Raw genomic sequence first — 144179 nt, forward strand, 5'->3', positions numbered from 1 at the left:
TTTCTGTGTCTTCCTTAGATGGGGTTATTTCAAAATTTATCTTCTAGCTCACTTATTTGATTTTCCATTCTACTATAGATGTTTTTTATTGTATTTTTCACTTCATTAGTTAAATTCTTCAGCTCCAGAATTTCTGTGCTGTTTTTTTTTTTTTAATGGTTTCTATCTCTGTTAAATTTTTATTTTGTTCATAGATATTGTTTTCCTGATTTCTTTGAATTGCCTTTTCACGTTTTCTTGTAGCTCATTGCATTTCCTGAGAACAGGTCTTTTGAATTCTTAATCAGTTAAATTGCAGAATTTTGTGTCTTTGAATTTGACCACTGGAGTATTATTGTTATTTTTTGGTGATTATATTTTTATTAGGCTGGTACAAAAGTAATTGTAGTTTTTGCAGTTGTTTTTAAACTTTTAAACTGCAATTGCTTTTGCACCAACCTAATACTTGATTCTTCATGTTCCTTGAAATTTTGCATTATTATTTTTGCTTTTACAGTACTAGACACTTTTTTATATTTTTATTAATTGTGATGGGAGATATTTTTTGTTGGCCATTTTTATTTTTTCTGACTTTCTATTGATACACCTGCTTCACACTTCTTGCTCACTCTTTTGGCTGAATTCTTAAGCTTGTATATCTTCTTTGGTTCTTACAACTCATCAAGCCAGTTGCTGGAAACCTCTCTCTCTCTCTCTCTCTCTCTCTCTCTCTCTCTCTCTCTCTGTTTTCTAGAAGGGCACTGAATCTCAACTTGTGGTTTCTCTTTTGCCCACAGACCCAGGCTTGATTTTCTGAACATATTCCCTATTTACTAGAGTTTGCTTCTAATACTGTACTCATGGGCATGCACAAGGAGCCTACTGTAGAATAAAGGGAGTTGTGAGTTTACTACTTGGATTTTTAAGGCTGTCACTGGGTGAGGTGTGTGTGGGGAGTCTGTGGGGACAGAGCCAGGAGTGCAGTTTCCAGGCTCTCAGCCTCACGTGGAAAGGTGCTGGATCAGGGAGTAAATGGCCATCAACTGTGATTGGATGGCCATCAGCTGTTGCTAGTTGGCTGTCAGCTGTAACCAGTGAGCCGTTGGCCACTAATATAACTGCTGTGGCTACACTAGCAGAAAATGGGGGCTAGCAAGAAGATGGTGGCTGGCAAGTGCGGATTGCAGTTAGCACGGCAGAGTGCAGGTTGCAGATTGCAGAGAAGTGGACAGCAGGTTGCAGACAGTGTGGCTCCTGCTTCCTGTGTCTCCAACCCAGCTGTCAGCCAGACGATAGTGGTATGACTCCCCTACCTATGGCTCCGTGGGTGTTCCTTTTTGGCCTAACCATATCCTGAGTTCTTATGTGGGGAGCGGGAGCAGAGACCCCACAGGCCGCCCTGCACAACAGGGTCCTTAGGTGAAGTTCTCTCAGTGGCTCATGAGCAGGCTTCCTGCTGGAATTCTAAACACAGTCAGCAGGAACCATGTCCTTTTAATGCCCTTTGATGTTCTTACTTGCTTCTTTCCAGATCTCCATTTTCCCTTCGTTTCATGGAGTTCCCACTTCAATACTCTGGGTGCTACTATATAGCAACATGGATTTCCAGCAGTGGAAGCCAACTATTGCCTTACTTCTCTTCTTTTCCCTTGTGGCAGAGGTTTCCATGAGCTAGTTCAGCATTACACTGTGCCCCCAGGGTCAGCAATGGGAAAAGTTCCCGTTATCATCTCCAGTGCATCCAAACTAATATATACTTTTTTCATTCTTATTGAAGTGCTAGAATCTCTCCTTGGGAAAGCTAGACTTCAACAAAGCTTATTATCTATGGTTGCCTGCCCAAACCAGCATTCTCTGACTTTTCACTGACTGTGACTGAGAAAAGTTGGGGATGCTTTGCTGGCTCCTGCTGGTTCCACCACCCATATCAAAGTTTCTCTGCCTACTACCCAATGAACAGGTTGGCAAAACTCCTCCCAGGTTCCTTGGCATATGGTATTGGACCACACTACTCCCACGGAGTTACTTTTGTTTGTGGATGGATGCAGATTTTTAGTTGTTAAAAGGAGGAACAAAAAGGAGGATGCTATTACCATGATGGTAATGACCCAGTCCTCAGAATTTATTTTTTACACTAGGCAGCTTATTAGGATAAAAAGATTTAAGGGACTTAGCCAAATTTAAAAATTTTGTAACATTTGCAAAAAAATTAAGATGAATTGAGTCATTGACTCAAATCTCTGTTCCTCTGTTTTAAATCTGTTTTTGTCAATGTTGTTATTGTTTTATTTGCTTATATCAGTTTAAGGTTTAATAGAAAGAAATGAGGTATTGAAGGAAAATAAAAAGGAACCAAAGAGGATGAAACAGCAAGGAGAATATTGAAGGAGGGAGAAAAGGTAGGAAAGATGACCCTGAGTACTGAAAATTTGTGATTGTGAGAAGACAAGCCTTTGATACACTGCATAGCAAGCCAAGGACTCTTGTTGACCATTTGCCATGTAATTATATGGTCCTTCACTGTGAACATAGGGACTCAGTACACAGTAACTTGGAGAGCATGGTACAGCAGGCTCAGCCAGTTCTTTCCCTTTAAAGGACAAAGAATATAAAAATAAAATATGTTCTACAGTCTTTATACTTTTTCTTATTTCTTTTTTTGAAAATTTCTCTGTGCCTCATACTTTGTACACTAGAGTTCGTTCAGCTACAGTTGGAACTATCTAATGAAGAATGGGTAAATACAGACATGATATCAATATGAAGAAAAATACTGTTTGTTCATATAATTTGCCAGAATATGCTAAAGTTTTGAAGTGGAAAGAGAAAACTGTCATACAATTTTTAAAAAGCATTAGCAGGATGTGAAGAACTTTAAAACAGAATCTGAAAAGCCTGGGACACGTCTCCCGTTGGTTAAGAAGTATCTGATTTAATGTCTTCATGAATGTCTACAACTTTCACTATTAAGCTATATGTTGAAGTTACAAGTGCAGATGAAAAAGCTGCAAAAATATTTCACCATGTAATGATTAAAATGATTATTGAAGAAGGTTCAACATAAATTACAATTTTAGTTTTGATAAAATAGTTTCAATTAATAGAGAATTTCTTCAAAGACCTTTATTTCAAAGGAGAAAACTCAAACCCCAAAAAGGAGTTCCAAAAGTTGGAGAACTGTTAGAGAACTAGATACAAGTACCATTTTTTTCCCCAATTACAAATAGAAATGTGTTGCTTATTTCAGTAGTCAACTGAGAATTCTACATCCAATTGAAAAAGAGATGAAGGCAAAATACTTTATTCAGTTGAATAAAACCTAAGAAAAAATCCTTTTCAGCAGACATGAGTTATAAAAAATGTTAAAGGAAGTTCATCAGATTGAAGAAAATTACACCAGATGGGTAATTTGTACTACAAAAAAAAAAAATTTTTAAAAATAATAAAGAATGCTGAAAATGAAAATATATGAGTAAATACAATTTTCTCATTTTCCAAAGATTACTTTAAAAGACAAATGAATAAATCAAAATCAATAACTATATCATCAGGTTAATAAAATACATTTAAGTAAAATATTTGAAAGTAAAAAGGAAGGAAGGAGAGATAAAAATATACTGTTGTAAAGTTCTTATATGTGAAGAGGCATAATATAACTTGCAATTACTATGGTGTTATACATTCATAATATAAACCCAAGAACATCCATCAATAAAACAGTAATATTTACTTAATAATTTAAAGTGAGATCAAATGTTATACTAAAAAAATAATACTCAAAAGTGCCAATGGAAAAAAAAATTGATGTGGAAAATAGAAAACAAATTACAAATGGTAAACTTAAACCCTACTATGTTATTAATGATATTATAAACAAACAATCTAAATACTCAAATAAAAAGGCAGAGATTATCAGACTTAACATGAGAAAATCAAGACTCAAATATATCCTGTCTAAAAGAAATGCTCTTTCAATATAATGACACAAATAGGTTTAAACTAAAAGGATAGAAATGACCTACTATGAAATGACATACTAGGAATACATTAGTATCCATAAAGGCAGAATTCGAAACAAGAAACATCATAATGTATATAGAAGAATATTTTATAGTGATGAAAGGAAGATTTTATTAAGAAAATATAACAATCTTATAACATAATGTCGGATACCTATTACTGTACCTCTTAACAGATGTTGAAAATAAATAAAGCAAAAACTAACACAACTGAATGAATAAATAGACAAATATACAATATTTGTTTCAGCTTCCAAAAGTCCTTTTTCAGTAAGTGATGAAACAAGCAGAGCGATTAAGAAGGAATATAGCTGATTGAAAGGAATGAGCTAATTGACAGTATTAGAGCCTTTACCTAACAACAGCAGAGTTCACAACTTTTTAAGTTTAATACAAAATTCATCAACATAGACAATATACTGGGCCATAGAGAGTTTCAAATTTTTAATAGAATTATAATCATAGACTATTTTCTGACTAAAATTGAGATAAATAATAAATCAATAATAGATATCTAAAAATCTCCACATATTTGGAGAGTAAACAATATACTACTAAACAAACACACACATGCACACATGCATCCTTGGTCATAGGAGAGATCACAGGGAAACCAGAAAATATTTTGAAAGGAATTGAAATGAAAATATCAATAGGTATGGGATACAGCTAAAATGCTTAGACAAATATTAGACCTGTTACTGTCTACAATAGAAAACAAAATATCTAACTACCCAATGATCTATCACATCATCTAAAGAAATTAAATAAAAAAGAGTAAATTAAGCCAAAATAACTACGAGGAAGGTCATTATTTAAATAAAGGCGAAATCAATGAAATTGAAAATGACAAACTATAGAAAAAAATCAATAAAATAAAATTTTAATCCTTTGAAAAGATCAATGAAATTGATGTAACTCTAGCTAGGTTGAGTTTTTAAAAAGACAAGTTATCTACATCAGGAATAAAAGATAGAATGCTACTATAGATTTTACAAACATAAAAAAATACTAAGTGAATATTATAAACAATTTCATGTGAATGAATGTAATCATTTTTGAGCTGGATAAATTTCTTGAAAGATACAACATTGTAAATAATAATATGCCTGAATACACACTCACATGCATGTGCACATACACACACAGTTCACAAATAAAAACTTAATGGTAAATTTTATTAAATATTTAAGAAGACATAACGAACCTGCCAAAAAATGCTTTTAGAATGTAGAGTGCAGAGTAATTCCTAAGTCACTTTTGAATGCAACATCAACTCACATTAAAACCAGACAAAGGCATAGCAAGATAAAAAATAAAGCTATAGAAAAATATTAATCATATTATTTGAAAGAAAAATCTTCATATGTGGAGTGTGTGTGTGTGTGTGTGTGTGTGCGTGTGTGGATGTGTGTGGAGTGGTGTATGTGTGTAATGTGACATTTATCCAAGAAATGCAGTGTTGGTTTAATATTTGAAAATCAATCAATATCATTTCGTATAGCAACAGAATTAAGGACTTGTTTAAAATAAGCAAAATATAACTAATAACTGAGAGACTGAACATATTCTCATTAAGATTAGGACGAAGGAAAAAATTTCCACTCTTACCAATTCTATTCAAAATAGCACATAAAGTGTTATTCTGTGGAATACGTTAAGAAAAAAAGAAAAAAAAATTCACAGAAGTATGAAAGAAAGAAGTATTACTGCCTCAATTTTCAGATATTATGGTCATTTATGTAAAAATACTAATGGACAAAGTATCTACTAGAAATACTAAAGAAATCTAGTGATTTCACAGAATTAATGGTTAATACAAAAATAATTATATTTTATGTACTATCAGTAAAAATGCTGGAAATAATTTTTTTTAATCCATTTAAGTTTGCACCAAAATAATAACATTTTTAGAAGAAAATTAACAAAGATGTGCAAGACTTTTGTACTGATCACTACAAAATATTAATTAGAGTAAAATAAAAGAAGAGTTGTACCATGATCATGGAGATCTTAACAATATTTCTCTTAATGTATTGAAATGTCAAATACCTTCAAATTTATTAATAGAGTTAAAGTTATCTCAAACAAAACCCCATTAAATGTTATTTTTGTAGAAATTCAGAAGCAGATTCTTAATTTTATACGGAAAAACAAGAAATAGCCGAAACTTCTTGGACATGACACTACCTTCTTTCAAAGTTTTGAAGAATATACATTACCTTCTTTAGAACTTTCTTTTTTACAGAAGTGAAAAAAAGGAATGAAGTGTTCACAAAATTAATTTACATAGGTAATGCAATGGGGAAATGGATGAATCATCTTTACAATAAATGGTACTGTGATAATTTAATATCGACAAAGGGATAACAATTACCACCACTGCTTACCTCACACCTTAAATCAAAATTAACTCTGAAACTGTATCATTTCTAGAGAAAAACATAGGAGAAAAATCTTATGATGTTAAAATAGGCAAAGATCTCTTAGATAAAACATAACAAGCGCAAACCACAAATAAAACATTTATAAAATGAACTGCATCAAAATTAAAATCTCACCAAAAGACAACATTAAAAAGTAATTAGGAAAAAGAAAGTAGAAATAATGCCTGCAAAACATAAATGTGATCAAAGGCTTCTATAGAGAATATATAAAGAATTTTTACAATACAATTATAAGGAACAAACATCTAGACCAAAGTATTGGAAAACACATATATACATGTTATAAGATACTCAGTATGTTTAATCATCAGGGAAATGCAAATTAAATCTGGAAGGAGATATCAATATTCACAGGCTATCATAGCTAAAATGAAAATAATGACTGGATAGTATGTGTAGCAATTGATATTCTAATACATTGCTGGTGAGAATGTAAAATGATAAAACTTTGGAAAATAGTCCAATCATTTCTTATAGCTTAAACATAAATTTGTCATACAATCTAACAATTTTATTACTCTTAAGTAAATATTTAAGGAGAATGAATACCCAAGGGAAGTGAAAATATAATCCATACAAATACTTGTACATGAGTGTTCATAGCAGCTTTCTTTTCAAAAAGCCAAAGCTGGAAATAATACAAATGTTTCAATGGGTAAATGGATAAACAAACTGTGGAATACCCAAATAACAGCAGCAAAATACTTCTGATCAATGAATTACTGACACTTGCAACAATCAGGATGAATCACAAAACATGCTGAGGAAAAAGCCAGACACAAAGGATGATTCCATTTATCTAAAATTCTAGAAAGGTAAAACCATACATAGTGACAGAAAGTAGTTCAGTGGTTACCTGGGACCAGGTGGGAAGATATTGATTGTTAAGGTGCATGATTAAATTTCTGAGCAATGGAAGTGTTTTGTATCATGATTTGTGCTGATGGTAACACAGAATACATCTGTTAAATTTTATTGCACACTTAAAGTGGATCTATTTAATTCTATGAAAAGTATAACTCAATACAGATGATTTTAAAAATATTAATGGAAGGGATGGTCTTACTCATTTTTGTGTTATCCTTATGATACAGGTACATGGCAAGTGATAGTTTAATAAAACATTTAATGATTTGGGAGACACCATGAGCACCACTCTCTTCTCCCTAGCCCCTTAAACTGACATGATGCTTGGATAGTCCAAAGGAAAAATGTTCAAATGAGTTATTTGAACCTTTTAAAACTTTTAAAACCCATATTTTCCTCTAATGTTACATTAAATTCTAAAATAAATTTTATATTGTAATTAGAAATAAAACATATATATATATATAATATAAATATGTATAATATAATATATAAACTATATAAATATATGTAATACAGAAGATAAGAAATAAGATGACATAAAAAATAGATACCCTTGTTATGATCATATGACATTATTCCAGGCATTAAATGTACTTCTCTGTCACAACTTTCTGTTTTAAGTAGTATGAAAAACCAAATAATAGGAAAACTCACTTTGAATGTGAAGCCTATTCCTTTGCTTTGCTTTCATAGCCACTTATGCTTGTTGAGTTCCTGTTTTAAAAATTGATGTATTGCTCTTCTTGACCCTATCTCACTAAAATTTTGTTTTTCTTCAAATGGAAGTTGTGTCTCATTTCTACTGGAGAAATCCTAAATTGGAACAATCCATTCGTTATTTTAATCTATGCAATATTGAGTACTTATTATGTACTAGCCACCTTGGATTCAAAACCCTAATATTTGGCCTCAGAATAATGGGAAGGGTCATTTATGCCAGATGACTATCATATACACAGTAATTGCAGTGGCAGGGATATATGTACCAGCTTGGTGCTAAAAAGTGGCCTCTCAATCCTTTGGACAGAGAAGGTGTGCAGCAAAGACCCTGTGTAGACTTCACTGAAGACTATTAATGAAGAATAAGTAGATACCGGCCAATAAAAAGAAGAAAGAACACTTATGCAAAGAAGATTTTTAAGTATTAAAAACTGAACCCGACTCTACAATCTCTATATAGATCCATTCCTATGAAGGTAATCTATTAAACTCAGTGTTACGGAAAGTCATTACCATCTTACTAAAGATTCTTTTCTTAAGACATTTATTTTACTTTGACAGAACAAACATAACTCTTAAAATTTAATAATCTCTAGGGGGTTTTAGCAGGTCATTTTTGGGAAAAAAACAAGGTTGAATCTCAGTTTTATACTTTCCTTGAAAATTAAAGGCATTGACTGGTATGTATTATTCCCCCTCCTTTTTTTTTTAAGACTTCCATTTGGGAGGAATAGAGAACACAACAAAGGCTTTTAAAGTTGTATCCCTACATTTGTTTTATCACAATATAGCACATTCTTTTTGGTACTATGTAACTTTTCAATCTAAAATAAGATTTATTGATATAATCCATTATTCTCATTCTATATTGAACATCCATGAATTTTCTTTCAATTTCAAGGGGATTAATTGTCTAGTGTTATGTACTGCAGAAGAAAGGTACATGAATTACACTTTTTCTTTACAAGTTAGCAATCAGCACAACTGTCATTCTTTTTAGTAGATATTAATATCTTACATAGTAAGCCCATGAGACTTATGTACAAAAACAGCAGAAACATTCATAGTTATTAATGAATATAGTTTATTAGCATTTCTACTATCACTTAAGATTTTTCTTTGCACAAATATTTGAATTCTGGATGTTATAATAGGTGTAAAGAGAAAATGATAGAATGATTAAAAACTAAAGAGTTTCAGCAACAGGCTGCATATTTTTCAAATAGTTTGTACCAATACCCTTGTATTTTTGAGAGATTCCCTTATTTATATTCTCCTCTTCTACACTTCTCTTGAGTATATTCAGGCATGTGTACTGTACTGAGATTGTCAAATGATGTAGTGATCACCCCAATTTCTTATGCCAATCTTCTCCTTGATTCACAGACATTGACAGGCTGTGAGGTCCATTTTTTTTTAGGTGTTCTGTGCATTTCATGGAACTGCTCTGAAAATCTAACACAATAGTGACTATAAAGAAAGGGCATCCCATCAACCTGAGATAATTCTCACTTTCTATGTGACACATTTCTAATTTAACAGTGGCCCGTTAGAAACAATGCCTCTTTATGCTGTAATTGTTCAATCCAAAAAAAATAAGCTATCAAATATGAGATATTAGAATCATTATTTTGTGTGTCTGAGAATAAACTTTAGAGCCCCCAATTCTATTGCATCAGACTCCTCTAAATCACAGAAGATGAGTCCTTCTCCAACTCTCCTCCAGGAAGGTGTGCTGATATAAACATATGGAAAGCCCATATCATCAACATCTATGATTCATCCTTCTGTTCTCCTCCCCAACCTGGCTAAGTGTAATGTTGTTTCTCTAGAGTTCCTTAGTATTCTCTATTTACCTCCATCATTGTATTTACCATATGGAATTGAAAGAAACTTTTGCTTGCTTAACCTTTAATCCCACTTCTCATCCCTTAAGTGTTCAATATTCAAGACTTTCTGGTCAAGATGGCAAAGTAGGTAAATGCTGTGCTTGCATCCTCACACAACCACATCAAAATTACAACTAAATTACAGAACAACCATCACTGAGTATTGCTTCAAGTCTGACAGAAGTCATACAGCTAAGGACATACAGAAGAAGTCATTTCAAGATTAGTAGGAGGGGCAGAGAAATGGAAAAAGCTGGTCCCACACCCACATGTGGCAGTTAAAAATCAGGAGGAATATCTCAGCTGCACAGGTCCCCCTGCAGCGATGAGGAGTCCCAGCCCCACACCAGGCTTCCCATCCCAAGGTTCCAGTTCAATGAGGAGAAGTTCCTACAACTTAGGGCTGTGAAAATCAGTGGAGATTGTGGCTGAGTGAGACGAAGGATTGCTGGAGTCCTAGGCATTTCTCTTAAAGGGCCCATACCTGGAATTACTCGTTGACAGAATGACTTGCTCTGACCTCTAGCTCTGGGGCAGCAGTTCAAAAGGTGTCAGGGACACAGAGGGGAGGTATCCACCATATCTGAGTTTCCATCAACCTGGGTAACACTATCCACCTTGCTGTTGTGATTTCCTGAGAACCTGCCCCACTCAACTTGCAGACCCACCCAAGCCACTTCCAGTGGCTTTTCCATAAAGTAGCCAGTCTTGGCTCATGATTGGACTTTCCTAAAATCTCAAACATTCACAAACCCTAAAAAAAGCAGCATCTGGTCTCTGCAGGCCTGTATCTCTTGTTACACAGCCTGAAGTCTGGCCCTAGCAGCACCTGGCATTGGCTCACATTTTGGCCTCTTGAGGCACCTCTAAGCCCAGCATGTGGGGATGTCATCTGCAGATTTCTTTGTGGCTCATGCCAGGTGGCCCCGAGTAGGGCACAAGATATGGCTGAACTTTGTCTGCAGTGGGGCCCCTCACATGATGCCCCAGGGCAGAATGCCAGGAGGCCACATTTGTATGAAGCCAGAGCACCACCCAGGTGTCCTTTGGGTGACACATCCAAAGGGAAAACTGGGCAGACAACAGAGCCCTGATAAATCTAATCATGCTCCATAGTGTTAGTTCCTACACAACAGCTTCTCAACTGTAGTCATGGCCAGTCCTCACAACAAATCATCCTGAGGGTCAGACTCTCCCGTTTAAGTGCCAACAGCAATCAAGGCTCAACAACAGGAGGGCAAGATTCAACACACAACCCACATAAGGGACACACCTGGAGCACCTGGCTCAGGTGACCAAGAAGACTGGGCCACCGGACCTGACCAGACACCCACTATATAAGCTACTCTACTAAGATGAGGAGACATACTAGCTCTATCTAATACATAGAAACAAACACAGGGAGACAGCCAAACTGGGTGTAATGATGAGCAGGGAAAAGAAGGAGGAGGGACACACGCTAGAGTGGGGCTAATAAATTTATTTATCAATATCTAATCAATTTATTTAGCAATATGTAATAGCAAAAGACAAAGGCAATTAATAGCATGTGCCAATGACAGAAAGTAAAGGTGGTTAGGACTAAACTATATACATTGATACCAATGTCACATCAAAGGAGTACACATACTTATAAGTTTAAGAAATCCCAACACATATTTACTATTGATCAAAAATCACTTGGCTAAATACACAAATAACATCAATAAGGAGTATCCAAAAACAGTAATAAGCTCTGTAAGATAGTAAGTATTAGAGTAGGTGTCAAAAGCTCACCAAACTGGGGAGAACAGTACTGGAAGAGTCATAAATCAAAACCTTGCCAAGTCTGTAGCTGAGAGAAACTCAGACGTCTACCACACTGCTGCATGCTAGTTCCCAAGAATGCTGTTGCTGTTATCTTTGTCGTTGTTGGAAGTCAAGGCGTCTTCTAATGTTATAAGTTGATGCTTCAAGCTATATGTAAGTTTTCAAGGTGTAAACTTTCTTAAGAATGTTGCTACTGTTGTCGTTGCTGTTGTTTTTGTTAGAAGTTAAGATGTCTTCTGATCAAGTTGCATAAAAGTTCTCAAAGATGCTAGAATGATGACAATTCAGCAACAAAAGAAGTCTCTACTGTCCATTGAGGCAAGTTCCAATCTCTTACTCTGAAACAATCCAATCCTGAAAAGCAGTCCTGAAACAGCAAATCTTCTGAATAGTAATCTCTTGAAACAGCAATCAGTCAATCAATCCACCTGAGGTCTGTTTATATATCGCTTTAGATGCACCCGAGTCAAATTTTATGTTCCTCCTCCCCTCTCAAGAAATGGCCGGTTCTGGGAGTGTCTGGCAGTTACTGATATGAATGTTGTCCATCCAGCCGAAGGGCCAATTCATCCGGATAAGCAATATCTACTGTTCTTGCTTGGGACCATCAGCCCAAGGTCTTCTAAAGCCTGGCAACGTACCTGTCACGGTCGTCCTGATATAACTTAGCTATTTCTTTACTTCATCTGCTGATGTGGGTGAAACAGACAGCACAAAGAGGGAATTCTCTCAGCACCTGATCAAGAATTTCTTTAACCCTAAGGTAACCATCACCTCACAATATGGACAGAACAGCAAACATTATCTCATATCTCCCCTATTCGAGAGAATGAGACCAAACAGAAAACCTCATTTCATGTCTCCCCTGCTCAGGAGAATGAGACCAAAGGGGGGCAGAAAAACAACCTCATCCCATATCTCCCCTGTTCGGGAGAATGAGACAAAGAAAGCAACATCATCTCATATCTCCCCTGCTTGGGAGACATGGGATGAGGTTGTTTTTCTGTCCCCCTTTGGTCTCATTCTCCCGAGCAGGGGAAACATGAGATGAGGTTTTCTGTTTGGTCTCATTCTCACGTTGCCAGGCTTTAGAAGACCTTGGGCTGATGGTCCCAAACAAGAACAGTAGATATTGCTTATCTGAATGAATTGGCCCTTCGGCTGGATGAACAACATTCATATCAGTAACTGCCAGACACTCCCAGAACCAGCCATTCCTTGAGAGGGGAGGAGGAACATAAAACTTGACTCTGGGGTGCATCTAAAGCGATATATAAAACAGACCTCAGGTGGATTGATTGACTGATTGCTGTTTCAAGAGATTACTATTCAGAAGATTTGCTGTTTCAGGACTGCTTTTCAGGATTGGATTGTTTCAGAGTAAGAGATCAGAACTTGCCTCAATGGACAGTAGAGACTTCTTTTGTTGCTGAATTGTCATCATTCTAGCATCTTTGGGAACTTGTATATAACTTGATCAGAAGACGTCCTAACTTCTAACAACAACAACAGCAACGACAACAATAGCAACATTCTTCAGATTGTTAACACCTTGAAAACTTATATACAGCTTGAAGCATCAACTTATAGCATCAGAAGATGCCTTGACTTCTAACGATGACAAAGACAACAGCAACAGCATTCTTGGGAACTAGCATGCAGCGGTGTGGTAGACACCTGAGTTTCTCTCAGCTACAGACCTGACAAGGTTTTGATTTATGACTCTTCCAGTACTGTTCTCCCCCAGTTTGGTGAGTTTTTGACATCTACTGTAATAGTTACTATCCTATAGAGCTTATTACTGCTTTTCGATAGTCCTTATTTATGTTATTTGTGTATTCAGCCAGTGATTTTTGATGAATAGTAATCATATGTTGCGATCTCTTAAACTTATAAGTATGTGTACTCCTTTGACATGACATTGGTATCAATGTATATAGTTTAGTCTTAACCACCTTTACTTTCGGTCATTAGCACATTCTATTAATTGCCTTTGTTTTTTACTATTACATATTCCTAAATAAATTGATTAGATATTGCTAAATAAATAAATTCATTAGCCTCACTCTAGCGTGTGTCCCTCCTCCTTCTTTTCCCCGCTGGTCATTACAATGGGGAGACAAAGAAACATGTCCCAACTGAAATAAGAGAACAGAGGTCCAGAAAAAGAACTAAACAAAATGGAAACAAGCAACCTACCAGACACAGAATTCAAAACACTGGATATATGCATGCTCAATGAACTTAAGGTAAGAGTAAATGAACTCAGTGAGAATTTTAAGAAAGAGACAGGAAACAAAAAAATAGAGATAGAAAACATAAAAAAAGAATAAATCAGAAATGCTGGATAAAATAACTGAAATGAAGAATAAATTATAGGAAATCAACAGTAGATTAGATGAAGCAAAGGATCAAATCAGCAATTTAAAAGTTAAACAACAGAAAACACACAACTAGAAGAGAAAAAAGAAAAGAGTCCAAAAAAATTAAGGCAGTTTCAGGGGCCTCTGGGACAACATCAAGTGTACCAACTAATATTAGCATCGTAGGGGTAACAGAACAACAAGAGAGTGAGAACAAGGAATTGAAAATCTATTTTAGGAAATAATGACAGAAATCTTCCCTAATCTGGTGAAGAAAATAGACATACAAGCCCAGGAAGCACAGAAAGTCCCAAACAAAATGAACCCAAAGAGGCCCACATCAAGGCACATCATAATTGAAATTCTACTAACAATTGTCACCCCAATAAATTAAAAAAAAAAAAAAGAAATGCTAAAGATTAAAGACAAAGATAGAATCTTAAAAGCAGCAAGAAAAAAGCAGTTAGTTACCTACAAGGGAGCTCCCATAAGACTGTCAGTTGATTTCTCACAAAAATTTTGCAGGCCGGAAGGGACTGGCATGAAATATTCAAAGTGATAAAAAGCGAAATCTTACAATCAGGATTACTGTATCTAGCAAAGCTACCATTTAGAATCAAAAGACCGATAAAGAGCTACCCAGACAAGAAAAAGTTGGAGTTAATCTCTACCTAACCAGTGTTTCAAGAAATATTAAATGTTAAGAAAAAGAAAAAATAAAGATCAAAACTATGAATAATAAAGTGGCAATAAGTGAACATCTATCAACAATTACTATAAATGTGAAAGGATAAATGCTCCAATCAAAAAGTAACATGGCTGAATGGATAAAAGAACAAAAGGTAAAATCAGTTGTGTAACAGTTTAATTACCAAAACATGATAGAAATAATTACCCAAGCCTTCAACAAATCAGGAAATTAATTATAAAAAAAATTATGTGTGGAAAAAAGACAAAGCAATTTTACAAATAATTTACCATAATTATCCACATCATTAATACAGGTGCTTGCAGTCAAAATGGCTTTCCTTAATGCATATTCAATTCAGGAGAAAATACAAATTACTGATGTTCATCTTAACATAAATTTTTTTAACAATCTACTTTTCAGAATTAAGATTATTGTCTTAGTATTATGACTTAGGTTACTGTAAAAAATAAAACAAAATTATTCTATGTACCATGGCAGGAGAAATATTTGTCATACACCATTTTTTTTCTAACCACCAAGAAAATATAATTGTTCATATAGAACATTTAATAGTATTCCGATAACTCTCTCCACAGGGGGACACTTGAACAATTGAAAAAAGTTTCACAGTTCCCTCAAAAGACAATGTTTCCTTTCTGCCTCTTGCTTTTCAAGCAGTTACAATAGCTAAATTTGCAATGTTTAATACTCACTGTAATAGGCAAGTGAGATGAGTGTGAACTCGATTATTGACCTTGTATTAAAATGTGAAGAATTTAATGTTGAATTTTTTTACAATAATGACAAAATTTTTACTAGATAGATGGTTAAGTCAACAAAACTGTTAGTTTATTTTAATTCTTTGACTGAATGACATTTTACAAGAGCAAAAAAATATAACCTTTAAGCATTAGATTTTTGGAAACTGTATTCCTCCTTCAGAGTGATAGACTTAGCTTTTCTGAATATCTCATTGAATCTTTGAGTTTTAATAAATTACAACATGATAATGACTTCCAGATCCACTTTCCCAGGAACAGCCTTAAGAATTTAAGGGCTTTTTAGACACCTCCTCTTGGATATCACACAGGCTCCTCAAATGACTTGTGTCTGTATCTCCAGTCTCAGGAAACTTGAGACTTTATCACACACACACACAAACACACACACACTCACACACAACTTCCTTATGTGAACAAAACACTCTCAAGTCTTGCTGATTCTACCTCCTAAATTGTGAAATTTTACCCTCCTTGTTTGGGGTTAAGCCCTCCAGATTCCTTGTCAGATAATTTGCAAGACTCTCATTAGTCTCTTTGCCTTGACTGAACAGCTATCTTCTAACTCCTGAGGAGTAAACAACCTGTATCCTTTGTCTGATGAGTGTACTCCCTGTCCACAAGAGCCACTCAGGGCTGTCACTCATCTCCATTCTGAGGATGGGTGGTTGAGGGCTTCTGGAACCTGCTCTTGATCACTTTTCTAGCTTGATCACCTGTCTGGGTCTTGAATTTTATTCTACAGTGGTTTATAACATGATCAAAAACACTTGCTGCTTTTTAAAAACCTTTCTGCATCATGTGCACACAATATTAGAGTACTTATGCAAATTTAAATCTAACTTTCACACCCCCTACCCACAACCTCTTTGCCCTCAGGCTTGAAATGACTTTCTCAATATTGATCAACTCCTATTCCCCACATTATCTTTCCATGTGCACAGGAGACCTTAGAAGCTTTCTATATGGCTTCCTCTTTGGGTTGCCTACTTTGTCTTTCTTTAACAGAACCTCTTTGAATCACTTTCACAGCCTTTCTTTTCACAACTTGTTGCAATTATTGGTCTATGTTTGTATTTAATGTTGGTAGAAATTCAATTATATTTCTCTTTTTATTACTTGAGACTGAGAATTTCCTGTTAACATTGACAAATCATAGCTCAAAGCTAGTGGAATGGACATTTATATAATTTAAGAAATGATCCCCCTGATGAGTCTAGTACCCAACTGGCACTATGCATAGTCATTACCAAATTATTGACTATATTCCCTATGCTTTACTTTAAATGTCCATGACTATTTTGTAACTACCAATTTGTGCTCCTTAATCTCTTCAACTTTTTCACCCTGTCTTCCAACCCGAATCCCATCTATCACCCCAATAAACCTAGTACCCATCTGACACCATACATAGTTATTATAATATTATTGACTATATTCCTTATGTTATACTTTACATCCTGATGACTACTATGTAACAATGAATTTGTACTTCTTAATTCCTTTCCCTTTTTTATCCTCCCCTAACTCCTCTACCCATCTGGCAACCATCAAAATGTTCTCTGTTTCTATGAGTTTATTTCTGTTTTGTATGTTTGTTTATTTTGTTCTTTAGACTCCACATATAAACAAAATCACATTGTACCTGTCTTTCTCTGTCTGACATACTCAGTACAATACTCTCCAAGTCATTCATGCCACCACAGCTGGCAATCACCCACCTCCTCCCATGGCCAAGCAATATTTCATTATATATATGTACCACCTCCTCTTTATCTATTCAGCCATTGATGGAAACCCAGGCTGCTTATACACCTTGGCCATTGTAAACAAAGGTGCAATAATCATATGTATGCATATGATTAAAGTATCGTTTTGGATTTCTTTGGGAAAAAAACCCAGAAGTGGGATTACTGTGCTGTACACCTGAAGTTAATATAAAATAATATTGAATGTCAACTGTAATTGAAAAATTAACAAAGGGGGGAAAGTTGAAAGGGAATAAGAGTTCAAATTTCCAGGTATAAAACAAATAAGTCATAGGGATATCATGTACAGCATAAGGAATATAGTCATTAATATTGTAATAGCATTGTAATATTGTAATATACAATATTGTAATATTGTAATATTGTAATAGCATTGTCAGATGATTGCTGGACTTACCATAGTGATTGTTTCATTAGGTATATAAATGCTGAATAACTATGGTGTACACCTGAAACTAATATAATATTGCATGTTAAATATATTTTAACAAAAATCTTTTTAAAAATAAGAAAAAAAGGAACAACATATAACATCAACTTTGATAAATGAATCTGCTAAAAGAGAATGTGATTCACTTAAACATTATATTAGCTAGTTCTCATTTATGAATGGCATTTCTACTGATTAATATTAGCAGGTAAAAATCAGACATCTCCAGTTTATTATAAGGTCAACATTTAAGATTACATAAACATATGCCAGAAACATACAATGCATTATATGTCAGGAATATATAATACATTATCTAACTTAGCATTTCCAAAACTCTCATAGAGGTTTGTGAAATCCTCAAAAAAGTGAAATCATGATTCTGGTGATATAACAATAAGCATATGTTAAAAAGTATATTTTTGCACATATATGAAGCAAATGTTCTAACCTATTTAAAGGAATAGTTTTAAAAAAAATAAAAAGCGCAAATTTATATAGAGTATAGGAATGTAAAAATTGCAAATGGGAGAAAATTAGTTTTCCTCAATTGGAGGAGGTTGATTAAAGTCATTACCAGACAGGACAGAATTTGTATATCTACAATTTGCAAAGGTTGTAAAATCACTTGAAGCCTATAAACTGGTTAGAATCTGGTAAGTCTAAAGCGTGTACTATCGGCAGTGCATTGTTTTTCACTAAAAAACAAAATATTATTCTAGAAACTAACATGAGATGATAAAGCTTGTCCCTAGAGGTAATGGATGAACCCAGACTGAACCTCCACTTTAGCCCAAATTATTCATCACCATGATTTACAAATAAATACAAGTAAATGGTTCCCATTATACTTATATAGTATCATGTCTTTTTTGACAGTTTGTTTCTTCTTGTGACAATATTACATTTTGAAGACTTTTAAAGGTATATCTTCATATATAACCATATTCTTTATGTAGCTACAATCAGTGGTATAAATAATTCTGTAACTCTTGCTATTTTTAAGGGAACGTGTATTGACTATTAATTGAAAAATAATTTCTTGAAAAAGGAATGACTTTCTACTTTCTATTAATGTCTATTTATGTATGAATTGGCAATTTATCATTACCTCTGTTTTTAAACTTAAGACAGTGTTATTGAACTAAAGGGGGTTTATTTGCCTGCGCGCATCAAAGCCAAATGAAATACTAACAGAGGTTTGCAGCAACAAAAGGAAAGGTTTATATAAGTAAATGGCACAAGCCTATAAACATGAGTGAGCTAGTGCTCAAAGACCTGACTACCTGATAGACTCTAGGGGATAAGTTATACAGGGGAAAGCTCATTAGTCATGGCAGCTAAGGGAGTTGGGGTCATGAGCTCTACTGATTGTTTAGGACTAGGAGACATTTGATTATTGCATCAAGTCCTAATGTCAGTCATGGTGACATTCTGTCTGGTTTTGAGAGGATGCCAGTAGAGTCATTCTGCGTTCATGGGTCTGGAGCTGAAACACAGCTTAGGTAAAGATCTTATCTTTGACTGAAACTCTGTTTCTCTGGTCAAAAGACCTAAGACGTGTTCGTAAGACTTAGATGCTGACCAGAATCTGATGTCCTAAGGGCTTAATATTTAAAGGCCTGGTTGTGCAGTATGTGCAAAGGTGGAAGGATAAGGAAAGAAAAGAAGCAAGTGAGTCATTGTTTTATAAGACTAGACAAGGCCAGTTTGAATGAAGGAGAAAGAAAAGAGAAAAAGTCATTTTAAAGAAGTGAAGCTTTTGCATGTTTACAACAAACTCATTAAAGGAATTCTTTAATAATAATAATTGAGGGAAAAACACTGGATTTGAGTGTCCAGTCAGGGCATCTGTATTTGGTTGTGTTACCATAGGCAGAAAGACTAGGGCCACAGGGAGAGAAGGGAGAGGAAGGGAAGGAGGAGGTGAGGAAAGACAAAAGAGGGAGAAGATGAGATTATCCTTAAGAAAAAGTGCAGCTACCAGACTGCCAGAACTAGATTTCTGTGGCTGAGAGCAGACCCATGATGCCATCTTGCCACTTTAGATGAATTTTAGTTAATTACAATGGATTGTAATGTTATTAGCACTGTAGTTAGGGAAAATCGCCACCTCCTGTGTCACCACAATAGTTCTGACACAGCCAAATAAGGACAAAAATCCCTCCCCCCAACAGGAAAGAGTGATCAGTGAGGAACTGCCCTGGGAACATGTATAATTTCACTCCTAAATCTTGAATATTTTGCACCTTCATTTAAGTGTAATAAATTTCCAAACCCCACTTTTCTTGGGGGCATCTGCTCTTCTCTGCGCCTTGAAAGTGTACTATTCTTCTCTAATAAATCTACTGCTTGGCTTATTTGGTGCATCCTTGAATTCTTTTCTGTAAAGAACACCAAGAACCCATTTTCTGGTAACAGTTGCAGCTATGGTATTAACTAGCCATGGGAAGATGGACACACAAATTTCAGTATATCTCAGATTGTTAATCTAAAGAAGGATTGAATAAATATCTCCAGTTCCTTTTAACTTTATTAATATTTCCCTTTAAGAGGTGTTGTGAGTTTATCTGTGTGGTTAACATGAATATGTTTTAGTTATTTTTTAAGAAGCGGGGAGGACTGAGAAAGGGATGAGCAGAGAGGGGAGGGAAGAAGAGTCAGAGGAGTTAAAGAAGGGGAGAAAACACCATGATTGTGGATGATATTTTTAAGGAACACAAACTAAAATTTTAAAAAAAGTAACTACATTAAACAAATAGAGAAGAATAAAGGAAAGAACATAATCAAGGATAAAATGTATGATGCAGATACTAAGCACTGCAAGAAGACCAGGAATGAGGGAGTCTGAGAAATTCCTTAAGACTGTCAACTCAATTAAATGAAGACTGCTCCGTGCAAACTTGGAGCTTAAACTTGCCCTTTAGAATTAATTGCTTTCAGTTGTGGGAGAGCACACAGCAAAGACTGCAGGATGAACTGGGGAAGACCAAAGAATATTGAAGGCATCACATTAAATACCTTATCAGAAAGCTTTTAGATAAAGGGTAAGGAATCTTGAAAGGAATTTGAAAACACGAGGTTTTACTTGACAAGATTGAACATTTTTTGCCTGCCACAACTTTGGATTGGTTTGCCTAGGACAGCCAAGTCCTTACTATTGAGAACTTCCTCAACTTTTTCCCATATGCTTCAACTTGTCCCTGAACAGTGTGTTAAAAGGAAAACTTCTCTATCAAGTTTAGGTCAGAATGATTGGAGGTCTTCCAGTTAATTGAAAATAGACAAATTAACAGGAATAAAAGGCAAAGTTTATTTACACATGTACCATGCAAGAGTACTCAGCAATGAGTAACTCTTTGAATACTCAGACGTAAAGGTTTATCTATAAACTTAACCAAAGGGGGGTGGGGTGGGGGAGACATTTAGGGTCTCAGTGGGAAAGTTTGGAAGCTTCTATATGGCTTTTTGATACTAAGGAGCAGCTGAATTTGCACTTCCTGGTGCTAAAGGTTAGTCTTCTTCTAAACAGGAAAATCTCTGAGAGGGATTTTGGCAGCAATATTTTTGGGGAGGCTGCTCAAGATTAAATAATGTTTCTTTCCATGGCTTCTGATTGTTCAGATATTTTCAGTTTAAAGGAATTTTCATACCACTTTTGTGAGCTGTTCTTTCATTTCCCCCATCTGAAATTTCCAAGAAGTTTTACCAAGAAGGAGTTGAGTTTTTCTTCGTTTGTTTTTGTGAAGAGAAGACTTAAGTAAAAGGTTTGGAGGTAAAAAAACAACAACAACAACAACAAAAACACATTAGCATAGGGGAAAAAAGAACATAGATTAGAACAAAGATGAATAAGCAGGAAAAAAACAAATCTGAACATTGTCCCATATTCTGTTTAACTAGTCTTTGTAAAAGGTATTTACTGGATGGTAATAGTAATTAGGAATTTAATGAGGGGCATAGCTATGGACAGAAATAAAAAATAATAATAATGGTTGGAGCAGACTATAAATCCAGCATTTGACTCCAGAGTGCAGCTAGTCAAAAAGATTTTTAAACGTTGGGTTCAAAGTGTTTGTAGATGGTTGGAGTGAGGATGGCAGTGGCAATCTGAAAGATTTCCTTGTTGTCAGTTTAAATATATTTGGTGATGGCATAGACATTAATGTTACAATCATGGTTATTTCCCAGAGTAGAGCATAGAAGATACTTATGTTCCAGAGAACTTCTTGAATTGCCTAAACTGTTATAGTGGAGTCATTTACAGTTTCTGTCAAGTCATCCATCTTTAGCTTGCAGGGCTTCAGGAAAAGAGCAGCTACATTAAAACTAGAGTACCCATAAGAATTTGGCAGTCAAGTCAAGACCTTTTTAGTATGGTTAAAGATATAATGAAAGTTTATTATAAAAAATGCAATTTTACAAGGATAATTGGTTGTTTTTGTAACATACAATATTTTATATAATAACTGCAGTTATGACTGATAACATTATCCTATTGTTGGCTCATACCAAGCAAGGAAGTATCAGGACATATGAACACAGAGGGCATTTATACATTTGTAGGAATTTCATGTAATTCTTAAAATATTTATAATAACAACATTTATCCACATAAAAATGTACCCATAGGGAAGGTTAAGCATCTCATTATATGATAGTGCTTTCCACGCAATTTAACATATCACACAAGCCTAATAATTTTAACATTCTTTCTTCACAAGGTGAAAGAATAAACTCTTGAGATTTTCCAGGAGCTCTCTAGGAAATTTCAAAGCCAATTTATGATCAATATTTCATTGAGGATTTGCTTGTGGGAAGACAAACTATCAAAATTTGTCAAAATATCAAAAGGTTTGAACACTTAAATCAGTCGTTGTGAAATAATAGTTACTTATTCAGCCAAAGTGATAATAAAATATTTTAAAAGTAACTCTAAGAGGTTAAAAAAAAACTTAGCAAGTTTAAAAAATGAGAAGACTCTGTTCTTTTAAATAATCAAGGACATATAGTCACATAAAGTCAACAAAGGAAATTATTCTGATAAGATTCAGAATCTGTTTCCGAGGTGGAGTACTTATTTTAGGTAAATAGTTTTGAGACCATATTTAAATTTTAACAGTTATTGTGATTATTGATATGTTTGGATTCTAAAGTGTTTATATCTGAAATATAATGTTTTCAAATTACTAGGGTTCTTTTCCAAAATTAATCTCTTTTCACATTTTCTGTCTTTTGTTGAATGGTCTAACGTTTGTTTTCCTATTTTAATCTTGCTGATCTGAAAGTTATACATTATGCTCCTACCTTACTAGTGATTATCTTTTAATTTTCACATATATAACTTGAATTTTTCTAACAATATCTAGACCTATTAATTAGAACCATTCCTGCCAAACTTGACCAAAATATACAAATTTATTTTCATCTGTTCTAACCACCTTAATATCCAATGTTATTATCTTTATTAGTTTTATATTGTTGTTTATTGTTAAATCAATACTTATTCAAGCCTAAAAAAATCAGGTCATCATAATACAAAAGACATTCACAAATGAGGACAATCTCAAGGAAAAGGAATGGGGAGATCAGGTTTTACAGAGGGAGATGCATAAGATAGTTGCGAGAAAGTATGGAGACAAGTCTTACCTAGGAATATGAATGGCCATGTGGTCCTTTGTGGTTAGTCATTTCCTGTAATAAAAAATTCTGGCATAATTTCTGAATGATCATTGTTTTCTAGGAGCACAGGAATCAGGTAAAAGTTCAGCATTCTCAAGATTAAAGATTATAACTCTAAGATTAAATTACTTTTTTAAAAAATTTATTTCTAACTTTAGAGATATTCTGTAGTGTCTTCTTGCATCTATTGTTTCTTTTATTTCTTAATATGTAATGATTTTTAAACTGTAAAATCTCATTATGACAGCACAATAATACCAAAACAAATAACCTAATTTAAAAATGGACAAATGAGGAGGTTTCTCCAAAGGTGATATGAAAATGACCAATAAGCACATGAAAAGGTGCTCAATATCTTTAGTTATTAGGAAAATGCAAACTAAAAGACAAGGAGATACTTCGGCTAAAATAACTGTGATTTTAAACAGTCAGATAATGACAAATATTGACAAAAATGTAGCAAAATCAAAACTGTGATACAGTGCTGATAAGAATGTAGAATAGTGAAGCCATTTTGGAAAACCTACCAGTTCTTCAAATAATTAAATTTAATACTACCATATGTATCAGAAGTTTTTAGATATATATCCAAAAGAAATGAAAACAAGTCCATACAAAGACTTGTACACAAATGTTCATAGCCATATTATTCGTAATACTACAAAAGTGGAAATAACCCAAATGTTCATTAACTGATGAATAAATAAATAAAATGTGGTATATCCATACAATGGAATATTATTCAGGTATGAAAAAGAAATAAGGTACTGATACATGCTACACCATGGATGAACCTGAAAACATTATTCTAAGCACAAGAATCCAATCACAAAGGATATATTGTATGGTTCTATTGACATGAAATCTCCAGAATAGGTAAATAAATCCAGGCAGAAACTAGATTGGTGCTTGCCAAGGGCTGAAGATATTGGCAACACAGAGTTACTGCTAATGGATATAGGGTGACGTTTGGGGGGGATTTTTCTTTAGAGTTTCATTTTTTTCTTTATTTTTTATTATTATTATTATTATTATTATTATTATTATTATTATTATTATTATTTTTAAGTTTATTGGGGTGACAATTGTTAGTAAAGTTACATGAATTTCAGGTGTACAATTCTGTAATGCATCATCTATATTGCACATTGTGTCTTCACCACCCAGAGTCAGTTCTCCTTCAATCATCATTTATTTGACCTTGTTTACCCTCTTCTAGCACCCTCCTCCCCTCTTACCCTCTGGTAACCACTAAACTATTGTCTACGTCTATGAGTTTATTTTCCATCATTTGTTTCTCTTGTTCCTTTGTTGTTTTCAGTTTTAAATACCACACACCAGTGAAATCATATGGTTGTCTACTTTTTCTGTCTGACTTATTTCACTTAGCATTATAATCTCAAGATCCATCTATGTTGTTGCAAATGGTACTATTTCATCTTTTTTTATGGCAGAATAGTATTCCATTGTGTATATATACGAAAACTTCTTTATCCATTAATCTATCGAAGGTCCCTTTGGTTGTTTCCATGTCTTGGCCACCGTAAATGAAGCTATGATGAACATTGGAGCACATATGTCTTTATGGATACATGTTTTCAGATTTTTTGGGTAGATACCCAGGAGACAGATTGCTGAGTCATATGGTATATTCTATCCTTAATTTTTTGAGGAACCTTCACACTGCCTTCCATAGAGACTGCACCAATCTGCAATCCCACCAACAACGTATGAGGGTTCCTTTTTCTCCACAGCCTCTCTCCAACACTTGTTATTATTTGTCTTGTTGATGATAGCCATTCTAACTGGTGTGAGGTGATGACTCATTTTTATTGTTATTCGTATTTCTCTGACGATTAGTGATGTTGAGCATTTTTTCATATGTCTATTGGTCATTTGCATGTTCTCTTAGGAAAAATGTCTCTTCAGGTCCTCTGTCCATTTTTTAATTGGATTCTTTGTTTTTTTCTTGTTGTTGAGTTGTATGTGCTCCTTATATGTTTTCGATATTAGCCCTCTAACAGAGGCTTTGTTTGCAAAACTCTTCTCCCATTTGGTTGGATATTACTTTGTCAATGGTTTCTTTTCCTGTGCAAAAGCATTTTATTTTGATATAGTTCCATTCATTTTATTGTAACTTTTACCTTCCTTGCCTTTGGAATCAAATTCATAAAATGCTCTTTGAACCCAAGGTTCATAAGTTTAGTACCGATGTTTTCTTCTATGCAGTTTACTGTTTCAGGTCTTATGTTTAGGTATTTGATCCATTTTGAATTAATTTTGGTACACAGTAACTGACTGATAGCAGTCTAGATTTTATTCTTTTGCATGTGGCTTTCCAATTCTCCCAGCAAAAATTTATTGAAGAGGTTGCCTTTTCTCTATTGTATGGTTTTCGCTTCTTTTTCAAAAATTATCTGTCCATATTAATGTGGGTTTATTTCTGGGTTCTCAATTTTATTCCATTGGTCTGTGTATCTGTTTTTCTGCCAATACCATACTGTTTTGATTATTGTTGCCCTGTAGTATAAGCTGAAGTTAGGGAGTGTGATACCTCCAGCATTGTTCTATTTCTCAGGTTGTTTTGGGTATTTGAGGTCTTTTGTGGTTCCATACAAGTCTGATGATTTTTTGTTCTATTGCTTTAAAAAATGCCATTGGGGATTTGATGGGTATTGTATTAAATCTGTGTATTGCTTTGGGTAATATGGCCATTTTAACTATGTTAATTCATCCAATCCATGAACATGGAATGTCTTTCCATTTCTTTGTGTCTTCTTCAATTTCTCTTAAAAATGTCTTATATTTTTCAGTATACAGGTCTTTCACATCCTTGGTTAAGTTTATTCCAGATATTCTTTTTGTTGCAATTGCAAAAGGAATTGTTTTTCTTTGTTTTTTTGTTTTTCTGAGATTTCATTGTAAGTATATAGGAATGCAATGGACTTTAGTACATTGATTTTTGTAGCTGGCAACTTGACTGTAGTCATTTATTGTTTCTAATAGCATTTTGGTGGAGTCTGTAAGGTTTTCTATATCATCTGCATCTATATAACATTGTGTCATCTGCAAAGAGTGACAATTTAACTTCTTAATTCCCAATTTGGATGCCTTTTATTTCTTTCTCTTGACTGATTGCTCTGGCTAGGACTTCCAATACTATGTTGAAAAGCAGAGGTGATAGGGGAAAGCCCTGTCATGTTCCTGAACATAGAGCAAAGGGCTTTAGTTTTTCACCATTAGTTATGACATTAGGACGAACGTCATCAAAATGGCCGTGTGAGTTGAGCCTCTGGAAATCTCCCCTGGAATTTACACCAAACTGAGTAACTATAACTCCACAAAGGACTCCCTGCACAGCAGACAGGCAAGACGAAGAGGCTCCCTACTGAATTCACCTAAAGGTTAGCAAATTGCACTAGTGGGAGAGGAGGGAAGGGAGAAGTGCGTAGATGGGGACTCGCAGGCGCAGGACGCAGACCCACTCAGTGCTCAGAGCTCACTGCATCTCAGAACTACTGCAGCTGCAGGACAGGGAGATCTCGGACTGCTAGGTCTCTGTTTATGGCCCACAGGGCTGAGGGGACAGCCTATCACACAGCTCAACCAAAGGCTCACAGCAGAGACCTCGGAGCAAAGACTGAGGGAAGAAGGCTGAAAACTGTGGTTTAAGCTCTCACTGCCACAGAGAATGGAAGCCTTAGGAACTGAGACTAAGCTGCCCCTCCCTATCCTCCCAGAGCTCACCCCGCCCACACCTGCCCAGTGCTAGAAATGGAACACTAGCAGTGTCAGATCAAAATAACAGAATATTTGCAGTTCTGAGAACTGTGGTCCACAGAGATAGATTCGCAGCCCAACTAGTTCCGGCAAAGGGGAGGGGCTGTGGAAGCAGGAACGGCTGTGGTGGTCACCACCATTGCTCTGGGCCACCTCTCACAACTCACCCCGTCCCTGTCCCTACCTATCTGGGCAGATCCCTGCAGGAGTAAACAGAACTGCAGAAACACACAGGCTCTGAATCTGATGCAGTAAGAGCTTTGGAACTTCAAAAGCTCTCCGCATACCCACACGGACGCGGTGCCCTATGACTCAGATGAACTGTTAACAGAGGAGAAGCCCACCTTCCAGGGAATCCTCCCATTGTGGAAGAAGCTGGAATAATGCAGAGAAAATATAACACTACAGTGTGAGAGAGAAAAAAAGGCTGCAGTCGGAGAGAAAATAAAACATTCTACCAACATGTACTGGAAAACAAAAGAAAGACCTCTTCCTATCAACCTGTTGCAGAACCCACTCCTGTAGATGTCTCAGAAGGGAAATAATAAATCAGTAATTGACATGAATAACCAAGGCAATAAGACAGCTCAGAAAGAAAGTGAAAAGTCTCCAGAAAATGAAATTAAAGATATAGAAATATATGACTTAATTGACAGAGAATTCAAGATTCAGTTCTGAAAGAACTCAACAAGACACAAGAAAACACAGAAAGGCAGTTTAATGAACTCAGAAACACAATCAAAGAACAACATTTTACAAAAGAGATTGGAATTTTAAAAAAGAACCAAATAGAATTTCTGGAGATTAAGAACTCAATAGAAGAAATGAAGAATGAAATAGCCAACTTAGGTAGTAGAGTTGACCAGATGGAGGAAAGAATCAGTGACATCGAAGATAGAAACCTGGAAATGACACGTATGGAAGAAGAAAGAGACTTGAGATTTAAAAAAAAACAAACAACCCAATTGAAAAATGGGCAGAGGACCTGAAGAGACTTCTCCAAAGAGGACATACAAATGGCAAATAGACATATGAAGAAATGCTCAACATTAATCATCAGAGAAATGCAAATAAAAACCACAATGAGATATTACCTCACCCCAATTAGAATGGCTATCACCAACAAGACAAATATTAACAAGTGTTGGAGAGGCTGTGGGGAAAATGTAACCTTCATACACCGTTGGTGGGAATGTAGACTGGTGCAGCCACTATGGAAGGCAGTGTGGAGGTTCCTCAAAAAATTAAAAATAGAATTACCATATGACCCAGCAATCTGTTGCCTGTGTATCTACCCCAAAAATCTGAAAACATTTATACATAAAGATAAGTGTGCTCCAATGTTCATTGCAGCTTTATTTACAGTGGCCAAGACATGGAAACAATCAAAATGTCCTTCGATAGTTGAATGGATAAAGAAGTTGTGGTATATATACACAATGGAATACTATTCGGTGGTAAGAAAAGATGAAATAGGACCGTTCGTGACAACATAGATGGATCTTGAGATTATAATGCTAAGCGAAATAAGACAGAATAAGCAGAGAACCATATGATTTCACTAATATGTGGTCTATGAACCAAAAACAACAAAAGAACAAGATAAACAAATGAGAAACAAAAACTCATAGACACAGACAATAGTTTAGTGGCTACCAGAGAGTAAGGGGGGAGAGGGTTGTAGATGAGGGAAAAGGGAATCAAATATATGGTGATGGAAGGAGAACTGACTCTGGGTGGTGAACACACAACGTGATTTATAGATGATGTAATGCAGAATTGTATACCTGAAATCTACGTAACTTTACTGGCAATTGTCACCCCAATAAACTTTAATTAAATGAAAAAGAAAAGAAAGGAAAAGAAAAGAAAGTTGCTCCTTTTTTGAAATAGCCGTGAAGCAGAGAAACAATTTAATTATAGAGTTTGAGAAATGTTTCCATTATTATGTGATTTTTGTTCCTGTAAACAATGTATTGCACACACAGAAAAAACCTTTCATATCTTCAAAATTAAAAACTTGCGAATGGAACTGTTTAACCTAGTTAAAGTCTGTTCTAATTGAGGAGTTTCAAATAGTTTGAACACACTTGTTAAACATATAAATATGTATTCTCCTATTAACTTTTAAAAACAGAACTAATTGACATAAAGTATTATGAAAATTTACGAACTGAATATCCATCATAATTTTTGCATAATTGATAGATGGACTTTAATCACAGATATCAGGATCTAGCAATCATAGTCAACAATGTATTCAAGCCATTTAGATACTTCTGGAATGAGAGGAATTTTTTTTAACTCTAAGAACCATCAATACTAAGTAGTAAAATATATTAAGCCTATTACTAGACATTTAAAAGGCTGTATTGCTATAAGTGTTACATGTTAAATAAATAAAATAGCTTTTTTTAAAAGAAGACCATATTGCAAATTTTAGAGCAGAATTTTTAAAGATAAAACATAAATAAATAATAGAACCCATTATATTCATCAAGATGTATACAATGTTATATTTTTATTTTTCTATAATATATATAGTATTTTGGTATAGTCATATAGATACATGTATAATTTATAAATGCATATACATATTTTAGTAGACTTTTTTTTGCGATGCAACCAAAATTTACTCATCTATTTCCCAAACATTGGACAACTAGGTACTTCCACTTGTCTGTCTATATTGTAAACTTTTTGTGTTAAAAATTTGTGTATATTTTTTAAAAAATTACCACAAATCCCCAAAAGAAAAATTACTAGGACAGAATAGATAAGTATTTTTAAGGCTCGTGATACAAACTGATTTTCAGAAAGATTGTACCAATTTACATTCCTAGCAGTAGAGTATGACACTAAAGAAACTATTTAAAGTGGCCATAATATGTTAAGCAAGCAGCACAGTTGCAATAGTTTATAGAATTCACTGTCAACAGGTTAGTCTCTTAGTATTTCATTCTGCAGTATTCTCCTGCACTGGGTGCCCCACAATCTCCCTCTCAGCATACCTCAAAACATAGACACTGATAATAGTTTAGTGGTTACCAGAGGGTAAGGGAGGAGTGGAGTGGTAGATGAGGTTAAAAGAGATCAAATATATGGTGATGGAAGGAGAACTGACTCTGGATGGTGAACACACAATGGGATTTATAGATGATGTAATACAGGATTGTACACTTGAAATCTATGTAACTCTACTAACAATTGTCACCCCAATAAACTTTAATTAAAAAACAAACAAACAAACAACCAAAACTTAAAATATCCAAACTAAACTTAGCACATGTCCCACAAAAAATAATTGCACTTCTTCCGATATGGCTGATACTGGTGAATGGTACACCATATATCCACTCAAGTCAGAAACTAACAAGACATCTTAAAATGCTTTTTCTCATAGCCCACACAGTCAATAAACCCAAGGTCCTTTTGATGCTACTTCATAAAAGTATCTGCAAATTACACCTCTCTCCAGTGCTTTACCTCAGGCCCTTATTATGTCTTCCAAAGATTACTGAGAGGCCTGCTACCTATAGGAATGTTGTCCCCAACCTAAACCCCCCACCTAACATCAGATGAATTCTAAAATACATGTCTCATCTTTGTCACTATTTAATCTCCACATTTCAGCATATGTAAAAAGCAATCAATAAACATTCAGTCAGACTTCCTAGATGCCACTTTTGGTTCTCCATGGAGACTACTTATTTCCATGATAGCAGGAGAATTGAGGTAAGTTATGGATTGGGCAGAAGAGTCCACACACATACTTTTTGTCAATTCCTGCTACAGAAGTGATATAACTACACAGAGCAGGATAAGACATAGCATATCCCTTAGCCCTTGGTTACTTAATGGTGTGCATAGCTGTCTATACCATTCACCCACAATGACTCTCTTGAAATAACTCAGGTCTTACCAAAGTTGAGAAAAGAGTCCAATTCTTACTATACCATTATAAGTGGGGCTACCTTCACTATTCTGGAAATGCTTACACTGTGAGAAATAGAGTGAAGAAGTAAAATGCAGTCACTGTAGTCAAGCTGATAAATTACTAAAATCAAGTAGGTGGAGGTTATGAGGAAATGATTCTATCCTTCTTTTAACTAGCCTCCAAACTTAAATTTTTGAACTTTCCAATTCTGCAGAAATACCTGGACATACATGAGGCCTCCAGATAACCCTCTAACCACACCCTGAAGGACTTATGCATCTAGATCACCTGGTATTCATCATCCAGACTGCCTAAAATCTGACTGAAAACCATCCTGGACCAATCCTAGGGCAAGAAATACAGGACTGATTGTTTTCAAGAATGTACATTTTACTATAAGAACTCGTAACTTTTTCTTTTTCGGAACACATCTCGGTTTTTGCCTAGTTGTGTTTCCAGGTTGCAACCCCTAAGACCCTTGAATAAATCTTTATCATTTATTTCTAGGCAAAATCTTCAGGCTCTTTTTGAGTTTGATGACTATGTGCTTTAAGACAGGGGTGGGCAAACTCCCCTGACACACACACTTGGTCTGCTTTTGTAAAAAGAGTTTTACTGGAACATAGCCATGCTCATTTGTTCACATATTGCTTATGGTTGCTTCCACACAAAGGCAGAGTTGAATATTTGTAACAGAAACCACCTAGCCCTGAGAGCTTAACATATTCATTGCCTGGCCCTTAAAAGATGTTTGCCAACCCTGCTTTAAAGGAATGTTTTACTATCTTCAGAGTACCTCTGTCAGAATCAGGAGGCCATATCCTTTGGCAGCTAAGGGGGAAAAGTAGAGTCAGCAGCCATCTTTCCTTAAGGGTATCTTTACCTCCAGCATTTTCTAGAAGGCTGCTCTGGGAAGTGACCCCAGCTCTGACTTAGTCACCTTTCATCACGGTGGGTCTGATGCTGAGTCTGAGCCGAGAACCAAGGTCAGTGACCCATTCCTTTTCCCCTGTTGAACTACCCTATAATTCCAAACAGGAAAGCATATCTTTTCAGAAGAAAAGTCTGTTTCAATCCATTTATAATATTTATTAAATAACCCAAGTTTAAAGTTAACTTACTAGTATCACGGCTTAATATTGCAGGGGAAAATTTTAGTAAACGACTTTGGATTTCAAGCCAGACTCTACCACAATTGGTTGTGTAACAATGGGCCTGTAAGCATCATTGCAATAAAGCATCTTTGCATCATTGCAATAAATTCTCTTTATATGCCTAACCCCTCACCTATAAAAATGAGCTGTACATCTCAATTTTTAAAATCTCACCTAACTGTTATTTCTAAAAGTAGGACATTTCTGACAAGACCTTTGATTTTTCAACTGCAATATTTTCTGAGACTAGGTCTCTTCGTTCATAACAAGAGTGGTATTTTAAGGCTAACAACATTTTTTGCTATTCAGTACAATGCTGTAATCTTTTTTACCTTAGTCAGACTATGTCATCTAAGCAAAATCTGTAGGAAGCACAAAATTGGAAGCCACTGGAAAGAGAAAACATTAATTAAAAGACATTTATTACCCTATGACCTTCAATCTAAATCTCCTATATAAAGACTAAAAGACATTTAGCAGTAAAACCAAACTCTAAAATTTGGAAGTATTTGCCAAAGGTCTAGAATAAGATTGTCTATCAGAATTTATTGCAATGATGGAAAGGCTTATATCTGCACTGTCCAATATAGCAGACACTAGCCACATGTGGCTAATGAGCACTTGAAATGTGGCTACTGAGATTGAGGAAATGAATTTTTAATTTTATTAAGTTTTAAATTAATTTAAGCTTAAATTTAGCCAGATGTAATTAGTGGCCAAGGTATTAGACAGTGCAAGTCTAGAAGATCATAAAATGTTGGAATATAACAATCCAGTGTTTTCTGCTGTATGTTCTCCATACCCCTAATCCTTTAAGAGATATTTTTAAAAGCCTATGTTTTTGATCATATGCTCTTTTCAGTCTAGAGATTTGAAATGTTTCATCGAGAGATGAAACAAATAAAAAGGATTGTGTTTTTAAAATGAAATTTTCCTCAGTCCCACATTAAACTGGTAAAGAGTATAGGAAACTGTACCACAACCACTAAAACGTGCACACAGGCGCCCTTATCTATATTGCTATACTTGGGTCTTAGATCCAGATCAAAGTCCTTCTGCCCCCACAACAAAAAGGCCCATCTTAATCATAAATATCAATTCTAAATTAGTCCTAATATTTTAGAACTGGGCACACACACACATTTTTAACTAGTTAGGTGCACTGTAGTCTCAAGACATTCTTTCTAGATTTTTCAATAGTAAAATATACCAGACTTTTCTGAACCTACCACTCTTAGCTATTTAATGTCAGCTGCTTCCTCTCCCTTTATGGTTCTCCCAGGTATGAAACTTACATCAAATTCAATTCTCTGGTTGTCTGCCTTCTTCTCTTTTTTGATACTAAATAAAATCCCCACACTACTAATTCCCCTTTGGGCTCCATAAGTAATGTGGTCCACAGTTCCTACTCCTGTAATTAATTAGTAAATTGTTTCCTCAAGATCTCTGAACTTCAAAAATTCATGTCACAAATGTAATCAGATGTTAAATAACTTAAAGCTTTTATTAAGCAAGTTTCCAAATTCAAAATAAACTATTTTACCACTGGTCACAAATTGACAGACTATTTGGGAATGACAAATGTATTTCTTTGCTACTACTTGTCTTATTAAAAATAGAACTTCAACAACGTATGCCAAGCACTGGTGACATAAAAATAAATAAGACTCAGTCCATGTCTTTGAGGAGGTCACGGACAAGCAATATTTCAAAAGCTTGCATAAAATACAGTAGAAACCCATCTAAGGGAACCGTTTTACTTGCGTAGAAGGTAATGTTTGCAGACTCCAACTGCAGACACAGAACATGTCCCGCGGTGGACTCATCTCTTACAGAATAAAAATACAATCTTTACCTGAAAATCCAGTTGATTTAAGTCCCTTCCATATTGTGGAATTAAAATTTTGTGACTAAGCTATTTTAACACCTATCTAGAAGAAAAGTAGAAGTTAGTAAGTTTAAAAGTCCTACAGCATGTCTAGCCCACGGGGAGACTTCGATACATATTTGCAAAATAAAACATCGCAAGGGTGGCTCTTAACTGTGGCTTCTCTGGTTCCCCCTTAATAATTAGCAAATGTAACAACATGCGGACCACCTCCGATCTTAATTTCACCCACCAGTTAAAGACATTGAGCGGCATCATTCACTCGCTCATCACAAAGGTGCCTACATTCACAGCGCCAAAGGGGTGGAGTGGAAATCTCATGCTGTTCTTATAAGAATTGGCAACAGTTTGAGAAAATGCGTTCTACAGCGTCCCACGTGGAGATGAACTTGGGCTCTCCGTGGGTTGTTTGGAGGACATCGACAACACATATAAATCATACCCTGCACTGAAAGATTTATCATCACCATCTTCTATCTGAAATTATTACAGCCGTTTTCCGGCCACCCCCACCGGCCTCAAAGCCAAGCCTTTAACGAGGGATGAAAGGCAAGAGAACTAATCAGATCCTGAGGTCAGAAGACACATAGCTGAGCAAGACAGCGCGGCAGACACGCGGGGTGTACCGGGCCGAGAGGGGCTATGGTGGTGCGAGGTGACTCGGGGACCCTGAGGTCCCCTAAAGCAGACCGGTCCTGGAACCCGGAGGCGTGGCGGCCGGAGGGCGAGCGCGGGTGGCGCCACCGTTCCAGCAGGTCCGCCGAACCAACGGATGACCGGACGGGCAGAGCTGAGGTCCGCCACCGGCTCCTTACCCATACGTAGTAGCAGAAGGCATTAATGTTCTCCCAGAAGTGCTCGCGCTCCAGCCTCTCCTCCTCCTCCCCTCCTCCCCACCCCATGCCCCCTCCTCTTCCTCTTTCCCCTCCCCCTCCTTCTCTTCTTCCTCCCCCTCCTCCTCCTCCTCCTCCGTGCTGCGCGCGGCCACCGCCCAATCGACCACGACTGAGCCCAAAAGCCTCGCGGAGAACTGCACTTCTACCTCCCCGGCTCCCGGCTCAGCCACCGCAGCCACCACCGGCCCCCGCAGCTCTCCCGTAGCTGAGAGGCGAGCGGCGAAGGGCGCCCATCGTCGCTGCATTGCTGCCGTGGCCCTCAGCCTGGCTGGTTTGCTTATCGCCACGACTCTAGACTTTTTTAAATTAAAGGAGTATGTGGTCAGAATAGTTTGGAGACTCTAATGTAATCCAATTTCAGAACGTTAATGATAAAGAAACTAAGGATTTTCCAATGTTATTATGCATTAATTTTTTTCCAGTGATGGGTTGCCTGAAGGCTACTCTCAACTTTGTTTCAGTAGTCTATTCTACTAAATCCAGAAAACATTGTAAAAAGAGAAACAATGGAAAGAATCAAGTCATTTTATGGGTATTCTAACAAACCACCAAGAAGAGTATAACTGGGCATATCACTGACATGGCATGTCAAAAAGCAACATGTTAATATCAAAGGGTAAGGGTGGTGGTGGTAGATGAGGGTAAAGGGGATCAAATATATGGTTGTGGAAAGAGAATTGACTCTGGTAAACACACAATGTGATGTATAGACTATGTACTATAGAATTGTACACTTGAAATCTATGTAACTTTACTAACGATTGTCACCCCAATAAACTTAAACTGAAAAAAAAAAATTGCTAATTTTCAGAATGATGATTGCCAGGAGCTGGGGAGAGGAGAAATAGGAATTTATTTTTTAATGATTATAGAGTTTCAGATTGGCAAAAGTATTCTGGAGATGGATGGTGGCAGTGGTTGCAGAACAAAGTGAATGTACTTAACACCACTATACACATAAAAATGGTAAAGATGGTAATTTTATGTTATGCGTATTTTATTACAATTTAAAAAAAATAAATTTTAAAATTTGCTACTTCTGTGTGGTAAGAAAAGGGGAAATATTTTTGTTCTTTAGATTTTTTCTCTCACAATTTTTCTATAATAAATACATTTGCTTTCATAACCAGTAAAATATAAATTAAAATTATAATTTTTCATTATAATTTTATAATATGTGTTTCAGTGTATTTAGAATGAGTTTGTTAAAAGGAATGCAAGTGATTATTGCAATAAAATATTATCAAGAATCAGACAGAGGGGTGGCCGTATGGCTCAGTTGCTTAGAGCGTGAGCTCTTAACAAGGTTGTCCATTCGATTCCCACATGGACCAGTGAGAAGCAACAGATTGAGCTTGGAGCTGAGCCACTGGTGGGCAGTCAGTTGGCTCAGTGGTTGGAGCATGGTACTCATGGCATGAAGGTCGCTGGTTGGAGTCCCACATGGGCCAGTGAGCTGCACCCTCCACAACTAGATTGAAAACAATGATTTGACTTAGAGCTGAGCTGTGACCCCACAACTAGATTGAAAAAAAAACAACAATGACTTGACATCCTGGAACAACACACTGTTCCCCAATATTTCCCAATTAAAAGTAGAAAAAAAAAAGGATCAGAAAGAAAATTTTCCACGTAGGAATAATCCCACGAACTTTGCAATTAATTGTTAGAGAATAAGGATGGGTCCTAGCAGACTGTTGGGGTACAGATCCTGCTCATCCTTGGGGGCATATGTATGTGCCACTCAGGAACTGTCTCTTTAGTTCTCAGGACTGTAGATGTTCTGCTCTTTAATCCAACACTGCTACAATTTTTTTCTTTGTTTTGTTTTTGCTGTTGCGCACTACTGACACTGATAAGGTGTGGGGTAGGCGAGCTCTGGGAAGGTGACAAGAGGCAGCTAGGCTCTGTGACTTTGTTTTCTGCCTTGTGAGAGGGTTGTTAGACCACAGTTTTTGCCCTTCTGTATTTTGTCTTTGCCCCAAGGTCTCTGTCCCAATTGATTGCTGGGTTCACCCATATTATATGCTGATCCCTCAGGCAGAATTGCTGGGGCCACAGAATGTGCATGCACAGTTCGATTCCTCCTTTCTCCCAAGAGTGCAGTGAGCTCCAGGGCCGAGTCCTGCAGCCGCTGTCTGTGCCCTTCTCCTTTCCCTTCTCCCCTGATTCACCCACCTTCAGATGTTGCAATATGTGGATCTCTCAGATGTATTTGTGTGCTGCATAGGGCATCCTTTGTTGAATTGTAGCTGTTCAACTTCTTGTACTTCAAGGGGAGAGTTCAAAGACCACCCCTCACATAGCCATGTTTCTGATGTCAGTTCTCAGGTCTGTATTCTTTAAATAAGCATTATGTTTTGATATTCATCCAGGTTGATGTGTATGAGTAATTCATTCTTATTTATCACTGAATAGTATTCCATTTTATGACTATACCACAATTTCTTATTTGTTCATCCATTGATAAGCATTTCTGTTATTTACAATTCTGAATAATGCATAATGTTCTTATAAATACTCATTTGCAAGTGGTATGTGTGTGTACAAATATGCACACACTCACTTGTGTGTTTTCAATTCTCTTGAGTTTATATCTCAGAATAGAATCTCTGGGTGGCATGGTAAAATATTTTTTGTTGGAAATTGTGTTAATAAATTAGATAATTTTGGTTATTTGGGAGGTAATTGAATGTTATATCCAATAACTCTTAATGCTTCTAATTTAGGAATATTTATCTATCCTTGTTATAGAAGAATCTTTTTATATTTTATTATTATGGTCTTCTACTGTAATGGTTTGTTTCACCTATGCTTTTTAATAGGTATTGACTATTATCTATTATGGTTGTAGATGGCAGTTAAAATAGCAAAACTGATACCCAAGACCCAGGTTTATGCCATTTATAGCTTTTGATCCTTTCAATTGAAATGATAAAAAATATTTATTCATAGCATATATAGTTAAAATAAAAATAAAGAATAATTTATCATGTATAAAGTATTTTCACTGATATCACATAATTTCACTGACACTTAATGACTCTTTATTCATTTTATTATATCAACTAATACAAAGTTGTGTTATAAATTTGTATGACATACGATTAATACCAAAAAAAGTTGGTTCATCCCAACAAAGTATGATAGTGATATTAAATGCTATGCCTTTAATTAATATGATTTGACAGGAATCCTAATATTTTCAACACAAAGACCCTCAACAACGTGAGACAGTAGCAGTATAAGTTGGCTTTTCCACTTTCTAGTGAAAAATCATGAATTGTCCACAAAAGAGGTAACTGTCATCTGGGAGGTGCAGAAAGAATAACTAAAGGACCTGTTGACAAATCTTCAGGCTGTGAGAGTGACAGAGGTCTTAGTTGTTTATTGCCATACTTCCTACTTCCTGACAGCTGGCTAATATTTATGGCAAAGATGCCTGTTTTATCCTGGCGTCTACTTTAAATGACATCATATTCACACTCTTGGAATTAGAAGATTCAACTGCCAAAATTTTTAAAACATTTCAAAGGCAAACACATTCTTATAATTGTGAGCTTCAGAAAAACCAAAATTACTTCATCAACTTATTTAATTCATTTTTACCTATGTATGTACAATTCTGGTCATTTCTTCAATGCTTCTTTTCTTTGGTTTTCATCTGAACATTCAGCTAATAAAACAAATTCACTTGTCTTTCTAATTTACATGTGAGCCTCTTTGCACAAAGTACATTTTAAAAGATTTAAAGTTGATAATGTTAAAAATAGGAATCTTCAATTTTAAGACATCTTACAGAGTCGAAAGGAACACAAATGGATCTGGAAACTTTATGTTGCATAAATTCCCTTAATTAATGAATATAAAATAAAGTTAAGCTTTATTTTCCTATCTTCTTCATCTTCAACTTTATTTTTATCTTATTATTATTATTTACAAAAAGCTAGATTTGAAAGAGCCTACACAAAAGCAGCAGAACCAAGCATGGGAAAATTAATCTCTGTATTAGAATAAGACCAGAAGAAATTTGATACTCTTGAAAGTTTCATCCCTATGATATAAAATTATTTAAATTAACTCTATCCCACATGCTGTTATTTAGTTGAATTGAGTTGTAGTGACTAGTTGACTAATAATTAAATGTTACGTATATAAACATTTAATTAGATATGTATTAATTTTGGGGGGTTTTCTACTTACACTTTGGATGCTGTTTTTTGTTTTTTCTCAAGACTCTTTTTTTCTTTTTAATTAAAGTTTATTGGGATGACAATTGTTAGAAAGTTACATAGGTTTCAGATGTACAATTCTGTAATACATCATCTATATATCACAATGTGTGTTCACTACCCAGAGTCAGTTCTCCTTCTATGACCATGTATTTGATCCCATCTAGATTCTTAAAACAATTTACTGGCTCTGGGCACTGTGTTACTTAAAGCTTAATGGAAAAACAGGCTCTAAGGAGATATGCTAGGAATAAAATGGATAATGACACACACAAAATGCATCTGAAAGGCACTGGTTGTTGTTTCCTTGTATTTCTAATTTGATTTTAGGCATTAGTTGCTTGAGGACTTAATTTAAAGTATTAGTTTTGCTCTTATTTCTCTTTCTTTTTTTTTTTGTCTTTCTTTGTTTCTTCTTTTTTCTTTCTCTTCTTTCTTACTTTTTACTTAATAACATAGTTTTATTGTGGTAAAATACATATAACATAAAATTTATTATGTTAACAAGTTTTAAGTGCACATTTCAGTGGTAATAAGTACATTGATATTGTTGTGCAACCATCACCATCATCCATCTCCAGAACTCTTCAACTTGTGAACTAAAACTCTGTACCCATCAAACAATTGTTTTCTACCCTTTTGGACAACTACCATCCTGCTTTATGTTTCTATGACTTTGACAATTCTAAATACCTCATGTAAGTATAATTATATGGTATTTGTTAGTTGTGACTAGATTATTTCACCTAACATAATGTCCTCAAAGTTCATCTATGTTACAACATAAGTCAGATTTACTTCTTATTTTTCAGGTTGAATAATATTCCATTGTATGTATACCACATTTTATTTATACATTCATCTGTTGATGGACACTGGGTTGCATTCACCTTTGGGATATGAATAATTTTGAAATATTCATAGCTATAAATTTTCCCCCTTATAACAGTTTTTCTGTGTTCCATAAGTTTTGGTATGTTGAGTTTTCATTTTCTTTCATCTCTAAGTATTTTCTAATTTCTCTGGTGATTTCTGCTTTGATCCATTGATTGATTAAGACTATGTGGTTTAATTTCCAAAAATCTGTGAATTTTTTATTCTTCTTTTTGTTATTAATTTCTAACTTCATTATGATGAGAGAAGATACTTTGTATGATATAAATATCTTTTTAAGATCTGTTGAGAATTAACTTTTTGCCTAACACATGATCTGAAGATCTGGAGAATATCTCGTGTTCATTTGAGAAGAATGTGTATGCCATTTTTGATGGTAGAGTGTCCGATGTATACCTGTTAGATCTAGTTATTTTGTGGTATTGTCCCTCCATTCTTGAGAGTGAAATATTAAAGCCTCCGATTATTATTGTAAAAACGTCTATCCCTTCAATTCCATCATTTTTGGCTTCATATATATTGATGGTCTGTTATTATGTGGGTAACTGTTAATAATTGTTATATAGTCTAGCTGCATTAAATCTTTTTTAGATAGATAATATCCTTCTTTGTCTCTTCTAATATTCTTGATTTAAACTCCATTTTTTATTATAGCTACCTTGATTTCTTTTGGTAGCTATTTGCCTGAAATATATTCATCCATTCCTTCACTTTAAATCTATTTCTGTCTTTGGATATAAAGTGACTCACTTATAGACTTAAATATAGTTGAATCGTTTTTTAAAATCCATTTTACCAATGTATGTTTTTTTATTGTGAAGTTTAATCAACTTAACATTTAAAGTAATAACTGTTGAAGAAAAACTTCTATCATTTTGTTATCTGTTTCCTATATTCCTTATAGCTTTTTTGTCTCTCATTTCTTGTGTTACTATTTTCATTTGTGTTGGTTTATTTATTTATTTTTGGGAGGGGCAGTAGAATATTTCTATTCCTTTCTCTTTTATTTTTTTGGTAAATTCTATAGCTATTTTCTTTGTGGTTACCATGGAGATTACATATAGTATCCTAAAGTTATATCACTCTAATTTTAATTTCTAGTAATTTAGCCTCAATAATATCCGAGCCTCTGCTCCTTTATAGCTCCATCCCAAACACTTATTGATGTCACAAAATTGCATCTGTAGACACGGTGAGTCCAAAAGATAAAATAATATATTTTCATGCATGTTTTAAATTATATAAAAAAAATGTGGAGTAATAAACCAAAGTTACAACTTTAGACTAATATTTTTTAATGTATTAATTTTGGGATTCAAGTAGGTTCAACATATGCAAGATAATAAATTTGCAGTAACACATTAACAGAATTAATGATAAATATCACTTGATTTTCTCAATAGATGCAGAAAAAATAGTTGATAAAATTCAACATTGTTTTATGATAAACTCTCAACAAGTTAGGTATTGAAGGAACATACTACAACATAAAATAGTCACATATGGCAAAAACCACAGCTAACATACACAATGGTAAAAGGTTGAAAGTTTTTCCACTATGATCAGGAAAAATACAAAGATGCCCATTCCTACCACTCCTATGAAATATAATACCAGAAGTTCTAGTGAATCAATTAGACCAAGAATGCAACCACATCAAAAAAGGAAGAAGTAAAATAGTCTCTGTTTGTTCTTGACATTACCTGGTCTATAGAAAATCCTAGAGCCTGCCAAAAAACATTAGAAGTAACAAACAAATTCAGGAAAATTTCAGGATCCAAAATCAACATACAAAAATTAGTTGTACTTGTATACACTGACAATGAACCACATAAAAAATAAAATAAAGAAAATGATTCTATTTACAATAGCATTAAAAACAATAAAATATTTAGGAATAAATTTAACTAACAAAGTGAAAGATCTATTGCCCCAAACAATAATATATATGTATATCTCAATATCACTTTTTTTTTCATTAAAATTTTTTTGGGTAACAATGGTTATTAGAGTTACATAGGTTTCAGGTGTACAATCCTGTAATACATCATCTATATATCTCACTGTGTGTTCACAACCCAGTCAGTTCTCCTTCCATCACCATATATTTGGTCTAGTTTACCCTCATCTATCACACCCCCCTTACCCTCTAGTAACCACTAAATTATTGTCTATGTCTATCAATTTTTGTTTATCTGTTTGTTTTTCTTGTTTCTTTGTTTCTTTTAGTTTTATATCCCATATATCAGTGAAATCATATGGTTCTACATTTTTTGTCTGACTTATTTTGCATAGCATAATAATCTCAAGATCCATCCATGCTGTCACAAATGGCACTATTTCATCTTTTCTTATGGCAGAATAGGATTCCATTGTGTATGTATACCAAGTCTTCTTTATCCAATCATTTATATTTTTGTCATACCTGTCATAACTTCTAGTTCATTTCTGATTTTGTTTATTTGTGTCTTTCCTCTCTTTACCTTAGTGAGTGTACCTAGGGGGTTGTCCATTTTATTAATCTCTTCAAAGAACCAATAGTCTTTGTTGCATTAGTTTTTCCTATAGTATTTTTGTTCTCTATTTCATTTAATTCTGCTGTAATTTTTAGTATTTCCTTACTTGTTCTCACTTTAAGCTCCATTTGGTCTTCTTTCTACTAGTTAAGAGGTAATCTTCACTTGTTTATTTGGGATTTTTCTTGTTTCCTGATTAGGCCTGTAATTATATTATCGTCCCTAGTACCACTTTTGCAACATCCCAATAAATTTGATATGCTGTATTTTCATTTGTTTCTATGTATCTTTTGATCTCTCCTTTTATTTCTTATTTGACCTAGTTGTTCTTTAATATAGCACAACTAGTTGTTTAATATAAATAGTTTTTTAGCACAAATAATTGTTTAATCTCAAAATATTTGTATTTTTTCTCACTTATTATGGTTGATGTCCAATTTCAAAGCATTGTAATCAGAGAATATGATTCATATGATTTAAATCTTAAATTTGTTGAGGTTAGTTTTGAGTTCTAACATACGGTCTATCATTGAAAATATTCTTTGTGCACTAGAGAAGAATGTATAATTTGGTGTTCTGGGATGGAAGGTTCTTTAAATGTCAATTATGTGTATTTGGTTTAATGTGTCATTTAAGACTCATATTTCCTTATTCATTTTCTGTTTGGATGATCTATCCATAGCTGTCAATGGTGTACTTAGGTCCCATACTATAATTTTGTTTTTGTCACTTTCTCCCTTTATTTCTGCTAGTAGTTGCTTTATATATTTTGGTGCTCCCTGATTGGGGGCATGTATATTGATAAGTGTTATGTCTTCTTGATATATTGTCCCATTTTTCATTATAAAATAACCATCTTGTCTCTTGTTACCTTTTTATTCGAAGTATATTTTGTCAGATACAAGTATGGCTACACTCACTTTTCTCTGTATGTCATTTGTTTGGAGTAATGTCCTCCACAATTTCACTTTGAGTCTGTATTTGTCCTTGCAGCTAAGATGTGCGTCTTGACAGCAGTATATGATTGGGGTTTGGTTTTTGTTCCAATCTGCTACTCTTAGTGTTTTTATTTGTTAGTTCAGTCCATTTACATTTAGAGGGTTTATTGATATATGAGGATTTCCTGTGGCCATTTTATCTTTTGTTTTCTGTTAGCTCCATTTTTTCTTTGCCCTTGTTTTTCAGTCTGTTATTTTAGTTTCATGGTATTCTATAAGTTTTCCTCTGCTTTCTCTTTTTTATGTTATTCATTTTAGTTCTGCATTTTGTGTGTGTTATTACTATTAACTTAATGTAAAATAAATTTTTATATATTCAGTGGTCCTTTTTCTTCATCATACATCTTTTCTCTGTCCCTCTCTGCAAATTCATACCTTTACTCCCTCCCTTTTAATGTTTTGTTGTCACAAATTATCTCTGTTTATTCTGTGAGTTTATTTCCGAGTTGCAATTACCTCCTTTAACCTTTATTTTATATTTAAATGTATAGTGCCCTATTCTGAATAGGGGTTGTCATTTTCTGCTTCTGTCTGTCTGTTAGTCATCTTACTCAAAGTTTTGTATCCTCTTACGTTTTTGTTTCAGGTAGAATAACCCGTTTCAGTATTTCCTATAATACAGGCCTTGTGGTGGAAAATTTCCTCAGCTTCTGTGTGTCTGGAAAGGTCTTTATTACTTCTTCATATCTAAAAGATAACTTTCTAGGATACAGTATTCTTTGCTGGTATTCTCTCTTTTAATAGTTTGAATATTTGATTGCACTCCCTCCTCACTTGTAGAGTTTATGCTGAAAAATCTCATGAAAATCTAATGGGCTTCCTTTATAAGTCACTATCTTGTTTTCCCTGGCTTGAGAATTCTTTCTTTGTCATTAAATTTGATAGTTCCAATATAGTGTCCCTTAAAGAAGGCCTTTTTAGATTGAGATAATTAGGTGTTTTGTTTGCTTCTTGGATTCAAGGATCCAGTTTTTTTCATAGGTTTGGGAAGTTTTCATTCTCTTTGACTGTATATGCTCTCTGTGGCATTCTCCCTCTCTTCTCCTTCTGTAATACCCATTATTCTTATATTGTGATATAAGATAGAGTCAGATAGTTCTTGTAGACTTTTTTCATTTCTTTTAACGCTCAAGTCTGTCTCTTCTTCCATCTGTGTCATTTCCAGATTTCTATTTTTGATATCACTAATTCTTTCCTCCATCTGGTCAGCTCTACTTCCTAAGCTCACTATTTGGTTCTTCATCTCTTTTATTGAGTTCTTCAGCTCAAGAAATTCTATTTGGTTTTTCTAAAAAGATTTAATCTCTTTAGTAAAATATTCATTTTGTTCATTAATTTCATTTCTGATTTGCCTACCTTCATTTTCTTGCATCTTGTTGAGTTTTTTCAGAACTGCAAATGAATTCTCTGTCATTTAAGTCACATATTTCCTTGCCTTTAAGTTTATTATCTGGAGATTTTTCCTTTTCTTTCTGAGCTGCCTTGTTACCTTGGTTGTTCACTACAATTGATGGATTATTTCTCTGCCTGGTCATCTTTTGGAGAGAATTCTGAAACAGCTTGATAAAAAGTGATCTTTATTTTTATTTTTCTATTAGGTGGCACCGGAGGGTTTTATTTTCTCTTGCACAGCTCTGGCTGGCTTTTCTGATCTCTCATGGGTGGTTGGAGATCCTTTTAGTTCCCTAGGGAGGTGGGTGTCTCCTCTGTGACCAGGTTACTGTGGTTTTAGGGCACCACCCTGATGGAGAGTGTGGTGGGCAATGGGCTTCTGAACCCCTGAAGTCCTAGAGCTGCCACTGCAACCAGATGCAGTGCTGTGCTGCCTGATCTATCGCAGGGGCCCCTGCTGGGATGAGCCATGTGGTTGGAGTGGTCTGGAAGAGGCCACTGGTGTGTTTGTTGCTTTGCTGTTCTACCAGTAATGGTGAGTGCCAGACCTCAGCTCTCTTGCTTCTGTATCTCCACCATTGTCACTGGAATTAACCACAGTGTGCATCTGCCACTCAATAATTATCTCTCTAGTTCTCAGTGCTGTATACATGTATATTTATAATTAAAAACCAATTAACCAGTGCATTTATTAAAGGAATCTTTTATTTTATTTGTGGATCTTTTTCAAATGATCCTGGATGGTTTTGGCTTCTTTATTTCTATATAAATTTTAGAGTTTTCTTATTAATTTTCAAAAAATGCAAAAGTTTTTAAATGACATCGCATTTATTTGGAGGCACCTTTTTAATATTATATCCTCTAATCAATGTACACATTATATTATACTATTTCATTAAATTAAAAAAAATATTTTAATATGTTTTGCATTTTTTACATTGTTTTTATTTTTAAATTCATAGATATTTGGTGTTTTCTATTATAAATACTATAATTTCTTACAATTTTATTTTCCATTTAGTGTTGTTGGTATGTGAAGTACAATTGTTTATTCCATCAATGTTTAATGTCATTGACAAACTTGGAGTTATGTTTGTCTTATTAGTTTTGTTATTTTTTAATATATGTCTGCATTTTTGTTTCCTATGTTCTTTATGTTTTTGAACATTAAAGGAATGTTTTCTGTTGTAGCATTTTAATTCTTCTAATGATTTTTAAATTATGTATATTTCAGTTATTTTCATAGTATAATTCTTGGTCTCACCATTTTAACTTGTCAGAATCTGTTTCAGGTCTAGGCTAATTTAATTCCAATGAGATATTGAAATTTTATTTCTACATAGTTTTATTTTAAGAGTGTCATTACATCTTTAGCCTATTACAGCTTTGCTCCACTCACTAGCTTTGTGCTGTTACTGGAAAAGTTAGCAGATATATATTATATTTCTATATGCTGTATTATATATTATATATGCTATATATATTATATACTATATATATATGCCATATATATGCTATATATATAAGCTATATATACATATATGCTATATATATATGCTATATATATTATATATTATATATGCTATATTATATATGCTATACTATATATTATATTTCTATATATAAATATTGTATACATATTATTTTATTCAGCTGCTTTGAAAATGAGTTAAGAAAACAAAAAAATGCATTTATAGTGCCTTTTACACTTACACAATTTCCTTTACTTGTGTTCTCTGTTTTTTGTTTGTTTGTTTGTTTGCTTTCTAGGGATTTGAATTACTGTCTAAGGTCACTTGCTTTCAGCCTGAATAACTCCCTTTAGTGTTGTTTTTAATGTGAGTATGCTAGTAACAAATCCTCTCGGTATTTTTTGGTGGAGTCTTTCTTTTCTTTTATTTCACCTTCATTTTTGAAAGAGGTTTTTGCTCAATATAGGATTCATAGTTGACAGTTTTATTGTTTGGGAACTTTGAATATATCATCTCACTAACTTCTGGTATTCATTGTGTCTGTCTGCTGAGAAGTCAGTTATTATTTGTACTCAGATCCCATTGTAAATGATGTTATTTTTTTCTTGATGTTTTCAAGAAGTTTTCTGTGTCTCTGACTTTCAGCATTTTTACTATGATGTGCCTTAATATGTGTTTCCTTGTGTTTGTGCTAGAGTTTTCTGAGCTACACAAATGTCTATTTTATTGTATTTCAATAAATTTAAAAAGTTTCCATCATTATTTTTCTAAATGCTTTCATTCTACATTACTTGAATTTTCCTTCTACTATTGAATCACCGTATGATTTTTAAAATATTTCAAATAGACTATTTAACTACAGACTTTCTATTTGATGCTTTTTAATGATTTTCTATACCTTTATTGATATTCTCTGATGAGCCATTGTCATCATACCTTTATCTATTTCCATAAGCTTATATTCATAATGATTGTGTTGAAGACTTTTGAAAAGTCTGACATTTGTGGCCTCATTCACAGGTTTGGTAACCTACCTTTTTTCTTTTTTATAGAACATACTCTCCTGTTTCTTTGCTTGTCTTATCATTTTGTTGTTGTTGTTAATGATGATGACCGGACATTTTAAATAACACTTGTTATGTAAATACTGATATGCATTTTTATCTGGATACTCATCCCCCTCCTCCAGGTCCACAGAGTACAGCTCTGATGCTGCTGCTCAGTGGATATAGCCTTGTATATGCACAGTCCCCTTGGGATTATAGTGTATCTGCAAGACTCTTTTGTCTTTCCCCTGATCTCTTTTAAGCTGTCTGCCTGTTTGTATCACACCACCTGTATCCTCTACTAATTTTCATCTGATTTTTTTTTTTTTTTTTCAGTAATTTTCTGGAACATGCAATACGTTACTTCACAGTCTGGTACAGTTATATTTGGGCCTATTTGCATGAACAATCTTTGAAGTCATTCTTTGAGGTTTGTTCTTATCCCAAGAGAAATCATTTTTGCTATCTATTTTTTTTTAGGTCTTTCTGCTAGTTTTCTATGCAGTTTATGATATAGCTTGTCGCTGTCATGCAGCTTTTACCTTCTCTTAATTCTTTAACACCACAAGAGTGCCTTTATATTTCAAAATCTCCACATTCTGTTTCACATAAAGTCAATGTACTTGAGGAGAGCTATGAAGTTCTTATTTTTCCTGCCTCTCCCTGTGCAAAATCTATGAATCACTGTTCCGGAGCTGGGGCAGAGATAGTGGGCTACTTTTCTCAGAGTGACATTCTTGCTTTTTTAGCAGGTCACTATGCTTGGGAGGATATCTTTTCTTTTAATTTGCTTCTCCTGACATGGGATCTCTGCCCTACATGTAAGCTGGAACAAGGACAATTGTGGCTTCATTATTTTTGGTCTGCTGTTGTTGTGGTTGACCTTTGCCCTATGAGTAGTGGCTGTGTGGAAGAAGACAACCCCACATTCTCAGCCACTCTTGCTTGGAACAGAGTCCTCTAAAATAAGCTGGGAGATGAGAAATTTTAGCAGACTGCTCCTCCATTAGAGTTACCATAGTCCTCAACAGGAATTTGATGGGACTTCAAGTCCTATGTCTATGGTTTCACACATCCTGAGTGGAGCTTTTGTCCTGCTGGGCTATCAGTGGAGAAGGATGGAACAGATTCTGGCTCAAATGGCACAGACTCACAGTTTTTGTGAGACTTGGTAGATAGTCTTGAATGAATGTTTATTCATTTGCTGTATGCTCTTAAGACAATTTTATACTTTAAATGCTTAGTTTATATCTATACCTATATTTATATCTATCATATTGTACTTAATTATCTATCTGTCAACCTATGTATCATATGTCATCTATCTATAAGTTATTGTTTAACTGGTTAATGTTGTTTTTCTGGGGAGAGCATCCATGGAGAAAGTCAGATCTCAATTCCAGAAATCCTCTTATACATTCCTAATTTGGCTTCAGATGAATATAAGATAATTGATTTTTATCCTTTCCTTCTTAAATATGTTTGTGTATGGCAAGACATTTATCTCTAAACACAGATGTTTTTAGCTGTAAATCACATACAGATTTTGTTATATGTAATATTATCATTGTTATATAATTCATAATTTCCAGATCTTTATAATTTCTTATTTGATATATGGATTATTTAGAATTATATATTTTAAATTTCTGAACAGTTGGGGATTATTAGTAATAGTTAACATTCATTTCAAAATTAATTTCCATGTTAATAGATAAAATGTTGTGTATGATTTTATTGCTTTAAATTTTTTTTTTTTTTTTAAGTCTTGATTTGTGATGCAGCATAAGGGTAGTAATTATTTTGTTCCTAGAAAGAATGTGCATGATGTTATTATTGGGTGCAATGTTCTACATTTTTACTTAGGTATTTGTTAACTTGTAATTTTGTGTGTGTGTGTGTGTGTGTGTGTGTGTGTGTGTGTGTGTGTTTGTGTATGTGTGTTACGGATTGTGGATCTATATAATTTTCCCATCATTTCTAAAATTTCACTTCTTAATTTTTGAAGCAATGGTATTGGGTGTATTCACATTTCGATTTGTTATGCAGTTGACCCTTGAACAACACAGATTTGAACTATATGGGCCCACTTATATATAGATTTTAAAAAATAAATATATTTGAAAAATTTTTTGGAGATTTTCTTACTACCATGAAGCAGTTGCATCAATTACACTAGGCTATCATAAAGCATATTTCTGCTTCTTTGCTAGTGTATGAATAGTTATACCCGTAAATAAATATGAATTTTTTTTCACATCATATTTTCATTTTTGATGTCTAGTATTAGTAATAAATATAGCATGTACAGTTTTGTATCACATAAGACAACACTGATCTAGGTACTGACAATTTATCCTGTAAACAGATAATATAAATGTATGGTATTGATGAGTACAGTACAGTATTATTTGTGTATTTTTCTCTTCCCTTTGAATTTCTTAATAACAATTTTTCTTAGCTTACTTTTTCTGTAAGAATAAAGTTTATCATGCAGCTAACATATAAAATGTGTATTAATCAAATGTCTGTGTTATTGGTAAGGCTTCCAGTTACCGAGGCTATTAGTAGTTATATTTTGGAGAGTCAAAAGATATATGTGGATTTTCAACTGTGCCAGGGGTTGGCGCCCCAATCTCTGTTTTGTTCAAGGGTCAACTGTAAATTCCTGGTGTATTGATTTCTTTCACTGCCTTAGAGGAACACCTGGTTTCTAGTGTTTCAGTTGAAAAGTCTACTGTCAGCCTTTCTGTTGCTTCTTTGAATGTAACATATTTTTTCCTCTGGATAATTTTAATATTTTTTTATTTTTCTTCGATTTTTAAGCATTTTCACTTTGATATGCCATGAGTAATATTTTCTTTGTATTCAATCTACACATTATTTGATTTAATTGATTATTTGATATAAATATTTAATATAAGATATGGGCACATTTAAACATAATATGGACCCACTTGTCTCATATAAATGATTTTTCAGTTAAATTTTCAGTTAAATGATATTTAACACAGCATGAAATACACTTTGGTATGTTTAACATTTTTTCTTTTTTAGTGGCTTAAAACACCAACAATAGCTTCATTATTTCAGATGGTCATGAATTTTTTTTTAAATTAAAGTTTGTTGGGGTGACAATTGTTAGTAAAGTTACATAAGTTTCACATGTACAATTCTGTACTACATCATTTATATATTACATTGTGTGTTCACCCCCAGGCGTCAGTTCTCTTTCCATTACCATATATTTGATCCCATTTACCCTCATCTACCACCTCCCTCCATCTTTACCCTCTGGTAACCACTAAACTACTGTCTATCAGTTTTTGTTTGTTTGTCTTCTTCTTTTGTTGCTTTCAGTTTTATATCCTACATATCAGTGAAATCATATGGTTCTCAACTTTGTTGTCTGACTTATTTCATTTAGTATAATAACTCAAGATCCACAATATAGTGGAGGTTCATCAAAAAATTACTTCTATAGCAGCTGCAGCAATCTGCATTCCCACAACAAAGTATGAGGGTTCATTTTTCTCCACAGCCTCTTTACCAGTTGTTATTATTTGCCATGTTGATGATAGCCATTCTAACTGGTGTGAGGTGATAGTTCGTTGTGGTTTTTATTTGCATTTCTCTGATGATTAGTGATGTTGAACATCTTTTCATATGTCTATTGGCCATCTGCATGTCTTCTTTGGAGAAATGTCTATTCAGGTCCTCTACTCATTTTTTAATTGGATTTTTTGTGGTTGAGTTCTATGAGTTCCTTATATTTTGGATCATGGACCCTTATAGGAGGATTTGTTTGCAAAAATCTTCTCCCATTTGTTTTGCGGCCTCTTTATTTTTTGATGGTTTCTTTTGTTGTGAAGCTTTTTAGTTTGATATAGTCCCATTCATTTATCTTAACATTTACTTCCCTTGCCTTTGAGGTCAAATTTCTAAAATCCTCTTTGAACCCAAAATCCATAAGTTTAATACCTATGTTTTCTTTTACGCAGTATATTTTTTTTGGGTCTTATGTTTAAGTTTTTGATCCATTTTGAATTAATTTTGGTAAACGATGACAGATAATAGTCTAGTTTCTTTCCTTTGCACATGGCTGCCCAGTTCTTCCAGCACCAGTTATTGAAGAGGCTGTCTTTTTTCCATTGTATGGTTTTGGCTCCTTTGTCAAAAATTATCTTTCCATATTTATGTGGGTTTATTTCTGGATTTTCAATTCTATTCCATTGGTCTGTGTGTCATTTATTTTATTTTTTTATTTTTTTTGATTAGAGTTTATTGGGGTGACAATTGTTAGTAAAGTTACATAGATTTCAGTTGTACAGTTCTGTAATGCATCCTCTATATCTCTCAATGTGTGTTCACCACCCAGAGTCAGCTCTCCTTCCATCACAGTATATTTGACCCCATTTACCCTCTTCTAGAACCCCTCTCTTCCCTTACCCTCTGGTAACCCCTAAACTATTGTCTATGTCTATTAGTTTTTGATTCTTTATTGGTTTGTCTTGTTCTTTTGTTGTTTTCAGTTTTATATGCCTGGTACCAGTGAAATCATATGGTTCTCTACTTTTTCTGTGTGATTTATTTTGCTTAGCATTATAATCTCAAGATCCATCCATGTTATTATTTTGCTTAGCATTATAATCTCAAGATCCATCCATGGTATTATTTTGTTTTTTCTTATGGCCAAGTAGTATTGCCTTGTATATATATATACCACAACTTCTTTATCCATCCATCTATTGAAGGTCACCTTGGTTGTTTCCATGTCTTAGCTACCTTAAATAAAACTGCAATGAACATTGGAGCACATATGTCTTTATGGATAAATGTTTTCAGATTTTTTGGGTAGATACCCAGGAGAAGGATTGCTGGGTCATATTCTTAATTCTATTCTTAATTTTTTGAGAAAGCTCCACACTGCCTACCATAGCATCTGCTTTCCTGTCAATATCATAATTTTTTGAATATTTTTGCTCTGTATTAGAAGCTGAAGTAAGGAAGTGTGAATACCTCCAGCATTGTTCTTTTTTCTTAGGATTGCTTTGGCTATTCGGGATCTTTTGCGGTTACATACAAATCTGATTATTTTTTGTTCTATTTCTTTGAATAATGCCATTGGGATTTTGATGGGGGTTGCATTAAATCTGTATATTGCTTTGGGTAAGATGGCCCTTTTAATTATGTGATTCCTCCAATCCATGAACACGGAATGTCTTTTTATTTCTTTGGATCTTCAATTTCTTTTAAAAATGTCTTACAGTTTTCAGTGTATACGTCTTTCACATCTTTGGTTAAGTTTATTCCTAGCTATTTTATCCTTTTTGTTGCAATTGCAAAAGAAACTGTTTTTCTTTATTTTTTTTCCCCCTGAGATTTCACTGTTAGTATATAAGAATGCAATGGACTTTAGCACAGTGATTTTATAGCCAGCAACTTGACTGTATTCGTTTATGGTTTCTGATAGCTTTTTGTTGGATTCTTTAGGTTTTTCTATATATAGCATCATGTCATGCGCAAAAAGTGACAATTAAATCCTTTATTCCCCATTCAGATACCTTTTATTTCTTTCTCTTGCCTGATTGTTCTGGCTAGGACTGTGTTAAAAAGCACCCTATCTTGTTCCTGAATGCAGAGAGAAGAGCTTCAGTTTTGCACCATTAATTATGATATTAGCTGAGAGTTTGTCATATATGGCCTTTATTATGTTAAGGTATTTGCCTTCTATACCCATTTAATTAAGTGTTTTAATCATAAACAGATGTTGTATTTTGTTAAATGCTTTTTCTGCATAAGTTAGTATAATCGTATGATTTTTGTCCTTTATTTTGTTTATGTGATGTATCATGTCGATTGATTTGCATGTGTTGAGCTATCCTTGTGACCCTGGGATGAACACCACGTGGTCGTGATAGACAATGTTTTTAATACATTCTTGTATTTGATTTGCTAGAATTTTGTTTAGGATTTTTGCATTCGTATTCTTCAGAGCTATTGGTCTGTACTTCTCATTTTTGTGTGTTCTCCTTACCAAGATTAGGTATCAGGGTAATTTTGGCTTCATAAAATGAGTTAGGGAGTATTGTCTTTTCTTCAGCTTTTTGGAAGTGTCAGTAGGACAGGTATGAGGTCCTCATTGAATATTTGGTAGAATTCACTGGTGAAGCCCTTTTATCCTACACTTTTGCTTTTGGGAAAGTTTTGGATGACTGATTCAATTTCCTTACTGTTGGTCCGTCTATTTAGATGTACAAGTTACTGGTGATTCAGCATAGGAAGGCTGTATGTTTCTTCGAACTTGTCCATTTCTTCTAGGTTATTGAATTTGATGGCATATACTCCTTCATAGTATTTTTGGATGATCCTTTGTATTTCTGTGGCATCCGAGGTAACTTCCCTTCTCTCATTTCTGATTTTGCCTATTTGTGTCTTTTCTCTTTTTTTGTTAGTGAATCAAGCCAAGCTTTTTTCAATTGTATTAATCTTGTCAAAGAACCAGCTCTCTGTTGCATTAATTATTTCTATGGCCTTTTTGTTCTGTATTTCATTTAGTTCTGATTTGATTTGTATTATTTTCTTCCTTATGCTGACTTTGAATTTCATTTGTTCTTCTTTTAACTGTTCCTGAAGGTGTAACATGAGGTTATTTATCTGGGATTTTACTTCCTTTTTGAGATAGACCTGTAGAAAAAAAAAAAAAAGAATGCTATAACTTTCTCTCTTAATACTGCTTTCAATGCATCCCAAAAACTTTGGCAGGATGCCAAATTTCTCATCTGTTTCTATGTAACTTTTGATCTTATTTCTTCTTTGACTCAGTCATTCTTTAAAAGTATGTTGTTTAATCTCCACATGTCTGTGGTTTTTTCTGCTTTCTTTTTGCCGTTGACATCCAATTTCAAAGCTTCGTGATCAGAAAATACTCTTGGTATGATTTCAATCTTCTTAAATTTGCTGAGACTAGTGTTATGTCCCAATATATGGTCTATCCTTGAGAGTGTTCCACGGACACTAGAATGTATAGTTTGATGTTCTATGATGAAATGCTCTATAAATGTCAATTATGTCCATTTCATTTAGGGCTGATATTCTGTATTTATTTTCTGTTTGGATGATCTACTCATAGCTGTCAATGATGTATTTAGGCCCCCTACTATAATTGTAATTTGGTCAATTTCTCCCTTTAGTTCTGTTAGTAGTTGCTTGGTATATTTCCATGCTCCTTTATTGGGGGCATAAATATTGATGACTACTATGTCTTCTTGTTGTATAGCCCCCTTTACCATTATGAAATATCCACCTGTGTATCTTGTTACCTGTTTTGTCCTGAAGTCTGTTTCATCTGATATAAGTAGGAATACACCTGCTTTTCTCTGAATACCATTTGCTTTGAGTGTCAATTTCTGCCCTTTCACTTTTAGTCTGTTTGTCACTGAAGCTGAGTTGTGTCTTTTGGAGGCTGCATATGGTTAGGTTTAGTTGTTTGATCCAATGTGTCTTTTTATTGGTGAGTTCAGTCCATTTAATTTAGGGTAATTATTGATATATGTGGATTTCCTATCATTCTATTTTTTGTTTTCTGGTAGGACTGTGTCTCCATTGTTTCTTTGCCTTTTTATTGCTATTTGTCATTTCTTGTGATGGTATTCTACGATTTCCCCTTCTGTTTCTCCTTTTTTTTATGTTATTTATTTCAGTTCTGCATATTTTTGAGTGGTTACTTTTAATTTTATATAAACAAAAGTTTCATATTTAGAGTATTCCATTTTCTTCAGCATGCTTCATTTCTCCATTCACCTTTGCCCACTCAGACCTTTACTCTCTCCACTTTTATGTTTTTGTTGTCACAAATTATCCTTATGCATGCTGTGGGTTGATTTCTGCATTGCAGTAGCAAGTTGTTTTTTTTTTTCTTTTATTTTCTTTTTTAGATTTTTTTTCTTCTTTACCCTGCATGTTATGTTCAAGTGTGTATAATGTTCTATTTGGTGTATGGGTTTCCATTTCCTGCTTCTGTGTGTCTGTTTGTAATACTACTCATGGTTGTGTATTCTTTTGCTTTTTTGTTTCAGGATGAAATGCCTCCTTCAGTATTTCTTGTAGTGCAAGCCATGTGTTAGAAAATTCCCTCAGCTTCTGTATGTCTGGAAAAGTCTTTATTCCTCCTTCATATCTAATGGATATCTTTGCTGAATATATTATTTTTGGCTCATAATTTTTTTTTCTCAGTAGTTTGAATATTTGAGTCCACTCCTTCTTGACTTGTACAGTTTCTGCTGAAAAATCTGATGATAATATAATAGGCTTTCCTTTGTAGGTTACCATCTTCTTCTCCCTGACTGGCTTCAGGATTCTTTCTTTGTCATTAATTTTTGACAGCTTCAATACAATATGCCTTGGAGAAAGCCTGCTGGGATTGAGGTAATTATGTGTTCTAGTTCCTTCTTGGATCATGTATCCAGTCCTTCCCACAAGTTTGGGAATTTCTCGTAGATTATTTGTTTGAAGAATCTCTCTGTTCCTTTCTCCTTTTCTTCTCCTTTTGGTGTGCCCACTATTCTTATATTGCTCTTTCTGATGGAGTCAGAAAGTTCTTGTAGAGTTGTTTCATTTCTTTTAGTTCTCAAGTCTCTCTCTTCTTCCATCTATGTCATTTCCAGATTTCTGTCTTCAATGTGACAGATTCTTTCCTCCATCTGATCAACTCTGTTACCTAAGCTGGCTATTTCATGCTTCATTTCTTTTGAGTTCTTAATCTGAAGAATTTCTATTTGGTTGTTTTTTATGACTTCAATCTCTTTGGCAAAATGTTCATTTTGTTCTTTGATTGTGTTTCTTAGTTCATTAAACTGCCTGTCTGTGTTTTCTCGCATTTCTTCATATTTTCAGAACTTCAATCTTGAATTCTTTGTCATTTGAGTCACATGCGTCCACTTCTTTAAGTTCATTTTATGGAGACTTTTCATTTTCTTTCTGAGCTGCCTTGTTACTTTGGTTGTTCATGGCAATTACTGAATTGTTATTTCTCTTCCTAGGTTGTATAGGAGTGGGATCTGCAACAGGTTGATAGGAAGATGTTTTTCTTGTGCTTTCCAATAGGTGTTGGTGGAATGTTTTATTTTCTTTCCCATTGCAGCCTTTTAATCTCTCTCATACTGTAGCATTATATTTTCTCTTGCGTTGCTCTGGCTTTTCACATGATGGGGGCATTTCCTGGAAGGTGGATTTCTCCTCTGTAAGCAGGTCTCCTAGGTCTGAAAAAAAAACAACAACAAAAAAGCCTAGGTCTGTGAAAGGGTTTGGAGAGCTTCTGAGTATCAGAGTTTTGATGTCCCAAAACTCTTTCTGCACCAGATTCAGAGCCTGGGTGTTTCTACAGCTCTTTGACCCCTGCAAGAATCTGCCCAGATAAATTGGATGGAGGATGGGTGGGTTGTGAAAGATGGCTCTGAGCAATGTCAGCGAACCAGCACAGTTGTCTTGCTCCTTTCACTGGAATTGCTGTGAATCTGTTGTTGCGGGGCTGCAGTTCTCAGAGCAGTAAATATTCTGTTCTTTTGATCTGACACTGCTACCATTCCATCTCTAGCACTGGTAGAGTAGTGGTGGGGTGATCTTTGGGAGGGGAGCAATCAGCTAGGGTCCATGCCTATGTCTTCCATCTTTTGCTTGGCAGTGAGGACTATAACCATCATTCTCACCCTTCTTCCCTCAATCTTTGCACCAAGGTCTCTGCCATGAGCACTGGGTTCAGATGTGTTATATGTTGATCCCTCAGGCAAGACTGTGGGCCATAAGGGGAGCGCTAGCAGTCTGAAATTTTCCTCTCCCATGACTGCAGTAACTCTGCAATGGAGGGAGTTCTGTGCTCTAGTCTGTGTACTGTGGCCCACAGGCCACGTCTCTGCACTTCCCCCTACCCGCTTCCCCGACTTGCCCAAGTTGTCCACCTTTACATGATTCCAATTGCACATCTTTTAGTCTTGCATATATGCATCATTGGGAGTCCTTTGTTGATTTATAGCTGTTCAATTTGTTGTAATTTCCAGGAGAGGTTTCAAGAGGCTCATCTCATGCTGCCATTTCTGTGATGTAACTCCCATGTTTAATATTTTTTAGTTGAGTCATTAAAAAGAGGTGTGTAAAGTTTACAATTATTTTAAATAGTCTGGATTTAATTTTAATTGGATTTATTACTAATAGATTTTTTCCCATTATTTTACTTATTACTAAACTATATGGTGGGTTCAGTTTCTATCTTACTATCTTTTACAAATCATTATATAAATCTTAGTTTAGTTTCAATTAGCTAATTGACATACTGATATGTTTTGTAGCAATTTAAAGAAAACATTAATTTTGAATGGGGTGTTAAAGTTTTTTTTCCATTATGAATGGTGGACCTTGAATTCCCATAAGACCTAGACATTATGTACATGATGAATGGATAAAATTCCCTACACACTTCTGTTTCAGCCCTTCTGAGCTGCTTATTCCAGTGGCGGCAAAGTCATAGAATTGGTTCTCTCTGTTTGCAGGCAGCACAATCTTTTTTTTACACCCCCTTCACCAAAGTAGGAAGCATGCCATAAATCATGGTACTTACAGTATCTTCTTATATATTTTTCCCCTCATGTTATGTCTTAAGGGTCATTCTCAGTAATGATGATGGTTTTCTTTATGATCCAATTCATTAGGAGTAGAATAAACCTAAGTGTCTTACTTTAATTCCAATACCAGCTGCCTAAAACACACAAAAATGTTAATCACACAGTGTTTTAAAATCTTAAGTTATGTAAAAAATATTCATAGAAGGTCTCTATTTCAAAATAGTTTAAAGCAATTTATGAGAAAAATATTACTCATTATTCCATAGGCTATTACCTCCCACTAGGGGTGTGTGTGTGTGTGTGTGTGTGTGTGTGTAATATGCTCTTGTATATCTGCTATATTTTTCATTTCCCCTTTTTCAAATCTTTGCCTTCAATATAACAACTTGCTTAGTCTCCTCAATATTTAAAAATACATTTTTATTTTACTATCAATCTTTCTTTTCCTTCTCAATCAATCATTAGGTGAGTTTTCTAAAATTACCTACGTGAACTCATTTCCCAAACTTCCATAACCCATTACTATTTAACATACTCATGATTCAAACTTCAATTCAGACACAATTCCTTGAAGCAAACTTTTTTGAGTTAAATTCATCCATGTCGGGTGTTGGTTCTTTTTGCTGCTGTAGCATCCTGCGGTTACTTCTAACACACCAATTATGATTATGTACCTTTTGTATTGTAATTATTTCCCCTGCTAACCTGTGAGTTTCCTGAGGGCAGTGATGAATCTTCTCATCACTTCAAAGTATATATAGGTACTTAATACAGCAGAGATATATGATAAATATGCATGTGCTTAAACACATCTGCTTAAATTCATTTAGTGTGTATAACACACACACACATTAAATTCATTTAGTGTGTATAACACACACACACATTCTCTCTCTCTCTCTCTCTCTCTCTCTCTCTCTTTCTCTCTCTCTTTCTCTCTCTCTCTGTCTCTTTCTCTCCTTCCATTGTAGGTCATATCAGTGGCTTTGGAAGCTTACAGATAAATTACTGTAGCTTTTATAAAAAACTTTCTGTCAGCTTTACTCTGGTATAACTCAAAAACAATAACATTCATCAATCTTAAGGGTACAATTCACTGAGTTTTTATCTACTTTATAGTTGTGTGATTACAACAATTACAAATGTCCTTTTTTTAGGTCAATAAACATTTGTTGAGTACCTAAGCCTTAGGTTATGCCACACACTGTGGGCACAATGTGAAAAACCACAGCACTTCTTTGAGAAACACAGAATCTAGTAGAAAAGATGGACCACACACATATATATCTGAGAGAAGCAACATGTTGAGGGAGAGCTCCAGAGTAAAGGGGGTCTAATGTAGTTTGAGGTTACTATTAAAACTATAAATCCCTAAAGCACTGCAAAATCTGGTTGCCTCTAACCTAGCCCCTTCAGACCCTCAGTCCCACTTACAAGAATCTGGTGTTTATTGAACACCCTGTGCACACCTACCTTTTCTTTTCTCCTTTTTTATCTGGCAGAAGGTCATTACTCTTCATAGGCAGATGTTGTTTTCCTTAAGAAGCTATCTTGGACTTTTCTCGTGATTCTAGGACAAATCTGTGTCTCCTTGCTCACTGGATTTTGGGCCTGCAGGTGCTGAGGGTCAGGGAGAGGCCCAGTAGGAAAGGCAACAGTGTAGGAGAGAGAATGTGGTTTATAACATAATTAATTCAATGCAGAATTTACAGTTTTGCTGCTGAAACTGATGAGACCCAGCAATCAGAACCAGTTTTGTGTTTTTGAAGCATGTATATTAAATTCTAATGTTGATGTTCTCACAAGGAAATTAAACGTCATGTTTTCAGTATTAAAGTCTCTGTCGCAACTAAAGTGTCGCTCAACACTATTTTTCAACGTTCTCTGTGTGTTCTCGGGAGAAAACAGTTTGCCAGAGAGTAATTATTATATTATTTAGGGTTTTAGTTGTTGTTAACTCTTACTATTTTTCTTTAAATCTTGTTTGTTCTTAGCCATTAAAGTGATGTGGGATAAATTAACTCCCTCCGTTACAAATGATGTAATTTTTCACCAACACTCATGAGCATGCACAATATTAATGTCTCATGCCTAAAGTCATGACACTTAAATAGCTACAGAATGATATATTCTTGGAAGAGTACATTTATAATCTCTTCAAGAGGGGAAGAAAAATTTTATTTTGCTTTGTTGTCATTGCACTTATTTCTGATAGATGCAGAAACAAAATTTTCATGATATTTTATCAATATGTCAACCATGACACAATAAAAGTGTAAATTCTTATTTTCCATATTGGAAAAGAGAAAAATCACAAATAATTGGATTCATTTGTAAAGCATAATTACTAGAAATAGAATAACCACTTATAATAGGGCAAAATTAATAATCAATAACTGTATTGTGAAGTAAACATTTGTAATTCCACACACTGCTGTATGTAAGCTGTACTTTCTGCTCTGTTAAAGGCTTAGTGTAAAATGATTTCAACAACATCACCTTATTTTTTTTCCTAAAAATATAACCAGTGGGGGATAATTAAAATAAGCATATCCTGTTTTGTAGTGGAAAAAACAAACATAATGCTTTGTATTTAGATAATAGTTCGATATTCTTCTGGGAAACTGAATTCCATAAGATATAAAACTGAAAGCAACAAATGAAAAAGACAAACAAACAAAACTCATGGACACAGACAACAGTTAATGGTTACCAGAAGGAAATGGGGCAGGAGGGTGATAAAATAAGGAAAAGGGGATCAAATATATGGTGATGGAAGGAGAACTGACTCTAGGTGGTGAACACACAATGTAATATATAGATGCTGTATAAAAAGGTACACTTGAAACACATATAATTTTACTAACCAATGTCACTCCAATAAATTTATTTAAAAATTTGAAAAACAAATAATAACCAGGTATCTTTGAGATTACCTTACAGCAGTTGTAGGATTGATTTCTTTTCTTTTCTTTTTTTCTTAATTTATTGGGGTGACAATTGTTAGTAAAATTACATAGATTTCAGGTGTACAATTCTGTATTACATTATCTATAAATCCCTTTGTGTGTTCACCACCCAGAGTCAGTTCTCCTTCCATCACCATATATTTGATCCCCTTTACCATCATCTACCACCCCCCAACCCCTTTACCTGTTAACCACTAAACTATTCTCTGTGTCTATGAGTTTTTGTTGCTCATTTGTTTGTCTTGTTCTTTTGTTGTTTTTTGTTTATATATCACATATCAGTGAAATTAGAACCACATATGGTTAACTACTTTTTCTGTCTGACTTATTTTGCTTAGCATTATAATCGCAAGATCCATCCATGTTGTCACAAATGGTCCTATTTCATCTTTTCTTACCGCTGAATAGTATTCCATTGTGTATGTATACCACAACTTCTTTATCCATTCATCTATTGAAGGGCATTCTAGTTGTTTCCATGTCTTGGCCACCGTAAATAAAGCTGCAATGAACATTGGAGCACACATGTATTTATGGATAAATGTTTTCAGATTTTTGGCTTATATATCCAGGAGAGGGATTGCTGGGTTATACGGTAATTCTATTCATAATTTTTTGAGGAACCTCCACACTGCCTTCCATAGCGGCTGCACCAGTCTGCATTCCCACCAACTGTGTATGAGGGTTTCTTTTTCTCCACAGCCTCTCCAACACTTGTTACTATTTGTCTTGTTGAAGATAGTCATTCTAACTGGGGTGAGATGATATCTCATTGTCTTTTTATTTGTATTTCTCTGATGATTAGTGATGTTGAGCATTTTTTCATATGTCTATTTGCCATTTGTATGTCCTCTTTGGAGAAATGTCTCTTCAGGTCCTCTGCCCATTTTTCAATTGGGTTGTTAGATTTTTTTGTTGTTGAGTTTCATGAGTTCCTTGTATATTTTGGATATTAGCCCCTTATCGGAGGCACTGTTTGCAAAAATTTTCTCCCATTCATTGGTTGCCCCTTTATTTTATCGATGGTTTCTTTTGCTGTGCAGAAGATTCAAGTTTGATATCGTCCCATTCATTTATTTTAGCTTTCACTTCCCTTGCCTTTGGAGTCAAATTCATAAAACGCTCTTAGAACCCAAGGTTCGTAAGTTTATTACCTATGTTTTCGTCTATGCAGTTTATTGTTTCAGGCCTCATGCTTAAGTCTTTGATCCACTTTGAATTAATTTTCATACGTGGTGACAGATAGCAGTGCAGTTTCATTCTTTTGCACATGGCTTTCCAATTCTTCCGGCACAATTTAATGCAGGTGCTGTCTTGTCTCCATTGTATGTTTTTTGCCTCTTTGTCAAAAATTATTTGTCCATATTTATGTGGTTTTATTTCTGAGTTCTCATTTCTATTCCATTGGTCTAAGTGTCTGTTTTTCTCCCAATACAATGATTTTTTTTTATTCTTTTTTAATTTATTGGGGTGACAATTTTTAGTAAAATTATATAGATTTCAGGTGTGCAATTCTGTATCACATCATCTATAAATTACATTATGCGTTCACCACCCAGAGTCAGTTCTCCTTCCATCACCACATATTTGATCCCCCTTATCCTCATCTCCCACCCCCAACCCCCTTACCCTCTGGTAACCACTAAATTACGTTCCCCAGATTAATTTTCAAACCCCGTGGCCATCTTGTGGTTACTGATTGTTTTCTAATCCCCTCACCTTCCCCCTTACCCCCACCCCCCCGCCCATCTAGCAACCCTCAGTTTTTCCTCTTTGTCTCCAAAACTGTTTCTGATTCGTTCATTCACTTATTCTTTTCTTTAGATTCCGCATATAAGTGAGATCATATGGTACTTATCTTTCTCTGTCTGACTTATTTCACTTAACATAATGTTCTCTAGGTCCATCCATGTCATTGCAAATGGTAAGATTTCTTTCTTCTTTATGGCTGCATAATACTCCATTGTATAAATGTACCACAGTTGCTTAATCCAGTCATCTACCGATGGGCATTTCGGTTGTTTCCATGTCTTAGCTATTGTGTATAGTGCTGCAATAAACATAAGAGTGCATAAAGATTTTTGAATTGGAGTTTTGGATTTCTCCGGATAGATACCTAGGAGTGGAATTACTGGATCATAGGGTAGTTCCATTTTCAGATTTTTGAGATACCTCCACACTGTTTTCCATAGTGGCTGCACCAATCTGCAATCCCACCAACAGTGCACAAGCGCTCCCTTTTCTCCACATCCGCGCCAGCACTTGTTGTTTGTTGATTTATTGATGATAGCCATTTTGACTGGGGTGAGGTGGTATCTCATTGTGGTTTTTATTTGCATTTCTCTGATGGTTAGTGAGGTTGAGCATTTCTTCATATGTCTGTTTGCCATCTGTATGTACAATGCTTTTTTGATTATTGTTGCCCTGTAGTACAAGCTAACGTCAAGAAGCGTGATACCTCCAGCATTGTTCTTTTTTTTTAAGATTGCTTTGGCTATTCAGGGTCTTTTGTGGTTCCAAACAAATCTGATGATTGTTTGTTCTATTTCTTTAAAAGATGCCATTGGGATTTTGATGGGGATTGCATTAAATCTGTATATTGCTTCAGGTAATATGACCATTTTAACTAGGGTGATACTTCCAATCCATGAGCATGGAATGTCTTTCCATTTCTTTTTTTTTTTTTTTAAAGACTTTACCTACTCCACGTTTTTTTTTTTTCTTTTCTTTTTTTTTTTTTTTTTTTCTTTTTTAGATTCTATTGGCGAAGGGGAACAGGATTTTATTGAGGAACAGTGTGTACTTCCAGGACTTTTTTCAAGTCAAGTTGTTGTCCTTTCAGTTTTAGTTGTGGAGGGCACAGCTCAGCTCCAGGTCCAGTTGCCGCTGCCAGTTGCAGGGGGCGCAGCCCACCATCCTTTGCAGGAATCGAACTAGCAAGCTTATGGTTGATAGGATGCACTCCCACCAACTGAGCCATATGGGAGGCAGCTCAGCTCAATGTGCCATGTTAAATCATAGTTGCAGGGGGCGGTGCCCACCATGCCATACAGGACGCGAGGAATTGAACTGGCAACCTTGCGTTTGAGAGCCCACTGGCCCATGTGGGAATCGAACCAGCAGCCTTCAAAGTTAGGAGCATGGAGCTCTAACTGCCTGAGCCACGGGGCCGGCCCTGTCTTTCCATTTCTTTGTGTCTTCTTCAATTTCTTTTAAAAATGTCGTGTAGATTTCAGCATATAAGTCTTTAACATCCTTGGTTAAGTTTATTCCTAGGTATTTTATTCTTTTTGCTGCAATTGTAAGAGGAATTTTTTTTTTATTTCTTTTTCTGAGATTTCTTTGTTTATATAGGAATTCAATGGACTTTTGTACATTGATTTTGTAGCCAGCAACTTTACTGTATTCGTTGATTGTTTCTAACAATTTTTTGGTGGGGTCTTTAGGGTTTTCTATATATAGCCTCGAGTCATCTGTAAAGAGTGACAAATTAACTTCATTCCCAATTTGGATGCTTTTTATTTCTTTCTTTTGCCTGATTGCTCTGGCGAGGACTTCCAAGACTAGGTTGAAAAGGAGAGGTGATAGGGGCCAGCCCTGTTGTGTTCCTGAACGTAGAGCAAAGGTCTTTAGTTTTTCAACATTAATTATAATAGCTGAGGATTTGTCATATATGGCCTTTATTATGCTAAGGTATTTTCCTTCTGTACCTATTTTATTAAACATTTTAATCATAAATGGATCTTGTATCCTGTCAAATGCTTTTTCTGCATCAATTGATATAATCATGATTTCTGTCCTTTATTTTGTTTATGTGATGTATCACATTGATGGATTTGTGTATGTTGAACCATCCTTGTGCCCATGGGATGAACCCCACTTGGCCGTGATGAATAATCTTTTTAATGAACTCTTGCATTCAATTTGCTAGAATTTTGTTTAGGATTTTTGCACCTGTATTCATCAGAGTTCTCTCTTTTTATGCTGTCCTTACCAGGTTTTGGTATCAGGGTAATGTTGGCCTCATAAAATGAGTTAGGGAGTACTGTCTCTTCTTCAATATTTTGGAAGAGTTTGAGCAGGATTGGTATTACATCTTCTTCGAAGGTTTGGAGGAATTCACTAGTGAATCCATCTGGTCCCGGACTTTTGCTTTTGAGAAGGTTTTGGATGACTGATTCAATTTCCTTACTGGTGATCGGTCTGTTTAGATTTTCCAGTTCTTCATGGTTCAGCCTAGGAAGGCTATATGTTTCTAAGAACTTGTCAATTTCTTCTAGGTTATTGAATTTGGTGGCATATAGTCATTCATAGCATTCTTGGATGATCCTTTGTATTTCTGTGGCATCCGTGATAACTTCCCTGCTTTCATTTCTGATTTTGTTTATTAGTGTCTTCTCTCTTTTTATCTTAGTGAGCCTAGCCAAGGGTTGGTCAGTTTTGTTAATCTTTTCAAAGAAGCAGCTCTTTGTAGCATTAATTTTTTCTATTGTCGTTTTGTTCTCTATTTCATTTAGTTCTGCTCTGATTTTTACTATTTCCTTTCTTCTGCTGACCTTGGGTTTCACTTGTTCTTTTTCTAGTTCTTTAAGGTGCAACGTGAGGTTCTTTATTTGGGATTTTTCTTGTTTCTTGAAATAAGCCTGTAATGATATAAATTTGTCTCTTAAAACTACTTTCACGGCATCCCAAAAATTTTGGTAGGATGTATTTTCATTGTCATTTGTTTTTATGTATCTTTTGATCTCTCCTCTAATTTCTTCTTTGGCCTAGTTGTTCTTTAAAAGTATGTTGTTTAATCTTCACGTATTTGTGTTTTTTTCCTGCCTTCTTTTTGCTGTTGATATCCAATTTCAAAGCCTGGTGATCGGAGAGTATGCTTGGTATGGTTTCAATCTTCTTAAATTTGCTGAGGTTACTTTATGTCCCAACATGTTGTCTATCCTTGAGAATGTTCCATGCACACTAGAAAAGAATGTATAGTCTGATGTTTTAGGATGAAGTGCTCTATATATGTCAATTATGTATATTTCATCTACTGTGTCATTAGGGCTGCTATTTCATTATTTATTTTATGTTTGGATAATCTATCCATAGCTGTCAATTATGTATTTAGGTTCCCTAGTATAATTGTGTTTTGGTCAATTTCTCCCTTTAGTTCTGTTAGTTGCTTGGTATATTTCTGTGCTCCTGAATGGGGGCATAAATATTGATGACTGTTATGTCTTCTTGTTGTATAGTCCCCTTTACCATTATGAAATGTCCGTCTTTGTCTCTTGTTACCTTTTTCACGCTGAAGTCTGTTTCTTCTGATATCAGTATAGCTACACTTGATTTTCTCTGGATACCATTTGCTTGGAGTGTCAATTTCCACCTTTCACTTTGAGTCTATGCTTGTCCTTGTAGCGGAGATGTGTCTCTTGGAGACAGCATATGGTTGGGTATAGTTTTTTGATCCAATCTGCTACTCTGTGCCTTTTTATTGGTGAGTTCAGTCCATTTACATTTAGGTGATTATTGATAAGTGAGGATTTCCTGTCATTCTATCTTTAGTTTTCTGGTAAGACTGTGTCTCCATTGTTTCATTGACTTTTTGTTGTTGTCTATTATTTCTGTGTGGTGGTATTCTATGATGTTTTCCCTTGTTTCTTTTTCTATTACAGTATATATTTCAGGTCTGGATTTTTATTGAGTGGTTACCCTTAATTTTTGTAAAAGAAAGTTAGATATTTAAAATATTCCATTCTCTTCAGCATGCCTACTTTCTCCATTCCCATATTCCGGTTCAGTCCTTTACCTTCCCCCTTTTTATGTTTTGGTTGCCACAAATTGTCCCTGTTGATGGTGGTTGAACAGCCTCCCTTAGTGTTTCTTGTAGTGCAGGTCGTGTATTAGAAAATTCCCTCAGCTTCTGTATGTCTGAAAAAGTCTTTATTCCTCCTTCATATCTAAAGGATGTTTTTGCTGGATGTATTATTCTTGGCTCATAGTTTCTCTCTTTCAATAGTTTGAATATTTGGTTCCACTCCCTCCTGGCTTGTAGTGTTTCTGCTGAGAAATCTAATGATAATCTAATGGGCTTTCCTTTGCAGGTTACCGTCTTCTTTTCCCTGGCTGCCTTGAGGATTCTTTCTTTGTCATTGATTTTTGACACCTTCAATACAATGTGTCTTGGAGAAGGCCTATTGGGGTTAAAGTAATTAGCTATTCTATTTGCTTCTTGGATTCGAGGATCCAATTCTTTCAACAAGTTTGGAAAGTTCTAATCGACTATTTGTTTGATTATACTCTCTGTTCCCTTCTCTCTTTCTTCTCTTCCTGATATGCCCATTATTCTTATATTGCTATTTCTGATGGAGTCAGAATGTTCTTGTAGAGTTCTTTCATTTATTTTAAGTCTCAAGTCTCTTTCTTCTTCCATCTGTGTCGTTTCCAGGTTTTTATCTTCAATGTTACTGATTCTTTCTTCCATCTGGTCAAATCTTCTACCTAAGCTGGCTATTTCATTCTTCATTTCTTCTATTGAGCTCTTAATCTCCAGAAATTCTATTTGGTTCTTCTTTAAAATTTCAATCTCTTTGGTAAAATACTCAGATTTTTCTTTGATTGTGTTTCTGAGTTCATTAAACTGCCTTTCTGTGTTTTCTTGCATGTCGTTGAGTTTTTTCAGAACTTCAATCTTGAATTCTCTGTCACACATTTAAGTCACATATTTCCATTACTTTAAGTTCATTTTCTGGAGACTTTTCACTTTCTTTTGAGCTGTCTTGTTGCCTTGGTTATTCATGGCAATTAATGATTTATTACTTCTCTTCCTAGACCTCTACAGGAGTGGGTTCTGGAACAGATTGATAGGAAGAGGTCTTTCTTTTGTTTTCAAGTATGTGTTTGTAGAATGTTTTATTTTCTCTCCTTCTGCAGCCTTTTTTTTTTTTCTCTTACACTGTAGTGCTATGTTTTCTCTGCCCTATTCAAGCTTGTCACACAATTGGGGAATCTCTGGAAGTCAGGCTTCTCCTCTGTTAACAGTTCACCTGAATTTAGGGCACCATATCCCCGTGGAGATGCAATGAGGTTTTGAAGTTCCAAAGCTCTTCCTGCACCAGATTCAGAGCTCGTGTGTTTCAGCAGTTCTGTTTACTCCTGCAGGGATCCACCCAGATAGATGGGGACAGGAGCGGGGTGAGTTGTGAGAATTGCCCCAGAGCAATGGTGGCGACCACCACCACAGTCAGTCCTGCTTCCACAGCTCCCTCCCCTCTGCCGGAACTAGTTGGGCTGCGAATCTGTGTCTTCATACCACAGTTCTCAGAATTGCAAATATTCTGTGCTTTTCTTCTGACACTGCTACTGTTCTACTTCTAGCACTGGGCTGGTGAGTGTGGGGCGAGCTCTGGGAGGGGAAGGAGGGGGCGGCTAGTCTCAGTGCCTAAGGCTTCCGTGGCAGTAAGGGCTTACACCACCAGTTTCAGCCTTCTTCCCTCAGTCTTTGCTCCGAGGTCTCTGCCCTGAGCATTGGGTTCAGCTGTGTTTTATGCTGTCCCCTCAGCCCTGTGGTCCATAAACGGAGCCCTAGCAATCCAAGTTCTTCCCTCTCCTGCAGCTGCAGTAGTTCTGGGATGCAGCGAGCTGGGAGCACTGAACTAGGTCTGCGTCTTGGGCCTGCGCGTCTCCATCTCTGCACTTGTTTTATCCCTCCTCCCCTGCTGTAGCAATTTGCCCACCTTTAGGTGAATTCAGTAGTGAGATTCTTTGTCTTGCCTGTCTGCTGTGCAGGGAGTCCTTTTTGGAGTTATAGTTTTTCAATTTGTTGTAAATTCCAGGGGAGATTTCCAGAGGCTCACTGCACACTGCCATTTTTATGACGTCTGGGTTGATTTCTAGTCCACTGAAATATTCATAAGATGTCTTGTAAATAATTAAAAAAAAGCTTTTTAGTTAAAATGAAGCTATTAAATCAAGATAAGCATCATCTTTAGTTATGTTTCTGACTACTACACAAGAAAATCTCACACATAAATGAAGGTATATAATATCTAGGAAACCTCATTCAACTGGAAAGTATGGGGATATGAAGTCATAGAAATGGCAGTGTGAGGTGGGCTTCTTGAGTTCTCCCCTGGAAGTTACCACAAATTGAACATCTATAACTCATCAAAGGATCCTCTGCTCATCACAAAGAACAGCTAAGAGACTTGCACAAAGATTACTTGAAGGTGGGCAAACCAGGTGAAGGGAGAAAGAAATAAGAGGGAAGTGTGGTGTGAAGAGGCAGCCCATAGCTGCAAAGACAAGGCCTGCAGCCACAGCCATGGAGTCACAGAGCCCTAGGACACAGACCAGAGATGGCAACAGCCAGGCTGTACTTTCTCTCCCTGAACCCCATAATCCTCCTTAGAGATCAGCACATAAGACTAGCATTTGAGGCAGAGACCTCAGCTGAGAACTGTGGCTGGGCTCTCATGGTCAGGCAGAAAGCAGAGAAAACACCATACCTGGACGCCTCCCTCCACTCTCTCACAGCTCTCTTACTCTACCCTTCCAGAGTTTTAAGCTGGTCCCAGAACGGAAAGGAGTAGTGTCAGATTACTGAGGAAATGCAGCCCTCAAGAACTGGAAAAACAAATTTGCAGCTGTGGTCTTGGGAAGAGGCTGGGAGGAGGGTGATACTGCTAGGCTGGCCAGGGAGAAAAAAGCACCTGCCTACCCAGCCCCCCCCCTTTTCTGGGTGACTCTGAAAGGGCAATTAGAGCTTCTGAGGCACACACAGGTGTTAGCAGCAGATTACAGAGGAAGCCCTGGTCTTTTAGAAGCTCAGAAATTTCGTGCCCTTCACAACCCTGATGGAAGAAGTGCCCTAAGACTCAAGAGACCTGTACATAGAGAAGCACACATCACAGTGGCTGGCTGTGGTGTTCTCAGTGTGCATTTGTTCAGGCGATAACAGAAACTGCACTGACTTTGTAAAAACTACCAACAACACCTCAAAGCCCCACCCACCTAGAATTGCATTGCCATGGTCACTCGGGACCCCAGGTGGCCAGTTCTGCCTCCACAAGACACAGAGGAGATTTTCTACTGCAGAGGACAACCTGGAGTTAGCTTGGTGGACTGATACCAAGACTAGCACTGTTTCCTTATTTTATTATTATTGTTGTAATTTTCAGTTTTATATATATATATATATTTTCTTCTTTTTTTCCCCCTGACTCTCTCCTTCTTTTCTTTTCTCTTTTGCATGCTCTACTTTTCCTCCTTCTCTCTGTTTTTCTGTATTCATTTTTTTTTTGGTGTTGTTATTTTTTGTTTTGTATTTCTAGTTTTATTTTTTGTAGTTTTGACATTTTTGTTTGTGTTGAGTGATCTAACTCTCCTTAAACAACTTCAACAGTTAGATTTACAACTCTCCTCTGCTGCTACTCAAAAAATTCCCCCCCTTTCCATAAATTCTACAAAAAAATTTCCCATCTCAAATAAAAAACCCCCTCTTAATCTTTTCCCCGTTATTGAATTCCCCCCGATAAAAACTGAAGGAGACAGTGCAGATAGTGATGAAGACCCCGACAGAGACAATAAAGAACCCACCAGACACTATAAACGCCTTGACTTAAAAACCACAAAAGAACTCAAAAAAGCGGTGGACGAATATGGCCCCATGGCCCCCTTTACACTCTCAATTTTACAATCCCTAGATGACCTCTGGTTAACCACCCATGATTGGCACTATTTGGCCCATGCCACCCTATCCGGGGGCGATTATGTTCTCTGGAAATCTGAGTTTTCTGAGGCCTGTAAAGAAACTGCACGCCGCAACGCAGAAGCGGGAGGCGAGTGCACTGATTGGACCTATGATAAGCTCAGGGGCTTTAAGCCCTACGATACAAATGAAGCTCAACTACAATATCCATCTGGCCTTTTTTCTCAAATTCACCTTGCCACTACTAAGGCATGGAAAAAACTTCTCCCTAAGGGGCCGGCCACAACTCAACTCACTAGTATTAGACAGAGGCCAGATGAACCTTATGCTGACTTCATCAGTCGCCTAACCAACGTCACTGAAAGACTCCTTGGTAGCACAGAAACTGATAGTGACTTTTTCAAACAATTAGCTTTTGAAAATGCCAATTCTGCCTGTCAGGCAGCCATCCGCCCTAGAAAAAAGGATTCACTCTCTGATTACATTCGCCTATGCACTGATATTGGTCCTGGTCACCAAATGGGCCTCGCTATAGGGGCAGCTTTAAAAGATTCATTACTTAATCTGTCTAAAGGCAAAAACAATTGTTTTTCATGTGGCCAGCCCGGACATTTCGCCAAACAATGCCCAACCCCTCGCCAGACACCATTAGGCCATCCCACTCCCACACCCATATTGCCCCCGCGAGTATGTCCCAGATACAAGAGAGGCAAACATTGGGCCAATCAATGTAGATCAAAAATAGATGCCCACGGCAATCCTCTCCTGCCCCAGCAGGGAAACTTCCTGAGGGGCCAGCCCCAGGCCCCTACAGAGAATCCAAACCTTGGGGCGACTCGGTTTGCTCATCCACAACAAAACTTTGTCCCGTCTCAAGTCTCCTCTGAGCAACCCCCGGCAGTGCAGGACTGGACCTCAGTCCCTCCTCCAAATCAATATTAACTCCTGACATGGGACCTCAGATACTACCTACGGGTGTCACCGGACCCCTACCACCAAACACTTTTGGTCTAATAATCGGAAGAGGTAGTTCGAGCCTACAAGGCCTATATATTTACCCTGGTGTTATAGATAATGATTTTACGGGAGAAATACAGATTATAGCCTCCTCCACTTCCTCTCTCATTTCTATACAACCGGGACAGAGAATAGCTCAACTACTCCTTCTCCCACTCCAGACCACCCATAAATCTGCCAACAATGAGCCTAGAAACAACAAAAATTTTGGATCCTCAGATGCTTATTGGATTCAAAATCTCTCCCCCAATAAGCCCATGCTAGATTTAAAACTTGATGGAAAAACCTTTAAAGGTCTTATTGACACTGGTGCTGATGCAACCATTATTAGACAAGAAGACTGGCCGCTTTCTTGGCCCCTTTCTGACACACTTACTCACCTACAAGGCATAGGACAAACAACTAACCCCAAACAAAGTGCAAAGTTCCTAACATGGCTAGATAAAGAAAATAACTCTGGCACAGTACAACCTTACATTGTACCCAACCTCCCAGTAAATCTGTGGGGCCGTGACATATTATCCCAAATGGGAGTAATCTTGTTCAGCCCCAATTCCAAGATAACCACCCAGATGTTAAAACAAGGGTTTCTCCCAGGTCAGGGATTAGGAAAACAAGGACAGGGAATTAAAAAACCCCTGTCTACTGCTCAGCGCCTGCCTCGATTAGGCTTAAGACATTTTCACTAGTGGCCTCTGACCAACCTGCACCCCATGCTGACCCTATATCCTGGAAAGACAACTCACCCATATGGGTGGATCAGTGGCCACTAAGTTCAGAAAAACTAAATGCTGCCAATCAGTTAGTGCAGAAACAATTGGCGGCAGGGCATCTAGAGCCCAGTAACTCCCCCTGGAACACACCTATCTTTGTCATAAAAAAGAAATCTGGAAATTGGAGACTTCTCCAAGACCTTAGGGAAGTCAATAAAACAATGATAATTATGGGCGCCCTTCAACCAGGCCTACCTACCCCTGTAGCTATTCCCTCGGGATCCTTAAAAATCATTATTGATCTCAAAGACTGCTTCTTCACTATCCCTCTACACCCTCAAGATAGACAACGTTTTGCTTTCAGCATACCTGTAACTAATTTCCAAGGGCCCATACAGAGATTTCAGTGGAAGGTCTTACCTCAGGGCATGGCCAACAGCCCAACACTCTGTCAAAAATTTGTTGCTCTGGCCATCGATCCCATTCGAACTCAGTGGCCCTCTCTTTATATTATTCATTATATGGATGATATCTTAATAGCTGGCAAGAATGGGTCTGTACTTCCTCTCCCCAATATAAACAAGAAAAACCTCAGCCTTGTCCCGCTGAATGCTCTACTATTTACCCTATTATTCATAGTTCTTGTTACAATACCTATAAAACATGTACAAAAGATAACTCCTCTTATTATACGGCTGTCCTAACAAGCACTGCTCCCGCTGTCCCTCATTCTGACTGGTCTAACAGCCCTGCTGCGGTTGGCATTGGCTCCTATAAACCCGCACCCTGCGCGGCATCTAATATGTTAGGAAAAAATATTTGCTGGCAGATTGAATCCCCTATACCACATGTTTTTGACGGCGGGGGTCCAGCCGATCTCCAATCCAATGAAAAACGCATTAAAAACGCATTAAACGCATTAAAAAATTTGCTGAAATACAAAAGTTTAGGTAAGTAACCCTAAACTTACCATCACCCTTTGGCCCACCCTAAAAAACCGGGTCACGTGGACATTGATCCTCAGACTTTTGACATTCTTAGTTCTACCCACAAGTTATTGCTTTCTGTTAATTCATCCTACGCCACAGACTGCTGGCTGTGTTTACTACAAGACACCCCTTTACCATTAGCTATACCCTATCCCTTTGTCACCTCTACTACCAATAATTCATGCAACATAGCTCTCCCTTTTTTAGTCCAACCCCTTGGCTTTAACAATACCCCGTGCATCCTCTCTCCCACTCAAAACAATACTACAGAGGTTAATTTAGGAAGCCTCTCCTTTACAAATTGCTCCTCCTTCATTAATGTATCCTCTCCTATGTGTGCACCCAATGGATCGATATATATTTGTGGAAATAATTATGCCTACACCTATTTACCACAAAACTGGACAGGAGTTTGTACCCTAGGCTCCCTCCTCCCAGATATATCCATCATTCCAGGAGATGAGTCAGTCCCTATCCCGACTTTCGAACATATTGCAGGACGCACTAAACGTACAGTCCATTTTATTCCCTTATTAGCGGGTCTAGGCATCACCACCGCACTTGCCACCGGGTCCGCAGGAATAGGACATTCCCTAGTACAATACCATAAATTATCTGGACAACTCATCAGATGTCCAGGTACTCTCAAAAACTATCCAAGATCTTCAAGATCAGGTTGATTCCCTAGCAGAAGTTGTCCTCCAAAACAGGAGGGGATTAGATTTACTTACTGCAGAAAAAGGGGGCATCTGTCTGGCCCTCGGAGAAAAATGCTGTTTTTATGCTAACAAATCTGGAATTGTTCGTGACAGAGTCAAAAAATTACAAGAAGACCTTGAAAAAAGAAGAAGAGACCTCCTTTCCAACCCTCTCTGGACCGGATTCAATGGACTTTTACCCTACTTACTACCCCTGCTTGGCCCCATACTCGGGTGCTTTATCCTACTATCACTGGGACCCATACTCCTCAATAAACTCATGCGCTTTCTCAGACAACAAATAGAGGCCTTGCAGGCCAAGCCCATACAGGTCCATTACACCCGACTGGAGATACAAGAGCGAGGAGATCCCTATCTCCAATAACAGGAGTCATAAAACAGGACTCCTCCCCTGTGAGGTGAACTGGATAGCCAATGACGGGTAAGAGGACAGCTCTCTAAGTAACATAAAAAATCAAAAACCTGTCACTGTACCAGGTTTCACAGAGATGGACTGTCCCAACCTAAGACAGGCACAGTTCCCTAGGGGCTCAGAGCTTTTTTATAAAACAGAAAAGGGGGACCTGTAGTGGGCGGGTACCTGTAAGGCACCATCACATGACTGAGAAGCATGAGATAGAGGAAGTTACTTGGGTCTTTAGGTAACACCCACATTCTGTAGGGTATGTCCAGATGGCTTAAGACCATCAGCCTGAGGCAACCCTGCTTATGTTAATGCCCCTCCACCCAGCACAAAAATGTATATAACCCATGATTGAGCTGCAATAAAGAGAGACTTGATCAGAACTCCTGTCTTGTCTCCGGTCTTTGTGTCTCCCATTTTCCTCCCTTCTAGGTACTTCAGGGTCCCTCGTGTAGTGTCCCGCGGGTCGGGACATGTGTGAGTGTGTTTGTTTGTTTTTTTTTGTTGTTGTTGCTGTTGTTGTCTTATTGGTTTGTTTTCTTTTAAAATCACCCTGCATGAGGGCCCAGCCCAAGAGGCACAAAAATCAACACACGCAGAGACCAACTCCATACAAAATGAGAGCATTACTGGGTTTGTCATACAAGTGACACACCCAAAGACAATTCTCTATGGGCACAAGAGCCCATAGGGGCCAAAACCTATTTGAGGGGTCAACCCTCACACAGAAGTGTGGGCATAGCCAATTCTCAAAGCTAGTCAGCCAGAGAGTCAATCCCACCTACTGACAAACCAAAAGCAATTAAAGCTCAACTTCAACAGGAGAATACACACAACGCAAGGGACATCTCTGGAACACATGTACAGGAGTATAGGGAGACTGTGGAATTCAAATATAAATGACACATACTACATAAGACCATCCAGCAAAGACTGAGTGACCTAGGAGATCTACGTAATACATCAAATCAAACACAGAGAGACAGCCAGAATGAGGAAACAAAGAAACATGTCCCCAATAAAAGAACAGAAGAAACCTCCAGAATTGGAACTAAATGAAACAGGTAACCATCTTATCAGAGACAGAGTTTAGAACACTGATTATAAGAATGACTAAGGAACTCAGTGAGAACATAAAAAATAACCAGTTAGAATTAAAGAATACAATAACTGCAATAAGGAACACACTTAAAGGAGTTACTAGCAGATTAGATGAAACAGGACTGAATCAGTGATTTAGAAGATGAGTTAGCAGAAATCACTCAATTGGAACAATAAAAAGAAAAAAAGAATAAAAAACAATGAAAGTAGTTTGAGAGAACTGTGGGATAACATCAAGTACAACAACATGTGCATCAAAAGGAGAAGGTAAGGTGCAAGGAATCGAGAACATATTTGAAGAAATAATGACTGAAACTTCCCTAACTTGGTGAAGGAAATCGACATACAAGCACAGGAAGTGCAGAAAGTTACAACCAAGATGAACCTAAACAGGGCCACACCAAGATACGTATAGTTAAAATGACAAAGGTTAAAGACCAAGAGACAATCCTAAAAGTAGCAAGACAGAGACAGCAAGTTACTTGCAAGGGTACTTCCATAAGACTATCAGCTGACATTTTTACAGGAACTTTGCAGACCAGAAGGGATTCAAAGTGATGAAAAATAAAGGCCTACAACCTAGATTGCTTTATTGGCCAAGCTATCATTTCAAATTAGAGGAGAGATAAAGAGCTTCCCAGAAAAGAACAAGCTAAATGAATCCATCACCACCAAGCCAGCATTGCAGGAAATGTTGAAAGATCTTTAAGCAGAAGAAAGATGAAAACAATCTAATTAATGAAGAACAGAAATACAAATAACAATCTGACAATAACTTTGTACCTATCATAATCACTTTAAATGTAAATGGATTAAATGCTCTAATCAAAAGACACAGGGTGGCTGAGTGGATAAGAAAACAAGACCTTTGCATATGTTGTATACAAGAGACTCACCTCAGATCAAAAGACACATACAGGCTGAAAGTAAAGGGATGGAGTAAGATATTTCATGCAAACGGAAATGAGAAAAAAGTTGGAGTAGAAATACTTATGTCTGACAAAATACACTTTAAAATGAAGAATATAATAAAAGACAAAAAATGGCACTGTATAATAATAAAGGGATCGATCCAACAAGAGGACATAATCCTAATAAATATATATGCACCCAACATAGAAGCACCTAAATATTTAGAACATATATTGACTGACATAAAGACAGAGATCAACAGTAACACTATCATAATAGGGGATTTCAACACACCACTGACAACAAGGGACAAATCCTCCAACAGAAAATCAATATAGAAACTGCAGCCTTCTGTGACACATTAGATCAGTTGAATTTAATCAATATTTTTTGAGCATTTCATCCCAAAGCAGAAGAATATACATTCTTCTTGAGCGTATGCAGAACGTTTTCCAAGATAGACCACATGTTAGGCCACAAAACCAGTCAATAAATTTAAGAAAATTAGAATGACATCAAGCGTCTTCTCTGATCACAGTGCTATGAAATTAGAAATCAATTACAAGAAGAAAAACTGGAAAACACACAAATACATGGAGGCTGAATAACATGTTACTAAATAATGAATGGGTCAACAATGAGAGTAAGGAAGAAATCAAAAGATACCTCAAGAGAAATGCAAATGATCCAAATTCTATGTGATGCAGCAAAAGTAGTCCTAAGAGGGAAATTCATAGCAATGCAGGCCTACCTAAAGAAACAAGGAAAATCTCAAATCAATAGTCTATCCTTACACTTAAAGGAACTGGTAAAAGAACAGAAAACTAAGCCCAAAGGTAGTAAAAGGAAGGAAATAATAAAAACCAGAGTGGAAATTAATGAAATAGCAACCAAAAACAAAACAAACAAACAAACAAACAAACAAAATCAATGAAACCAAGAGCTGGTTTTTTGAAAAGAGAAATAAAACTGACAAACCTTTAGCCAGACTCTCTCTGAGAGAGAGAGAGAGAGAGAGAGAGAGAGAGAGAGAGAGAGAGAGGACCCAAATTAGTAAAATCAGAAATGAAAGAGGAAAAGTGACAACAGCCATCATAGAAATACAAAAAACTTTAAGAAAGTACTACAAGCAACAATATGCCAATAAATTAGACAATCTGGAAGAAATGGATAATTTTCTAAAAGAATACAATCTCCCAAGGCTAACTTAAGAAGAAACAGAAAATATGAATAGATGGATTACTACCAGTGAAATTGAATCAGTAATCAACAAGCTCCCAACAAACAAAAGCCCTGGAGCAGATGGCTTTTAGGTAAATTTTATGAAAGATTCAAAAAAGAATTATCTCCTATTCTTGAACTATTCCAAAAAATCCAGGGAAGTGTTCCAAACTCTTTTTAAGAGGCCCCTATCAAACTGATCCCAAAATTAGACAAAGACGTTACAAATAAAAGGAAAACTACAGGCTGATAGTTCTAATGAACATAGATGCAAAAATTCTCAACAAGATATCAGCAAACAGAATTCAGCAATACATTAAAAAAGATCATACACTATGATCAAGTGGGTTTCATTCCTGGTTTGCAACGCTTGTTCAATATCCCCAAATTAATTAATGTGACACACCACGTTAACAAAATGAAAAATAAATACGATACAGTGATATCAATAGATGCAGAAAAAGCTTTTGAGAAAATCCATCAGTCTTTTATGATAAAAGCTCTAAGCAAAGTAGGAATAGAGGGATCATATCTCAACATAATAGAGGCCATATATGATAAACCCACAGCTAACATCATACTCATTGGAAAAAAACTAAAACCATTCTTCTTTGATAAGGAACAAGACAAGTTGCCCACTTTCTCCACTTTTATTCCACATAGTTCTGGAAGTTCTAGCCACAGCAATCAGACAAGAAAAAGAAATAAAAGACATCAAAATTGAAAAGTAAGAAGTAAAATTGTCATTATATGCAGATGACATGATACTATACTGTATTTCCCTGAAAATAACACCTGGCCAGACAATCAGCTCTAATGCATCTTTTGGAGCAAAAATTAATATAAGACCCGGTATTATATTAAAACCCGGTCTTATAGTAAAATAAGAGTTAAAATATATTAATGTTTGCTCCAAAAGACACATTAGAGCTGATTGTCCAGCTAGGTCTTATTTTGGGAGAAACGGTATATAGAGAACCCCAAAAACAGCACCAAAAAACTATTAGAACTGATAAATGAATTTAATAAAGTAGCAGGATACAAAATTAATATTTAGAAATCAGTTGCATTTGTAGACATGAGTAACAAATTATCAGGAGAAATTAAGAAAACAGTCCCATTTATAATTGCTTCTAAAACTAAAGTACTTAGGAATAAATTTAACCAAAGTAAAAGACCTGCATTCAGAAAATTATAAGTCACTGAAGAGAGAAATTAAAGAAGATACAAATAAATGGAAACATATACCATTCTCATGGATAGGAAGAATTAATAGAGTTAAAGTGCCCATACTGCCTGAGGCAATACATAGATTCAATGCAATTTTTGTTAAACTACAAATGACCTTTTTCATAGAAATAGAACATAAAATCCTAAAATTCATATGAAACCATAAAAGAACCCAAATAGCCATGGCAATCTTGAGAAATAAGAAAAAAGTGGGAGGAATTACGATACCTGACATCAAATCATACTACAAAGCTATAGTAATTAAAACAGCATGGTACTGGTATAAAAACAGACACATAGATCAATGGAACAGAATAGAGTCTCCAGAAATAAATCCATGACTATATGGTCATTTAATCTACAACAATGGAAACAATAATTTATATTGGGGTAATGACAATCAATTCAAAAAATGGTGCTGTGAAATCTGGACAGACACATGCAAAAATAATGATGCTCTTTATTCACCTCTTTATACCATATACAGGGATAAACTTGAAATGGATTAAAGACTTAAATGTAAGATCTGAAACAATAAACCTCCTACAAGAAAGTATGGGAAGTAAATTTGCAGACATCACCCTTAGTAATATTTTTACTGATTTATCCCTTTAAGAAAGGGAAGTAAGAGAAAAAATAAATATACAGGATTACATAAAACTAAAAAGTTTTTTCACAGCAAAGGAAAACATCAATAAAACATAAAGGCATCCTACTGAATGGGAGAAGGCATTTTCAATGATACATCTGATAAGGGGTTAATATCCGTAATTTATAAAAAATTCATTCAACTCAACACACACACACAAAAAAAACCCAATTAAAAAAATGGGCAGAGGACATGAAGAGACATTTTTCTAAAGAGGACATACAGATGGCCAACAGACATATGCAAAAAATGCTAAACCTCACTAATCATTAGGGAAATGAAAATAAAAACCACAATGAGACACCACCTCACTGCAGTCAAAATGGCTATCATCAGTAAATCAACAAACAAGTGCTGGCGAGGATGTGGAGAAAAGGGAAACCTTGTGCACTGTTGGTGGCATTGCAGATTGGTGCAGGCACTATGGAAATTAACATGGAGATATCTCAAAAACCTGGAAATGGAACTACCTTATGACCCAGCAATTCCACTCTTAGTTGTCTATCCAGAGAAATCCAAAATGCTAATTTGAAAAAATTATATGCACCACTATGCTTATTGGAGTGGTATTCACAATAACCAAGACATGTAAACAACCAAAATGCCCATCGGTAGACGACTGTATTAGGAAACTATGGTACATTTATACAATGGAGTATTACTCGGCCATAAAGAAGAATGAAATGTTTCCACTTGCAATGATATGTATGGACCTAAAGAACATTATGCTAAGTGAAATAAGTCAGATAGAGAAAGGAAAACACCATATGATCTCACTTATATGTAGAATCTAAAGAATAGAATAAATGGTCAAAGTAATCAGATACAGTCTCAGAGATATAGAGAAAAAACTGAGGGTTGTTAGATGGGAGGGTGGTGGGGATGAGGGAGAAGATGAGGGGATTAGAAAGCACAAATTGATAACCACAGGATTGCCATGGGGATATGAAAGACAGTTTGGGGAATATAATCAATAATATTCTAAAGATTTTGTAGGGTATTTGATGGACACTTGTCTTATTAGGGAGACCACTTCATGGATGGTGTAGATGCCTGCCCACAGCAGTGCACACCTGAAGCTGAAGCTGAGTAATAATGAATGTCAACTATAATTATATATATATATATGTATATAAATAAATTTATACATATATAATATAAATATACAATTTATATATTTTAAAAAAATAATATATATAATTTTATATGTATGTATAAAATTATAGTTGACATTCATATATATATATATAGTCACAGGATGTACTATAGGGAATAGATACATAGTACATAGGGAATAATCAATGAAATTGTAACAGCTATATATGATGTCAGAAGGGTAGTAGATTGGGGGTGGGGGGTTATCACTTTGTGAAGGGTGTAAATGTCTCATTATTACATTGTTTTGTACACCTGAAACAAATAATAATAATTTTTAAAAAAATCCTGAAATCTAGGAAGCATAGGATAAATGTTTAATGAATTCAAATACAGTACTCCTTAGTACATTTTTTTTAGATATCCTCTCACCTTCCCACATTCTGATCTTTATTGTTTTTGTTTTTCATAAACCAACTCCAATGATTCATTGAATGGCCACCTCTCTTAAACCTCTCCTTACATTCAATGTTATCAAGTCATAATAATTGACTATTAAAATATAACTCAAATTATCCTAATCTACACTGTTTTAGGTACTTGCTTTTCTTTATTTTATTTTTGCTTAGCTCACAGCTCTAACGTATTAGATTTCCTGGTCTCCATTTTATCATCCATGCCACTATAAGACAATATGTTCTGAGTTGCAAATCATTTTAATGTTCTTTCATTTTTTCTCTCATTCTATTCTCAGGATGATTTGGGCTGAATTTTGTCCCCCCACGAAGTATATACAGTGGTACCTCGGTTTTCAAACGTAATCCATTCCGGAAGACCATTCAAATTCTGAAACCTTCGAAAACAGCTGACAGCTAGGCCTTAAGATCTTGCACTCAGCAGAAGTCACATGACATATTCGACTTCCAAGGCGTATTCTAAACCCAAAATATTTACTTCAGGGTTTATGGCATTTGTAAACCAAAATGTTTGTTAGTGGAGACGTTCGAAAACTGAGATAATACTGTATGTAGAAGTATTAAACCTCATACGACAGAATATGACTGTATTTAAAGGTAGAGACTTTAAAATGGTAAAGTGAGTTCACTAGAATGGGCTCTAATCCAATATGATTGTCTTTATAAGGAGATTAGAACACAGACAAACACAGAGGCAGAACATGTACAGACAGAGTGAGAATATAGTCTCTGTAAGCAAAGAAGAAAGGTCTCAGAAGAAACCACAATTCTGCTGACTCTTTGATCTCAGACTTCTAGTCTCCAGAATTATAAAGAATAATACTTCTACTGTTTGAGCCACCAAGTCCCAGTCTGTGACACTTTTTAAGGCATCCCTAATATACAGGCTAACTCTAAACTCTTGGATATGGCTTCTGCCTCTCTTTATGATCAATATCTCAGCCTCAACCCTGCTACTCATCATATTTATCTGCTGTTCCAGACTATTTTTCTTTCTCTCTCTCTTTTTTATTCCTCCTCATTCAAATGTGAGTTTTTTAAATTCAGTTTTTGAGATAGTCTTGAAGAAATATATGCTCTGTGGCAAAATTTGTATATCTTCTCAGAATTCTGTTTTATAAAGCTTATCATATTTGCACATATATATCTTTTCCTAAATTTTTGCATTGCTTGTTTGAGGTCCTTAATTTGAGTCCTGAATTTCCTCAATTAACAAAGTTGAAAAAATAATTAAATGGAGGATTTTCACCATTGATTAATTTTCTGTAAGTTGGTACTCTCCATTTAGATGTAACTAACTAAGAGATAGAAGTAATTTGCTCTATAAGCAAGTCCCCGAACTTATTATTAAATAGCCATAAAAAGTGGGGCAATGGATTTGGATATTCTTAATCATTTGAAATTCCTTGATTGTTAAGAGAGTAGACCTTAAAAGTTCTCATGACATGAAAATACATTTCTTTGTAAGTAAGTACTGTGAAGGGTGTTAATTAAACTTATTGTGATAATCATTTTGCAGTGTATACATATATCAAATCATTACTTTCTATACCTAAAAAAAATGTATTGTTATATGTCAATTATATCACAATTTATAAATAAATAAATATCAAAATAAATAAATAAATGATTAAAGTCAATAATTATAAAAGGTATCCAATCCCCAGTAATCCCACCTCAACCAGAAGCTTAGGTTTGTCTTCTGTCAAGATTTGTAGTCCTGTCTTAGAAATTGGAGAGGTCTGGTAACATATTGAAAACAAATAAAACAACTGGCTAACCTCCAGTTGTAGGTCAACTGGAACACCCTAGGTTGAGTTCATTTTCTGTAGAAGCTATAGGAATAAAAATAATTTTACTTTTGTACAGAATTTTCTTTGCTGGGATGCAATTATACAACCATATTAAAATTCTAAACTAATCCCCATGACTTTGTAGTGGTCCTCAAAACATCCTAGAATAAATAAATGTATCATTCTTTAAAATTTATCTGAAGCCTTTTAGTAGGGATGGCATATAAAGTATGTTAGGGAAAGACTTATGTGTATAAGAACAGGAAAATTGTTTTAAAACATTGCTTTAGAAAATTTTTTAAAAATATATTTTTGTGTTTTCCTTAACAGAACAAAAATAAAATTTGTCCTCTTGTCTAGATTAAAATCACTCACAGAACAGTTTCTCAAGTCTACTTGGGATCCTCACTAAAATTCATTAAATTGCTTTCTATAAAGACTTGAATGTACTGACACTTGCCCCAAACTCCCTGTTACCATCAAAACACATCACTTTATTTCAATTTTAGTTCTTCAAGTTTCAATCCCTTTGGTCTGCAAAGTTTCTGTTGAGAAATCACCTGATAGTCTTACGGGAGTTCCCTTGTAAGTAACTAACTGCTTTTCTCTTGCTATTTTTAAGATTTTTCCTTTGTATTTAACCGATGGCATTTTAATTATGATGTGTCTTGGCATTGACCTCTTTGGATTCATCTGGTTTGGGACTCTCTGTGCTTCTTGGGTTTCTATAATATTTCCTTCATCAGCTTAGGGAAGTTTTCTGTTATTATTTCTTCAAGTAGGTTTTCAATTCCTTGCTATATCTCTCTCTTCTCCTTCTGGTACCCCTACCATTTGAATGTTGGTATGCTTGATATTGTCCTAAAGGCCCCTTAAACTATCCTCATTTTTTTAGATTTTTTTTTTTTTTTTGCTGTTTTGATTGGCTGTTTTCTGCTACCTTTTCTTCTAAATCGATGACTCAATTCTCTGCTTTACCTAATCTACTGTTGATTCCCTCTAATGTATTCTTTATTTCAGTTATTGAATTTTTCATTTTTCATTGTTTTTTAATGTTTTCTATCTCCATTGTTATGTTTCTTATCTCTTTATTGAAGTTATCACAAAGATAATGGAGCATCCTTATGATCTCTGCATTTGGTAGACTGCTTGCCTCCATTTTGTTTAGTTCTTTATCTGGAGGTTTGTTCTGTTCTTTTATTTGGGACATATTTCTTTATCTCCCCATTTTGGCTGTCTCCCTGTGTTTGTTTCTATGTATTTGGTAGGACTGTTATATCTCCAGGTCTTAGTAGAGTGGTTTTATAGAGTAGATGTCCTGTGGGGCCCAATGATGCAGTCTCCCTGGTCACCTGAGCTGGGTGCTCCAGGTGTGTCCCTTGTATGAGCTGTGTGTACCCTCCTGTTGTAGTTGCACCTTGGTTGCTCTTTGCACATCAGTGGGAGGGTTTGACCCTCAGGCTCGTTGGTTGTGAGGCCTAGCCATGACTACAGTGGAGGAGCTGTTGTGCAGTGGTTGGCCCTATGGAATAGGATTCACTTTAGGAGAGCTCTAGTGCTTGTCCGGCCTATGCTTTGCATGTATCATTTATGGAGGTGGTTACATGGTGCTCTGTTGTGGTCTGAAGCTGGCCATTAGGTGTGTTGCTTCTGAGGCCATTTGGGAGGTGCTCTGTTGCAGGTCAAGTTTAGCTGTTGCCTATGTGCTGCCCTGGGCCACTTGGTATGACTTACAAAGTAATTTACAAATGGTTGGCACCTGTGCTGGGCTTGGCGCTGCTCAGCAAGAGGTATGGGGCATGCTGATACTAGGCACTGCTTGTTTGGAGTTTGTGATCCTGTGAGGGGTTTTAAGAATGTCCACAGCATGAGTCATGACAGGCTGTTTATATGGAAAAGCCACTAGGAGTGGCTTGGGTGGACCCACAAGTTGTGTGCGATGGGGTCTCAGGGAATCACCAGGGTGGGGGCAAACAGTGTTTACCAGGATTATGGAGTCTCAGATATGGTGCCTGTCAGTATCTTAATGCTGGGTGGTGAAAGGACTCAACAAAGAAACAATGGCTTCTGCCAACACTTGTATCTAGGAGAAATCTGGCCCTCCAGCCTTTGCCCTGAAGTCAGAAAATTCAGTTTCTCTTTCTATGTCCCTGGTACCTTTTGAGCTGCTGCTCCAGCACTGGAGCTCAGAGAGAGTGAGTTCATCAGTGAGTAAGTTCATGAATGCATCCTGGAGCTCTAGCCATCCCACCCTCTCTCACTCAGCCACAATTTCCACTGGTTTTCACAACCAGAAGTTGTAGGTACTTCTCTTCCTGCCATTGGAACTCTAGGATGGGTAGCTGGATGTGGGGATGGGACTTGTTACTCTTCTGTAGGGACTTCCAGAACAGAGATATCCTTCCCAATTTTAACCACCACACGTGTGTGTGTGTGTGGAACTAGCCTGTTCTGTGTCTCCGCCCCTCCTACTTCTCTCAAGGTGGCTTCTTCTGTGTATGCTTAGTTATAGGACTTCTGTTCAGCTAGACTTCAGGCAATTCTCATTGATGGTTGTTCTGTAGTTTAGTTGTAATTTTGATGTTGTCATGAAAGGAGGCAAGCACTGCATTTACCTCCTCTGCTATCTTGATTGGAACCCCAAATGTAACTTCATGTAGATGAAAAGTATATGGTGGTTGTACCTCTAGAATTTTAAACTGACTTGGTTTTTAAAATGTCATTTGTTAACTCTTTTTTCTAGATCAGAAACAGATGAAATAAAAAGGAAGAACATGTGATTTTAGTTTTTGTTTATTGCATAATCTTCATTTATTCATCAAAAGTATTTCATAGATAATTTTTAAATGTATAAACAAAATGAGAATTTAATAAAGAAATAGAAACCATAAAAAAGAATCAATCAGTAATCCTGGAATGAACAATACATTTACAGATCTGAAATATTCAAAATAGTTTCAACAAAAGATTTGATCTTGCAGAAGAAAGAATCAGCAAACTTGTAGACAAATATTTTGAAAATAGCCAATCAGCGGAACAAAAAGAAAATAACAAAAAGAGTGAGGAAAGATGATATTAATTATGGAATACCATCAAGCAAATAATCATTCAAATCATGGGAGTACCAAAGTAGAAGAGAGAAAACGAGGACAGAAAGGTTATATAAAGAAATAATAGCTATATATTTCAAAAATGATGGAGAGATAAGGACATCCAAGTATAATAAGTTCACAGGACCCCTAGTAAGATTAACCCAAAAAAGACTACTCAGATACATACAATCAAAGAATTTGGAGGCAGCAAGAGAAAAACAACTCATAAAGGGAACTCCCATAAAACTAGCAGTGGTTTTCTTTGCAGATTTCTGGTGGGCCAAGAGGAAGCAGGATGGTATATGCAAAGTGATGAAAGAAAAAATAAAACTCATAACAAAGAATACTATACCCAGAAAAACTGTCTTTCAGAAATTAAAAGGAGATAAAGACATTTCCAGATAAACAAAAGCTAAGGGAGTTATCACCACAATACCTGCCCTATAACAAATGTTTAAAGGAGTTTTTCAAGTTGAAATAAAAGGATGCTAAGAAACTACTTGAAAACATACAAAAGCAAACAACTCATTGGTAAAGGTAAATGTATGGGCAAACTCAGAATACATTATTACCATAATGATGATGTGTAAATCAATTGTATCTCTAGTATAAAAGGTAAGAAATACTAATATAAAAATAACTACAGCTACAATAATTTGTTAATGAATGCACAATAAGAAAAGATATGAAGTGTAACAGCAATCACATAAATTAGGGGGCAGAAAAATTAAAAATGTAGAGTTTTTGTTATATACATATGAACGTGCGTGCGTGCGTGTGTGTGTGTTTGTGTGTGTGTGTGTGTTTGTGTGTATACATGTATATGTCTATGTATGTGTCATGGTAACTACAAAGAAAAATCCTGTAGTAATTACACAAAAAGAGAAAGAGAAAGAAATTAAATCTCTCTCTCTCTCTCTCTCTCACACACACACACACACACACACACACACAACAGTAAGACAGGTTGAAAGGGAAAACAGAACTAAAAAAAACTGTCAAAAAACAATTAAAAAGTGGAAATCGTAAGTTCTTACTTATCAATAATTACATTAACAGTAAATGGATTGCATTCTCCAATCAAAAGACCAAATGCCTGAATAGATCAAAGAACAAGGTCCAATATCACAATGCCTACAAGAGGCTCACTTTAGCTTTAAGGACACATATAGGTTGAAAATGAAGTGATGGAAAAATATATTCCATGAAAGTAACCTAAAGAGAGAAGGAATGGCTATATTTATGCCATATAAAGTAGACTATCAGTGAAAATAGATCACAAGCAAAATATGGTCACTCTATAGTGATAAAGTGATCAAAATTAATCAAGAATATATATCAGTTATAAATACATATGAACCCAAAATCAAGGCACCTAAATATTTAAAGGAAATATTAACAGAACAGAAGGAAGAAGATGAAAGTAATACAATAATAATAGGGGGCTTAAATATCCCATTTTCAACATTAGATAGATCACTAATAAGGAAACAGCAGACCTGGACAACATTATAAAACAAAGGTATCTCACAGACATATATAGAGCATTCCATCCAACTACTTCAGAATGCACATTGTCTCAAGTGAACATGGGATATTCACCAGGATGGATGATATGATGGGTCACAAAGCAAACATTAGTAAATTAAAGAAGATTAAAATTATATCTAGCAATTTTTCTGTCCACAAGGTATGAAACTAGAAACAAACAGGAGGAAAAGTGAAAAACTCATAAGTATGCAAGAATTAAACAATACACTCCAGAACAACAAATGGGCTAAAGAACAAATACATAATAACATGAGAATTTTATTTTTGAAACAAACAAAAGTAAGAACACAACATATCAAAATTAATGGGGTGAAGCAATAGCAACTCTAAAATGAAAGTTTATAGCAATAAATGCAGACATAAAGAAAAAGAAAAATCCATTGTAAACAACACAAATTTATACCTTAAGGAATTAGGAAAAGAAGAACAAACTAAGCCCAAAATTAGTAGAAGGAATAAAAATAATAAAGATTAAAGCAGAAATAAATGAACTATAATAGAAGTTAGAAAGACAATAGAAAAAATTAATGAGAGTAAAATTTGGACTTGTGTTTTTTGAAAAGGTGTACAAAATTGATAAATCTTCAGGTAGACAAGAAGAAGATAGAGGGTTCAAATAAACATGATTAAAAATTAAAGAGGAGACATTACAATTGAAACCACAAAATACAAAAATCAACAAGAAGCTATTATGAACAATTATATGCTAACAAATTTGATAAACTTGATGAAATGGATAAATTGTTAGTAATATACAACCTACTAAACAACGAATCATGAAGAATTGTTAAAATCTGAACCAACCAATGACTATGGAGATGGATGCTGTAATCAAGAACCAAACAACACAGAAAGCCAAGGACCAGATGGTTTCACTGAAGAAATCTGGCAAATATTTAAAGAAAAATTAATAACAATGCTTCTCAAACAGTTCTAAAAAAATGAAGAGTAGGGAACACTTCCAAAATTATTTTATGAGGCAAGCAAACCATGACACAAATGCCAGATAAGGTCACTACCAGAAAAGAGAACTATATGCCAACATCCTGACTAATATAAATACAAAATTCTCAGCAAAATTCTAGGAAACTAAATTCAACATCACATTAAAGGGATCATACAATATGATCAAGTGGGATACATCCCTGGTATTCAAGGATTGTTTAACATGTACAAATCAATATATGTTATATACCACATTAATGGAGTGAATGATAATATCATATGGTCCTCTGAATAGATGCAGAAAAAGTTTTTGACAAAATTCAACATTCTTTTATGATAAACGCTCTCAACAAATTGGGTATACAAGGAACATACCTCAACATAATAAAGGCCATAGCTGACAAATCCACAGCTGACATCATATTCAATGGTGAAAGTTTTAAAGCTTTTCCTTTAAAATCAGTAACAAGACAAGAGTGCCTATTTCTCTTGATTCCTCTTCAATATAGTACAAAAAGTCCTAGTCAGAGTAATTAGGCAAAAATTATTAATAATAATAATAATAACAATGACAATAATAATAATAATAATAATAATAATAATAATAATACATCCAAGTCAGAATGGAAAAGATAAAATTGTCTGTCTTTTCAGATATGATTTTATATATAGAAAATCCTAAAGACTCCACCAAAACTGTTAGAATTAATAAATTAATCCAGTAATGTTGCAGAACACAAAATCAACATACAAAATAAATTGCATTTCTAAACACTAACAGTGAAATACTGAAAGAGAAATAAAGAATAGAATCCCGTTTACAATAGTATCAAAAAGAATAAAGTATTTAATTAAGAGGAGAAAGACCTGTACACTGAAGACTAAAAGATATTGATTAAAGAAATTTTAAAAAAATTCAAAATTAAAAAAAACAACAACACACAAATGAATGTAAAGATATCCTGTTCTCATGGACTGGAACAATTAATATTGTTTAAATGCCCATACCACCCAAATCAATCTATAGATTCAATGCAATCCTTATGAATAGTCTAATAGCATTTTCCCCCCCAGTAGAAGAAACTATCCTAAAATGTGTATGAAACACAAAAGAACCAAAATAGCCAAAGCAATCTTGAGAAAAAAGAACAAAGCTGGAGGCATTACACTTCCTGTTCAAACTGTATTACAAAGCTACAATAATCAAAATAGTACGGTACAAAAACTGACACAGACCAATATAACAGAATTGAGAGTCCTGAAATAAACCTATGTATATACAATCAACTAATATTTGACTTTGGAACCAGAAATACCCAATGGGGGAAAAATCCTCTTTAATAAATGGTGTTGGGAAAACAGTATAACCACATGCAAAAGAATGAAATTAGACCCTATTTTATGTCCTTCATATACACAAAATAGCTGGAAATGGATTAGACTTTAAACATAAGACTTGAACATGCAAAACTCCTAGAAGAAAACAGCAAAAAAAGCTCTCTGACATTTGTCTTGCCTACATTTTGTGTGTGTGTGTGTGTACGATACCAAATGCACAATAATGAAAATAAAAATTAAAAAGTGGGATTATATCAAACTAAAATGTTTCTGTGCAGCAAAAGAAACAATGAGGCATCTTACAGAGTGGGAGAAAATATTTGCAAACCATATATATGATTAGGAGTTAATATGCAAAATATACAAGGAACTCACATAACTTAGTAAGTTAAAGGATCTGATTAAGAAAAAGGATTTTTATGGGGGGGAAATTTGCAAGGATTTGATGTGCAACATATGTGACAATAGTCCAACGGAGCAATATTTCTCTAACATACTTTTAATGTAAAAGACTATCTTAAATATCCTAGAATGCAAAATAGTAATTTTACATATGATTCTTTTTCTGATGCTTTTATAATCCTTACGTAGTGTTTCCCATCTTATGCCCTTTGAACGTTTTATTTATTTTTAACAGACGGAAAAAGCCAACATAAAACAGAAATATGCAGTGCAGTGGAATAGAATAAATTGGAGTCATTTTGTTTAATTTGTTTCCCAGCTCTGCCTCTTCATAGCTTTGCAATATCAGGAACATTGTTTAATGCTTTTGCCCTTCAACTTCCTCATCTATAACATTTATAAAATAGACCTTAGTGGGCATAAGGATCAAATAAGATCAAATAAGACCATACTCTAATTGTCATTGTTTTGACTAGCATGGCTTTTTCCAGCTTTTATTTCTCAGAACAGGATGCTTATGATATAAGGTTGGAAGTAATAAGCCATTTTCTGACTATTCAGTTGAATAAGTAACTAATTAAGAAGTTTGGACTTACCTAATCCTTGAGCCAGAGTCAAGACAGCAGGTTTTGCTGTTTCCTACCATCTGTGACCTTAGACAAGGTCTTGAACGTCCAGGACATTTATATTCCTCTGTAGAGACCAGGTTAAGTATTCCTTTAAGTTCTTTGTCAGATTTAAACACTTAGAATTTTATGAAAAACTCAACTACTAATAAAACTAATAAAACCTGAGTTACCTGGAGTCTGTTGTCATTTCTACATATATTGCCTATTAAAACCTCTATCTCACCAACTGTGTATCATCCCAGGCATATCTGTCCCTCAATTGCCTATTTATGGAGTGAGGGTATTCTACACTCAGCATGATTCAGTGCTCATCAAGATCTAACACCATATTATTTTATTTAAAGTTATGCAAACAGACGTGAATACAAAGTGCTGTCTTAAAGGTGAAGAACAGTGTAAAGAGAGAGGATTCTGAAGACAAGCTTGGCAACTTCAGAGTAGTATCTAGAATTTTTCTATATACTTCTTTTGGGGTCTCCTTTTCTAATAATCTTTTAGGTGTATTTCCATAATGTGTTTATGAGTTCATTAACAAATGTTCATCTATCTAAATAAAGCATAGTAGATTCAATGCCTCTTTTCAGGTCTGGCAAAATATTTAATATTGTTATACCAATTGCTTTACAAAATATCTCATAAACTCTAATATCATAAATTGATCCAACACAGATCTAGGATGAAGACAGTGAGGGTGGACATGGCGCTCTTATTATTCTCCTTGAGAATTTGCCACTCTTGATCCATTTCTAGCATCATTTGGTTCTTGGGTTTCTCAACAGGGACTCTTAAAGTCACTCAGGACTCACAGGATGGCCTGGTCTCTTGTGATTATTTAAAGGTTCCAGGACCTGCCCTACCCAGAAATATCCAGCACCTTGCCAAAACGCAAGAGACTGTGGCTGACTTCCTTGCTATAGCAAGCTTTGAATAAGTAGACTTTTTTGTTCTTATTTGAATAATCTTTGTTTATTTCTACAGAACCGACCACTGTTAAAACCAATCTGCTTAATAAGGAGACATTGCAATTAGAGCAGAAAACTGTTCTGAAGAATCCTTTAATTTCTTATTAAAACTTCCTTCTACATTTGCTGGGGAAATCTCATCTTTCTGTTCCATTTTGAGTGCAGGCAATTATAGTATTCTTTGACTCTTATTTTTGTCGTAGGCTTTTAGCTTATGAAAGAATAACTGGTATTTGAAGGAGGTGAGATGAAGGCTTAGGCTTTGCAATGTTTTTGTCTACCTAATTCCTAGGAATTAAACGTAAGGCATCAGTCAGTTCTTTATTCAATTGTTGAGCTGCATAGCATCTCATCAACCTCTGTGAGAGACAGTTCCAGTTCTGATGTAATAGAATAAAACACTCAGCCTTTCTGACTCCATCTTGCTTGAGCCTTCCCAGTTTCTATGTGTTGGTTAACAACTTCTGCTTAGTCCTGCACATGGATATACTAATCATTAAAGGAATCTAACTTGTAGCCTAGGAATTACTGAAGGTACCTCCCTACTCAAAACTACTTACTCAAGAAGATAAGGAAGGTATGTACAAAAATAAAGATTGTTTATCAAAACATTTATAGAAACATCATGACTGGGACCACAACAACTGGAATTTATTGACCAAAAGCAAAGAAGTTTCACCATCTCCCTCGTATCCTTCTGGCATCTAGATGTCTGTGGTCATTGATCACCTCATGACCACAAACCCTTCGTACTTCCCCCCTCCCCTGACATAAAAGAAGTTTAAATTCTGTACTTTCTCAAGATGGTTCTTTAGGACACTAGCCTGCCATCTTCTTGGCTTGCTGGCTTTCTAAATAATGTTGCTTTCCTTGCCACAACTTCTTCTCACTTGAGTTATTGAATGTTCTATGGTAGGGTGAGCAGTATGAGCTTTCACTCCATAACACTAATAAGAATTTGCAAACCATATGAAAATGAATTAAAAACCTGCTATGTGATATATAGATGATGTATTACAGAATTGTACACCTAAAACCTATGTAACTTTACTAATACTTGTCACCCTAATAAACATTAATTAAAAAAATAAAGAAAACTCTCACTGTGTGTGGAAATACATTATGGTCTTATTTTTGCCCTAACTCATTGTCCACAGAGAGATACTTTGAGTTGGAGTTTAGCAGGCAAGGTGTCTATTAAGGAATATCCTTGAGATCAGAACATGTGGAAGGGAAGGAAGTAGGCAGATTGGGCAGAGGGGAAGTTGAGGCGCAATGCAACACATACAGAGCCTCAGTCAAGCCCATGAGTTGCCATGAAGCAAAGGTTTCTTTCCATTGAGTTTGGAGTCCAGGCCTTTAAACTCAGACATCCATCAGTCATTGGATGTAGCTGCCACAAAAAAGAGTATAACTGTCCCTGTGCAAGGCAGCTCTCTGCATCTCAGATAATATTGAAAAGGCTGACACTGAGGATTACTCTCAGAAGCTCTGAAAAAGAGTTCTTTATCAAGGAGGATATAGGCTGCACCTCTCCACATCCACCCCTTCCTTGTCCAAATGTGAAAATTTACTTTATCTCCTGAAGCACAGTTAATATCCACACTTTGAATATTTCATAAAACCTACAAGGATCATATCCTTAAATACGTATAGTGGCTCTAAATGCTGGGTAGCTTTATGGAAACAAGCTTAACAACTGCTAACCCAACTGCAAGCCAACTATACATTTCTCTTATGTATATTCAGCCAATAGATCTTAACTAATAGCATTCACATAACTCTATTTCATTTAGATATAGACAGGATTGTCTTTATTTTTAAGCTGTGATCTTCCTATATTTTCCAACTTTGTATGACTACTTTTTATTAGTTAGACTCTGTGAAAAAGTTCAATATCTAGTACTTGTAACAAATTTGTTTAATAAATACATAAATGAATTTTTATGTATTCTCCTAGGATCTGTTCACTCCTACCATACTCTGAAAGCCTTTGGAACATTCAAATTCACTTTCCTGTTTCCATTTCCTTAATGTGCTCTTCATAAAAATAAAGCCTAAATTGATTTTTAATATGTACTTGAGTATAAGCTTTATCTACATAAGCATGAAAAGAGTTTTTGGACTAAGATTTATTCTTATTATTCACTTCCCATACAAGAATTTAAAATTATGTGGAACACATTATAGTATCTAAACAAATATTTTTAAAAGAAAAACGTAAAAAGTAGTAATAAGCAGAATGTATGGAAAAGATAGAAACAATCGTTGTAAACTAATTTGAAAACAGTGAAATTTCTCCAACAATACTAAAAGATGTCAAATTCCATATTTTAGGGTCGTCTTAGAATGTTCCTTAATAAGTAAAGTATCATCAGGCTCTTACTACAAATTATACCTTTCAAATGCAAACAACAGCATCTCATTATGCTTATGTTTGGTTTAGTGGAATACCTCATTTCACTAAACTATCAAAGATAAAGAAGATATAACAATAGTGTTAAGTACAATACATATTTGAAATAAGAAAGAAGAGGAAATGAAGACACTGCTAACAAAATCTAAAACTCATATTATTTATGAGACAGTATGTAGTGTGGATAATAAAATGAACTACATTGTATTTAAATTCAGGCTGCACAGTATTAGTGGTGTGATGGTGCAACAGTGTAATTAAAGACAAACAATTAGCAACCAAGATACCCATCAGTAAGTGAATGGATAAATAATCTATGGCATATCCAGACAATGGAATGTTATTTAATAGTAAAAATAAAGGAGTTATTAAGACATCAAAAGACATGGAGAAAACTTAAGTGCATATTACTAATTGAAAAAGCCAATATGAAAATGCTACATATTGTATAATTCCAACCATATGATATTCTGTAAAAGGCAAAGCTATAAAGACAATAAAAAGGGTTATGTTGACAGGGATTGGGGGAGGAAAGATGAATAAGTTGGGCATAGATGATTTTGGGGGCAGAAATTATTCTTTATAATATTATAATGATGAATATATTCATTATACATTTGTCAAAACCCATCGACTGTACACCAAGAGTGAACTGAAAGTAAACTATAGATGGTGATTATGATGTGTCAATTAGGCTTACCAATTGTAACAAATGTACCATCTGATAAGTGATAATGGGATAAGCTACGCATGTGTCAGAGCAGGAGTGCATGGGAAGTCTCTGTATATTCATCCCAATTTTGTTATGAATCTAAAATTGTCCTAAAAATTACATCCTTTAAATTTTAAAAAGAAGCATAATAAACACTATCAGAAAGGAAAAAAAAAACTAATTTACAGTTACATGAAAAAAAATCTAAGAAAAAATTTAACCAATGAAGTGAAACACCTGTATATAGAAACTATAAAACATTGATGAATGAAATTAAAGAAACAAAGAAATGAAAAGATATTCTGTGCTCATGTATTGGAAGAGCTAATATTGTTAAAATGTTCATACAGCCCAAATCAATGTACAGATTCAATAAAATCCGTATGAAAAATACCAATGACACTTTTCAAAGAAATAGAAAAAAACTATCCTAAAATTTATAAGAAGAATGAAAGACCCGAAATAGCCAGAGCTATCTTGAGAGAAAAGAAAAAGTTTGAGGCATCACACTCCCTGATTTTAAACACTGTTACAAAGCTACAGTAATCCAAACAGTACATTATTGGCATAAAGATAAACATAGATTAATGGGAAAGAATTGGAGTCCAGAAATAAACCCACACATATATGGTCAAATAATTTAGGACAAAAAAGCCAAGAATGTACCATGGGGAAAGAATAGTCTTCAATAAATCGTGCTAGGAAAATTGGACAAATGCATTTAAAAGAAAGAAACTGAACCACTATTTTACACCATACACAAAAATTAACTTAAAATAGATTAAAGACTAGAACATAAGACCTGAACCACATAACACCTCAAAGAAAACATAAACTAGTAAGCTCCCTGACATAGGGCTTGGTAATAATTTTTTGGATTTAACACAAAAAGCAAAGGAAAGAAAACGAAAAATAAAGAAGTGGGACTACATTAAACTAAAAAGCTTCAGCACAGCAAAGGAAACCATTAACAAAAGTGAAAATGAAACCTAGTAATGGGATAAAATACTGCAAATCATAAATGTGGTAAGGGGTTAATATACAAAATACATAAATAACTTATAGAGCTCAATGTAAAAAACAATTTAGTCAAAAATTGGCAAAATAATAAAGAAGAAAGAAATCTTACCATTTGCAACAACATGGATGGATCTAGAGAACATTATGTTAAGCGAAATAAGTCAGACAGAGAAAGATAAGTACCATATGATCTCACTTATCTGCGGATTCTAAAGAAAAGAATAAGTGAATGAACTAATCAGAAACAGTTTTGGAGACAAAGAGGAAAAACTGAGGGTTGCTGGATGGGCGGGAGGGGTTGGGGGTGGGGGGGTGGGTGAGGGGATTGGAGGGCAGTTGGTGACCACAGGATGGCCACGGGGTTTGAAAATTAATCTGGGGAACGTAATTTGGTGGTTACCAGAGGGTAAGGGGGTTGGGGGGGTGGGGGATGAGGGTGAGGGGGATCAAATGTATGGTGATGGAAGGGGAGCTGACTCGGGGTGGTGAACACACAGTGTGATTTATGGATGATGTGATACAGAATTGCACACCTGAAATCTATGTAATTTTACTAACAATTGTAACCCCAATAAATTAAAAAATAAAATAAAGAAAACAAACAAACAAAAAATTGGCAAAATATATGAATAGAGATTTTTTCAAAGAAGATACACAGATGGCCAAAAAGTACATGAAAAAGTGCTCAACATGACTAGTCATCAGGGAAATTCAAATCTAAACCACAATGAGCATCACATTACACCTGTTAAAATAGTTATTATAAAAAGATAAGAGACGTTGTTTGCAAATAACATCTCTGAAGGGGCTAATATCCAAAATATATAAAGAATGCATAAAACTCAAGGGAAAAAAACAAACAATCCAATTAAAAAATGGACAGAAGATCTGAACAAACAGTCCTCTCAAGAAGACATACAAACTGTCAACAGATAGATGAAAAAATGTTTAACTTCACTAGGTATTAGGGAAATGCAAATCAAAATCACAATGAGATATCACCTCACATCTGTTAGAATGGCTATTATCAACAAGACAAGTAATAACAAGTGTTGGAAAGGCTATGGAGAAAAAGAAATTCTCATACATTGATGGTGGGAATACAAATTGGTACAACCACTATGGAAAACAGTATGGACATTCCTAAAGAAATCAAGAATAGAATGATCATATGACCCAGCAATCTCTCTTCTGGGAATCTACACAAAAAATCTGAGTACACTTATCCATAAAGATATATGTATCCCTATGTTCATTGCAGCATTATTCGTGGGGGCCAAGACATGTAAACAATCAAAGTGTCCTTCAAGAGATTATTAGATAAAGAAGATGTAATACATATACCAGTATACAACGGAATATTATTCATCCATAACAAAAGATGAAATACTGCCATTTGCAACAACATGCATGGCTCTTCAGAATATCATGCTAAATGAAACAAGTCAGATAGAAAAAGTCAAGAACTATGTGACTTCACTCACATGTGTGATATAAAAATGAAAGCAACAAACGAACGAGCCAAAAACAAAAACAACAAACAAAAACTCATAGACACAGACAACAATTTAGTGGCTAGACAGTAAGGGGGAAAGTGGGTGGTAGAAGAGGCAAAAGGGGATCATATATATAGTGATGGAAGAACTGTCTCTGAGTGGTGAATACACAGTGCGATATATAGATGATGTATACGTATATTACTATATTAGAGTGGTGATTCTGGAAGCCAGACTTTGTGGGTTAAGAAGTAAGTGGAAGGTGAGCAAATGGGCTGGGGTGGGTGGAAGAGGGATGCGCAGACAGCACCTTCAAGGAGTATTGACTCTGAAGGGGAAGAGAGGACAGAGCTCAAGGGATGTGTAGCATAATGTGGGTTTCCACAGCAAAACGATTCATACTTGAACCGTATAGAATTTTACTAATCAATGTCACCTTAATACACTTAATAAAAATTTTTTAAAAAATTTTAAAAAGAGAACTACCAAATGATCCAGCAATCTCACTTCTGGGTATTTATCTGAAGAAAATAAAAATGCTAACTTGAAAATATATCTGCATGCCCATGTTCACAGCAGCATTATTTACAATAGTCACGAAATGGAAACAATGTAAATGTTTATCAGTGGATAAATGAATAAAGAACATGTGTCCATAATATACAAGGTCTGACAATTCAGTTTGTGAACTCATCCTAGAAAAAGTGCTACATACCTCACTGCTGAATATCACTCCAGTCACCTTTGAAGTACTCCCCTTGGGAAGCTATGCACTGATGCCAATGCCTCGTACATCCTTCAAAGCAATTTTGGAACTCTTTATCTGGAATGGCCATCACAGCTGTCATTGTATTATCCTCGATGCCCTGAATGTCATCAAAATATCTTTCTTTCAATATTTCCTTTATCTTTGGGTAAAGAAAGCAGTCATTGGGGGCCAGATCTGGTGAGTAGGGAGGGTGTTACAATGTAATTATTTTTTTACCAGCTAAAAACTCCCTCACAGACAGTGCCATGTGAGCTGGTACATTGTAGTTGTGCAAGAGCCATGAATTGTTGGTGAAAAGTTCCAGTCATGAGGATATAATGCACAGCATGGTGACTATAGGTCACAATACTCTATTGCATATTTGAAAGTTGCTAAGAGAGTAGATTTAAAAAGTTCTCATCAAAAGAAAAATATCTGTAACTACCTATGATAATAGATGTTAACTAGACTTATTATGCTAATCATTTTGAAATATATATCATTTTCAAATCACTATGTTGTACACCTTAAACTAATATAATGTATGTCAGTTTTACCTCATTAAAAATTAAAAGTAAATAATAACCAAATAATTATGAAATCAATGCCAAAGTGTTAATATAATATCTACTTTTTTTTTTCAGTCATTGTTAACAGGTTGGCTCACCCACATTTTTACTTTTCCAAAATGTTTTGTTTTAGAGATGAGTTTTACCATTTACTACCAAGGGGGAAATGGAGCAATATGGATTCCAGAATCTTACAAGGCTCTTACTTCTCTCTTTTTTTTTTTTAAACATTTGTTTTATTAGTTTCAGGTGCACAAAACAATGTAATAGTTAGACATTTATCATTTATAACCCTCACACAGTGACAACCCCCCGTCCCCCATCCACTACCCCTCTGACATTGCACACAGCCATTACATTTCCACTGTCTCTCTTCCTAATGCTGTACTCCACTTCTTCTAATTATATATATATATATATATATATATATATATATATATATATATATATATATATATATATTTTATATGTAGTCGACATTCATTATTGTTCAGCTTCAGCTTCAGCTTCAGGTGTGCAGTGCAGTTATCAGGCATCTACATCATCCCTGAGATGGACTCCCTAATGAGACAAGTGTCCATCGGATACCCTACAAAATCTTTACAACATTATTGATTACATTCCCCAAATTGACTGTCGTATCCCCGTGGCAATGTTGTGGTTACCAGCTGTGCTTTCTAATCCCCTCACCTTCCCCCTTATCCCCAACCCTGTCTTCCCATCTAGCAACCTTCAGTTTTTCTTCTATGTCTCTGAGACTGTTTCTGATTAGTTCATTCATTTATTCTTTTCTTTAAATTCCATATATAAGTGAGATCATATGGTATTTGTCTTTCTCCGTCTGACTTATTTCACCTAACATAATGTTCTCTAGGTCCATCCATATTGTTGCAAATGGTAAGATTTCATTCTTCTTTATGTCTGCATAATACTCCATTGTATAAATGTACCACAGTTGCTTAATCCAGTCGTCTACCGATACGCATTTCGGTTGTTTCCATGTCTTGGCTATTGTGTATAGTGCTGCAATAAACATAGGGGTGCATATTTTTTTTAGAATTAGAGCTTTGGATTTCTCTGGATAGATACGTAGGAGTGGAATTGCTGGGTCATAAGGTAGTTCCATTTTCAGATTTTTGAGATACCTCCATACTGTTTTCCATAGTGGCTGCACCAATCTGCAATCCCACCAACAGTGCACAAATGTTCCCTTTTCTCCACATCTGCGCCAGCACTTGTTGTTTGTTGATTTATTGATGATAGCCATTTTGACTGGGGTGAGGTGGTATCTCATTGTGGTTTTTATTTGCATTTCTCTAATGTTTAGTGAGGTTGCGCATTTTTTCATATGTCTGTTTGCCATCTGTATGTCCCTTTTAGAAAAATATCTCTTCATGTCCTCTGCCCATTATTTAATTGGGTTGTTTGTTCTTTTGGAGTTGAGTGAATTTCTTATAAATTTGGGATATTAATCCCTTATCGGATATATCATTGGCAAATATCTTCTCCTATTTAGTAGGATCCCTTTTTATTTTATTGATGTTTTCTTTGCTGTGAAAAGGCTTTTTAGTTTGTTGTAATCCCACATGTTTATTTTTTCTCTTAGTTCCATTACCCCGGGATACATCAGTAAAAATATTACTCCGGATAATGTCTGAAAACTTTCTTCTTATATTTTCTTCTAGGAATTTTATGGTTTCAGATCTTACATTTAAGTCTGTAATCCATTTTGAATTTATTCTTGTATGTGGTGTACGGAGTTTGTCCATCTTAATGTTTTTGCATGTGTCTGTCCAGGTTTCCCAGCACCATTTATTGAATAGACTGTAGTTACCCCAGTGTAAATTCTTGCTTCCATTGTTATAGAGTAAATGACCATATAGGCATGGATTTATTTCTGGGCTCTCTATTCTTTTCCATTGATATAAGTGTCTGTTTTTATGCCAGTACCATGCTGTTTTGATTAGTGTAGCCTTGTAGTATAATTTGATGTCAGGTATTGTTATACCTCCCACTTTGTTCTTATTTCTCAAGATTGCCATGGCTATCCAGGGTCTTTTATGGTTCCATATAAATTTTAGGATTATATGTTTTATTTCTGTGAAAAATGTCCCTGGTAGTTTGATAGGAATTGCGTTGAATCTGTATATTGCTTTAGGCAATATGGACATTTTAACTATATTATTTCTTTGTACCAATTTGCTTGGTATGTGTTTCCATCTATTTGTATCTTCTTTAATGTCTCTCTTCAGTGCCTTACAATTTTCTGAGTACAGATCCATTACTTCTTTGGTTAAATTTATTCCCAGGCTTTTTATAGTTTTTGAAGCAATTATAGATGGGGTTGTTTTCTTAATTTCTCCTTCTGATATTTTATTATTGGTATATACAAACGCAACTGATTTCTGAATATTAATTTTGTATCCTGCTACTTTGCTAAATTCATTTATCAGTTCTAGTAGTTTTTTGGTGGAGTCTTTAGGGTTCTCTCTATATAGTGTCATGTCATCTGCATGTAATGACAATTTTACTTCCTCCTTACCAATTTGGATGCCTTTATATCTTTTTCTTGCCTGATTGCTGTGGCTAGAGATAATATTTACTTCTGTCAATGACACCTCACCTAACTTGTCCCTCCATTAAAGTACACACATAACAAAGATGGAAACTTTTATATCTGAAATGAATTATGATAAATAAACTTATGACAATATCTGTGATAAAAAGGTATCAATTATAAGACAATTATCAGTGTTTAGAACAAAATCTATCTAGATCTCTTAGTCATAGCAAACTCTCATCTTTAATTTGTGATAAAATCTTATCTGAGAAAAGGGAAATGGTTAAGATCTTGTTTCTTAAAAACATTTTTGCAGACCTAGAAACCCAAGATCTTAAAAAAACTCAAAATAATACTGAATTGCCTTTTAAGGAATTAGTCTGTAAAACACAGCACAATTTTTCTACCATATTGTTCTAATGCTTTTACCTTGTAAAGCCAAGATAATATTACCAATCCCAGAAATAATTTAAAAAAAACTAATAATCAAAATAGACAGTATTATTTCTCAAGTGCAATAGTTAAAGGGTGAGAGTAGGACCTCAAGTAGGTGAATGTTTGCAACAATGATCCCCTCTTAGGGAAGGATGACAGGGAAGAATTGCAGATAGAGAAAATTGTTAAAGGTGTACCTGAGCACTACCAAGAAAAATACTACCAGAACCTAGGACTGGATAGAAAACTTCACACCTTAATTTGTTTTCAGCATTTAGAAGAAGAAATAAGAAACTTGCTCCTAGACAACAAGCAGCACAAAAGGGTGATTTATTTAATCATTATTGATTAGATGTGAGGAATAAAGGACTCAGAAGTAATTAATGAAGGTAATAGAAAAAAAGAGGCTGTGATAAGAAAGTGCAATCTGCACTTAAAAGGTAGCAGACTGGGATGTCAGAGGATTTGGATGAATTATGAAAGTATTGCAAGACAGCTAAATACAGAACTGCAAACTAAAATACACATTGGATGCTTCCTCACTGGAACAGATTTCATAGACCTGGCTCTTCCTGTGAAATAAAACTATAATTCCTGGAATTAACATCGGATAAAACCAAAGGATAATTTTGCAAATTGGTAGAGGAAAGTGAACTTGTTTGGGAGCCCAGGATAGAAATATAATGTAGTAAGCCCTCTTCTATCCCCATCACAGAACAAAAGAAGGCATCCTAAACCAGGGCTTTCCTGATATACATGCTAGCAACAGCAAGCACCCAGATGGCCCCATCCTTCTGACAATATGAGAGTTCCTCTGACAATACCAGGTGAGCAGAGAACACTGGCAGAGACATAAATTAGGAGTGTTGTTAACAATAAATGGCCAGGGGAATGGCTATTTTTCTCCATCAGCCAGAGTTTTCCCACCCTCAACCAAGAGATACTGGAGGGGTAGGCAGCACTGGAAAAAGGATTCCCATCGCAACAGACAGTCCTGCCTGGGAAGTACTCCCAGACATTCACAGGCAGAGGAACCATAAACAAATGCCTATAGAGAGAAAACTTTTCATTTCTGTAGGCCTGAGACTCTCATCCCCTCCCCCATTGGCTGACTTCCAAGTACTCTCCCTGGAGAAACCCCTTCTGTCCTTCAGGTAACACCAGCAGGGACCAATGGAAGGCTTAACAGCATGAGATAAACCAAGCAGACCAAAATAACACCAAAAAAGTTTCTGAAAATTAAATTGTCTTTGGAACCACAGCCCACAAAGATAGGCGTGGACCTACATAAGAAACTTCTATAAGGTTAGCACCTGCTAAAGTAAAATATTCAGATATGACTCAGAGTCTCCAAACATAATAGATAAAGTGGTCAGAGCAAAATAAGTAATCACCCATTATACCAGGAATCAAGAAAATCAGAACTTAAGTGATAAAGACACTCAACTGACACCAATATGAAGATAAACCAGAGGTCAAAATTATCTCTCAATAATTTTAAATCAAATTACATAAAAAGGTGTCAGCAGCCAATTACAAATTCCCTTAAAATAAGTTGAAAAATAGAAAATTAAAGCAAAGAAATAGAAGTAATAAAAAAAGAACCAACTGTAAACTATAAAACTAAAATATAAAATGACAGAAAGAAAAAGCTTGATGGGTGGGACCAATTACGAGAAAATGATAGAGTATAGAATCAATGCATTTGAGAGAAAAGATCAGTTTTTAATGTTTTTTGTTTTAATTTTAGAATTTACCCATTCAACAATGAAGAAAAAAATATCTGAAAATAAAATGAACACAGCCTCCTGAACCTGTCGAACTATAATAAAATCATATCATGGGATTCTCTGAAGAAAAGGAGAAAGAGAGTGGGACTGAAGAAATGTGCAAATAAATAATGGCTGATAACTTCTCAAATTAGTTGTAAGATACAAACATACATATCCAAGAAGGTGAGTGAACCTAAAACAGAATATTTGCAAAGAAATCCATGAAAAGACACATCACATTAAACTTCTAAAAAATAAAACAAAAAAACAAAAGTCTTGAAAACAGAAAGGTAAATAATACAATACCTTTGGTGGAATCCCATTTTGAATGAGAGTGGATTTTCATATAAAACCATGAAGACCAGAAGGTGGTGGCACAGTAGTTTTTAAGTACACATGGATAAAAACAAACAAACAAAAACTTGTCAACTATGAGTTCTTTATCTGGAGAAAATAATCTTTAGGAGAAAAAGGAAATAAAAGAGTAGGAAAAATAAGGAAATTTGTTATTAACAGAATGACTATTAAAGATTGGACTAAAGCAAGAATTTCAAGCACAAAAAGAATTGACAAAGAAAAGTATGAAGCATTAGGAAGGATGAAGGAATAGTGGACAGAGTAGACATACGGAACCTATTAAAATGTTTCTATCCTATTTCTCTGGACTTCTATAAATCGTATTTGTTTACTGAAACAGTTTTTTTTTTACAACTTTTGACCCTTTTCACCCCTTACCACTAACCTCTGTCAAGCACCAATCTCTTCTCTGTATCTATGAGCTTGGTTTGTTTGTTTTAGATATATAAGAGCGATCATATAGTATTTGACTGTTTCTGTCTGACCTGTTTCACTTAGCATACTGCCTTTGATGTTTATCCATGTTGTTACAAATGACAAAATTTCATTCCTTTTTATGGCTGCATAACAGTTCATTGAAAATACATACAAAATTTCTTTATTTATTCATCCATTGATGGACTCTTATGTTGTTTCATATATTGGTTATGTATTTATGTATGTATGTATGTATGTATGTATGTATGTATTTATTTATTGTGAATTACAGGTGACATTCAATATTATTTTATAGTATTTTCAAGTGTACAACACAATGATTAAGCATTTATATAATATACAAAGTGATTCCCCAATTAGTCTAGTACCCACCTGGCACTATACACAGTTATTACAATATTATTGACTATATTCCCTATGCTGTACTTTACATCTCTATGACTATTTTGTAACTACCAATTTGTACTTCTTAATCCCTTCACCCTTTTCACCCAAACTTCCATCCCCTCTCCCATCTTAAATTCCACATATAAGTGAGATCCTATGGTATTTGTCTTTCTCTGTCTGACTTATTTCATGAGCATAATACCCTCTAGGTCCATTCATATGGTTTCAAAGTTGATTTACACCCACTCCCCCCCAAAAAAAAAAAGAAAATTTAAAAATAGGCAGAGGACCTGAACAGACATTTTCTCCAAAGAGGACATACAGATAGCCAATAGACATATGACAAGATGCTCAAAATCATCAATTGTCAGAGAAATGCAAATTAAAATCACAATAAGATATCATTTCACACCTATCAGAATGACTATCATTAATAAATCAAAAATCAATGAGGTTGGTGAAGATGTAGAGAAAGGTGAGACACACTATTGGTGAGACTGTAAATTGGTGCATCCACTATGAAAAATGGTTCTGAGATTCTTCAAAAAAATTAAACTAGAACTATCTTATGACACAGAAATTTCATTTCTGGATATTTAATCAAAGAAATACAAAACACTAATTCGAAAAAATATATACACCCCTATGTACACTGCAAGGCTATTTATAATTGTCAAGATATGGAAGCAACCTAGTGTGCCCATCAATAGATGATTGAAAAAGAGGAAGATACACACACACACACACACACACACACACACACACATATATATATATACACACACACATATATATATATACATATATATACACACATACACATATATGTATATGTATGCATACACATTTTAAGAAAGATGTCACTTTTGGTCAGTGTTGCTCCACAAGTTGTTTGCCATAATCAGAAGTGTCTGGATGCTGATGGTAACCACTTTGAGCACCTCTTGCAATTGCAGATGTCAAACGTGACTTGTATTCAACTTTTGTTATTGGTATATATTGAGTATTTCAATTTTAATATAGTTTTTTCCTTTCTTAAAATGTGTATACATTGTTTTGGCACCCTCTATGTGTAATGAAATATTATTTGCTCATAAAAATGAAATTATATCTTTATCTTCGTTATTTTAAATAATGCTGCAACAGACACAGGGGTGCATAGATCTTTTTAAGTTAGTGATTTTGTTTTCTTCAGATAAATACTCAGAAGTGGAATTGATGTAGTATATGGTAGCTCTATTTTTTATTTTTAAAGAAACTTTCATACTCCTTCCATAGTGGGTACACCAATTTTCATTCCCAGCAAAAGTGAACAATGGTTACCTTTTCTCCACATCCTCACCCACACTTGTTATTTCTTGTCTTTTTGGTAATGACCATTCTAACAGATGTAAGGTCATATTTCATTGTGGTTTGGTTGGCATATCCCTGTGGTCAGTGCTGTTGAGCATTTTTAATGTGGCCATTTGTGTGTCTTTTTTTTGGAATAATGTCTATTTATATCTTCTGCCTATTTTTAATTTGGATTTTTTTTGTTTGTTATCGAGTTGTATGAGTTCTTTACATATTTTTGAAATAGTCCCTGTATCAAATATGTGATTTACAAATACTTTCTTCCATCCAGAAGATTGCTTTTTATTTTATAGATAGCTTCCTTTGTTGTACAAAGCTTTATAGTTTGATATATTCCCACTTGTTTTGCTTTTGTTGCTTTTCTCCTGTAAGGAACTTATCTCCTGTATTTTCTTCTAGGATTTTTATGGTTTTTAAGTCTTACATTCAAGTCTTTATTTTGAGTTAGTTTATGTATATTATAAGATAGTAGACCATGAAATAGAAATTATAACAAAATCTGATATTGTGACAATGCTATTTAGAAGTGGGGAAGGTAAATGGACCTAAATGGAGGCAAGATTTCCACACTATACCAAGTGGTATAATGCCTATACCAGTAGTCTATGATGAGTTACTTATGTATAGCGTAATACCCAGAGCAACTACTACAGTACTATATAAAGAACATACAAAATATGCATGCAAACAGCAGAACCATAAAATATAAGAAACAAAAACTGATAAGGTGGAAAAAAATAACTAAATCCATGATTATAGTTGGAAATTCAGCACCCCTCTTACAGCAACTGATAAAAATACTAGTCACAAAATAAGCAAAGATTTATGATCCAGAAAGTATAATTATCATAGAATATAACTGACATACAATATATAGAATACTCCACTCAAAAACAGCAGAATACATATTTTTTCCAAGAGCCTATGAAATCTTCACTAACATAGACCGCATCCTGAGCCATAAAACAAACATCAACATATTTTTAAAAAATTGAAATCATAGAGATGTTATCATATTAGATGTTATCATAATGCTATCAATCAGAAAATCAGCAATAAAAAGGCAACCAGGAAAATCTGTAAACATGTAGAAAACCCATAAAACACTTTTATATTATCCATGTGACAGAGGAAGTCTCCAAGGAAACTAAAAAGCAATGCTGAGAGGTAAATTTACAGTACTAAATGTTTACATTAGTAAAAAGAAAAAGTCTCAAATCTAAATTCCTATTGCAGGAAATTGGAAAAGAACCCAAAGGAAAAAAAAGGAAGGAGATAATAAAGATAATAGAAATTGTTGAACTTGAAATCAAACAAACAAAAAGCACAAAAACAGAGAAAATAAATGAAAGAAAACTATGTTTCTTTTAAAAATAAACACAATAAAATTGATAAACCTCTAGTAATTAGAGCAAAATATAGAAGACATAAATCACCAATATTAGAAACAAAACAATTATTATTACATGTCCTTCAGCTACTACAAAAATAATAAGGGAATAATATAAACAACTTTATGCTAAAAAGTTCAGCAATTTAGAATAAATGGACCAATTCCTTGAAAAAGACAAAATACCAAAACCCAACTTAGATGAAATAGATAATCTGAATAGTCCACCAGTACATAATTCAATTAATAATTAAAACTTTCTCCCCTTATAGCCTTTAGCAGAGATGGTAGCACAAGAAAATTCTACCAAACATTTAAAAAAGAAGTAACACAATTTTTATACAATCTCTTTGAGATAATTGTAAAAGAAAAAATATTTTTCAACTCATTTTTTTTTGTGTGTACACATTTAGTTTTATTGTAACAAAGCAACTTGTACACTTTTAACGTTTAAAACTGAGCATCATCTTTCCTTTCCAGTGAAACAAAAAGAAAATTTAAAAATAAAGAGGAACAAAATTACAATAGAGGATGTCAATTCCGAATAAGATCCTACAGCTTCTGCTGATTCTCCCATCGAGTGGCAGGGCTCAAGTCATCATTAGGAGAAAATTTTATTTTAAAAGTGTCATCTTAAACTGCAAGGATGTCCGTTAAACATCACAATTAAACATGCCAAAGGAGAAGCCATGTTGTCAAAATGCCCACTTAACCCACGCAAACATCTCAAACCCACCCTTTGCTGACCTTCTATAACCCCATTTTTTTTTGTTTTTTTTTGTTTTTCTTTTTTTAAACAAGAGAAAGTAGACAGGTACATGTTGGTAAATGCTAACTGTCCATATTCACATAGAGACACAGTGTAATCTCTGAGCCCAATATACAGAGAAAGGAGGAAAAAAGCTAGAATTCTATGCACTACTACACAGGGGCCTAGCACCCTCCAGCTTCCAGCAGAGCTAAGGGAGCAGAAGGTTTTTCTTTTTTCCCACAGAGCACGGTGGTGTTGATTCCATAAAGTTTTTGTTGCGACAGGAAGGGATAAAAATGAATTTGGAACAGAAAGGGGCAGAGATTCTTTTCCCAATGTATTCTGCTGAAATTATTTCCCCCAAAATAAGGTGAGAACCATGGTGTAAAGGAGAGAAAAGAGACCTCAAAAACAGGGCGACTGAGCACAAGAGGAAAAAAAAAAAAAGACTGCAACTTGCTCCCAGGGACTGGAGAAAATTAAAAAAGGTTGAAATCCATCAATGTTCCATTAGTCATCTTCTCCTTCATCTTCCTCTCCTTCCTCCCCCTCATCATCATCTTCATCTTCTTCACCTTCATCCTCATCCCCTTCTTCATCAATATCTTCCAACTCTTCTTCTTCTTCATCATCATCATCATCTTCTTCTCCTTCCCCTTCTTCATCATCCATGTCAGGAACCAAGTAGTATTGTAGCGGATTTGGCCAAATATCATCTTTGATGACTTCTCCTAACTCGTCTGCACCTGCATCAGAATGGTCAGTAAACCAGGTAAAGAAGCTCTCTGGTTCCTCATGCTGTCTCTTCCTGCTGGCTTTATTCTGTGTTTGACTTGAACGTTTCATCAAATCCTTTCCAGATTTCCATTTGATTTCAGTGGACTTTGAAGATGGATCACCACTCTCATTCAGATGAAATTCTTTGGAGAGAACTTTATTTTCGAAGTAAGGATTTTCATCAAAATAAAAATCTGTTCTGTAACCTGATTTTATATCTTCAAATTCTGTCACTTCAACTCTTGTCAAATAATGCAGCGCTTCTTCATCTTCTTCCCCAAGCAGTGCAGACACTTGTGGATGGTTGACAAATGTTGTTACCCAAAAATTTGGGATTTTGGCGATCAATTCGGACCTCTTCTGAAAAAATGGTTGGCGGAGTTTGTTATATTTCTGTTCTACTTTCAAAATCTCCTCACTGGCTTGTTCATTAAGTCTGTCTATTTCATTTTGTAATTCATCAATATGTTCAATTGCTTCTTGCTGTTCTTTTTCTCCCTTCGGCAAGTCCAGAGAGGTCGATGTCTTCTCCGGCTTGGGGGCAGGAGGCAGTCTTGGTTTCTTCGTTTGAGGTGGGAGTGAAGACTGGCGTTTGGGGGCCATACTGTGAGGAAAGCCAGAGAACGAGAGCTCAACTCATTTTATGAGTACATTATTACACTGATTCCAACACCAAAGATCACAAGAAAAGAAAGTTATGGATCAATGTAGCTCATGAACATAAATATAAAAATCCTCAAAAAATATTAGCAAGCCTAATCTAGCAGTGCATGAATATAATCATACACTATGGCCAAGTGGAATTTATCCTAGATATACAAAACTGGTGCACCATTCCTTAATCAAACAATGTAATCTAGCATAACAATAAGATAAAAATGAAAGATTATATTATCATATCAGTTGATGAAGTCAAAGCATTTGACAAAATACAACACTCATTCAAGATCCCAAAAATTTAATAGAGGGGAATTACCTCAATTTGATAAAATGCATCTATGTAAAACCTGCAGTTAACATGATATTTAGTGGTGTAAAACTGAATAATTTTCCCTTAACAGTGGGAACAAGGCAAGGCTTTCCACTCTCACTAGTGGTTTACAATACAGAACTGAAAAATATAGACACTGCTATAGGAGAAAAAAATAAGTAAAAGTTAAAAAAAAAGGCATGCACATTGGAAAGAAAAAATTGTCCATATTTGCAGATAACATGACTATACACAGAGAAATCTCAAGGAATCTGCAAAAACAAACACTGCTAAAACTTCAGCAAGGTCACAGAATATCTACACATAAAAACAATTACATTTCTACATACCAACAATAAGCATGTGGAAAGCAAAATGAAAAACAAAACCATTTACAATTGCTCTGAGAAAATGAAATACTTAGGTATACTTAACAAAATATACACTTAATACTTAAGGAATAACACTTAACCACAAATATATAGTATCTGTGTGCTGGGAAATATAAAATGTTGATGAAAGAATTCTAAGACCTTAATAAATGCTCCTTCCCCAAATCATTCTTCTAAAATTCAGGACAATATATTCAAGTATGTATATCTATGTACTGATATATCTACCTGTTTTTGTGCCTAAACTCATATGTCCAAAATAAAATTTATGATCTTTCATAAACTTAATTATCTTCCATTGTTTTTAGTGGCAAAAAATAGTGGCAGCATTCAAACCTTGTATCATATTAAAGCCTGAGAAGATTTTTACACTTTGATTTCTGTAATCAGATGTCCAGTTACTAGGCCTTGTCAATTCTAAAATTCTAAAATCTGACCACTTGTCACCATTTCTATAAGTCCCAATCTCACCCAACAGTCTGCTATCTGGTTGACATACATCAAATGCTTTCTTCTCAAAGGCATTTACGTACCACTCAGAATGATCACTATAACAAGTAAATTGAACCATATCATTCTTCAGCTTACAATACAGATCATGCAATCACTTCCCATGTCCCAGGCTTCTTATTGTGACCAAAAATGTCTTTCCTAATATATTGCTTCATCTAAAAAAATCTCCCTTCCCACCACTCACCCATAACTTTTCTCAGAATAGTCTAGCCACAAGTATTTCCTTCAATTTTTAAATTTTGAAATATTTCCTTCAGTATACCCTTATCTATATGAACCTTTTTTCCATTTCCTTCCCTTTGTGAATAACACCAATTTTCCTTCAGTTTCTATACTAAATGTGTTTCCTCAGACTTCCCTTATTACTAAACCAGTTAAGATTTATTAATTAATGAACATTATTATATACTACATATTACACATTATATGTTAATTATATATATGTTATATATAATAACAACAATTTTACAGTGCTCAATACCATCATGCACTTTTTTACATAGTATGTATGAATGCACATTTATTTTATGTTCAACCTTTCCCACTGGACTATGCACTATAAATCCAATAGGGATAAGGATGATTTTGTCAATCCTCAAACCATGTGGTACTCAAAAACCATGTAATGAACAGAGTAATGATTGTATGATTATTTAAAACATGGCATATTATAGTATTCCAATTCTGAAAATTTACAACTCATTAATAATCGATAGTTAAAATTTTGTTTACTGTTATGAGCAACTACAACATTATATTTATAAAGATGTGTTTATATATAAACATGTAATATGAAAAAATATAATATTTATAATTTTACACAAAGGTATGTAAATATAATGAACTCATACATCATTTAAGCACATTAAATGAATATAAAGCTTAATTTTTATTAATTAATAATAATTTTTTCTTTCTTCTTTTTTCTAATTAAATTTATTGGAGTGACAATGGTTAGTAAAATTCCATAGGTTTCAAGTATACAATTCTACAATACATCATCTATATATCACATTGTATGCTCACCACCCAGAGTCAGTTCTTCTTCTATCCCCGTATATTTGACCCCTTTACACTCTTTCACCACTACCCCCCCTACCCTTTGGGTGACCACTAAACTGTTTTCTCTGTCTATATAAGTTTTTGTTTCTGTCTTTGTTAGTCTTATTCCTTTTGTTGCTTTCAGTTTTATATCCCACATATGAGTGAAGTCATATGGTTCTCAACTTTTTCTGTCTGACTTATTTCACTTAACATAATAATCTCAAGATCCATCGTGTTGTCAAAAATGACACTATTTTCTTTTCTTATGGCAGAGTAGTATTCCATTGTGTATATATACCACATCTTCTTTATCCAATCATCTATGGGAGAACACTTGTGTTGTTTCCATGTCTTGTCCACTGTAAATAATGCTGAAATGAACATTGGAGCACACATGTCTTCCAGAATAAATGTTTTCAGATTGGGTATCTTGGGTATCTTGGGTAGATACCCAAGAGAGGAATTGCTGGGTCATATGGTAATACTATTTTTAATTTTTTGAGGAATTTCCACACTGTCTTCCATAGCAGATGAGGTAATCTGCATTCCCACCAAGTTTCTTTTTCTCCACAGCCTCTCCAAACTTGTTACTATTTGTCTTGTTGATGATAGGCACTCTAACTGGTGGAAAGTGATATCTCATTGTGGTTTTCACTTGCATTTCTCTGGTGATAAGAGATATTGACCATCTTTCCATATGCCTATCGTACATTTGTATGTCCTGTTTGGAGAAATGTCTATACATGTCCTCTGCCCATTTTTTAATTGGATTGTTGTTTCTTTGTTGTTTGAGTTTCTTACATATATTGGATTAGCCCCTTATTGGAGGTGTTGTTGCAAAAATCTTCTTCCATTGGTTTGGTGGCCTCTTTATTTTGTCAATTGTTTCTTTTGCTCTACAGAAGCTTTTGAGTTTGATATAGTCCGATTCATTTACTTTACCTTTTACTTCCCTTGCCTTTGAAGTCAAATTCATAAAATCGTATTTGTACCCAAGGTCCATAAATTTAGTACCTATGATTTCTTCTATGCAGCTTATTGTTTCAGGCCTTATGTTTAGGTCTTTGATCCATTTTGAATGGATTTTGGTAATCTAAACATAGTAATCTACACATAGTAATCAAATTCCATTCTTTTGTTTGTGGCTTTCCAATTCTCCCAGCACCATTTATTGAAGAGGCTGACATTTCTCCATTGTATGTTTTTGGCTTCTTTGTTGAAAATTATCTGTCCATATTTATGTGAGTTTATGTCTAGATTCTCAATTGTATTCCACTGGTCTGTGTCTCTGTTTATCTGCCAGTGACATACTGTTCCAATTATTTTTGCCCTGTAATACAAGCTGAAGTCAGAAAGTGTGATATCTCCAGCATGTTTCTTTTTCCTTAGAATTGCTTTGGCTCTTTGGAGTCTTTTGTGGTTCCATACAAATTTGATGGTTTTTTGTTTTATTTCTGTAAAAAATGCCATTGGAATTTTGATTGGGATTGCATTAAATCTGTATAGTGCTTTGGGTAATACAGCCATGTTAACTATGTTGATTCTTCCAATCCATGATTTGGGGACGGAATCCTGGAGAGCAGTTTCCAGGCTCTCGGCCTCCTGTCGGGAGGTGCTAACTCGGGTAGTGAATGACCATCAACTGTGATTGGTTGGCCATCAGCTGTAACCAGTTAACCAATTGGCTACTGATGTAACTGCGGGGCTGCATTGATTGGTTGGTCGGTTGGCAGGCAGAGAAGTGAATGGCGGACTGCGGATTGTGTGGCTACTACTGCGTGTGTCTCGCCCAGCAGCCAGAGAGAATATAGTAGTATGACTCCCCTATCTATGGCTCCGTGGGTGTTCTTTTTTGGCCTAGCCATATCCTGCATTCTTATGTGGGGAGCGGGACCAGAGGCCTCGCAGGCCGCCCCGAATGACACATGAGCACAGAATGTCTCTCCATCTTTTTGTGTCTTCTTCATTTTCTCTTAAGAATGTCTTATAGTTTTCAGTATATATGTCTTTCACATCTTTGGTTAAGTTTATTCCTAGGTTTTTATTTTTTATTATTTGCAATTGCAAAAGGAGTTGTTTTTTTATTTCTTTTTCTGAGGTGTCGTTATTAGTGTATAGGAATGCAATGAACTCTTGTATGTTGATTACCTATTGGTTAATGATTTCTAACAGTTTTGTGATGGAATCTTTAGGGTTTTCTATATATAGTATCATGTCATCTGCAAAAAGTGACAATTTAACTTCTTCATTCCCAGTATGGATGTCTTTTATTTCTTTCTCTTGCCTGATTGTTCTGACTAGAACTTTCAATACTATGTTGAAAAGCAGAAGTGAAAGGGGACAGCCCTGTTGTGTTCCTGAATGTAGAGCCTGGCTTCAGTTATTTACCATTAAGTATGATATCACCCCAGTTAGAGTGGCTATCATCAACAAGACAAATAGTAACAAGTGTTGGAGAGGCTGTGGAGAAAAAGGAGCCCTCATACACTGTTGATGGGAATGCAGATTGGTGCAGTCACTGTGGAAGGCAGTGTGGAGGTTCCTCAAAAAATTACTAATAGAATTACCATATGACTCAGCAATCCCTCTCCTGGGTATCTACCCAAAAAATCTGAAAACATTTATCCATAAAGACAAGTGTGCTCCAATGTTAATTGCCACTTTATTTACGGTGGCCAAGATATGGAAACAACCAAAATGTCCTTCGATAGATGAATGGATGAAGAAGTTGTGGTATATACACACAATGGATACTATTCAGCAGTAAGAAAAGATGAAATAGGGTCATTTGTGGCACCATGGATGGATCTTGAGATTATAATGCTGAGCGAAATAAGTCAGACAGGAAAAGTAGAGAACCATATGATTTCACTGATATGTGGTATATAAACCAAAAACAACAAAAGAACAAGACAAACAAATGAGAAACAAAAACTCATAGACAGAGACAATAGTTTAGTGGTTACCAGAGGGTAAGAGGGGTAGATGAGGGTAAAGGGGATCAAATATATGGTGATGGAAGGAGAACTGACTCTGGGTGGTGAACACACAATGTGATTTATAGATGATGTAATACAGAATTGTGTACCTGAAATCTATGTAATTTACTAACAATTGTCATCCCAATAAACTTTAGTTAAAGAAAAGTATGATATTAGCTGAGGGTTTGTCATATATGACCTTTAGTGTGTTATTTTCCTTCTATACCCATTTTATTAAGTGTTTTAATCATAAATGGATGTTGTGTCTTATCAAACACTTTTTCTGCATCTATTGATATAATCATATGATATTTGTCCTTTATTTTATTTATGTGGTGTATCACATTGATCAATTTGCATATGTTGAACCTGGGATGAACCTCATTTGGTTGTGATGTATAATTTGTTAAATGCATTGTGGCATTTGTTTCTTAGAATTTTGTTTAGAATTTTTGCATCTGTATTCATCAAAGATATTGGTCTGTAATTTTATGTTTTTGCTTTATCCTTACCAGGATTTGGCATCAGGGCGACATTGGCCTCATAAAATCACTTAGGGAGTATTTTCTCTTCTTTAATTTTTTGGAAGAGTTTGAGGAGGACAAGTGTTAGATCCTCTTTGAATATTTGGTAGAATTCACTAGTGAAGCCATCTGGTCTCGAACTTTTGCTTTTGGGAAGGTTTCCGGTGATTGATTCAATTTCCTTACTGTTGATCGGTCTATTTAGATTTTCCAATTCTTTGTGATTCAGCTTAGGAAGGCTATATGTTTCTAAGTACATGTCCACTTCTTCTAGGTTATTGAATTTGGTGGCATATAGACTTTCATAGTATTCTTCGATGATCCTTTGTATTTCTGTGGCATTCGTGATAACGTCTCCTCTTCCACTTCTGAGTTTATTTTTGTCTTTTCTCTTTTTTGTAGTGTGTCAAGCCAAGGATTTGTCGATTTTATTAATGTTTTCAAAGAACCACCTCTTTTTGCATTAATTTTTTCTACATTCTTTTGTTCTCTATTTCATTTACTTCTACTCTGATTTTTATCATATTTTTCCTTCTGCTGATTTTGGGTTTCATTTGTTTTTGTTTTTCTTGTTCTCTAACTGGAGGCTATTTATCTGGGATTTTCCTTTTTTCTTGAGGTGGGCCTATAATGATATAAATTTCCCTCTTAAAACTGCTTTCGTTGCATCCCAAACATGTTGGTAGAATGCATTTTCATTCTCATTTGTTTCTATGTATCTTTTGATCTCCCCTTTATTTCTTCTCTGACCCAGTCATCTTTAAAAGTATGTTTTTTGTTAATCTCCACATACCTGTGGTTTTTCCTGCTTTCTTTTTGCAGTTGATATCCAATTTCAAAGCCTTGTGATCAGAGAATATGCTTGGTATGATTTCAATCTTCTTAAATTTGCTGAGGCTGATTTTATGTGCCAATATATGGTCTATTTTTGAGAATGTTCCATGTACACTAGCAAAGAATGTATAGTCTGATGTTCTAGGATGAAGTGCTCCATAAATGTCAATTATTGTGACGGGCCAGCCGCCACAAATCGAACAGTACCTGAATGGGGGAGTGGGAATGAAAAAAGACACTCACACATGTAATGATGCGATCGATCGGAATCCAGTGATGCTGAAGCACCGCGTTTACTTTTCTTCACCAATTTATACCATCCGTGTACGTGCAGCTTAACAATCACGAGTGTGCATTACCTCATTGAGCGTAAATTTTTAACTTCTACATAGAAACTACAAAATCACTGAAACTTCCCCAAAGTCATTTTCTCATGACAAAACCCACCAATTACCCTGATAATCATCAGTCCTCTGTGTCCGGGAACCGGCCACTCCCACCTCATTCCTCAGCAGCTTGTAAGCACCCTCCAAGTGCAGGCAGAGACAATGCCTTAGGAGCTAAAACAAGTTAACCATAAACTGAGCCAGTCTGCAAGGCTTCAGAATAACAAGAAATTATGGCTCCCCACAAATTATGTCCATTTCATCTAATGTGTCACTTAGGGCTACTATTTCTTTCTTTATTTTCTGTTTGGATGATCTATCTGTAGCTGTCAATAATGTATTTAGGTCCCCTACTATAATTGTGTTTTGGTCCATTTCCCCCTTTATTTCTGTTAGTAGTTGCTTTGTATATTTTCGTGCTCCCTGAATGGGGGCAAAATATTGATGACCGTTATGTCTTCTTGTTGTATAGTCACCTTTATCATTATGTTTTGTCCATTTTTGTTTTTTGTGGCTTTTTTACCCTGAAGTCTATTTCATCTCACATTAGTATGGATACATGTGTTTTTCTCTGAATACCGTTTGCTTGGAGTGACAATTTCCAAAATTCACTTTGAGTCTATATTTGTCCTCGTAGCTGAGATGTGTCTTTTAGAGGCAGCATATTGTTGGATTTAGTTTTTTGATTGATTTGATCAAAAGGCTACTTTGTGCCTTTTTATTGGTGAGTTCAGTCCATTTACATTTAGGGTGATTATTGATATATAAGGATTTCCTATCTTTCTATCTTTTGTTTTCTGGTAAGACTGTCTCCATTTTTTCTTTGCCTTTTTGTTGTTGCCTATTATTTCTGTGTAGTGCTATTCTATGGTTTTTCCCTCTGTTTCTTCTCCTATTATGTTATATAATTCAGTTCTGGATTTTTTTTTTTTTGAGTGGTAACCATTAAGTTTATGTAAAAGAATCTTTCATATTTAGAGTATTCCATTTTTTTCAGCATGCTTACTTTCTCCATTCCCTTGTGCAGGTTCAGACCTTTACTCTCTCCCCTTTTATGTTTTTGTTGTCATAAATTATTCCTATTTATGCTGTCAGTTGATTTCTGTGGTGCAGTACCAAGTTGTATTTTTCCCTCTTTTTTTAAAAAGTTTTTTTTTTTTTTCTTCTTTACCCTGTTTAAGGGTACAGTGCCTTATTTCATTTATGGGTTGCCATTTCCTGCTTCTGTCTGTCTGTTTGTAATAGTACTCATGGTTTTTTATTCTTTTTCTTTTTCATATTGAATAGCTTCCTTCAGTATTTCTTGTAATACAGGTTGTGTGGTAGAAAATTCCCTCAGCTTCGTTATTTCTGGAAAGGTCTTTATTCCTCCTTCATATTTAAAGGATACCTTTGCTGGATATGTTATCTTGGCTCACAATTTCTTTCAATAGTTTGAATTTGTGAGTCTGATTTGTAGAGTTTCTGCGAAAAAAATGTGATGATAATCTAAGATACTTTCCTTTGTAGGTTACCATCTTCTTGTCCCTGGGTGCATTGAGGATTCGTTTTTTGTCATTAATTTTTGACAGATTCAATACAATGAACCTTGGAGAAGACCTGTTGAGATTGAAGTAACTAGGTATTCTATTTGCTTCTGGGATTTGAGGATCCAGTTCTTCCCATAAGTTTGGGAAGTTCTCGTCAACTATTTGTTTGAATATACTCTCTGCTCTCTTCACACTTTCTTCTTCTTATGTGCTCATTATGCTTATAATGCTCTTTCTGATTTAGTCAGAATGTTTCATTTCTTTTAACTCACAAGTCTCTCTCTTCTTCAACCTATGTCATTTCCAGATTTCTATTTTGAATGTCACTGATTTTTTTCCTCCATCTGGTTTTCTCTGTTTCCTAAATGGCTGTTTCATTCTTCATATTTTTTATTGAGTTCTTAATCTCCAGAAATTCTGTTTTGTTCTTTTTATAAATTTCAATATCTTTGGCAAAAATGTTCATTTTGTTCTTTGATTGTGTTTCTGAGTTCATTAAGCTGTCTGTTTGTGTTTTCTTGCATCTCGTTGATTTTTTTAAAAAATGCAATCTTGAATTTTCTGTCATTTAAGTCACACCCTTCAATGTCTTTAAGTTCATTTTCTGGATGCTTTCCATTTTCTTTCTGAGCTGTCTTGTTACCTTGGTTATTCATGGCAATTAATGAATTACTGTTTCTCTTTCTAGGCATGGACAGGAATGGGTACTACAACAGGTTGCTAGGAAGAGGTCTTTATTTTCTTTTCTAGTATCTGTTGGTAGAATATTTTATTTTCTTTCAGACTTCAGACATTTATTCTCACTAAGGCTGTAGTGTTATATTTTCTCTGCACTGTTCTGGCATCTCACACAATGCAGGGATTCCCTGGAAGATGGTCTTCTCATTTGTGAGCAAGTGGCCTGGGTCTCAAGGCACTGTCTCCATTGAGGAAGAAGAGAGCGTCTGAAATTTCAAAGATCTTTCTGCACAAGATTCAGTGTGTTTCAGTGGCGCTCTTTATCCCTGAAGGGATTTACCCAGAGGGCAGGGACAGGGGTGGAGTGTTATGAGAGGTGGCTCTGAGCAATGGCAGCAACCACTGGCACAGCCAGTTTTGCACCCAAGACTCTTTCTTTTCACTGGAACTAGTTGTGCTACAAGTCCATGGCTGCAGGCTGCAGTTCTCAAAACTGCTAATATTCTATTCTTTTGATCTGACACTGCTACTGTTCCGCTTCTGGCACTGGGCAGCTCGGGGTGGGGCAAGGTCTGGGAGGGTGGGGAAGGGGCAGCTAGGTTCCATGCCTATGCCTTCCATCCTCTGCTTGGCAGTGAGGGCTTATCATCCTTCTTCTCTCAGTCTTACTTTGAGTCTCTGCTATGAGGCAAGATTGTTGGCCATAAGGGAAGCACTAGCAGTCTGAAATATTCCCTGTCCCACAACTGTTTTAGAATGCAGAGAGCTTGGAGCTCTGAGCTCCGGTCTGTGTCTTGCGCCTGCGAGGTCTGCCTTTCTGCACTGTCCCCTTTCCTCTTCCCCTGCTCACCAAATTTGCCCACGTTTAGATCCTTTCACTTGCATGTCTCTTAGTCTTGCCTATCTGGTGCACAGGGAGTCCTTTGTGGAATTATAGTTGTTCAACTTGTTGTAAATTCCAGGGGAGATTTCAAGACACTCACTTCATCCCCTCATTTCTATGACGCCCTCCATCGATATCTGTGATGAACTTTTAGCCACTACACAATAAATGTATTGGAACATCCTCCTTCCTCACCTGATCTGGCTCCCCCTGACTTCTTTCTTTACCAAAAGGTAAAGGAAACATTGAAAGGAAGACATTTTGATGGCATTCAGGATATCAAGAATAATATGACAACAGCTTTGATGGCCATTCCAGAAAAAGAGTTGGAAAATTGCTTTGAAGGGTGGACAAGGTGCCGGCATCAGTGCATAGCTTTTTCCAAGGGGAGTACTTTGAAGGTGACCATAGTGATATTCAGCAATGATGTGTGTAGCACTTTTTCTAGGATAAGTTCACAAACTTAATTGTCCGAACTCCATATATAGCGTGCCAAATGGGTACTGGACTTATCAGTGGGATTACTTCATAAAGTATGCAGATGCCTGACTATTTTGCTATACCCCTGAAACTGAAGTAGGATAATATTGAATATAACTATATATAAATATATATATATATATATATATATATATATATATATATATACACACACACACATATGTATACACACACACACACACACACACACACAGAGAGAGGGTGCAAAACAAATGTATATATATTATAAGAAAAAACTGTATTAAAATTATGCTGATTGTAATCACTTTGAGCACCTCTTGTAATTGCAGATGTCAAACATAACTTGTATTCATCTTTTGTTATCAGTATACATTTTCACAATTTTAATACAGTTTTTTTCCTTTCTTATAATGTGTATACATTTTTTTGGCACCCTTTGTATGTACAGTCATGGGATATAAAGCAGAGCATAAGGAATATAACCAATGGTGTTGTAACAGCTATATACAATGTCAGAGGCTATTACATTGGGAAAGTTATCACTTTGTGAGGGGTGTAAATGTCTAAGCATTATATTGCTTTGTACAGCTGAAACTAATAAAAGAAAAATCAGATGCAATTAAGAAAAAAAAGGAGGAATCTATTGACAGTCCCTATACCATAAATCTTCCAATAAACAGTACAAAAGATAGAAAGCTGAAGACCTTTATTAAAAGTAGAACAATTACAAGTAACATAGCAAGTGCAAAGTGATATAGTCATCTATAAACAAGTGAATAGATAAACAAAATGTGGTATATACATATAATGGAAGGTTATTCAAACCTTGAGAGCAGTATGCCATGTAAAATAAGCCAGGTGCAAAAGGACACGTATTGTGTGATTTTACTTATATGACGTATCTGTAGCATTCAGATGTATAGTGACAGAAAGCAGAATGGTGGCTGCCAGAGGCTGGGAAAAGGGGAGAATAGGGAGTTATTTAGTGGGTTGAGTTTCAGTTTGGGAAGACGAAAATGTTCTAGAAATAAATAGTGCTGATGGTTGCACAACATTTTAAATATATTTAATGTGATTGAATTGGACACGTAAAGTGATTAAAAGAGCAAAATTTATGTTATGTATATTTTAATACAGTAAAACAATTTAAAAATGAAGAAATTAATATACCACTTTTTATATTGTAATTAACATTATGAAGATTTACAAGTTATAAATAAAGGGTGGATAAAAATTTATTTTATTGAAAAATATTTTGGATAAAACCAATTTAAACTGTATTAATAGTTGTGTCTAAACTAGGATTCATTTTTAAAATTATAAATATGTATACATTCATTTAAACATATTTCATCACAGAATAAAATGGATCATATACTTGTGGGCAGTATATTTTATTAAGGCATCTAAATGTTTTGTCAAGTTATAACTATTTTTGGAAAATACATGTTTTCTATGTTAAATTATTATGTAATATTAAAATTAAGATAAAAACAAAAACAAAACAAAGCCTCCCATGCTGACCTTATTCATAATTATCCATTTGCCCTAGGAGCAATCCCTCAATAAGTTGTTGAGTTGTAACTTTAAAACTAGAATTTAATGTCTATAAAAGGCTTCAAGTTTGCAATCAACTAAGTAAAGTCAAACTAAATTTACAGTGTTGTGTTTTTTCTAACTGTTTTTCTTATATTCACCTTTGGATACATGCCATACATATATATGGAATGTGTGAGTGTGTGCGTAATACATCTATATTATACACACATGCACACATATGTGACCAAATATTGGATTACTCTTTCAAATGTCATCTTGTAAAAACATAATAATAGGAAAAAAATCCTCAAGAAAATGACACACACAAAAAAATAAATAATTATGCCATGAAAATATCTTATTGCTACTTATATATCCAGTCAAATAGAAAATTTAAGTTTCTAGCTTGTCTACTGCAACAAGGAAAATACTCCAGTATTCCCTTGTATTTTCTTACATTTCTGAGATTGTTTTACATTTAAGTTCAGATCTTGAGCCAGTAAGATATGAGTAGACGAGATGTGTGTTTTTTTCAGAATAAGGGCATTTGAAGTGGAAGTAAGTACACATGCACTCTGTTTTAGATCTGCAGAGTTGGAACCAAAATACTTTCAGATGAATGGTTTGTAGGAAAAAAGTAAAGGACCACTGTCGCTGACTCATGTTAGTTTGTAATCTGAATAAAAAATAAACCTTTGTTATCATAAGCCATTGCAATTCTGAGTTTTATTTATTATTGCAACATAACCTGGCCTAATCTGACAAATATGGTTACTCACAGTGATAAAGCTGGGATTATCCTTTCCTTGTTTTATAGGTTTTGCTCTTTTGAAAGTTGGAGAAAAATAGCTTTCCCATAATTAATTCTTTTACAAATTACATTGTTATTACATTAAGAAAATATCTCTACTTAAAGTTAAATTAAGCAATTCTGATTTATTAAATCTCTGTATGAGAATCTATTTTGTTTATTCATTCAATTAAGACCACTTGCTCCATAATAACTAAATATGTGGTAAAAATTTCACATAATATTAAGAGTGCATAAGACTGGGTTCCAAGATGGTGGAATAGATAAACACTGTGCCTGTCTCCTCCAACGACCACATTAAAATTACAACTAAATTATAGAACAGTCAATCTGAAGACCCATCTGAAGTCTAGCTGAAAAGAAGCCCAATAACTAAGGACATAAAGAAGCCACAATGAGACTTGTAGGAGGGACACTGAGTGGGCTGCCCCACACTTCTGTGTGGTGATTGAGAATTGAGAGGGATATCTCAGCTGCAGAGGTCTCCTTAGGAGTGAGGGCAGAAGCTCCACCCTAGGATCCCCAACCTGGAGTACTGGTGCAGGAAGAGGAGCCCCCTAAATATCTGGCTGTGAAAAACAGTGGTGAGTCCAAAGGTCCAGGAAAGACAGAAGGTTGAAGGAAATCCAGATGTCCTCTTAAAGAGCTTAGTGAAGATGAAGGCACTCGCAGGCACTCACCCTAGGCTCTGGCAGAGGAACAGTAACTTGAGAGGTGTCAGACATATGCAGAGAGAGAATTCATTCTGTGGCTTCAAGGTGAAGACTTTAATTACAGTTGCCATTTTCTGTGTGTAGAATTTTCCATATGCAATTCTTCTCATATATACTCCAAAAATCTGAAAACATTTATCTGTATAGATATTTGTGCTCTGATGTTCATTGTAGCTTGATTTACGGTGGCCAAAACATGGAAACAACCAAAGTGTCCTTCCATAGAATTTTGTATGAAGAAGGTGTGTATACACAATGGAGTACTACTCTGCCATAAAAAAAAAAAAAAAAAAGAAAAAGAAATAGTGCCATTTGCGACAACATGAATAGATCTTGAGATTATTATGCTAAGTGAAATAAGTCAAACTGAAAAAGTCAAGAACCATATTATTTCACTGATATGTGGGATATAAAACTGAAAGCAACAAAGGAACAATACAAAAAAAGAAGCAGAAATTCATAGACACAGATAATAGTTTAGTGGTTACAGAGTATTATGGGAAAGGAGGGATAGTAGAAGAGGGTAAAGAGGGTCAAATATATGGTGATGGAAGAACTGACTCTGGGTGGTGAGCACACAATATGATATAAATATGATATATTATAGAATTGTACACTTGAAAACTATGTAATTGTACTAAATATTCTCACCACAATAAATTTTAATTAAAAAAAAAAAAAAAGATTTATCTCTGTACAGCAGGCAGGCAGTCACCATCTTTCCTATGTTGAGTCCTCCACCACACAGCGAAATCCAAATCTGCATAGCCTGGTGAACTCTAGTTGTTCCACCCTGGTGAGTTCTTGGGACCTCAGAACACCCAACTCGTGCAAAAACTGAAGGAACTTTCACAGCCTGCAGCCAGCCCTATAAATGGTGATATTTTTTCTTGGACAGCTCTTTGGGGTCCATAGGCTCCAGGTGGGTGGCAACTGACCCTCAGTGTGCTCTGAGCCTTTTGCAGAGCACCTTCAGACTCAACGCTGGCACCAAACCAAATCTACATTACCTGATAAACAAAAGTGTCCCACCATGGTGACTCCCTCAGGCCGGGCCTCACCCAACTCTCATACTGCATGAGGCTCTATCAGCAGCTAAGCCTTACAGGATCAGGCATGCAAAAAAAGCCTCATAGTGCTCTGAACTTTTTGCAGAACTACCCCAGCCCCAGAAAACTGGTGGCAGTAGAACTTGATTCACAGCATGGTCTCTCCATGGACCTCCAGGAACAGCACAGGCAGCAGCCAACCACAAGTCACTCTCTAGTTCCTACCAGGTAGTCGCAGTCTGGTCACAGGTAGTGACTGACCTAGACCTGCACTGGAGCCACTCCTAAGAGGCCTAGAACCAGCAAACCTGGAAGTTGGCTTCAGGCCACAGCAAAGCACCATCCAACTAGCCCCACAAGAGGCACACCCAAAATGTGATCTTGGCCTGCTCTAGAGCAGCCACTGGGTAAATCCCACTCCAAGGGGATATGCAGGCACAGCAGCCTGTAAGCTGTGGATGTGGCCAAACTCCATAGCCAGTATCCCTAAGGGAAATTCTATCCACTGATGTACTAATAGAAATCAAGCCTCAACTATAATAAGAGACATATGCAAACCACTAAAAGGACGCTCCTGAATCATCCAATGCAGGTGACCAAGGAGACTGTGCCACTGGAACCCAGAGGGACACCTACTACATAATGCCACCTGGCCAAGATTTGGAGACATAACCAATCTGCCTACTACTTAGAAATAAGCACAGAGAGGCAGCCCCAAATTAGGAAACAAAGAAATATGTTCCATATGAAAAAAAGAGGAGAAAACTCCAGAAAAGAAACAAAATGGAGGCAAGCAAATTACCAGATAGAGTTCAAAACATGGTTATAAGGATGCTCAAGAAACTTAGTGAAAACTTCAACAAAGAGATAGCACGCATTAAAAAAGGACATAGGAACTATTTTCAAAATATGTCAGAAATAAAGAATATAGTAACTGAAATGAATAATGCAATGAAAGGAATCACCAGCAGAGAATCAAATTAGCGACTTGGAAGAGCATGTACCAGGAAACACCCAATTGAAACACCAATAGAAAAAAAAATCTCAGGTAGGTTAAGAGACCACTGAAACAAAATCAAGTATAACAAAATTCACATCATAAGTGTAACAGAAGGAGAATGGAGAAAGCAAGGTATTGAAAACCTATTTGAAAAAATAATGACTAAAATTTTTCTTAACCTGGCAAATGGAATATGTATATACACAATTCCGGTAAGCAAAGAGAGTCCCAAACAAGAGGAACCCAAACAACCCCACACCAAGATACATTATAATTTAAAATGCCAAAAGTTAAACAAAGAGAGAGAATCTTAAAAGCAGCAAGAGAAAGACAACTAGTAACTTACAAAAGAGCTCCCATAAGATTGTCAGCTGATTTCTCAACGGAAATTTTGCAGGCAAGAAAAGATTGGCAGGAAATTTTGAAAGTAATGAAAAGCTAAGATGTACAACCAAGACTATTCTATTCAGCAAGGCTATCATTTAGAATTGAAGAACAGATAAAGAGCTTCCAAAATAAGAAATAGCTAGAGGAGTGCATCATCACCAAACCAATATTACAAGACAAGTTAAAGGGACTTCTTCAAGAAAAGAAGTTGGAAAAAATAACATAAATATGAGTAATAAAATGGCAATGACTATCTATCAACAATCACTTTAAATGTAAATGGATTAAATTGCTCCAATCAAAAGACATAGTGTAGCTGAATGGGTAAGAAAACAAGACCCGTACATATGCTGTCTACAAGAGAACACCTTCAGACCAAAAGACACACAGAGATTGAAAGTAAAGGAATGTCAAAAAAACATTTCATTTGAATGGAAATGGGAGGAGGGGAAGCTGTGGTAGCAGCACTTATATCAGAGAAAATGAACTTTAAAACGAAGTCTATAATAAGAGACAAAAAAGGAACATTACATAAACATAAAGCGTTCAATCCAACAACAGGATATAATCCTTGTAAACATTTATGCACCCAATGTGGAAGAAACAAAATATATAAAACAAATATTAACCAACATAGAAGAAGAGAGCAAGAGTAATACAGTCATAGTTGTGGACTTTAACAGCCCATTGACACCAATGGACAGATCTTACACACAGAAAATCAACAAGGAAACAGTGCCCTTAAATAGCACACAAGACCAGATGGATTTAATTGATATTTTTAGAGCATTTTACCCCAAAGCGGCAGAATATGTATTTTTCCAAGTGTACATGGAACACATATTAGGTCAAAAATAAGTCTCAATAAATTTAAAAAGATTAAAATCATACCAAGTGTCATCTCTGACCACAAAGGTATGAAACTATAAATTAATTATAAGAAAAATACTGAAAGAAACACACACATACACACACACACACACACACACACACAAAGACACACACAGTGGGTAAATAATATGCTACTAAACAATGAATAGATCAAGGAAGGAATCAAAAGTTACCTTTAGACAAATGTAAATGAAAATACAACTCATAATTTATAAGATACAGCAAAAGCAGTCCTAAGATATACAGATACAGACATATCTCAAGAAACAAGGAAAATATCAAATAAACCATCTAATTTTATAGTTTAATGATAATAACAATAATACAGCAAACAAAACCCAAAGTGAGTAGAGGAAGGAAAAAATAAAGATCAAAGTGGGAAGTAAACAAAATAGAGTCTAAAAAATGAAATTAAGAGTCTACTTAAAATGAACCAAAAGCTGGTTTTTTTGAAAAGGTAAAGAAGAGAATGACATCATAAAAATGACTCTGTGAGATGAGCCTCTTAAAATCTCCTCTTGAATTTACAATAAATTGAACAACTATAACTCCACAAAGAACTCCCTGCGCAGCAGACAGTCAAGACTAATAGGCTCATTACTGAAATCATCTAAAGGTGAGCAAATTGTGCCAGCGTGGGAGGAGGGAAGGGAGAAGTGCAGAGATGGGGACACATGGGCGCAGGACACAGACATAGCTCAGTGCTCCTATCTTTCTGGATTCCAGAACTACCACAGTTGTAGGAGAGGGAAGAATGCAGACTGCTAAGGTTCCCCTTATGGCCCACAGAGCTGAGGGGACAGCATATAACACGGCTGAACACAACGTTCAGGGCAGAGACCTTGGAGCAAAGACTGAGGGAAGAAGGCTGAAATGGTGGTTTTAAGCCCTCAATGCCAAGCAGAGAATGGAAAACTTAGGCACTTAGCCTCGTCTCCTCCATTCTACTGTCTCAGAGCTCGCTCCGCCACCACCCACTCAGTGCTCTAAGGGGAACAGTAGCAGTGTCAGATCAAAAGAACAGAATATTTGGAGTTCTGAGAACTGTGGTCTGCAGACACTGACTCGTAACCCAACTAGTTCTGGCAAAGGGGAGGGAGCGGTGGAAGCAGGACTGGCTGTGTTGATGGTTGTCACCATTGCTCTGGGCCACCTCTCACAATCTACCCTGCATATGTCCCCACCTATCTGGGAGGATCCCTGCAGGAGTAAGCAGAGCTGCTGAAACACACGGGCTCTGAATCTGGTGTAGGAAGAGCTTTGGAACATCTGAAGCTTGCCAAATACCCCCACTGAGACGGCACCATGTGAACCAGGCGAACTGTTCAGAAAGGAGAAGCCTAACTTCCAGGGAACACCCCTCCCTATTGTGTGAGAAGCTGTAATAGTGCACAGAAAATATAACACTACAGTGTGAGAGAGAATAAAAGGCTGCAGTTGGAGAGAAAATAAAACATTTCTACCAATACCTACTAGGAAAAAAAAAGAAAGGGCCTCATTCTATCAACCTTTTGCAGAATCCACTCCTGTAGATATCCTTGAAGAGAAATAATAAATACTTAATTGCCATTAATAACCAGGGTAACAAGACAGTTCAGGAAGAAATGAAAAGTCTCCAGAAAATGAACTCAAAGGCATGGAAATATGTGACTTAAAAGACCGAGAATTCAAGATTGCAGTTCCTAAAAACTTAATGAGATGCAAGAAAATACAGACAGGCAGTTTAATAAACTCAGAAACACAATCAAAGAACAACATGAACATTTGACCAAAGAGATGAAATTTTAGAAAAGAACCTAATAGAATCTCTAGAGATTAAGATCAATAAAAGAAATGAAGAATGAAATAGCCAGCTTAGGTAGTAGAGTTGACCAGATGGAGAAAAGAATCAGTGACATAGAAGATAGAAATCTGGAAATGACACAGATGGAAGAAGAAAGAGACTTAAGACTTAAAGAAATGGAAGAACTCTACAAGAACTTTCTGATCCATCAGAAAGAACAATATAAGAATAATGGGCATATCAGAAGGAGAAGAAAGAGAGACGGGAACAGACAGTATTTTCAAGCAAATAGTCGATAAGAACTTCCCAAACTTGTGGAAAGAACTGGATCCTCGAATCCAAGAAGCAAATAGAACATCTAATTACCTCAGTCCTGATAGTCTTCTCCAAGCACATTGCCAAAATTTAAAGCTGCCAAAAATTAATGAAAAAGAAAGAATCCTCAGGGCAGCGAGGGAAAAAGAAGATGGTAACCAACAAAGGAAAACCCATTAGATTATTATCAGAATTTCAGCAGAAACTCTATAAGCCAGGAGGGAGTGTAACCAAATATTCAAACTATTGAAAGAGAGAAATTATGAGCCAAGAATAATATATCCAGCAAAGATATACTTTAGATATGAAGGTAGAATAAGACCTTTCCAGACATACAGAACCTGAGGGAATTTTCTAATGCACGACCTGCACTACAAGAAATACTAAAGGAGCCTATTCGTCCAGCATGAAAAAGGATAATTTATGGCAACCAAAACATAAAGGGGGTGAGAGTAAAGCCAAAACTGGAATATGGGAATGGAGAAAATAAGCATACTGAAGAAAAAGGAATACTCTAAATATGAAAGTTTCTTTTACATAAACTTAATGGTAACCATTCAAAAAAATCCTAACTGAAATACATAACATAATGAAAAAAGAAACAGAGGGAAAAATCATAGAATACCACCACACAGAAATAGTAGACAACAACAAAAAGGCAAAGAAACAATGGAGACACAGGTCTTACCAGAAACCAAAGACAGAATGAAAGGAAATCCTCACATTAAATAATCACCCTAATGTAAATGGACTAAACTCACCAATAAAAAGGCACAGAGTAGAAGATTGGATCAAAAAACTACACACAACCATATGGTGCCTCCAAAGACACAACTCAGCTACAGGGACAAACATAGACTCAAATTGAAAGGGTATAATATTGACACTCCAAGCAAATGGTATCCAGAGAAAATCAGGTGTACCCATATTGACATCAGATGAAACAGACTTCAAGACAAAAAAGGAACCAAAGATAATATGGACATTTCCTAATGATAAAGCGGCTATAAAACAAGAAGATATAACAGTCATCAGTATTTATTTCCCCAAAAGAGGGAGCACCAAAACATACAAAGCAACTACTTACAGAACTAAAGGAGAAATTGACCAAAACACAATTATAGTAGGGGACCTAAATACATCATGAACATCTATGGATAGATCACCCAAACAATAAGAAAGAAAGAAAAGCAGCCCTAAATGACACATTAGATGAAATGGAAATAATGATAGTTATAGAGCACTTCATTCTAGAACATCAGACTATACATTTTTTTTTCTAGTGTACATGAAACATTCTCAAGGATTAGACCATATATTGGGATATAAAACTAGCCTTGGCAAATTTAAGAAGATTAAAATCATACCAAGCATATTCTCTGATCATAAGGCTTTGAAATTGGATATCAACTGCAAAAAGAAAGCAGGAAAAACCTCAAATTTGCGGAGATTAAACAACATACTTTTAAAGAATGACCAGGTCAAAGAAGAAATAAGAGGAGAGATCAAAAGATACATAGAAAAACGAGAATGAAAATGCATCATACCAAAATTTGGGGGATGAAGCGAAAGCAGTTTTAAGAGGGAAATTTATATAATTACAGGCCGACCTCAAGAAACAAGAAAAATCCCAAACAAATAACCTCATGCTACACCTCAAAGAACTAGAAAAAGAAGAACAAGTGAAACCCAAGGTCAGCAGAAGAAAGGAAATAATAAAAATCAGAGCAAGAATGAAATGTTCTCTAAATGAAATAGAGAACAAAAAGACAATAGAAAAAGATTAATGTGACAAGAACTGGTTCTTTGAAAAGATTAATAATATTGACAAAACCATGGTGAGACTCACTAAGATAAAAAGAGAATGAACTAATAAAGAAAATCAGAAATGAAAGCCGGTTAGTTATCACGGATGCCACAGAAATATAAAGAATCATCCAAGAATACTATGAAGGACTGTATGTCACCTAATTCAATCACCTAGAAGCAATAGACAAGTTCTTAGAAACATATAGCTTTCCTAGGCTGAACCATGAAGAATTGGAAAATCTAAATAGACTGATCACCAGTAAGGAAATTGTATAAGTCATCCAAAACTTTCCCAAACAAAAATCTGGGACTAGATGGCTTCACTAGTGAATTCTACCAAACTTTCAAAGATGATCTAATACCTGTCCTACTAAAACTTTTCCAAACACTGAGAAAGAGATAATATTTCCTACTCATTTAATAGGGGTAACATAACACTGATACCAAAACCTGGCAAGGATAACACAAAAAAAGAAAATTACAGACCAATATCTCTGATGAATACAGATGCAAAAATCCTAAACAAAATTCTAGCAAATAGAATGCAGCAATGCATTAAAAAGACTATTCATCACAACCAAGTGGGTTCATCCCAGGAGCACAAGGATGGTTCAACATACACAAATCCTTCAATGTGATATATCACATAACAAAAACTAAAGGACAAAAGTCGTATGATTATATGAATTGATGCAAAAAAGTGTTTGACAGATGCAACACCCATTTATGATTAAAACGCTTAATAAAATGGTATAGAGGAAAATGCCTTAACATAACAAAGGCCATATATGACAAACCCTGGGCTAATCTCATAATTAACAGTGAAAACTGAAGCCCTTTGCTCTACATTCAGGAACATGACAGGGCTGTCCCCTATCACCTCTGCTTTTCAACATAGTGTTAGAAGTCCTAGTAGAGCAATCAGGAAAGAGAAAGAAATAAAAGGCATTTATTTTATAGGAATAAATGGGAATAGGGAATGAAGAAGTTATATTGTACTCTTTACGATGAAATGATGCTATATATATAGAAAAACCCTACATTCTCCACCAAAAAGCCATTAGAAAGAATAAACGAATACTGTGAAGTTGCTGGCTACAAAATCAATGTAAATAGTCCATTGCATTCCTATACACTACAATGAAATCTCAGAAAAAGAAATAAAGAAAACATTCTTTTGAATAACAACAAAAAAATTAAATACATAGGAAGAGAACTTAACCAAGGTTGTGAAAGATCTATATGCTGAAAAGTATAAGACATTTTTTAGAGAAATTGAAGAAGACATAAAAAATTGAAAGACATTCGTGCTCATGGATTGGAAGAATCAACATAGTGAAATTGGCCGTATTACCCCAAGCAATATACAGATTTAACACAATCTCCATCGAATCACAATGGCATTTTTTGAAGAAGTAGAATAAAAAATCAAATTCTTGTTTGGAACCACAAAAGACCACGAATAGCCAAAGCAATCCTAAAAAAAAGAACAATGCTCCATGACTTAGCTTATAGTACGGGCAACAATAATCGAAACAGGATGTATTGGCAGAAAAACAGACCATAGACCAATGGAACAGAATTGAGACCCAGAAATAAAACCAGATAAATATGGACAGATAATTTTTAACAAAGAAGCCAAAAACATACAATGGAGGAAAGACAGCCTCTTCAATAAATTGTGCTGGGAGAATTGGAAAACCACATGCAGTAGAATGAAACTGGACTGCTATCTGTCACCATGCACCCAAATCAATTCAAAATGAATCAAAGACCAAAGCATAAGACCTGAAACAATAAAATGCATAGAAGAAAACATAGGTACTAAACTTATGGATCTTGGGTCAAAGAGCATTTTATGAATTTGACTCCAAAGGGAAGGGAAGTAAAAGCTAAAATAAATGAATGGGACTATATCAAACTTAGAAGCTTCTGCACAGCAAAAAAAACAATCAACAAAATAAAAAGGCAACCAACTGAATGAGAGAAGATTTTTGCAAACAATGCCTCCAATAAGGGGCTACTATTCAAATTATACAAGGACTCATACAACTCAACAAAAACAAAAAACAAACAACCCAAGTGAGAAATGGGCAGAGGACCTGAAGAGACATTTGTTCAAAGAGGACATATAAATGGCAAATAGACATGAAAAAATGCTCAATATCACTAATCATCAAAGAAATGCAAATAAAAACAATGAGCTATCACCTCACCCCAGTCAGAATGGCTATCATCAAGACAAATAGTAACAAGTGTTGAAGAGGCTGTGGAGAAAAAGGAATCCTCATACACTGTTGGGAATGCAGATTGGGTGCAGCCGCTATGGAAGGCAGTGTGAAGGTTCCTCAAAAAATTAAGAATAGAATTACCATATGACCCAGCAATCCATCTCCTAGGTATCTACCCAAAAAACTTGAAAACATTTATCCATAAAGACATGTGTGCCCAATGTTCATTGCAGCTTTATTTACGGTGGCTAAGACATGGAAACAACCAAATGTCTTTGATACATGAATGGATAAAGAATTCATGGTATACATACACAGTGGAATACTATTCCGCAGGAGAAAAGATGAAACAGTACCATTTGTGCCAACATGGATGGATCTTGAGATTGTAATTCTAAACGAAATATGTCAGACAGAAAAAGCAGAGAACCATATGATTTCACTAATATGTGGTATATAAAACTGAAAACTACAAAAGAACAAGACAATCAAATGAAGAAACAAAAAGTCATAGACATAGAACAATAGTTTAATGGTTTACCATAGGGTAAGGGGGCAGGGGGTCTCTAGAAGAGGATAAATGGGGTCTAATATATGGTGATCGAAAGAGAACTGATCTGGTGGTGAGCACACAATGTGCAATATAGAAAACATATTACAGAATTGTACACCTAAAATCTATGTAACTTTACTAACAATTGTCACCCCAATAAACTTTAATTAAAAAAAAAAGAAAAAAAGAAAGAAATGCAACAAAATTGATAAACTTTTAACTGAACAAATCAGGACAAAAAAGAGACAGGACCCAAATAAATAAATTATGAAATGAAAGAGGAGATATGACAACTGACACCAAAGAAATACAAAACATTGTAAGAAAATACTGAAAACAACGATATGTCAGCAAATTAGATAATCTGGATGAAATGGATAGATACCTAGACATGTACAATCTTCCAAAACTGAATCAAGCCAACTACTACTAACAAAATTGAATCAGTAATCAAGACTCCCAACTAACAGAAGTCCTGGACCAGATGGCTTCACAGGTAAATTTTATCAAATATTCAAGTAAGAATTAATACCCATCCATCTCAAAGTATTCCAAAAATTTCAAGAGGAGAGAAAGCTCCTAAGCTCATTCTATGAGGTCACCATTACCCTGATTCAAAACCAGACAAAGACATTACAAAAAAAGAAAATTATAGGCTGGTGTTCCTGATGAGCATAGATGCAAAAATCCTCAACAAAATATTAGCAAATGAATTCAGCAATACATTGAAAAGGTCACACACCATAATCTAGTGGGGATATATTTCTGGGATGCAAGGTTCTTTCAGTATCTCCAAATCAATTAAAGTGATACACCACATAAACAAAAGAAATATAAAATAATAAGATCATATCAATAGATGCAGCAAAAGTGTTTGACAGAATCCAGCATCCATTTATGACAAAAACTCTCAGCAAAGTGGGAATAGAGGGGTCACACCTAAACATAATATACACCATATATGACAAACCCACAACTAGCATCATACTCAATGGGGAAAAGCTAAGAGCGTTCTCCTTAAGATTAGGAAATAGACAAGGTGCCCACTTTCACACTTTTAACAACATAGTATTGGAATTCCTGGCCACAGCAATCAGAAAAGAAAAATAAATAAAATGCATCCACATTGTAAAGGAGGGAGTAAAATCGTCATTATTTGCAGATGACATAATACTATATAGAGAGAACGTGAAAGATTCCACCGAAAAACTATTAGAACTTATAAATGAACGTGGTAAAGTAGCAAGATACAAAATTACTATTTAAAAATCAGTTGCATTTTTATGCATTAATAATTCTCAGAAAGATAAATTTAGAAAACAATGCCATTTAAAATTGCTTCAAAAAGTAAATAAAATACCTAGGAATGAATTTATCCAAGATGGTAAAAAACCTGTGCTCAGAAAAACGGTAAGACTCTGAAGAAAGCAATTAAAGAAGATACATATAAATAGAAACATTTACCTTGCTTATGGTTAGGAAGAATTAACATCTTAAAATGTCCATACTATCCAAAGCAATCTGTAGATTCAATTCAATGTCTATCAAAATACCAATGACATTTTTCACAGTACTCTAATAATTCTAAAATTTACATGGAACCATAAAAACACATCGAATAGCCACAACAAACTTGAGCAAGAAGAACAATGTTTGATACCAGATATACCAATATCTGGTATCAAACTGTACTACAAGGCTATAGTAATCAAACCATTATGCTGTACACCTGAAACAATATAAAATTATATTGAATGTCAAGTATAATTACAAAAAATAGTCACAGAATATAAAGTAGAGTATAGGGAATATAATCAATAATATTGTAATAACTATGTACAATGCCAGATAGGAAATAGACTTATTAGGGGTATCACTTTGTGAGGTATATAAATGTCTAATCACTTCTGTTTTGTACACTTGAAACTAATAAATAAAAAACGACATGTTACTGGCATGAAAACAGACACCTAGATCAATGGGACAGAATAGAGAACCCATAAATAAACCAACACCTATATGATCAATTAATCTATGACAAAGAAGGCAAAAAACATCGAATGGGGTAAAAAACAGTCTATTCAATAAGTGGTATTGGGAAAACTGGACAGATAAATGCAAAAAAATGAAACTAGATGACTTTCTTACAGCATATACAAGAAAAACTCAAGATGGATTGAAGACTTAAATGTAAGACACAAAACCATGAAATTCTTAGAAGAAAACATAGGCAGTGAACTGTCTGACATTGCTCTTGATGATACTTTTTCTGATATGTCACCTCAGGCAAGGGAAACAAAATAAAAAATAAATAAATGGGACTACATCAAACTAACAATTTTTGTACAACAATGAAACCACAAACAAAATGAAAAGACAGCCTATTAAATGGGAGGCAATATTAGCCAGTGATACATCTGATAAAGAATTAATATCAAAAATTTATAAAGAACTTACACAACTCAATGCCAGAAAAACAAACAATCCAATTGAAAAATAGGCAAATAGACATTTCTCCCAAGGGGCCAATAGATATGAAGAGATGCTCAATTTCACCAGTCATCAGAGAAATGCAATTTAAAACCACAATGAGATATCACCTCATACCGGTCAGAATGGCTATCATCAACAAACAAATGTTGGTGAGGCTGTGGAGAAATGGGAACCCTTGTGCACTGTTGGTGGGAATGAAAATTGGTGCAGTTACTATGGAAAACATTATGGAGGTTCCTCCAAAAATTAAAAACAGAGTTATCTTATGATCCAGTAATTCCACTACTGGGTATTTACCCAAAGAAATCCAAAACACTAATTCAGAAAGATATAGGTATCCCTATGCAGCACTGTTTACAGTAAATGATTAGATAAAGAAGAGATAGTACATACAGATAATGGAATAATACTCAACCATATAAAGGAATGAAATCTTATCAGTTGAGACAACATGAATGGATCTAGATGGTGTTATGGTAAGTGAAAGGAGTCAGACTGAGAAAGACAAATACCATAAAATTTCACTTTTATGTGGAATCTAAAGAACAAAATAAACTGGTTCTTTAGATGGTTGCCAGAGGGCATCGGAGTTGGAGAGCTGGGTGAAAAAGGTGAAAGGGTTAAGAAATACAAATTGGTAGCTACAATCTAGTCATAGGGATGGAAAATACAGCATAGGGAATATAGTCAATAATGTTGCAACAACTATGTATATGCCAGGTGTATTATTTATGTAAATATTACATAAATTTATATAAATTATATACATATAAATTTTATTAACTACATAGATGTCTAACCACTAGGCTGTATACCTAAAGCTAATCTGAAATAATATTGAATGTCACTGTAATAGAAAAAAAATAATTTTTAAAAAAGAGTGAATAAAAGTCTTATAAAAAAACCAAAATATTAAATTCCCAGCTGTTCTTGTGTATGTGTGTGTCACATTATCAAAGATTATAAGCATATGCATTACTGCTGTCTTCTATTTAGATTTTGATTAGCTGTTTTTCTTTGACAATTTTATTATTTTTTTGAATTTGGTTTTGAGTGATTTTTTTTTTCCAGGGGAGTGATCTGATGTTGTTTTCTTCTAAGTATAGTCCTAATGATAAGATCATGTACGTGTAGATCATTGATTTGATATACAGATTCACCTTCTCGCAATGTTTGCATTTATTTATTTAATGAGAGTACTTATGGAATAAATAGTTATTGAGACCATATTGTATATTGAAGTCTGTTTTCAGCGATGGGCATCCAGAGTCAGGCAATATTCTAGCTTATCTCTACCTACGGATACCTTCAGAAACGAATTCAAAGTGCCTCTATGCCTATATGTTATTGTCAGACATCCCCTTTATTTTGGTACCAGCAGATATCAAGTGATTTCTATACACACACACACACACACACACACACACACACACACACACATCAAATATACTCAAAATCTTCCACTATGGTTCCTCCCTCATTCAACCCTCAATATGTAATACTCCTTTTTTTTTCTGCCATGAAATTTCTTTAGGGAAACCACCCATCTCTTACCCTATAGTTGTCATACCAGTACTCTAATGTTATGGAAATTGCATATTTCCCCATGATTTAAGGTGTGGTAATAAGAGCAACCCAATTCGCACAGGAATGAGCCTGGGATTCAATGTGAGATACACGGTCTTTGCCTATTATTTTGGGATCTGGGAGATACCGGACAGATGAAGATCCTACCGGAAAACCGAGCCAACACGGAGCAAAGAACCTTTATCTTCTTGTGACTCCACCCATTTTACTCATGTCACTAGACATGATCCAACTGGTCTCCTTTTTCCTGAAACCAATTTACATCGTACTTTTGTCACATGTAACCTGACCGACCCCAGTAGAACATATTCTAGGCCTTCCTCCTTACTCATCACCCTTCATATCATTTCTCATGAGGTTTGTCCATCCCACTTGTGTTAAGGTCTTCCTTATTTTCTGCAGATGGAACCCTAGGACGCCCTAGGCTGTCAGTAGGAGCACATGCACATCTGTATGTGTACCGCAGAGAGGAGTACGCTGAGCATTTGGGGAACCTAGTGTGGGCGAAGTGCCTGCCACTGGCACATTTTGCGCTGCACCTTTGCTTTGCTCTGCTGCTCAGACTGAGGCGACCCTCCTGGCTGCTTCCAGGCAGTGAGAGAGCAGGCATTCTGCTGAGAATGGGGACTTAAGAGCAGCCTCTGAGGGCTACTCCCATCTGGTCTGGAGAACAGTCTCAGAACTGCTTTATAGTTGGAAGATCTATCTCTCCAACCTTCCTTCCTCCCTCTGTCTTTTGCAGGTGTTACACCTGCACTGGGGTCTCCAAGTTCCCCTGTCTACTCCTATTCCCACTCTTTTTATCTACCCCAGGTATTCTGCATTTAAATCCCTTGCAATGTGATATTTTCTTCTTTCCTAATTCTCAGAAGATCTGCATGAACATATGGAAACCATTCATTTAAAATATGTGACTTAAATGGGAATTCTAAATGATGACAGGGAAGATTAAGTTCATCTAAAATGATCTGGTAGTATTTGTTTGATGACGCTAGAAAAGTAGCTGCATAATTGCAATATTTAAAAGCCTGGCTCTTGTCTTCACAGCACATTGCTCAGAATTTTTTTCCACGAATCACTTTATTTCTAGTACTTCACATCTTTTTCTCTAGTATTTGTCTGACATTATTAGAAATAGGATTTTTTTCCACTTTCTTCTCTTGATTTTGTTAAATCTCCTCATTCTAAAGTGTTTCTAATTATATATCCATTTCTGTCATTCATCTTTTAAAACCCAAAGGCACAGTCTGCCTAGAATGTTGTAAGTACTAATGTCATGATAGCAGCATTGCATGTTAACTTTAGAATCTCAGCAGGGCCATTTGTATATATTTCCATTGCACACATGTTAAATGGTATAAGTAAAGATCCTTTGGACCAATTCACATTATTTACTTATTCTCATTGACATTTACTAAAGTGAAAGATCATTAAAACTGTTATAACGTAGCCCTATCTGAATGTAGCTGATTGCTTACTATTCTTATTCTTCCTGAATATTGCAAATAAGCATATAATTATTTTTTCTAATACATTGTCAAGTACACACAAGAGCAGACAGATGGCTGTTTGATATCAGTATTTTTTCATTCAATCAGGTTTATGTGAATTGTTGAAATATATACAGTGTACACCATGTGGAAGATGAAAGAACTAATTTGTTTTCATAACACAGACATGGTTTTACTGGTTTCGAGGTTCTTATTCTGCTTGCCTTGAATAAGCTATCAAATTTCTGGTTACCAACAGTTTCATGGCATGCCATCATAAGAAATCACTGTCAATGTATAGCAGTTGTTTTATTTTAACCACATAAATAGTGCTGCAAATGCACATCAATTGATTTACTACATCTACACATACATTGTATCCACACCATTGTCTCCAACTTCTTCCTGAATTTCAAGTCTTATTTAATTTAAAGTATAGAATTACCTCTACATATTTGTTTTCAAGTGGTTGAAAAATGACACATTTTTTTGAAAGTTTCCATTAGATCTGGCTCTTCCATAATACCTTTCCCATTATTTTGATATTTCCTAAAACTGATGCAATTTTTAAGCATAAAAATTTTATCTTTATATTTCCATGTAGTGGGTAGTAGTGTTTAATCATAGCCATCTTTAAAAATTATAGTGAAAAATAGATTTGGGATAGTGTATGTTGTTCCTGGAGACACAGTGATAATATGAATCTGTGTAAAGTGATAATATGAATTTAAATATGCAGTGTATAACATTTATTTGTCTCGGGTTCCCAATAGTTTACCTAATGTATGCATTATAATCCATAAAAATTTAAATGATCACATTGAATAATTGAATAATTTCTATGTTATGTTCTCTAAGGAGTCTGGGTTTGCCTCTTTGCCTTGCAACTGTGTTGCCTGGCTTCTCAGTGCATTAGTTTGAAGAAAGAAAAAACGTTGATCCAAGCAGATGGTAAACATAAGGGTGGAATGGTCATACTCACGTTAGATGAGTTAATCCCCTGGTACTACCTTCAAGAATCTGAGGGTTTCTATGAATGCAGTTTATGATTTCTGCCACAAAATGGGATCATTTTGTATATTGTACTCATATTCCAGTACATTGTGTCAGAAATTCTACAACCATTCACAGAATATGCTCATATATAATCAATCTTAAATGAGTTTCATAATCTGACTGTTTCTTCATAATACAGTTATGTAACTCAAATTTCTTTAAAATTTCAGAGAAAATTTCCTATTTGATCAAGAATGCCAAAGTTAAAAAAAAAAAAAGAAATGAAAATTGTCAGGTGCAATTTATATCAATTCTGTTTTTGAATGAAATCTTCAGTGTTCTTGCAGCCTGGTTATAATTTTACCACATCTGTTCCTCCAGAATTGTGAGTTTGTGGCATGCAAAACCCACCGCACCAGGAACAGCTTTGAGAACACATGTCCTCAAGCTGCTTTATTTCTTAGAGTTTTGGAATTGTTGCTATCTTTGGGCTTACTCCACCTCTGTTACAAACCTCCAACATTTCCAGCTTTTCCCACTAGGTCTCATCTTCCCATACATCTTAGCTAATGGCCTCATCTGGGACACCCCCATAAGACTCCATAAGCTGCATGGAAAATTAATGGACTGGAGGAGGTGTGCCTGCCAGGTCTATTTCTCAGGGTTTTCTTCTGTCAGACAATAAAAGGGAAAAACAAAAACAGGAAGACCATGTATGAAAGCTAACCCTGGTCCATATTGATGATAAGTTTCTTTCTTCCAATTAGAATAATAGTTTATGTCTACTGGCCATTTGTATGTCCTCTTTAAAGAAATGTCTATTCAGGTCCTCTGCCATTTTTTAAATTGGATTGTCTGTTTATTTGTTGTTGAGTTGTATGAGTTCCTCATATATTTTGGATATTAGCCCCTTATCAGAAGCATTGTTTGCAAAAATCGTCACCCTAATAAACTTTAATTAAAAAAAGAAAAAAAAACAATAATAGTTTGTTTTAAAGCTCTAGTTAACCTGATATTTTTACAGTGCTTTCAGATGTCTCTCTATTTTTCCTTGTCTTTGTAAACCCTCAATCAGCTCAGAAAAATTCTTTCTCTTTGAAGTCGTTTCATTAAACTGATACATAGAAACAAATTTTATACATGGTATTTTCCTTAATCACATATACACACTGTGTGTAAAATATATGCAGAGATATCTATTTATCTATCTATCTATCATCTATCATCTATCTATCTATTATCTAATGAAACAATCTTGTATTTACTCATTGCCAATTGAAGAAATAGAATGTTGCCATCAACCTCTGCCTTCTCTAATTCAGGTCAGAATATTTTCCTTAGACGTACTTCATCTTGATTTTGTGTTTATCATCCCCTTGCCTAGTTAAAAAATATTTCAATCACATATGTATATACTCTAAAGCATATGTTGGTTAGTTTAGTTTGTTTTTGAGCATTATAAAATAGTGTCCTATTTGAGGTAGCTTTCTGTAGCTTTCATTTTTGCTAAATATGATGCTTAAGATTTATCTATGTGCTTATTGTGTACTTGTACTTTGTTTACTTTTCTTTTCTGTGATGTTTACTTCTCTGTACCATTCTATTTTGTAACAATATAGTAAATTATATATATTCTGGACTAGCAATTAATATTTGAGTTGTTCTCCATTCTTGGTGTTTATGAATAATGCTAAGAACATTTCTATGCATGTTTTATAAAGTGGACCAAATTACATTCTAACGCTCCTACGATACTTACCAATTTTTGCCAATATACTGGTGCTAAAATAGTATCTTACTTTGTTCATAATTTCACTTCCCTCAATATAATTAAAGTTGATGATTACCTTCATACGTATATATGATGATACTATCTCTTTTACTGAAAAATGTAAACTCATGTATTATGCTCATTTTTATAGTGGTTATTTTTTTCTTTGTGCTTTTTAGGAATGTTCATATAGTCTCAATATTAATTAATTGTGTGTAATATGTATTACAAATAGCTTTTGTGCCATTTTTGTTGCATAACATAGCTTCCTTTCCCTGAGATTATAAAGAGACTTTTTATATTTTTTTCTTCTTAACATTTTAAGCTTTGACTTTCATGTTTAGGTGTTTCATTTTATTTAAAGTGTGAGGTAACATTCTCTTGTTTTTCCACATGGAAAGCACAAGCAATTTTGAAAAATTCAAGTGTAGAAGAAAGCAAACTGACCTCTTTGATGTACCATAGGCTGCTTTTATCCCACATCATTCAGTTTTTAGATTTGTGGCTTTCCTCTTTAATTTCTTCCAGAAAGTTTACTTTATTTGCATCTGCAACTGATAAAAATAACTTACTTACAAAATAAGTACCATCATAATATGACAGTATTTACTTGTCAACATGGGTATAGGTATTGAATAGGGCCAACCTATTCTTTTCTCTGTCCCTATGTCTACAATGTTAGTGGTCTGTGTCATATTGAAATCTAACTCCTTTGTTACAGGAAATGTTTCTTGATTAGAATTAGGAATACAAACGAGGTTTTCTTCCATTATCAATAAATTCAGTGTGGTAGAAACTGTAAATATAAGTTTGGCTTGTTTTATTTTATATTTTATTGAATACGTTTTACATGTACCATATTGTAATTTTAAGGTATACAGCATTTTACTTTGCTACATTTATATATTGTAATATGATGATTGCTGTTGTAGGAATATTAATCACATGACATAATTATAGTGCAATATTATTGTCTATATTCATTAGATTGTTCCTTAGATGTGTATGACTTATTTACTACTCATTACAAGTTTGTACCAATAAACACTACCCCACATCCACTGAAAAGGCCCATTTTACTCTCTGTTTTTTACAGGTTTGACATTTTTAAGATTTCACATATAAGTGATATCATACAGTACTTGTCCTCTGCATAGCAAAATAAACATTTAACAAAATGAAAAGACAACCTACAGAACAGGAGAAAACTTTTGCAAACTATGTATTGGATAAGGGGTTAATACACAAAATATATAAAGAACTCAAACTTAATAACAAGAATAGCAACAAAAACTTGATTTAAAAATGGGCAAACAAATTAAGTGGACATTTTTCCAAAAGAACATCAAAGGGGCCAACAGGAACGTGAAAAGATGCTCAGCACCATTAATTATCTGGGAAGTACAAATCAAAATTACAATGAGATATCACCTCACACCTATTAGAACAGCCATTATCAAGAAGACAAGAGATAAGAGCTGCTGGTTAGGATGTGGTGAAAAGGGAAACTTTATACATTCTTGGTGGGGATGTAAATTGGTTCAATCACAGAGGGAAACATTATGGATGTTCTTAAAAACATATCTACCATAGAACCCACAATTCCACTTCTAAGTATATATCCAAAGGAAATATAAATAAAATTTCACCCAGAATAATGTGGCTGGATGGATTTAAAAGATGTGGTATACATACAATGAAATATTATTCAGCTATGAAAAAGGAGACAACATGGATGGACCTTGAACACATTATGCTAATAAAGATAAGTCAGAGAAAGAAAAATGCTGATCTGTTTTAATTCAGCTCTAATTCACTTTGCATTCTTTAATCATGGATATTTAATTATTATAGACTATTAATAATTATTTAAGAAGGCTTAAAGTATACATTATGTGTTTTATATGGACAAAAAAATCCTTATACATACCCTACTAATTTAAATTTATGATGCTCATCTTTTTATTTTATTTTTTCTACCTCTCCTCCAGAGGGAAATGTAGGGATCAATGAGAAAGCAGACGTCTTAGTGAGTGGGACCTAACTATAGTGTGGGGTGAATGGTAACAGGTATATGATGCAACAATCTTTTTTTTTTTAATTAAAGTTTATTGGAGTGACAATTGTTAGTAAAGTTACATAGATATAATGCTAAGTGAAATAAGTCAAACAGAAAAAGCAGAGAACCATACGATTTCACTGATATGTGGTAT

General features: G+C 35.1%; 1 protein-coding gene across 1 annotated transcript; it reads right to left on the reverse strand.

Annotated features, from left to right (window-relative positions):
* Positions 1-108585: 108585 nt before the first annotated feature.
* Positions 108586-109961, reverse strand: LOC117033586 (protein SET-like). The gene has a single exon (XM_033125714.1). It carries the CDS (start codon positions 109953-109955, stop codon positions 109086-109088), a length of 870 nt encoding a protein of 289 aa, XP_032981605.1. The 5' UTR covers positions 109956-109961; the 3' UTR covers positions 108586-109085.
* Positions 109962-144179: the final 34218 nt, after the last annotated feature.

Source organism: Rhinolophus ferrumequinum, chromosome 14 (assembly GCF_004115265.2).
Source record: "Rhinolophus ferrumequinum isolate MPI-CBG mRhiFer1 chromosome 14, mRhiFer1_v1.p, whole genome shotgun sequence".
NCBI classification, from domain to species: domain Eukaryota; kingdom Metazoa; phylum Chordata; class Mammalia; order Chiroptera; family Rhinolophidae; genus Rhinolophus; species Rhinolophus ferrumequinum.

Bases quoted from the DNA above. Each gene is read 5' to 3' on its own strand.
- LOC117033586 (XM_033125714.1), bottom strand. From the start codon at position 109,955: ATGGCCCCCAAACGCCAGTCTTCACTCCCACCTCAAACGAAGAAACCA.